Raw genomic sequence first — 144,179 nt, 5'->3', positions numbered from 1 at the left:
TTGCCTTCTTTGCTTGGTTTTCGGGGGGAAGGGAGGGGCTTGACCCTGTGTTAGTGTTTTGTTTGTTTTTTAACAGAACCCTTGGAAATAAACTCTAATGGGATGAACAAATCAGGAAGAGAAGCAGTGTCAATTGCAACATGACAGTCAACTTTTATATCCTACCTCTTCTCACACTCCTATTCTAGGCCTAACAGAATTGAATGAATAACTGATTACTGGAAATAAAAAGCAATTATTCAACTAATCAAGCTGTATGAAACATTAATCTGGTGTAGAGCTACACAGATTGATGAAATGAGAAATTTCGATAGAGAATATGTATCAAAGCATTTCACAGGAAGCTTTTAAAATATTCTGACGATAACAGACACTTGAAAGATTTGCAGATGTATGGCTAAAGTAAATAAAATATTTCGATGCATAATACACAAAAGTCATATAGAAAAGCAAATCTGGGATACCAAATTTGAAAACAAATTTCACTACAACTGAAGTAATCACTTCTAATTTTTTTTTCTTACTTTCTCTACCTGCAAAATGGGTCTCTTTTGTGGAATGGTAAACAATGTTTCAGATAGTATGGGTTTTAAAAAAAGTCTTTCTTTGAAATTCCAATCATTCTTAAGCAGTTATTAATTCAGGGTCTTCCCAGACTTCTACCATCTACCCTCCAACACACACACATACATACACACACACACACACACACACACACACACACACACACACACACACACACTTTCAATGGCATCTGTCACCTGCAGAGAGAGCTCCTCTTGGCTCCTGCCTGATCAAAGAGCCAGTTCTGGTCATACATTTGGGACCTTCCCCATCAGCAAATGGAGTGTGGACATGGGCTGTAGCTCTGGGCTCATACAGTGTGCTCTGAGAATAGATTTAGGCAACCAGGCACTTCTAGGACTCTCTGGTGAAGGTTCCTCTGCTTACTCCCTCTGTGTATGCCATAATTAGCCCTTTTGCTGTGGTTTTGGTGTCCAGTTTTCCAGGGAGGTATTAGAACCTACACCTTCACCGCAGATAGCAGGCTGAAGTTCAACCCTCTCACTGGGTTCTTGCAGCTTAGAGCTGGTCCCTCTCTTCTTACTCACATATCATCTTTGGTCTCCTTCTGGGATGACCTCGACGGGTTCCCATCAGATGGTAAGAACTGCAGTCTCTCAGAAGTCTTTCTTTTCCCATCAAATCTCCCACCTTGGATTTTAATGTCCTCCTACTAAGGACTTAAGTATGTCCCACCCATGGGGATCCAGTATCCCGGACAATCAGGCATTCCCTGGGAGAAAAATTGGGACGGGGCCCATAGAAATTTCCCATCCTCTTCCTTGCACTGGTTCCAGCAGTTCCAGACTCATCCACTCCCATGCGGCTGAGAGGTGGAAATGTTACACCATTTAAGGCAGGAAATCTGTTCAGAAACTCCAAGTACCATAAGGATTGTCTAACGCAAGTGAACTACCTCCAGAGTGTCAACAAAAAGAGAAGAGTATTATTTATCTCTTCTTTATCCTAATTTTCTCTGTCACTTCCCAAGGAGAAAAAGCCATCTGGATGAGAAAGAAATTTACTTTTTCTCTTGTAGATGTTACGGGAACTTTTTCTTCTGACAATTCTTTCCAATCATGTGCTCATTTGCATCTACATATTGTACAGAGTTCTCTCTCCAGCAAACAGAGAAGGTAAGGACTTGGATTGGAATCTGCATTATATTTAATTGTAAAACTGCATTGTTTGCATTCCCTTCCAACACTTGTGCATCCAAAGGGGATGTGTACCTTTCACTAATTTATTCTTCAAACTTTTATATCATAATTAGATTATGTATCTATTTTAAAAGTGAATAGTTAAGTTGTTAAGGATAAATCCACTTCTCTTATGCTGTTTTCTACCTTTCCCAGTCTCATTTGGAAAGAGAAGATGGATGAGATCAGCTTGGCTATTGAACTGCCTGACCCTGTGTTTTACACATTTTCCCTACAAAGCAGGTACACAGATCCTTACGCCTTAAAACCCAGAATGTGATACCTATTTCTCAACCATAATCCTTAAAATACTCAAGAACCCATCATCCTCTCTTCTCACTTAAGTGTTGCTTGGCACTAGCAAAAACTCTCTCTTAGAGACAGATTTTCCTTTAAGTTCAATTTACATGGAATGAAGAGCCTTGGGCAGCAGGTTGTTGGAATTCATTCAGTACCATGTTTGCTTGCAAAAGGGCATTTACACTTGACATTTTTGAAGATACTCATTTTACAACCCAATTTTCACACTCAAATAATCACCATCTGTGTTGTCCAGTTTAAAATGATCATAGAAAGTAAGTGCAAGTTGTTTTTCCCCTGCATTGGGGTTTTTTTTCCTTTTGTTTCATACGCTTTGTTCTAATTGGTGGGAGCATAATTAAGCTTAGTATTTCATTTCTAAATACTGCTGCTTTATACAAAAAAGAGGGAGAAAGGGATAAATGAAGGAAGGAGGGAGGAAGGGAGAGAAGACAGACACCTGAGAAAAAGTGAAATGGACTAAGTCCTTGCAAGCTTTTTCTCGTAGAACATTATTTTTGTTGTGTTGTTGTACCACTCTTGCATGCGTTTCATCAAAATCCACCAAGTCGGAAAGAGAATCAATCTTTACCCCAATTTGAGATTTATTAATACCTTGAGAGCTAGTGTAACCTACATATCATATTCGGTTTATAACTCAGTGCATCTGAAAAATACTTTAACAGCATGTTGACTCTGTGATATTCCTGGGTTCTCCCAACCTGAGAAAACATATCCAAATTAAGCAATGGATATCCTAGGAACCCCAGAGCTCTGAACTTCCCCTTTTGTGTCACTGATCACGTTTAAAATTATTTGCTTTTACTACCTGTTAAGTCCTCTTACAGCACATGCCATGTCTGTTTTATCTACTTACCCCTGGAGGTACAGGGCCTCCTTACATTATGTTTTGCACTTCCAATGTGCCCTATAAGCACTTACTAATTGAATTAAGTCAATGAAGAAATGTTGATTCCTCTTCCTTTTCTTTCATGAAAGGGAATCTGAGCCCATCATTCCACAAAAATCTCCGTCACAGGAATCATTACCCCTCATAGACCCAAAAAGGAAAAGTCAGAACGGTTTCCTGAAAAAACACATTTCTCATATTTAAGTTCATACTGGGAAAAAAAAAAAAAGTCAGGGGGAAACTGTTATTCTAAGCAACTGCAGGATTTCTTGAAACTTTCCGGTCTCAGCTAGTTTGATAGTATTTACAGCTCAGCCCGGTCAAAAATATTCTTCAATGAATTTGTGTCTATTTTAAGATGGGGCTAACACAAGCTGAACCTGAGCAAATACAAAATTCAGTCTATTACCACTCTGCATGAAGTGTTCACAGGACGCGGTGACCATTCCACAGTAAACAGGTATTACACCAAGGCAGACAAGACGGAGATGGAAACCATATGGGTCAGTAGTGGAATAACAAAGTTTATCTCCACAGGTGAGAGGAAGTGCCGATGGGAGTGAATACTGTATGTCACTAAATTTAAACCAAACACATATTAAGAGCTCTGTTTTGATCTTTGTTGGAAGAAAAACAAAGATGTTGGACAACTGGAATAAGTAAGCACCTCTCTGTTCTCCGAGGGGCGGCATGTTTTAACCTACATATTGCTCCATTTTGACAGACCCCCATTGGAGCACATCTGGAGAGGCAGAGCAGTTTAACATCTGTGCTCCTGAAAATTAAGAACTATTATTGAAAACACATCGGTGACCATGCATGGGTTTCTATTAAGCCACGTGATGTACTTAACTGTTTTTTAAAAATCTTTTACCTAGGTCAAGGTTTTTCTCCCAAAAGCATACTCTCGTGGTATCAGGCTTCTAAGTAATACTTTCATTAAGTACTGGCCAAATCTAGAAAAGTCTAAAAAATCCAAATGAACTGGAATTTGTAGCATGCTTTCATAAGATAAAAGAAAATGCCTCGATTCGTAAAATTTGGACACACGCTATGCTTATTCCACATGGACATTCTACACATGGACTCACAACTTCCTCTGTAACAACACAGACATCAGAGAAAACACACGGATGCACTATGATTTTGAAATACAGATTGATATCAGAAAGAAAGTATCCACCTGTCAGTTTTTGTCTGCCATTTTTAGGGCAAGATGAAGGTAACATGTAAGAACAAAGCTGACCTCTGAATTGGGGTCTGGTGGTCCCCTGGCCTTCTAGGATGGTCTCCACCATCTTGTACTATGAATGCTCACAGTAACAAAATATACCTATGCTTTTTTCCTGAAGAAGTCATCTATTCATTTAAGATACAAAAATCAGACACCATCTTATTGATGTATTAGCGTCATACTGGCTATCATGACAAATAAGTTTCAAAATTTTAGTGACTGGACACAAGAGAATTTGTTTCTCATTTATCTAACAGTCCAATGAGGGTTTTGTTGTTCACTTGAGTGGTTTGCCTCCACATGGTTACTTAGGGATCCAGGTCCTTCCATCTGTATTGCCATCATCCCCGAGGCCTCTGATTCCAGACAAAGGAAGAAGAAAAGAGAAAGTGGAGAGACCTCTATCATCTTGAAAGCCTCAGCCTGATGGTGACTGCATATCCCCTTATGTTTGTTTTTTTTTTCCCCTTATGTTTTACTGGAGAGAACCAGTCATGCGGTCACCTGTGGATGCACAAGAAAGTGGACAGCTGTCTCCTAGTGACAACTCCACATCCAAGAGGGGACACAGATACTATTTTGATAAACCATCTACACTATGGTGTCTAATGTAAATCAATCCTGGTTTCCTCCTCACTAATTCCCAACACACCCAATTTTGGGCAGGGTCACTTGGGGGCATGAAATAAGTGGACTCTGGGGTTTTTTCTCTCCTGTTTCTCCACCCACAAAATGTCTTGAGGACCAGATTCATTTGGAAACTGGTAGTTAAGTAATGATTCAAAAAGCAGTCAAATGTCCAAATGTACCTTTACCAATTTCTGCTGGCTGCTATTCTGAACCCTGGAATAACTTTCAGAGTTAAAGTTATGCATTTTACATTGTTCTATACCTGAACTTGGAAGCCCTTGAAATGGATGCATCATGCAAATAAAAAAGCAATCCTTAGTTATGGGTTCAGGGTCACTATAAAGAAAAGGTATTTGCTTTTTACATGTTTCCACAAAAGAGCTATTCAATCCCTAATGTCACTTGGCCCAATTAAATATATAAATGGCAAGGGGCCAAGTTAATTATAGCTCTAGGGACTCAGACGAGGCCAGGCTAGAAACAGAGTAGCAGGAAGAATGGCCAAACCTTATACCTTGTTTTGAGTCCAAACAAAGCCTTTGCCTTCACTTGTCCATAAGGGGAATATTCTGATCTGGATGTAAGGTGGAAGCATTCTGAAGAGCTTTGGCTCTTGATCCTTATTCTGGAAAAAACTGGATGACTATTAACCAAACCTGAAGAGAGGGAGAGCTGAAATAAGGCTCCTTGTAGCCTTCGGAGAGGCAGACACAAATGTTTAGCCATTCCAACTCTTTATGTCCCCTAAAAAAGGTCACAAATAGTTTCTGAGGGAGCCACTCTCCTAGGAAAAGTGCAATGATGTATAAGGGATATTTACATTTAAGCAAACACTGATCCTTTCCATCTGGCTAAACGCTCCTGGAGAGCATCTTGGAAGTCCTGCCCATCACCCCTTCTGCTGATTAGGCTGCTCTGGGCCTCAAGAATTCTGCCCTGGAGGAGTGTCAGCAAAGCAGTGAGTGCGTCCAGATGTGGACACTTCCTTAAAGGTGAAGTACAATAGGGGGAAGAGATTAATCTGCAACGCACTGAAGTCAGATTCTCAGTAACCCAGCGATGTGTTAAATGAAAAGGAAAAGATGTTGTTGAATTTTATCTCCAAGTGGTGTCATTATTTCCAACTAACTTACTCCTTCAGGCAACCCAGATAGTTTGTTTTGCTGAAGCCCTTTTCCTAACGTCGCACACGCCCTCCTCTTGCTAGAACCTGGGGAGGAATGACAGCAGCTGAAAAAACATTCCAGTCCTGGGGAAAGGGGAAGAAGGGCTGGTGATTACTGAGCGGGTGAGGCTGGCAGGTCGTCACACGAGGTGCAAGTCTCCGTCTGCATCGGGGACACAGGGATTGGGGTTGGGGGCAAAGGCTTTTTTCTTGGTTCTGCGAATCACAGAGGGTTAAAGTTCAGGGAGGTTTTCTTGGAAAAGCAGAAAATAAAATTCTTAATGCTATGTATAGTGCAGCTGGAATGTGATATTTCCTTCCACTTGTTAAATTGGGATTTTTGTTTTATGTGCTTCGGATTTAGCTCCTGGGTGCTCTCTGCTTAGTTTAAAAGGGTTTCCATCTCCACATTGTCATACATGGAAAAAATATACCGAGGCAGTGCACCGTACATCGTGACTTTTATTTCGCTGTCAGACTGCAAGTTACAATATGCCTGTGTGCATTAAAGACTCAGGGGCTTTAAAAAGGGGACGGATCCCTTCACACGTCCTACAAAGAGAGCTACAGCCCTAGAGGGAAGAGCTGGAAACAACGGCTGCCTTCTTAACGTGCATCGACCACACATCCCAGGTTTCAGCCACGGCTCCAACTGCCTGTCACTACGTTCCTTTCAATAAAGGCCATTTATTAAAAACACAACTAAAAAGAAGTTTTCGTCCAACAGCATGGACTGATTTGGGGTTCATTCAGAAAACACACCCATTATATGCATGCACTAGCTGGCCATAAGCTTTAAGTGGCTTGATGGATTTTTCAGGAGCCGTTATAGACTTCTGGGGTCCATCCACACTCAAGGGCCTGGTTCCCTACCAAGCCAACAACAGGCTTGCTGGGCAGCTGCCTCAGAGAGGGGGAGCTCTCAGACCCCAGACAGAAACCTTAAAGCTCACCATGTGCTCCCCACTGGAACAAACAGCTGCACATAAACATGGCATCATGTCTGGGGACTTGACCAAATGCTGCCCAAGTCTGGGATTCTTTTTATTATTCCAAGCCTTATACAAGCCATCCACTTAGCTCCTAGGGGGCAAGGAGCTCTATTGAAGGCCAGACTGATCACCAACCCCTAGAAGCACTGTGGAAGCTGGAAACTACTCACTCCCCACCGATGAACTTTTGGCCTCCTTCCCCATGACAGGTAAAAGCAAATGCTCACTGTGGACTGGAGGCAGCCAACTGGGGTGTTTGTCAGAGATACTACAGACAAGGGGACCATATGCACCAAACAGATTTTTGACCACTGTGTGCAGACGACACTGGTGTTAGAACGAGGGAGCTAAGAGAGATGAATTCAGAGTTTAAACAAGAACTGGCAATCTGCCTGTCAGTCATTGAAGTTCATAAAGCCAGCGTACAGGTAAATATCCATCTCAGCTAGCAAGCTACAAGTTTTCTGTTCCGTAATAAGGTTTTCAGGAAGATGAACTATTTGTAAGGAGAGACTGAGAGAGAAACAGAGAGTCAGAGAATGAGCGAAAGCCCAAGAGAGAGTCAGCCAAAACAGAATGGAATAGTGAGTGTCAACAGGAGGAAAGGAAGAAAATATGATTTTTAAAAAAATCTTTATTTCTATGGAAAGAGGGCCTTAAACATATTTTATAGACCTCTCCCTTGGCTTTTGGATTCAAAGGTACCCAAAAGAGAGCAAAGCCTAGCACGGAGCTGAGAGTAGTTCTATTTACACCACCTAGCAGTTCAGAACTCCCATTGTATTCTTGGTAATTTGATTGTTTGGTCACGCCTCCTAATAAGTGAAATGTTACACTGGAGTATTTGTTTAAACCTTGCAGCTTCAGATACAGTAAGTTGCTGAATGATGTTTGCTAATGGCACACATTCGATAATTCCTATAATGTGAAACCTCAGCCAGATTTAATGTTTAATTTCCCTGGGATTCACTCTGAAATTATTACAGACATTATGTATTCCGCTCCCCGGACTTGGAATTAATTTCAAAACAGAGTAAAAGTGCATCCATTTGGGTGCCTTGGGGGAGTTCAGATTGGTAACATTCCATTTATCCTGAAGTTTCTCAAGTTTAAAATACCTTTTCACTTTATTGCATTTGATCTGGGTTCAGTAGCTACATGGCATAGCCACCCAACACCGCATTTCTGTTTATGTTTGTGGTCCTGTATGTGCCTTTGCTTGATGAGTTCATACTCTTGCAAAAACTATATTGATCTTCCAAGGTTTTATCTTCCTAACTAGAAGGCACCTTTATGTGGTTATCATGATACAAGACTATTGCCAACTTGCAATGACCTGGTAAAAAACCGTCATTAAACAGTTACATCTACATCTTCTTTTTATGAGTATCTGCTACAGAAACAGAATTCATGACATGCATTGCTTTGATTAATCAATCAGTGCATTGGCTACGCTTCCAATACCTGGCCCAAGTAGAAAGCTCAGTGGCTGGAAAACGTCCAAACATTATAGAATAAAACAACCAGATCTATGTTAGGTTGTGATCCAAAAATTCCCAGACAATAAATCTTTAATTTGCTATCCTGGCAACTCTCACCAAATATGAATTAAAAGAATATTTTCCATGCAAAGCTTTGAAAGTATTTGCCTCCTGAACAGTTTTAAAAGTTTAACCTTTAGCTGAGGCACGCTTCCTACAGTCCAAAAGGAAGCCGAGTGAAAAAAAGACATCAAGGGATTAATTCACAAGTTTTACCCCAAAATGAATGACAGCTGTTTGGGATTTCAATTGCACTGACGTCCCATTAGGTTCAAAACATCCTGGGTCTTGCAATTATCTCAAAGATTTAATAAAACCTTGTTAATAAAAACTTCACCTCCCCAGTCTGGTCTCAGCCACTGAACTCACACACGTATCCTACAAAGAACAGCTTTGAATGAACTCCTAAGCAGGAAGAGAGGCAAGTGGTTAGTTCTTCCCAGAATTTTTCATTCTTGTCATATCTTATTTTACCATCTCTCCCTCTCTCGCTGCATGGGGTGGGTGTGGGGGGAGTGAGGGTAAGAGACAGTGTCTATGGTTTTAGTTTCCAGTGAACAGACCAATGGATTGTAGCCTTAAAAGTTTGCTGGAAGTGGCAGAAGCTTTGGAAATTTTAACTGCTTTATACCCAAAGAACTGATGGAAGAATTTTAAAGCACATTAGACATCATTCAGAGGTCTAATCCTCTCATTTCTCACCTAAAAGAAGAAATGGTGACCAAAGTCATGGTGCAGCTGTGAGAGGTGGGGACAGGGGCGGGGGTCAAACCCTCTGTCCCTGTCATTTCACACAATCCCCTGGATGATTCCTATTTCTCAACAGTCTCCTCGGTGAGACTGAGCTCACAGAGGGCCATGACAATGTCTTCCTTGTCTCCGTATCTTCAGCGCAGTAAAGATTTTTTCCTTTCTTTTTCCCCCAAATAAAAATAGCTTTGTCTTTCCCTCAGCATATACATACCTTATTAACATACATTCTCATAGTTTAAAGAAAAATCAAAACTGCTGGAAAGCCCATCAGCCATATATGCCCATTGTTAGTGTTTAGGTGAAAACCTTCCAGAAGATTTGCTGTGCCTAAAGGAATTAAACTCCTACTTAGTCTCCTATTTTTTCCCCTCAACAATACAGTAGGGATATCTTGCAATGCTGGTGAGTATAGATTTACAACATTATCTTGAAGCACTGTATAGGGTTCTCTTACACAGGTATATTATAATGGATTTGACTTAAGCGCTTCCTTTTTTGGAGCTTTTGGTCATTTCCCTTTCTTCATGACCATAAAGAATATTGTAGTAAATATCCTCATGCATGCAATTGTGAATTTTTACAATTTTGTTACATACTGCAAAATTACCCTCCAGAAATGTTGTAACAAATTTTCAGCTCTCACCAACTTATTAAAATGTACATTTCTCCACACCCTTACCAACGCTGGGAGTGTCCATCATTAAATGTTCCAATATTTTGGCCAAAAAAAAATTGTTTCAGTTTCCATTCAGGGGGCTTATTAATGAGGTTTTTGCATTTGTAAGGACTTGACTGAGAGCCTCTCACTCCCCAGCCATGATGCTATGTCCTGGGACCACAGAAGTACATAAAAGAGATTCAGTCTCTGTTCTTGCATAGCTTACTAATTCTAGTGAAGACACAGATGATGAAAAATAAAATAAGTAAATAAATACCAATTACAAAAAAAAAAAAATCTGTGAAGGAAAGAAACATTACATTGTGATAAAGTGTAGTGCTTGTAGACAGTGTGATTCAGAGAGTCCCAGCTGAGGACGTGACAGTGGGGCCAAGACATGACAGCTAAGAAGGAGCCAGTCACAGAAAGAGCAAGGCCAATGGCCTTCAAGGGAGAGGAGCAGCAGGTGCAACGTCCTTGAAGAATAGAGAGCAGCCCATGGCGTGCCTGGGAAACGGCCAAAGGCCGATGCGGCTAGGAAATAGTGAAAAAGAAACAGAATGGAATGCAGTGTGACTGGAAATGGGGCCAGGGGCCAGGAGCCAGGTCACGGAGGGCCTGGAGGGCTTGGAGGACTCTGAATTTTATGCAAGTGCCTTAAGAAGCCACGGAAGTTTCCAAAGCTGGGGACTGACATGACCTAATTCACGTGCTTAAGAGGTCACATGGAAAACAGACAAGAAGGGACCCGGAGAGGAGAAGAGAGAGCCATTAAGTAACTGCCTCAGTTGAGCAGGTGCAAAGTCCAGAGCTGGGGCTGCGGAGACGAGGAAGAGGCACAGGCTGAAAGTGCATTTTGGAGCTAGAACTAGTGGTAACTGGTGATCGGCAGGAACTGGGGTTTGAATAAGGGGAAGGATGACTTCCACATTTCTGATTCGAGAGGATGAATACATGGTGAGGTCATTTGCTAAGATGGGGAAGTCTGAAGGGGGAACCTATTTGGTGGTAAATCAAAAAATCCATATTAGCACCATTTGTAACAGTAAAAATCGGAAACTGAATGTACAGCAATTGAGACAGTTTACTAAGTTACAGTATGTGTGAACATACATTATGCCCCCTGTGAAAATCATGATTTCGAAGAATGGTTATTTTGTAGAAAAATGTTCATAATATGTTAAGTGAAAAAGAAACACATTACTGTTTATACAAGATGATCTATACAAATATAGGTAAAGAAATAGACATAGATTTGAGATAGAGGGAAAAAAAGAATAGGTTAAAATACACTGACATGTTCATAATGGTTATATCTTGATGGTAGATTACAAGTAATTTTTATTATTTTCTTTATGGCATTATTTTCCAAACTTTCTCTAATAAATATGTGTGGCTATTATCACCATCAAACCAAATGGTTGTTAAAAAAAATCAGTTTATCTGCAGCAAATCACAGGGTAGATTTGGGACGAGTCATAATTAAACTGTATAACCCAACAGAAATAGATAAAGCACGCTATTGTGCTATCGTGTCTTAGCTGAAGGCCTTGATGATTACCACGGCTATTTTATTTACAGACACATGTTTTGTCAAATGAAATATGTGTGCATTTCCAGGCTAATTAATGGAAGACTTAAGACTGGAACTCAAGTCTCCTATTTCACAGTCAACTGCTTTTTTCCACTGAATCCATCTCGGCAGCAGGCACACTCATCTGATCTTATCATGGACACTGAGAATGGCAGGAATTCTGAGAAACACTCTGGGCCAAACACACTCACAGGCAGAGTAGGAGACCACCAACGTAGTATGACTTCAGGGGCACCAAGCATTTCCACCCATCCTCTGTCCCTCTTTCATCTCCTTAGCTAATACCTGAAATTATTTTTTAAAGGATCACGTCCCTTTATTCCATAATCAGAAATGAGGCTTAAAAAGTACATATTCCTGGAAGAGGGGATATCTTGGATTAAAGTCACCCTAGGCATTCAAAGCTTTTATCAAATAGTTTCCTGAAAAAAGGTTTTGAAAGGGATACCTGAATGCTGGATGCCTAGAAGTTGAGGATTTTTAAAACAAGGGGAACAGAGAGAGGGGGATGAACTTGACAGAAATGATAAAGGGAACCATATTTAATGACCACTCCTGTATACTGGCCACTTGGCTAGTTGCTGTATATACATGGTATTTAACCCTACCACCCCAGCAAAGCAGGATTATTATTCCCAACTGACATTCATTCATTCAACAAATAATTATTGAGAATGCATTGTAAATACTTGGCATTCGTCTGGTTCTTGGAAATACTGCAAAAACAAAACAGGCAAAGCCCCTGCTTTCATGGAGCTAATTCAGAGAACTTGCTGGGGGACAGAGATAACACATATTTTTAAATGAATGTTTAGTATAGCAGATGGTGATAAGTGTGCTAAGAGGAAAAGTAAAGCCGAATAAGAGGATAGCAAGTGAGAGGCAATAAAAAAACATGTCAAGACCATACAACCAGCAGGTGGCTGAGCTAGGACCAAACCCAGGATCTGTCAGTCTCCTAAGCCCTGCTCTTCCCTGTGCAATACTGCCTCCCTAGAAAGTGCACCCTACCTGACAGTTCTGTCTGGTGTTACCCTGCCAACAACCCCAAACTATCCTAATGGGTAAGCCTCTGGTAAACAAATTGCTAGCCTACCATGAATTAAGTAAAGTCTATTTACTGCTAATTGTTCAGCACAAATGGTTTTTACTTGTGCAGGAATCCAAAGCTCCTTCCACTGTGATGACTTTCAAAAACAAAAACAAACACCTCAGCCCATAAATGAAATGGAATAACTATCCCCTGAAATTTTGGGAGCCCCAGACTTCACTGAGTATATGCAGCATCCACTTCCATTTCTGTAAAAAAGGAAAACAAAAATGTGAACACAATGTAAACCTCAGTCTTCTGAGGGTTTTGCTTTCCTTCTTTTTTTTTTTTAACTACTCTGTTAAGGTAATTTTTCCCTATGCCAAGGGAAAAAAATTCTAGTGCAAAGACTAGGTGGGGAAATAAAGCAAAGGTTGGTATTTTGTTGTTCAATGCATATTTATATGTCTATAAAAATCCATCTTCAAAACATCTCGCCTACTAAATATAAGGCATCCAAAATACATAGTTTAAACCGATCAGTTGCATAATACCATGGAAAGGTCAGCCCACCTGGAGTTTCCAGCTTCTTTGTGGACAAACATGGCCTGATCATGAGCTGGGTAAAAGAATATAAGCCTCTACTGTATCTTAGCAAAGAGAAGAGCAGGGGCAAACAGACAGAATATTAATTTTCATCAAGAGGAAATCAAACTTGTCCAAGAACTTTATTGGCAGAAGTGAAATTAGTTTTCCTATAGCAAACAGTTAGTGGAGTTGAGGGATTAGTCTATTGCCCAAGAAGGAAGGTTATGCCCAGAAGCATCCTTGTTCTCAATAATACATTTAACTCTCAAAAACAAATAAGATTTGTCTCAGAATTTTCACTTAAAAAAAAAAAACACCTAAGACTAAATGATCTAAAACTCTCCCTTGCTAAAAATCAAGTTATTAAAGCAAGTTTCCTAAACTCATAAAGCTCAAGACAATTGTTAATTTTTTTATTGAATGTAAAGTACCAGCCTAGGCCAAGTCTTTCTCGATTTAAACAAAATTCACTGTAGACAGTTACAGGCACAAGACTTTCAACTGAAATGCTACAGAATTTGGTTACTTCCCACTGTGGTCCATGGGCCCAGTACATATAGGGTATTTTTGTAGGGGAACAAAATAGGATTATTCTATTACCTGGAAACTCTCAGGATTAAGCTAGCAGAAATAATATTGTAGAATGCCATGGCTTTAGACCATACCACCTTGTTAATACTCCTACAAAACAAACTGTCCCAGGTTTGGTGATTTGGATTACAGACGTGGCCAGGTAGAACGGAGTGTCAGTAAAGTGGGTGGGAAAGAAGATGGGAAACTCTGTTAGATTTCTATTCAAGAGAGTCTGTGAATCTATCCGTAGTATTACGTGAACCAATGCTCCACTCAATTAAAAAAGCAATCCCTAGACTCATCGTGGTATAATCACGAAAAATCAGAACTTATTCTGAACTTTGAGGAATCTCCATCAGGAAATCTGAGATCTCTGTATTTCTTCTTTGTGTCTCCCCTCATCCAAGTAGGTGACTTGCTTGGGACACAGGATAGTGGTAGGCACAAAGGATCAGCCAATGATGCACAGCTAGCCCAATCAAAGATGAGAATCTGGCCAGAGATCTATTCTGTTAAGAGTTTTGCCAGTCCCCCAGTGAAGAGAGACTAGAGGTGACCCCACAGTCACTTGATCATAATTGTCATTTGTGGTATATGTACTCAACTTTAACTGTTTGGTAAACTGTAAACTGTGCACTCTAGGGAATGGGTTCTGCCAGTCTCAATAAATCTTTTTGTTCTTTTTCAAAGTTAGAGAACTCTTTCAGCTATTGTTAAAAGATTGGTCTGGGACGCCCAAGTGGACCATCAAGTTAGTAAGGATCTTTGTAAGGTGCCTTAACATCTTTTTTTTTCCTGCCTCTGTGCTACAGAGGTAGGAAGGGTACAGTTAAGATAATACATGCTGAAGGGTACAGTTAAGATAATACATGTGAAAGGGTTTTGTAAATTGTAACAATACTTAAATACTGTTGACATCATTGTTATTAATCCTCCTTCACAATATTCTCAGTTTCAAATACTACCCAATTTCCAGTAAGAGTTGTCACACATTAAGGGACCTTACAAGCCCATCAACCAGACTCACCTTCTTGTAAATCAACCCCAACCACAATACTGTGTTCATATCTATATCAATTCAATATAGCCTGTCTGAGTAATATTCACTGGAGGTTATAAAGTAATAATGTATCCGTCTGCGGTGATACTCATTTACCTTGAAGAGTAAGCACATAGAGACACAGACACACAAGCGCATTCCTTTTTTTCAAAAAGAAAACCCTGATAATTTGAAAGCAGGTATTCAATATCTGATGTGTTTTTTAAAAGTCTTTATTTTTAGCCAGTCTCCTGCTTTAATTGCCTCCAAAGCTGTGTTCCTGTTTGATTGCACAGTTCTACCCAGCAAAGTTGTCCTGATAAATACAGCTGAAAGCAGTGGGCAGAGGTAATGAGTATGGGAATTCTTCATCTTATAACTACTTCTTCTGTTCCTTTCTTGGGGTTTGAGATGATAGCACAGGCCCCCAGAACTACAGAGAATAAATCATTATGAATCAACATATTACTTTTGTTGGTATTTCTTGCACTGTGATCCACCAGTTACCCACAGTGGGATTTTAAAAAGTTTCTTCCAAGAATTTCATTCTTCTTTGTTTCCCAAATGAATAAAGTACAGTGCAGGAAAAGGTAGGAATGGGGTTTTGAGATTTATCCCCAAACCACATGATAAGAATAGCTCCCCTTTCCATCAGTAAACAATAGTCTTTTACCCCAGAGCAACTTAAGGGGCATGTGTGTGTTTTTTCTCTCACTTGAAATGTCGTTTTAATTTGATCTCATCTGATACAATGAAAAGGAATAGCAATTTATGGCCTGTTAGTGTAAGGAACACCGTATCACAGCAAGGACCTATGTAACTGGGACTACACCTGTCCAGGGACAGAGTAGCTGATTAGTTTCCAGTTTAAACACGCATGTGGAGGCAGAATAGCTGACTATTTTTATTAGTATCAACTCTCACCTTTTTGATTCCCTAAAATCAGAATCTAAAATCTAAATCTAAAATCTAATTCATTACCCTAAGAAAGCAACATGTTAGCATATGAACTACATGTAAGTAGTAGTCTGGTTCCTGGGAATCAGCCCACATTGGATTCAGGTGAAAGATGTCCTCTCCAACTAAAAGGAAAAAATATGTAAATACATATTTACATATGTGTGTGTGTGTGTGTGTATAACATGAAACATATGTATATACAAATAAAATTTAAATATATTACACAGGAGTAATTTTATTCCCATTCTAATCCCAATGGCAAGGAAAAAGATTTTCTTTCCAAATTCCAACTCTCTCTTTCCTAGAATTGATGTCCAATTTCTCTTCCTTCTTAACCAAAAGGACAAACTCCTTAGACTGACATTGAAGGCCTTCCGTGATATGTCTCTAAATTTCAATCCAACTCTTTCTCTATATGTACCATAATTCTAGTCAAGCTATTCAGGGCTTTAAAGGAAACCAAAATGCTTCCAAGTCTTTATGTAAGTCCTATGCACCACCTATCAGATCCTTCCTTCTAGCTTTTCCTGCTAAAATCCTGCCCAAATTTTAAGGTGCAATTCAAATACACCTAGTTGGTGAAGCATTCCCTAGTACCCTGACCAGGAATTTTCTTTCTAAACTCCCACGGTAAGGGAAACAACATCTTTTCTCAAATGCATTCCCTTCTTTTTGCAGAAGAGCAGAAAAAAAACAAACCTTCATGTTCAGATGAAGAAAGGCAACAAACTGTAACTCTGTGAGCTGCTTTACAACTATCTCATTTAATCCTCAGACAACCCTACAAGGCAGGTATCATTATCCTCATTTAACAGATAAAGAAACTGAGGCTCAGTTTTTTTTCTTTAAGTGTGGTCGACCGCAAAAGAAACTGTATATATTTAAGGTGTACAATACGATATTTTGATATATGTATACATTGTGTAATGATTACCGCAATCAAGCTAACATATTCATCACCTTACGTATTTCCCATCTTACATGTGTATGGTGTAAACACCTGAGACATACTTTCTCAGCCAAGTTCAAGTATACAATACACTATTATTAACTATAGTCACCATTCTGCACATTAGGTCTCCAGAACTCACTCAACTTATAATTGAAAATTAGTACCCTTTTGACCAACATCTCCCCCTTCCCCCCACCCCCAGCCCCTGGTAACTACCATCGTACTCTCTAGTTCTATGAGTTCAATTTTTTTTAGAGTTCACATACAAGTGAGATCAGACAGTATTTGTCTTTCTGGGTCTGGCGTGTTTCGCTTAGCATAATGTCCTCCACAACATTGTCACAAATGGTGGGATTTCCTCCTTCTTTAAGGCTGATTAACATTCCACTTTGTATATGTGTATATATATCACAACTTCTTTATCCATTCATCCATCCACTGACACTTAGGTGTTTCCACATCTTGGCTATTACGAAGAGTGCCATGATGAACAGATTATCTCTTCAAGTTGGTGATTTCACTTCCCTCAGCTATGTACCCAGAAGTGGGACTCTCGGATAATGTGGTAGCTCTATCTTTAATTTTTTGAGGAACCTCCATACTGTTTTCCATAGGGACTGCACCAATTTAAATTCCCACCAATAATGCACAAGGGCTCCCCATCCTAAAAGAACTTCTTTGAATGAAACCTTTGCCTGACAGACTTAAAAGCACGTATTTCCCACCAAACAATTCTGTATTGCATAACACGTATTTATATGCCTTTTAGAAGACTGATCACATACTGCCTTGAATTTAGTTCTTGGCGAATATTTCTTTTCTCTTATTGGGTCAGAAGTTTGTGGTATTGTTATGATAGCTGTTGTTGCTAACAAAAGAAAAGAAGCATCTCATTTATTTCAGCTTTGTTCCCCCACCCCTCACATGGTAAATTTCTCACTCAAGTATTTTTTAATTAATATGCAATATTTTAGGGAAAAATTTTTCAAAAGAAAAGTTTAAAGATAGTATCTCTTTCTAATAGTTTAAGAACAAAGAACAATAAATAATAAGAAATCTTTCTTAGAAGTTGGCTATTTTGAAATTAGAAGATAAGGCACATGGCTTTGGTAATAACAGCAGCTTCCATTTTTTGAACAATTGATTATGTACCAGATGCTGAACAAGCATATCATTTAATTCTTACGGCATGATGGCGATCCTACAAATGAGGACCCAGAGAGAGATTAAGGTTAGTAAGTTGAAGAACCAGGATTTAAATGCCGAAGCTTATGCTCTCAAACACTGCACTAATTCACCTTTGCTGCTTTGTCCTGTTCAACGTTCACTTGCAAATAGACATCCATTTCCTCCCTGCCTCCCTGCAAGAGAAGGCCTTTTTTTCCAATGACATCTTTCTCAAATCTATTTTTGTGAATCCTCAAATAATCTTCTCTCTTTAGAGGACAGAAGCCCTGAGCTCCAACTGAGGAAAAACAGGGCTACCCTCTTCCTCTATAGAGTCATGTGAGTGAAAGTAAAGGAATCCTCTCTGCATGCAGTCACCGTAATGATACCCGTCCTACAATCGGTACTTCCCCGGTGTAAACAGCCTGACCCCTAGTGGGTATCAGTGATAAGTATCCAGATATTAGTACCAATACAAATACAGTGGTTTATTTTCAATAGATGGAGAGAAAATAAGTCAAGATGCTAGAATAACAGTTACATTAATTCATAAGTTCACATTTTTTTTACTATGAAACAGAGCAAAGGTAACAAAATAGTAAATGTATTTTTATTTTTAAATTATTGATATATTAAATATAGTAACATATCAAAATACATCCAGGAAGCAATTTTAAGTGGGTTTTTTATATTTCCTTTCATTTACAACCTTTGGCTTCTGTAACTCTTCATTAAACTCTCTCAATCTCCGATGCTTCTTCAACAAAGATAACTTGCACAAGTGGGCTTTCAGGAAAGGATTAAAAATGGTGAGGTTGGGACATTTTCAGTTTGTCTAGATAAAATACTCTCATGAATCCATCATTTTAAAACATCCCAATCCGCACTCAATGTTACTTGTAATTTCACCAATGTTTAATTTCTTTTACTACATATTAGTTTAATTAAACACCAGACAGGAGCTTCACTGGGATAGCTCGTTCTTTCTACCCGACAGTGTTTCGGTATCGTACCTTGAAGTCCAGCAACAAAAGTGGTAGTCAAAGGGAGAGTGAGCTAGGTTTCATTTCAATAACTGGGCCACATTTATTTCCTTCTTATTACTGACAGATGATTTATATTAGTCCCCCATCTCCCAACTTTCTTTTTTTTTTTTTTTTTAAGTAAACAGTAATTCTTATTAACGGCAGTGGCACCTGCACCAGGGTGGGCAAATCTGGTCACCAGCAGGTCCCCCTGCTGTTTTACTCAACCAGCAACATGCTCTTGACCCTGGCAGCTGCTCCTGTATTGTTTTTGTCTCCCAGGCAAACAGGAACTTCATGGACATTCAGAAATTCTTTTTCTCTAAATCAAGATTTTGGTTTTGGAAAGTAGCAAGAAAATCCGTAACAGATGATAAAACTTGTATATATGTATTTCATTATGCAAGAAATACATGAACATGCACCCATAAAAATTTTAAACAATACAGAAATGTCTAAACCATGAGCACTCTTTCCTATCCCATTTCCCCTCCCATCCTCCTCCCCAAAACATGAAGAGGTTGGGAGCATTCCCTCCACAAAATTAAGCATAAAACTGGACAACTTATTAAAAACAATCATTTCCCATCACTAGGAAATGACCAAAGACAAAAAGCAACTCACAAAATTTGTTGTTTACTTCCAATCCATCATTATATACACAGTTTGGGTTTCTTCCACTTTACAAAAACAGGATCCTCCTGTGTCCCACTACAAGTGTTTTTTTGCTTAACATTATGTACTGACCGGAGTCCTGTGTTCGTACCTGTAGACCTCTCTCGTGCTTTTTTAATTGTTACACAGCATTGAACAACTGGATGTATCACCATTTCTAGCGTCATTACCTTATCAATTTAAGGTTGTTTCCAGACATTTTCTTATTACAAACAATGCTATAATGAACACCTTGAATTATCTCAGTGAACATATACAAGTATTTCTGTTGTCTAGATAGCTACGAGTAAAACTCCTGGGCTGGAGGATGTGCTAATATTAAATTTTGGAAGATAGTGCCAAATTCTGTCCAAAAAGCAGGAACATTTAGGAAGTTACCAGATCTTTGGAACTAATCCCAAATGTTGGCACGGGCAGGATTCTTAAAATTGCCCACTCAAAAACCTTTGTTTTTCAGTACAATACTGAGGCTTCTGGAGTTAATGTGACTGGTCCAGGGTCATGCAACCGGACTCCACCCCAGGTTTCCTGGTTTCCCAGCCCAGAGTTTCTTTATTACAATATGTCTTATGGGGCAAAAATTAGACTTGAATTTTGGATTAATCCTTTCCAGCAAAAGAGAATTACATTTTACATATAATTCAGAACATGTTTTCTTCCCTTGGATTTTTCAGTAGTACTGAGAACAATTAGGATTTGTGTTACGAATCAAACATTCAGAGTGAACTATAATTCTACAAAGCAAACACATAGACTCTGTATCGAATACAATGCTCTAAGTGAAACATGCAAATGGAATCTGATTTCCTTACTCGGTGACGAATAGGAGGCTGCAGTTCTATCTTCAGATGCCCACTTTTTTATGAAAAATATTCCAACTGGCACACTAACCTACTCAAATCATCTGCCACTGCATAACAAATCACCTTAGTGGCAAACAGACCATTTTATTACATCCTTAGTTCCGTGGGTCAGAGGTTTGGAAAGGGTACAGCAGAGGTTTCTTGTCTCTGCTCTACAATGAATGGGGCCTCATCTAGGAAGACTCGATGCTGTGGGCCAGACCCATACAAAGGGGCACTCACTCTCACATATGGAGCTGCTGCTGCCTGTCATCTGAGATCTCAGCTGGGGCTGTCGCCAGAGCAACCACATGCAGCTGCTGCACGTACGTGGTCCCCACGCTTCCCTACAGCTTCTCTTCTGGGTTCCAGAAGCAAACACCCCAAGACTCACCTTCCAGTAATGGCAGTGTGAGAAGATCCGGAGAGTCACTTCCACAGAAATAAGTATAAAACTGGACAACCTCATCAAAAACAACCATCTCAGGTCACTGGAAAACGACCAAAGATAGACAAAAACAAACTGCCATGGTGTTGGGTAAGCTTGGTGACTCTGGCTTTCTCGCCTAAAGGTATCCCTAGCTCAGATGATAAAACCTTCAGCTTTATCTGCTGGAGGTAGTGGTCTGGGTTCAGACTGGGCAGTAGACCAGCTAGAACAAGGCAATACTAAAAGTGAGAGAAGCTTAGAAAGGCAAAAATAAAGTCTCCACGTATCTCTGGCTGACTGTTAATGCACACATGTCCCAGGGAAACCCCAGAGAGCCCAGCAAAAACTGCAAACCCTAGGGCTATATGCACAAGGACATGGATGGTAGATGGACCTTATAGGCAATCTGAGTATCCCTCGCTAAAATAGAGAACACATTTGTGGAGAACACATGTTCTGATATCCTGTGTGGCAGGTGGAAACCACAGTCTGGATGTACATACAACAAAACAGATGAATCTTACAAGCATATCTGAGAGGTAACAGTAACAATTATAATAAAAATAACACAGAACTTACTAGAAGCCCTATGAGTCCGGGACCTTTCTAACATATTTCTACATATTAACTCACTTTTAATCATCACAACCCTAAAAGGCAGTATATCAGCCAGGGTTCAACCAGAGAAGTATAACCAATAGGAAATACAGTTATTAAAAGATTTTTTACAAGGAACTGACTTACACAAATGTGGGGGCTGGCTAAGCAAGTCTGAAATCCACTGCACAAGCAGTCACAAAGGGAAGAGCCTGGGCAGGCTCGAATTCTTGGGCAAGTTCAAGGTAAGAAGTTCTCATCAACTGGCAGGTGGGAAGGGAAAATCGCAAGCAGGATGGAACTTCAGCTGTCAGTCACAGGCAGGATTTCTTCTGTGAGGGTGTGGTAGGCAGAATTCTAAGAATGACCCCCAATGACCTTCACTCTTACATAATCACCTCCCTTTTGAGAGTGGGAAGAATCTGTGAATGGGAGGGAACATCACTCCCACAATGATGTGATGTTACCTTCTACAGTAAGGCAGTTATCTGGGTGAGCCTGATCTAATCACATGAGGCCTTTAAAAGCAAAGAATTTTCTCTGGCTGGCAGCAGAAGAGGAAGTAAGACATTTGAAACCGAAGAGTGATTTCTGGCTTTGAATACAGAGTGGGGACATGCTAAGGAATATAGGGGCTCTTCAGGAGCTGAGAAATGCTCTCATACAACAGCCAGAAAGAAAGTGAAGCTTCGGTTCTTCATCCACAAGTATCTGAATTCAGCCAACAGCCTGAATGAGCCTGAAAGCAGATGCTTTCCCACAGCCTCCAGATGAGAGCACAGCCCCACAACATCTTGATTTCAGCCTTGTAAGGCCCTGAACAGACAATCCAGTGGAGCCTGCCTATATGTCTGACCTAAAGAACTGTGAGGTAATAGACAGGTGTGTTTTAAGCTGCAAGGCTGTTGTAATTTGTTTGGCAGCATTATGGACTTAATGGTTGTGTCCCCCAAAAACTCGTATGTTGAAGCCCTAAGCCCTAGTGTGGCTGTATTTGGAGTAAGGAAATAACTGAGGTTAAATGAGGTCATAATGGTAGAGCCCTGATCCAACAGGATTAGTGTCCTTATAAGATTGACACCAGAGGGCACTCCTTCCACACACCCTTTCTCTCTCTCTCTCTCCCATGTGAGGACACCGCAAGAAGGCAGCTGTCTGCAAGCCAGGAAGAAAACCTTCATGATGCGTAACTACATGTGCCAACTTGACTGGGCCATGCGGCACCCAAATTTGTGGTTAAACATTCTGAATGTGCCTGTGAAGGTGTTTCTGGATGAGATTAACATTTTAACCAGTAGACTAAGTAAACTAGATTGTCCTCCCCAATGTGAGTGGGCCTTAGTCAATGCACTGGAGGCCTGAATAGAAGAGAAAATGCTGAGTAAGGGAGAATTCACTCTCTCCGTGACTGTCTTTGAGAAGGGACTGCCTGTTTTTGATCAGAGACGTTTGTCTTCTCCTGCCCTCAGGCTCAAACCAAGACTCTAACTTACACCATCAGCTCCCCTGCTTCTCAGATCTTCAGACTAGAACTATACCATCTGCTCTCCTGAGTCTCCAGCTTGCTGATCTTCGGCCTTCTCAGCCTCCATAATCGAGTGATCCAATTCTTTATAATAATTCTAAATAAAAGATATTTTTAATAAAAAAGGCAAGGGTGGACATCCATGCCTTTTCCCTAATCTTAGACAGAAATATTCTGTCTTTAATCATTAAGTATTTCAGGTTTCACTATTTATCAGACTGAGGAAGTTCCTTTCCATCCCTAGTTTCTTAGGTCTTTTTATCGTAAAAAGGTTTTTAATTTTCTCAAATAATTTTTCTGCATCTTATAAGATGTAAGCTTTGCCCTTTATTCTATTTACATGATGTATTACATTAATTGATTTTCAGATGTTAAACTGATCTTTCTTTCCTAGGATAAATCCCACTTGGTTACTGTATATAATCCTTTTGTTGCTGAACTTGATTTGCTAATATTTTGTTAAATTTGTCTATATTCAATAGAGATACTGGTCTTTAGTTTTTGGGGTTTTTTTTTTAACTTGATGGTTCTGGTTTTTTATATCAGGATGATACTAGGTTCAAAAAATGAGTTGGAAAATTTTCCCTCACCTTCTACTTTTTGGAAAAGCTGGTGAAGAATTTATATTAATTCTTTCTCATCAGTAGCAAGGGAATCCAGAAGGCAGTGAGATGATATACTCAGTTTAATGAAAGAAAAAGAAAGTCAACCAAAAACAGATAGAGATTATACAATCTGAAGAACAGAGAAGAACAAATAGTAAAGAGCTGAGCTTCAGAGAAATGCAGACACCAGAGCTTCAGAGAAATTAAGCACAATAACATATACAAAATGGGAAACATCAGAAGGAGAGGCAAAGAGAAAGGGGCAGAAAACACATTCAAAAGAATAATGGCTTTAAACTTCCCAAACTTGATGAAAAAGATCACTCTACACACCTATGAAGCTCAATAAATTCCAAGTAAGATAAACAGAGGAATCCACACCAACACATATTATAGTAAAAATGTTGAAGGACAAAGACAGAGAAAATTCTGAAAGCAGCAAGAGGAAAAAGGACATGTCGTAAACAAGGGAGCCTCGATAAGATTTCTCAAATAAATGTTTTTCCATTTGCTGTGTGCCCTTAGGACAATTTCCAGGAATGTTACATGGCTGGGTTTTTTTAAATTTTTCATGGGTTAGAGTTGTGTACCTGAGGAGATCAGTAGAGCTCCTCAAATTGCCATTTTAGAAGTGTTTCTTCTCTATTTCTCTAACAGATGAGATCTGCCTTAAGCCAAGACCCAGGAGAGACCGCTTAGAAGAGGAACTCTGCCAAATCAGGAGATTCAAAGAGGAACCTAAGGTTGGAAAGCACCAGGGCTAACCTGCAGAATTGTGAAGGCTGTACACCCTGCTCACCAAGCCACGTGCCCATGGAGCTTGTCAGTCCCGAAGAAGGAGCACATTTTTCTAACGTGTGAGCAGAGGGACATCTTTTTTCTAATTCACACAAAGGCACCAATGTACCTGCACAGTTCCAGAAGCCACAGAGACTCCAGCTGAAGGGTTATGTAGGATGAGTCAACCATCCAAAGCAGCAGTTCCCAATTCTGGCTGCTCATTAGGCTCACTTAGGGAGCTATTGAAAAATACCAATGTGAGGGTCCCACCTAGACCAATTAAGTCAGACTCTCTTAGAATGGGGCCCAGCCATCAGTATTTTTAATAGCCCCTCAGGGGATTCTAATGTACAATCTAATGTACAGTTAGAATTGAGAACCACTGATCTAGACCCTGGAGCCAGGGGAATGGGTTTCTTTGTCCCCAAATACCTCAAGAGGATGTAAGCTGATGATGGAGTTCCAGTGTTGGCAGCTATAAAGTGCTCTAAGTAAACAGTCAGTAAAACTGGCAGAGCAAAGTAAGTCAAATTACAGTAAGTAATTTCTGTCTTAAAAGAAATCACTAAAGTTGTCCCCGAGTAATAAGAAAAACAGACAGTGGCACTGTAAACATAGCTTCCATACCCCCTACTACCAATCCTAATTGATAAGGTTCACCCAAGCTGGGTCGATGATGTCCCCTTGTGTCATGATGATGGCTACAGTGGCAGGATTTGCCCACTCCTTTGGCCACATTCTACCCCATGCTATTCTTGGCACAGATAGGATCAAAGGCTGTCTTTACAGAAGGATTAATTCCCAAATGCCAGAAAATACAGTACCTTATCCCAGGGACAGCCTATCATGCTTTAACAAAAGGAACTCTGTTTAGTTCCCAGAATTTTCTGGCTTAAAAAAAAAAAACTACTGTATACAAATAAATCACAAGAGAAGAATAATGATGAGAGGATTTATGAAATGTTGGGTGGGATTCTCTAGGTCATTTGTGATCCCACCTTCGAATCTTGGATGTTCAGGCTTATAGACTGTCCTCTCTGTGCTCCATAAATGTTTTGTTGCCTCCTTTCCTTCTTTCAGAGACCCATGACTAGCCCAAAAAGATCCACAGGACAGTAAAATTAGAAAGCATGGTGGAGGAGATCTTCTATACATGGGAAAGCAGATACATGGCTTATGTGACCCATTCCCCCCACCCCACCCCTGTCTTTACTGCCCCAAATAACAGATACTGATTCACAGTGCTCTTCCTTGGGGACCCTCCTCCAGGCAGCCACTCCAGAGTTGAAAAATGAGTGGAAACTTCTTTACCTCTGAATCAAACCAAAGATAACTTAGTACAGTGGGGAGAGTGTGTCAAAGAATCAGACTTGGGTTCAAATTCTGGTGTAACTCTTATAAGCTGTTGACCTTAAAAGGTTGCTCCAACTCTCTTAGTCTTGTCTGTGAAATGGGAGAACCAATACCTACCAGGGTTGTTGGATAAATTGATTTCAATGATCCACCTCAAAGTGTGCCTGATATATATCAGATATATCAGATACTTGCCCTCCCTCTCTTTCTCCCCACCTCAACACACACACACACACACACACACACACACACTCCTTCCCAGCATAAGAAAATGAATGAAGCCCTAGGGATGAAATGACTTGCCAGTTAGTGACACACTGGTCAGTGACAGTTACTAGTATTCAATGAAGGGATTCAATTAATTAAAAAATAACTACCTCAACTCAGGATAAAAGGCTTTTCAGTGTTACCTGGATGGGTCTGGTAGAAAAATATGCTCTTCCAATGCACCCATGTCATTTTAATATCTTGGTGTATTCCACACAACTGCCCAGTCAGAGAAACACACTAGTGGCCATTGTGTGCAGATTCTGGACTATGCAGGGTTTTGCTTGTACAATACAAAGAAAAGCACTGGATTCCTGCGCCTGATGATGAAGCTTCTTAGAAGGAATGTGTCACTCTTTAAACGACTAAAAAAGACATTTCTCTCAGTGGCCTTAGTTGGGCTTCCTCTCTTATCTTTCAGAGTGCTTGGCACATAAGGAAGTGCCCCCAGGAATTCTAAAGTCATCAGGAGACCCGTGCAGATCTGAGAGCAGCCTTCCCCCTCATCCCCTGCCTTACCCCCTGCATTTTTTCATCTCCCCAGCCCTCCTGTTTTCTGCATTTTTTAAAACTTCTTAATATTTATTCTCGCGGTAGCCTGCCATGCAATAAAAGAATGGGGAAAATCTCATTAAAATTATATCAAAAGGAAAAAGACGGAGTACAGCTTGAAATTCCTGCAATCTACACACAATAACCTAATCAAGTAGAACACACAGGTTAAATGCAGTCCACCCTATGGTGAGCCCAGATGATTAAACCCCCTCCCAGGGAATTGCTACCTTCAGGATACCTAGTGGTGAGCCATATTAAAATGCAGTCATGAAAATACCTCACATTTTAGAGAACTTTTAACCTTCCCACTCACTTTCACAACTATTTATCTTACTGACTTCTGCACATGGGCCCTGGGGAGTGAGAAAAACTATTGCTATTATCCCGTTTTGATAGTTAAGGCAAAGGAGGCAGTGAGATTTCTCTGAGGTCCCCTAGTTAGTGATGTGGAAGCCAGGCTAAGAGCTCAGTCTTGGTTAAAGTGGACCCCAGGCTGAAAAGATATCACATGACTGACCTAACAATTGTACTAGCATCTTCCTCTCCCTCGGCTTCTTGTTGGAATTTGGCATGGCCTGAATAAGTGGGAGAACACAGCATTTGCCCAAAACTGAAAGTCAGGGTCCTGAAATCTGTCTTCACCTGGAAACACGAGAATAACAGGAAGAACAGAAATCCATATGCACAGTGCCACGGTCAGTACATGGAATAAATAAAACTCTTACTAAAAGTGTACTGATCCTTCTCAAGGTTAATTCAAACTAGTTTCAGTCGGGGCATATTTTCTCAATCAAAGAATATTAAAAGTAGAATGTACGGGATAGTGGGGAGGTTTGAAAAATTTTTTAGCCTTAAAAAGAGGCCCCAGATTCTAAGGGATTGTAAATCACTTAAGACTATTTCTTTGCTGACCCTCCACTCAAAATTCACCCATTCTGATTTCCATTCCTTCAGGGGCCTGATCTCTACTTTAAAACGATAGTAAGCTAATATGATAATATAATATATATTAATAATTTAATGCTTACCCTTCCTAGGTAATATATGTGCATTTTAAAATGAGCCTTTTTAGACAACACACTTTAATCTGAAGCAAACTTTCGAACGCATCGTTCTCTAGGTCTGACCTCTCACCTGAGCTCCAGACCTGTATATTCTCAGCTTACTAAACATCTCCGCTCGAACCTCCCAGAGGCACTGTATTTCAGTGTGTTCAAAACTGATCTTCATCTCAGTCAATGACAACACCAATCATCTGTTTGTCAATGCCGGAGACCTGCGAGTTATTCTAGGTTCTTTACGACCCCACCCCCAGTTTATAGCTGGGTCAATCCATATAACTCCGCATTTCCCAAATTGTGTTCCATGAATATCCTGTTAAGAGGCAAAATAGTTTCTGTGATCAAATATGCTTGGAAAAACTGGGCTAGACAAAATTATTATAAGACTTAAGAGTTTCTAATATGTTGCCTGGCATTACAAATACTCAGAAGGAAAATATACTACTTAGTTACCATGATAAGATATATTTGAATTGTGTTTTATGATCTTGAACTGTCTCATGCAACATCTGTGATGTTGATGCGTAGTGTTATACCAGTGTACATATTTTTTTAAAAATCTGAAATGCTGAGGCATTAACATGATTTGAAAGCCAGGAATGTGAAAGAAAATATGTCTTTCCAAATATTTATTGGAAAATCTGAGTCAAAATAGCACTGATATTTTGAGGGCACTTTTGCATGAAATGTGTTTATGTGCATAAGAACAGGAGAAGGTGGAAAGGATGGATGCTCTCACACAGGGAAAACAGAAGTTACCTCTGGGATGTGTTCTTAAAGAGGAAAGAAGGAGGTTGTCAAGGCGTGTTCTGCACCTGTCTATATGGTTTGACTTTGTTACAGTAAGCATATGTTACTTTTGTAATTTGATTTCCTAAAAAATCAATACAGAAAAAAAAAACAAATAAATAAAATGCCTAGGATAGCAAGTATTATCTAAAAAATCAATTTGAAAAAAAAATGCAAGAAGAGCTAAGATATTTCTTAAAAAGCAAAATAATTTGAACTTGTCTTACCAATTATTATAATGTCCTTAAAGCCATAGTTATTTTTTAAATGAGAGAGTGACGCGGGTATATCGACACACAGATGAGTGAAATCGAATATAAATACCACAAATAGAATCAAGGAGATACGAAATTTAGTGCAGGCATTCCAAAGCAGTGGAGACAGATAAACTCAGCAAATTTTATTAAAACAATAGACTTCCCATTTCCCAAATAAATATGCTTGTATTCCTAACTTATTTATATACCAAAATAAATTCCAGATGGATCAAAGATTTTAAAGTTATCCATGAAGCCATGAAAATAATTGAGGAAAATGTGGATAACTACTTTTATAATCCTGGTTTGAAGGAAGCCTCTTTAAACTTATATAAAAGCCAGACATGATAAAAACAAAAGATTTTATTTACAATCAAAAAATTATGCATCTGACAATTAGAGAAATGCTCTAAAGCAAAAAACCACTCACTGCAAGGTTGAAATACAAACAATGCATAGAGGAAAATGCAACATAAATGACAGAAAGCTAACATCTTAATGCTTTAAAGACCTCTTTCAAATCAGTGAGAAAAAGCAGAGGCAAAAATTATAAGCCCTGATTTCTTAAACTCAGCTTTAATTAAAATTAAAGTTAAAATCAGAGGTCATAAGCCTTTCATAGCAGGAATATTGAGAGAATATTAAGAGAATGAATCACTGAGCAAGGCTTTCACATTTTATTCAAAGATAAGGAAGAAACTGCAGGATATTTAAAACTCAAAGAAATTAAGAATAAAAATACAACCCAGGTTGTAGTGAAGATTCTTTCTTATTATTTTTATACTTAGTGTCTTTTCATTATAAAATTAAACCCTGTATAGGCTCATTTGCAGGAAGTTCTATGAGGTTCTAGTTTATAAATAATGTTTTATTAACATACAATCTTTAATCTTGAAATTAATAAATGTTTATTTGCTTGTTATAGGAAAACTATTTATTCACTGCTCATTTGTTATGTAAAAAATGAATTTAAGTTAATTCATCGATGTAATATTTAACCCATTGATTTTTTACCGACATTATTCTAAATAATTTAAAATACTTAGGGGCACACTTCATTCTTCTTCAGGTCTCACAGGAAACCCCTTTCCCCCAAAATTAGGATTTCTCTCTTTTGCTCCCCTTTCTTTATTGCTGCCCAGGGGAGTCCTTTACTGACCCTCGTGGAGGAAATTCTGCCTCATCTTTATCAGCGGCATTGCCTGCATCATGAGACTTTTGTTCCTGAAGGTTTAGCAAGATTTAGGCTTTGGAAACACAAAAACTAGAGACCAGAGTCTATGGCTGATGGGGAGACTCTGCCATGGTGAGAAAGATGGAGAGATAAAACAAACATTAGTACAAGATTATTTTCTCATCGCATTTGTTGTTCTAGTACATCTTCGCATTCCTGCAAAGGAAATTTACTCCTCCTCCAGGTGCTCCCAGCGAACAACATCTCTGTCCCAAACTAGTTTTTTGGAACAGTATGTCTCTCAAGCAAGTATGGGTGCCAACTTCCTCAGGCTCAAGTTGGTGAGCCCTTACTTCGGAGAAAACTTCTTGCCTCGCGTAACTGGGGGTCACTAAAACTAGGAGACACTCAAACTAGGAGACACTCAGCTTCTCCCTTCTGCACTTACAGCCCTATCCACCAGAGAAAGTCTGACCACAGCAAGACTATTTCATATCAGTGTATAGTTTCAAGATAGTGGGTGGCTCTCTCCACAGCTGCCACAGCACTTGCTGGGGCACAGGAAACCTTTTTTCTTTGGGTGCTACTTTGTGGCTCAGGAATTCCTGCAAATCTGTGCATAGTCTCTGAGGACTGGCTGTCTCACCACCTCCCTCTGGTATTATCCAAACAGCTGGGCACAGAGCCATCCCTCCAGCACCCATCAACACCCCTGCTCTTATCTTCCCAAGCAGTCCCCTCTACTCTCTGACCCAGGGGAATCTTCCTTTAGTCCAAGAGGAAGCCCTCTCTCCTCAGACCCTTTTCTACCAAACTCTACCTACATCCCAAGACTTCTGGGTTCTTCCCAGGGCTTAGATTTTAGAAACCAAAGCTATTCCTCTTTCTCCTTAGATACCTGTCACATCCCTCCCTTGTGGCAATGACTCTAGAGGACTTACTTAATCAGATGGGGCAGTAGAGGAAAAGGGGAGAATAATAGCAGGGGAGAAAGAAAGAGAAAAACATCAGTTAATATTTTTAAATGCCATCACATTTGCATTTGCTATTACCTGATTTAGAACTGTCTTGTTCTTAAATCCCAGTAGAAATTAGTAATTGAAAGATGCCTTCCCTACAGGCTATTTTTCTTGTTCTCAGATCATAAGCCTTGCTCTTTGCTTATCCTCAGCCTGGAAGTATGTTTTACACCTTCACCAAGAAGCCTGGACCCATTTTTATAGCAAACACCTCTCTCTCCATTATTCCACGAAGGCACTCTCTGCCTACAGCTCCTGGACCACTTTACATTTCATTAGGTGCTTCATCAGGAAGGGGAGAAAGGAGTAGTCTTGCTCAGAATGACTGCCTTCGCTTGTTGATTTCTTTGTTTTGCACCAGAAAGCATTTCTGCATCTCAGTTGGCATATTCAAGCACAGTCAAGAGAAACCCCTCCTGTCAATTCCAATTCCACTCCATTTACTGGCATACACAGTTGAATGAGCTGTTTAAGCAGGGTTGTTATGAAAAGAAATGCATTTGAATTTGCATTCCATATTCTTTCAATTATTTATCGGTTGGGGTAACCCATATCTGTGACTTTTCCCCTCTACCCTTCTGAATCATCAAGAGAAAGCAGAAGGAAGAGTAACTCAGCACTTTTTCAAGGCCTGATGGTGATTACTGCTTACTGTGCTGAACTGATCTTCATTAAGGACTCGTATCCTGGCTTCTCATCATAGCCTTTCAGACCTCTGAAGGTCTCTGGGTCTGGGGCCACCACTCTACGGAGCTAGATGAGATCAAGTGTGATTTGAGAGGCTCCACCAGATACCAGGTGTTCTACCCTCCTGAAATCCCCAATATTGAAGTTGTTTTTGAGGCTGCTTTCAGGAAAAGCCCTAATTAGTTACTATTTGAGTGATTCTTTGGGGGTTTGGAGCAGGCCCCTTAAAGTTCACTGTTAGAATGTATATCTGTGGCCTGACTGCCATGGGGAGTCTCCCCGAATTTTCTCTCATTATCATCTTAGCTAACCATCACCTGGGAAGGCTCAGAGAAGCTGGCCCTGCAAGGGAGAGTTTCTGTAAAGAACCTCAGGACTATACCCTGAACGGTGAAAGGATAGGGGTTGATTAGCCATTATTCAGCCACCTGACTATGAAATTCAGGCACAAACTCCAGGAGAATGTGCAAAACAGGTCCTTACTTTAGAAAACAAACAAAATGTATGTCTCTTCAATTAAACCTAGGAGACCAAGAACAAAGGGATAAAGGCAGTCACCACTCATTCCAGGGCTGGAATAAGTTACCAAACTCGTATTGTTAATCCAGTCCCCTTTCAATTTAGTCCATTCCAATACCACTTGTTTCCACCAAAGTTTATGTAGCCATTTGGTGATTTCCTTAGGTTTTTTTTTTTTTTAATCTTTAAAATAAAAAAAGGGCTGTGTTGGAAAACTCAGTGATGTGTCACTAGAAGCAAATACGAGATTATAAAGAACTGACATGGTAACTAAAAGCAGATTACAGAACAAAAGCCTAGAGAAAAGGAACATAAACAAAATTAAAGGGCAGCATTTGGAGGTCCTTTAATTGCATGGTAATTGGGAGTCAAAGCAGAATCTATTTAGAATCCACAAGGCCTATTAGGAGTCCAGAGGACCAACAGCAAGTCAACCAAAATTAGGAAAAGAAATCAGACTTTAATTGTAAACAGAAGACTAATCATCAGCTGTTCCCTTTCCCTAGAGTAAGTCATGGATAGTTGCCTGACATTTTACATTTTACTTTAAGTAAAAAAAAATTACACAAGTGGCCTACTCATTAGCAGGGTTTTTTTTTTGTGTTAGTGGCCATCAGAAATCTAGCTAAAGTCCAAGATTCAAAAACATCTTCCCAATTCCTCCACAATAACACTCTCTCCAAATTGTCTTGTATACACTACAGGTCTACAACTGTGAACAGGGGACCCCACTTTTCATATGTGCTCACCTGTGGCTTCATGCCAAGTCACTGCCTGACATGCAGACCAACTACACGTATGTTGAAAATATAGTTAGTCAACCCAAAGACTTTTAGAAATGTGTCTCACCGCTAAGTAACAAAGAACTCTCTTCAGTAGCTGCCAGGGTCATATGATAGAGGTACATAAGGTCAACATAAATCATAATTACATACACATTGATACAAGATCAACAATCCTAAAATTGGTAACATCTTAATGACCATGCTGATTATATAGTAGTCAAATATGATTTTTAATACTTAACCTGGCCATAACACCTTTAACTGCATTAGGGTTCCATTAGCCTAATACATTAGAACAACCTGTTGTTCAGTTAGAAATGAAATTATAACAAACATTGTTGAAATGGCAGATTATGTTGAAAATTACCAACTGCTAATATATATAAAACTCCCCCAATCTCTTAACCTTGTTTGGTTTCATTTTAATACCCTACCATTCCTTTGTCAGATCCCTATAGTAATCTGCTCTGTGTAGGTTCTAGGAACATTCCTATGGTGTTAATAATAATAATAATAATAATAATAATAATAAAACTAAGTCTACTTTTTTATTTTAGTTTACTAAATATTAAGTTCTTTATTAAGTGGGTTTTTTAGCTTTTGTGGAGGAGCCACAAAGTTCATATCCCAAGGACTTCATGTTACATAGTTTTAAAAAGAAAGCATTAAGTCTATCATCCATTTAAAAAGTACATGATGAGCATTGGAAAGACTACAAAAATGTATAAAGTGTCATAGTACTAATATAATAAAACAATGCCACAGGAGCTCAAGGAGGGAGAGCGAGCTTCCAGGGAAAGGATTAGGAAAGACTATACAGAGGTGATAGAAAAAGAACAAGGCTGAGAAAAGTCAAAAGAATTCTGTTTTGATAGCTGAGCTGATTGATATTCCATTCATTTATTTAGTGTATATGTCTTGAGCTAAAAAATGTCTTGGGTGGATATGCAGAGGCAGATACACTCTGAATGCTGGCATAACTACCAGCAGACTGGATAAGTTAGGGCTGTGGTCAGAGATACTGTTCTCAAGGTATTGACTGGGCTTGGACTGACTCTCTTGGAGGGCCCTGCATGCCAGCCTGACAAGTCTGGGCTTTATTCTGGGCAACATGAATCCAGAAGAGAATGAGAATTAGATGATCTAACCTTCTGGTGAGGTTTATAGCTGGGAGAGGAAAAGTAGTCTCAGGTTTAACTTGGGTAAAGGGAAGGGAGTCAAGGACAGAAGGCAGATGGAAGGTGGTGTTTAAAGCCACCAATTTATAGATTATCTAGGGAGGACCACATGTAGACTAGAGTGACAAGAAAGTAAGATCAAAGAGACCACACTGGAAAATACGAGACTGAAGGAGTGGACAGTGGTCAGAAACAGGAGAACCGGGGGGAAATGGGGTCTCAGGCACCCAGAAAGTGAGTTTGATGAAATAGAGAGTGAACAATGCACCTTAACACTACAGAGAGGTCACACAGGATGGAAACTGAAGGTGGGCAATTAGGAGTACTTGATAAACCAATGTGCACAGTTTCGTAGTTTTGTGGGAACAAAAGCCAGAATATAGTGGATTTTGAAGAATGAGTGAAAGGGAGGAAGAGACAAAAGCCGGGTAGAATACTCTTTGAAGAAATAGAGCTAAAATGGACTCTAGCGAGGAATAGTAGTGTCTTGGCCAATGAAAGAATTCTTTAAGATAGGGGAGATCTGAGAGCATTTACATGTTTTAGGGAAGGAGTCAGAGAAAGGGAAAATTAAAGCCACAGGGGTAAAAAATGAATCAACTGATAGAGTAAAAATATATTATCTAGGAAGTACTTTATAAGAAGCAATAAGCAGGGAACAAATGCCATGGTTTTCCGGGACCCTTGAAACCCACCACCACAGACAGAGTCAGGAACAACATCAACATGTTGAGAAAAAAAGATAAAGTTAAAAAAAAAATAGGAAGCTCCAATCAGGGCCAGGAATATATGAAACACAACACAGTTGTCCAGCATGTGATGATGAGGACCTCATCGGGGGACCTGAACAACATTCCAGGATGGCATCTCCGTACATGCCTATTGCCTCTACTGCTGAAGCATCGCAGATGCTCCTGACTATCAAGTAAGTTCCAAGGGAGGTTAGTCCCTGTTTTCAAAGACTGACACTTGTAGGCACTCCTTGAAAAGGGCGGGAGGGATTTCCCAGCTGTGAGTTTGATGGATTCAGCCAAGTCTGTGGAAGTGACAGGAAGAGTGAAGAAAGGTGCCTTTATACTAAAAAAGCTATAAAGGGTAGGCTGCCTTGTTTCACCTACCCTTGGACAAACTGGTATAATTCTTGATGGCATTTTAATTAAGTAGAGGAGAATTAGAATGAGCAAGTAAAATTTAGCACATTATGTAAATGACTTCCGGTAAATTCCTCAAGATGCAACCCCAAATATTTCACTGGGAGAGTCGTAGCAAGTTAACTGCTGAATTTCTGAGGTGAATGCTTTGAGGACAGCACAGGTCTCTACAAAATCTCCAGTTTCTCCCACTTTCCAAAGGGTACCTACCAACTGACCACTGAACAAGGTTATATTGTAAAAGACCCAGGCTGAGCAGAGACCCACTGGGAGGGCTACAGGCTCTCCAAATTATCGAAGGGCCTCTTGGTTTTGCCCATTAGAAGGTTAATCCTAATTCCTGTAAATGAACCAGATTTGAAAATAGGTGTTTAGGAACAGAAGCGGCCCCAATGCCATGGCTCACAAAGCAGCTGGGCAAGTAGCATGTTCAGTGCACCGTTCAATGATAATAGGTTTATTGAGAGAAATAAAGGCTAAACTGGGGATAGGGGAGAGCATTTTACCCTATATGACCTCTTAGAAAAGTCACCTAGGGTGTCCTGGGGGAAGCAGAGCAGATAGGAGGAAAGTGGGAACATGGTCTCCCTCTACCTCCCCATCTGAGTTAGTGGCCTCTTGTTATAAAACTAAAATAGAAAAAAGAAAATATTTCCAATTACTTTTACAATTATTTTATTTGTCATTATTTTCTGTATTGAAGTGGGTCAATTATTTGTCAAGTTCTCTTGTTCAGTCTCCACTATTAGGACACAGCAGAGCCCACAAACACTATAGGGACAGCGTCATCTTCTCCAAATCTCTCCCAGCTCCTGTCCCTGAGGACACCCTCTGTCCCCACAGACCACAGATACACAAAGGCACACCCAGAAATCCTGACAGCTCTTCTCAACCAGAGGCTGGGCAAGAAGTACGTGGGTGGAATAAATCATAATTTGGGAGGTCTAAAGTTCCACGTTGCATTGCATTGTTTATTTCACCAACCCCAAAATTCTGCTTTAAAAAAAATGTTTAAGTCATTCTGTCTATGGAAAGAGAAAATTATATGGATTGTTAATTCTGTTTATGCCTTTTTGCATAAAGATCATTGGGTTTTCAGACCACTGATTCTGCACATACATACAAACACCACATTTTAGCAGCCTGCATGTGCTTCTTTGCAAATGTTAATATCTCTTTGTTAATGGGAATTCTTGTAGTGGGTGTACATATGTACACTATATACTGTTTTTGAGTGATTTTTTCCCCTCCTGCTTCTCATTATTTTCTAAAATAATATTTTCCCTACTTGCAAATGAAATACTTGTTTATTATAGAAAATTTAGAAAGGAAAGGAAAGCACAAAGGAGAAAATAAAAATCATTCATAAGCCCCTACACAGAAATAAACACTCTTATTTTGGTGTATATACTTCTAACTTGGTTTTCTATGCATAAATACAGTTTTTTTCCTTCCAAAATAGCATTATACTATGTATACTATTTTATAAACAGGTATTTTTCACTTAATATGTAACACACATTTTTCGATACCATTACATATTCTTCAAAGCATAATTTTCAGAAGATGCATAACATGCCATGTACCTAAAGTTATTCATCCCCTATTTTTGGATATTTAAGTTGCTGTCAGTATATTATTATTAATAGCCAAATTATGTTGAACATCCTTTTATCCTTGCTTAAATCCATAATTATTTCCTGTAAACTGAGTTGCTGAGTCATTGGGATTAGACAATTATTAAGGCTTTCTATATACTGCTTTTCAGAAAGATTGTACATTTTACATTCTTACCAGCAGTATATCAGAATGCATTTCCCCTCATTTTCCAACACTAGGTTTTCCAGTATTTTGACATTGTCTCTAAACAGTAAATGAATGGTGTTAGACCTGTCAGGCAAAACCGGCCATCAACATATTAAATCTGATCACTGAACACTTTTCTAATGTGCCTCCCATACCCTCACTTTCTATGGCTAATCTGTTCTTTTTCATCCACCAAAATGTTTCTGATCAGATACCTAAATGCTCTTAAGTAAAAATAAAGGCAATTTCAAACAGTTGGGGATAGAGATTCCAAATATGGTTCTATAAAATGTAATGAGGTTTTGAATTGTAAAACTCTCAGTTGAGGGGAGAGTTCTCGGCAATGACTGTGATACTAACAGGAAGATCTAAAAAGCAAACAGCTCAGATCCCTGAACGGACCTCTGAGGAACGAAAGCTGGGTAAAAGCTAGCAGGAGTGAACAGAACAATATCAGAGTAAATAGACTGTACCGATTCCAAGAGATAAGACTGATGAAATCCAGTGTAGTGCTAATATATCCCACCCACACAGTTATATAAATAGGATTGTGGAAGAGAGCTTATGGAAATGAGTGCCCTAGGAAAAAAGGAAAAAAAGGAAAAAAATTCAAGCTGTGTCAGGCCAAGGCAGCAGGCTTGTTTTATGTAATGAACAAACTCTCTCCCCAAAGAATCCTCCTAAAACTGGATCTGAGCCTGATAGGCTAATATAAAATGGATGTATTGAAAATAGTTTCTTTCAACTACTAATGCTGGTACAGATGAAGTTATGATCTACAACCAATTTCTGGTCTTAAGCAGCTTGGAGCTCAATAATTAGTATGAAAGGTAACTTCTAGCCATGTTTGACAGAGAAACCCATTATTTCTGTGCGAGGCTGCCACCTGGCCTGCAAGTCCACCAAAGTAGTAAATGAGTCCCGGGATGCTTAGGAAAAGCTGACACACGGAACTAATCTTTAATTTATTGATTCACTACCTCACTGAAAAAAAGTAGTATATCAATAAATGACTTCAGTTAAGAAGTTAAGGTCCAAGAAGAAACGATGAGGGTTTGCTGGAATACATTGAGTACATCAAGGTTTATAGAAAATAAAATCAAGGGCTTCGGGGAGAAAATTGATGTCTGGTAAGGACAGAAGAGCATTAAACAATATAAACTTTAAGATCAACAGACTTGAAGATCTATTTTATTATGTCCTTCCTTTTTTCCTGCCTTCTTATTTGTACAAAATAAAAAATAACAACAATAAACTGCAAATTTTCAAATAAACTAATCTAAAAACAGTAAGTGGAATGAATAATTTAGAACTCTAGGATCCAGCAAAATATGACTTTGTAATTTATACATAATTATAATGATCAATTAAAGAAATCACTGTATGAAAATTAAAAATAGGGAATCCTAAAATGATTAAACTAAAAAGGAAAGTAAAAGAGAAAAGTCAATGATGTAAAATTAAAATAATCCTTAATTCTGAAGATGAAAATGGTCCCTAAACATATTTAAATTACTTCTTGCTCTTGTAGTCTTATATTACTCTTTCATAAGAAAAAATTGTAAAATTTTTCTTTATACCAAGAGAAAATGTTGTTAAAACATATTTTCTGAGTGTCCATAATATGACATATTAATAATCTAGAGATGTGCAAAATTATTTCTTTTTAATAAACATGAAAAGTTGATTTTGAATAAAATTTTAGAAAAATTTTATAATATACATGTAGTGTAATTTTTGAGAAGCTTTAATGAAGAACAGACCTACCCGTGATGCCATTCTTCAACACAACTGTTAAAAATTTTGTGTATTCCTTTTCAACATTTTTATTTGTTTTAATGTTTATTATAGAGTTACCACCATAGGTTTCATAAAATTGGGTATCTTTTTTTCACTTACCAGTATATCAGAAGCATTTTTAATGTTACTGCATGAGAGCTACCAAATAGTCTTCTCAGTGTGTCATAATTTTTTTATTGTTTTTGTTGGACATTTGAGTTACGTTTATGTATTGCTATGCTATAAAAACCACTGTGATGAATATCTTAATGCATGCCTTGATTGCCTATAGAAATTGATTGCAAAAATGCCAGCAGTTCTTCCCCTTTCAGCATCCATGCCCTCTTACCATGCAACTGTTGAGTGCCCTCCCGCTCTGACTCAGACATGTGACTTGCTTGGCAAATAGGATATAGCAACCATGGTGCATGCACGTGCTTTCACATTGGAGCCTGCTCCCTTGCTCTCCTGGGAACTCTGCCACCATATCAACAAGCCCAAGCTAGCTTGCTAGATGATGAGACACATGGCCCAGTTGCTCTTATCCCTTCTACAGACCTGCCAATCACCCCACATGTAAGTGAAGCCATCCTCCATCACTCAGCTACCAGCCAACACTCCAAATGAACACAGAGATTTGAGCAAACATTGAAATCAACAGAGCTGGCCCAGACAAGAAGAAATGCCAGTGACTCACAGAATCATGAGCCAAATAAACGGTTATTATTTCAAACCACTTTGTTTTGGAGTGATTTGTTATACAGCAGATATAATTAATATAGACTTCTATATTTCCTTAATGCTACTTTCCCAGGAATAAATTTACTAGGTCAAAGGGCAAGCACAAAGACTATATTCTTTAGCTATCATATTCAGTGATAAATTATGGTTAACAATCCAACTTCTCAACCTTGCAGTGGCCCCAAGAATGGATTAGGCATCATGTAGCTATTATCCGAGTGGTTTCTACAGTCTTCAAAGACTCTTCTTCAGTGAGCCAGAATGTGGTATTTGGGATGTCAATCAGCTAAATGGGAATCCCTTGCCAGGATTTCCTTAAGACCCAGAATTTGAACCTCCAGCTCTGATAAAGAGACACATGTCCCAGGTCCCACATCTGCTAGTAATGTGGGAAGTTTCCTGTCCTTGGGCATCCTCACTCTCTGGTCTGATGAGGTCTACTCTGAAGCAGTGAAGTGGTTTCTCACTTTCTTTCACTCATTCACTCAAACACATTTATTTAGAGTTTATTAGATAATGAAGCAGGTAGTGGGAGGCAGCAAGAAAATGGTTCCCACCTTAAGGATCCTCTAATCGTCTAGAGGAGAGGAATAAATGCCTAGCCACGCAGATCCTGGCAGCAATCTCCAGACTTTCTATTAAAATATATCCTGAAACACACTTTGTTTACAGTCACCCAGCTCCTACTTTGATCGTAATTTCATTTCTCTTGGCTTCGACAGTAGTGAAAAAGTGATTTAGAACAAAAATAATTTTTATATGGACTGCATGGTGAAATGATTATCTTTTGGCTATATTGAGTAAAATAAAATAAATTATTAAACTTAATTTCACTTGTCTCTTTTTATTTTTTAATGTTATTATCAGTAAAATTTAATGCCTGGCTCATATTTGCAGCTCACATCATATTTCTATTGGACAGTGTTACCCTAAATTCTTTCGAAGTCTGGATGAAAAGGATACTGATTTAAACTAAGCAGCAAATAAATCACTTGAATGAAGTTAACTGCAGTCTGGACAGGGGTGAAGACTCACATAAAATAATAGGACTGGGTCAAACTGTGGATTTGGAATTCTCCCTTGGTGTAGAAACTTGGAAGATTAGCTAAGACTTCAGCTGGTGACACACAATCATCATGCAGCCCTCAAGCCCCACATCCCATTTCCCACCTCTGACCACATCTTAGCCATGACCAAGTGGGGATGTCAAGCAAACAACAAATGTATTAAAGCCTTACCAGGTCTGGATATGGAAATAAAAGACTCATCTCCATTAGGAAGGAAGGTAATGAAGACAGAGAAGGGGTCATGCAAAAAACTTATTGTAGGAGGAGAGAAAGATTAGTCAGTGAAGGAGTGGACAAAGGGGTCAGAGACATACGAGGAAAATCGAGCATTATCAGTAAAACAAAGGATTTCAAGTGTGTTTGGAGAAAACAGGAGAACCATGGTACCAGACACTACAGGAAACACCAGGTTGAGAAGAATTGAGCCAAAACTACTGGATTAGTGATCAGGGAGTTATCCATGAATGTGAAGAACAACTCTTTAGAGAGATGAGAACTATAGCTAGAACGCAAGAAGGTAAGTAGTGAGTGGTGATGAGAAAATAGAAACAGAGAGGATAGACTACTCTCCTTTAAATGTTTGATAGTGAAAGGAAGGAGAAAGACAGAAGGGTACTAGGGGATAGTTCAACCTTGTACAGAAAACATATTTCCAACAGCAAAATTCTAAAGCTAAATTCACGTTCTCTACCCAGGTAAGACCTCTGTGAAAACCACCTGATTCTCCTGGGCTCTGTCTATTCATTTTGGAGAGAGCCCAACAAAGCCCATATAATTATCTACAGCTTGTTCTTGTCTCTTTGAAGTCTCTCCTTGATTGTAAACTCTGGATCAATTGTTTTGGTTGAATTCAAGACAAATGGTTCATTGTGTTATTGGAATTTTGTCAAAAATCCTATTTCTCCTTTAAATTTCCATGTTATTGCTGTTTAGAAGACTGTCAATTTGAGTATATTCCATCTTCTAAATATGATTTTAATTTGCAAGTTACCCAAGTAAAGGTTTGCTTTCACCTTAAAAAGATGGAAAGAAGGGAAAGGGAGAGGAGTGTGGGAAAGAAATGGCAGCTGACTATAATATCTTAAATATTATATATATATAGGAAAATAAATAAAAATCTCTCTAGATTTGCTCATTAGAGTTCTTTGTCATTAATGAATACTCCAAGAAAATTTAAATTTACTTACATTACTTAGTTCCCTGCATCCTATCCATCCACCCCCAATCGACAGCCACTTTCCCTTCTGCTTTCTAGCTCACAGTCACTTTCAGCTGAACATCACTTCCCCACTGCTGCCCTTCCAACTGGGTTAGGATAAATGCCATATGTTACTTTCATAATCCTCAACATCCTTTATTTGCAATTATTTGTTTACTATCCATCTTTCCCACCAGTCAACAATCTAAAACAGTAGGAACCATGGCTGTCTTGTGTAAGCTGGGTCAGCACTCTGCATAGTGCCTAGCACAAAGCAGGTGCCCAGTAATATTTAGTTAAGTGAATAAATACATAAAGCTCTGAAAAAGGTGATCATCTAGCAACCCTCGTTCTATCTCCTGTTCCTGACAGAATACAGCATTACTTTTTGAATTCATAGAATCAAAGATCATAGTACTTTTGTGATACTTAATAATAATAAGTGATCACTTAACAGTGATACTTATAGGTGATTGGGTTTAAATACTTATTTTAAGCAACAGGAAAAAAAAAACAAACACAGTCTTATAAAGGCTCTTATCTCTAAGAGAAATAAAGGAGAGCTGCTCTGGTTGAAGCACAGGTTGAGGGAACCAGAGCCTTGTCTGTTCTGCCTCTTATTTTCAAGGAAATACACCCACACACACCTCACACAGCTCCACAGAAACTTGGGGCTCCATGGACAACAATTTTAAAAACCATGAGACTGGATTAATATCCACAGTATGTTAAAAAATAAAAAAAGGGGGCCTAGAAATCAACAAGAAAAAAATGACAACCAATAGAAAAAATGTACAAAGGTTATGAAAAGGAAATTCACTGAAGAAGATATACCAGTGATCAATAAAGGTATGTAAAGATGACGAACTTCTCTGCTAATTAGGAAGATGTAGGTTGAAGCAACAAGGAAAAAGACTTTACCAAGGAAAAAGACTTTACACTGGTAAAAATGCAAATGTTATCAAGGTGAGAAAGTGGAAAAAAAAAAAAGGTGAGAAAGTGAGAAAGCATTGTTACGGAAGTGGAAATTGGGCAGCAATTCCCATTTTAAATTGTATTTGTCTTTTAACCTAGAAATATTACTTCTAGGAAACCATTCTGTAGAAATTGCAGGCATGTGCATAGAAGTAAACATCCTTGAACATATCTTTGTGCATTATTTTTAATAAAGAGAAATTGAAAACAAACCTCAATGACTATCAGTAGAAGATCTAAATAAATTTTAACATTCATACTATGGAACACTACGAAATCATTTTTTAATGGTAGATAACAACAAAAACAACATGTATAAAAGTAATAGATGATAGAATGTTAAATTGGGAGTTTTAACTGAGGCACCAAGATGCAGTGAATATAGCATACCAAAGTTAGATATCAGCCTTATTTTTAAAGCAAATAATCCGAAAACTAGTTACTGAACTCTTAAACATCTCTCCCTATTCAAAGATACAAAAGGATTAATTTATGGGAAATTAAGAGATCTGAGGAACACTTCTCTGAAAGGAGTACTTTGCTGAAAGCCACAGATGTACAATGAGTAGGACCAAGGAGGAAGGGTTTGAGGTGCTCCCTGTATAACTCAAGTTAAGAGAGAGTGACTCCAGAGAAACTACTTAGAGAAAGAAATAAACCATCCCCTAGAGTTAGGGGGACAGGGGAGAGTGAACCGGTGTCTGATTCCATCTGAAATGTAGAAAATGAGAGACAAGCTGTCTAGCTACTGATGGATGAGCTGAAGGAGAAGTGGCTGTGCTGGGGGTGGCCTGTACTGCCACGGTTGATGAAGTAAAAAGACTTGAGTGATTCCCATGGGCCAGATGTTGGCCATGGGGAAGAAACAACCAGCTTGATGTCTTCTTGGGGCCTGTCTAATTGGGCTAGTTGAGAGGGTGGACAGGCTTCAGCAGAGAGAAGCTGAAGGCAGTAATGTATTTCTAGGGACTGCACAGTGGGAAAGCAGTTCATCATTCTTATCAAGGGAAACACAGGTGGGAACTCCCTCATGGCTGTGGATACCCCAAAAGAACCCATGCAAACATCCATAGGAGAAAGAGTCCATTGTTAAAAGCTGCCAGATTTAGAAAGCACAAAATCATCCCATCGATTTCCTGCCCCCTCACTGATTTCCTTCTCCCTGCTTCAACCCTGGAAGTGTCAGCGACCACGGAAGATGTCAGAAGAGGGCTAGGAGGATAAGATGAAGAAAGAGCTTGAACTTAATCTACCTTTCCCAGGACAGACTTCCCACCTACTAGACTGCTCACACATCTGGTCCTTCAGGACTCTTCTACATGGCGTCCCTCTCTAGAACAGAAGCCTAAACTTCTTACATGGCAGCCATAAAAGACAGGAAGTAGAAACTGACAGTCCTTTATAATGCTAAGTCTGGAACTGGTCATCTTCTATTATGTCATTCTTCTGCCATGTTCTGTGGGTCAAACCAGTCCAGCCCACATTCTAGAGACTCTGCTTCCCAGTGGGGGAGTGGCATTTGTGTACAGGGAGGGAAGAACTCATGCCAGCCAGGTGTGAAATCAAGTTACCACAAGATTTCTGACCAACATTTAAATAAATCTGAGATCCTGTTGATAGGGAAAAAGTCGAAAAATAGATGTGGAGAAGGCAACCACTTTAGTATTTACTTGGGCAAATTGTCTCTGAGAAGAGGTGTGTTTGTATTCCAGACTAATCATGGGCTCCATTATGAATTGCAAACCAGAATGACCATCTATGAAATAACAATATGGATTCCTTTAATGTACCCAATCGCTCATTCAGTGTTAACTACCATAATTTTTCAAAAATCGTAAGATATTTTAGCTGATGGAAATTCATAGATCATTTTATCCAACAAATCATTTTACCCATCTAGAAGCAGGGATTCAATAAAATTACATACTATGTCCAAGATAACAGTAAACAGTAGAGCCAGGACATTGATGACTAAGACCTGCGTGTGTTTCAGGCCCCCATTCTGCCTTCACAATACAGAGTTCACGTCTCTGGTAACAGAGAACTGGATTGGGAGTCATAGACCAAGTCCCATGTATAGCATTGTGTGACACAGGCTGTTAGTGGCCCCTGAATATTCAGCCTCACCTTTTCCATAGCAAAAGACCTCCGCTTTTATTTAGGTCATGTGCTTGACTAAAACACTGCATCTCCCAAACTTTCTTGGCAATAGATACAGTCATGTAACAAAGCTCTGGACAATGAGATTTAAGCACAAGTGTGTGTCTTTAGGATGTAGCCTTCACCCATGGTCCTTGTCTTCCCCCTTCTCACCCTTCCTCTGTTCTGATGTCTGATTCCACCATAATAGCCAGACACTAGCAGCCAGGTGGGACCACACAGAAGCAGACAAGGGCCACACCCTAGGGAAGTGGAAGGAACCCTGGCTTCTGACAGCTCTGCACAACTACCCACAAATGATCTAACTTCCCCCCAAATTTTCTTCGTGTCAGCTTCCACAGCCTCCATAGTCTCCAGGTATAGCATTGCTACCCTCCCAGACACAAAACGACTCAAAACACTGGCATCATCTTTAGCTCCCTTGTTTCTGTCATCAGACAGCAAATCCTTCACCACATCTTTCTGATTCTTTCGTCACTGCATTCTCTGGCTCTTCCCTCCTAGCCTGGATCTGCCTGAGCAGCTGCCTGATTGGTAGTGATAGTGACAGCAGCAACTAAAGCTACTCGCCAACCTCATGAGATGATGCTTTGCTCACTGACTTGGCTGTATCCTCTGCTTTTGTCAGTCACTGTCCATTGTGTTCTCTGTAGGCAGTGCATCTTATGAGGCAGAAAAGAAATGTCAGGGGTAAAATCTTCCAACAAACCTAAGAGAGTCTGCCATTCATACATTCACTCAGTTTTATCGTATATTTGTTCTGTGCTAAGACCTGAGCTGGTGCCAGAGGCAGGGGGTGGGGAGGCCGGGCGGGGGCAGAGGATGCCTGAGACATAGCCCCTGCCCTCAAGGACCACCGCTTCCAAAGGAGAAGATAGTTCTGTATAAATAGAAACCAGAAACAAATAACTAGATGAAAATTTATTTTCAAGAAGAAAGTCCCAAAGCCAAGTTTCTGTTTGCCATTCAAGGAAGAACAATGCAAACACCACCCAGGGTCTCTTAGGCCCAGTCTACACATTTGGAAGAGAGTCCCAAAGAGCCCATGCAATAACCTACAGCACAATAACTTCTGTTGTAATCTCATAGTGGTTGCAAAATGCCCATCTATCGTCTTAACTAAATGGGATCTGGGTGATTATACTCCTTCCAGATCTAAATATCTATGTTCTATGAAATACAAAACTAATGACAGTTATGGTTACCCAGACACATATACATGAGTGCTTAGTGACAGGAGTGTCTTGCGATGGGCGAGTTAATCTAGGGGGGTTTAACAGAGGAACTACCCACATAGGCATTCCAGGAGGAATGAGAGTGCTTTCCTGTCAATAATACTTCCAACTGAGTAAACCACTATCAGAACCCTCACCTGCACGTCATACAAAAGTTTCCACATATATGTTTCATGAGAATTTGAGGCAATGCTACTTAATAAATAAAATATTATGGTTTCATTGCACATTTCTATTTTTATACTGCTTCTAAAAATGGATTTCAAGTCACTGATAATGAAAAACATCTATACAATAGGAGGATTTTGTAACAGATAAGACAGCAAGAGACTTAGAACACTAGAAGGATGGAATTGATCAGAACAGTCACCTCACAGCTTCCCAGCAGCTAAGGCAAAATGTAAAACACCCTGGGCTACATCATTCTCATTAACTGATGAAAAGAAGGGTATCGGTTTATCAGGATCTCTTTTCAATTTTCTGAGGAGAATTTATTGTGTAGATCTGTACAAAAAGGACATTGAACAACTTGCAAATAATCTATTAAAAAAGCAGATTTTAAAATACCTTAAGTCAATGCTCAATAAAACACTGAAGCATAGTGTCGAATTCTAGTCTGTGTAGGACCACCTAATACAATGTTGCTGCTAGCTCTAGAACCTTATTTTTAGAAGAAATGAAGGTCCTGTCCTAGAGACTCTTCTGTAAAAACTGGATATCCCAGGCTCAAGAGCCCAACCAGCTGAGCTGTCACTTTACACAGATACGTTTCTGTGTGACCTGGAAATTTGCAGCAGGACTGTGAGGGGTTCTCTGAATTCTCAGTCAACACCTGCTGACCACTTGGTCAAGGTATGCCAAACCAGCCCACCGAAGTACTAGTACAGAGGGTCAGAAAGAATTCTCTGAAAAACAGCCTTCATTCTCAGTGGGTTCACGATGAACTCTGAGTGCTCTCAACTTCACTGAGTGCCACTGGCAGCACTGGAGAACCTTCCCAAATGGACCAGGTGCATTTCCACAATGCCAAATGACAGACTAGGGCTGCTAATGCTTCTTTGTTTTCTCTCCGAAAATTTAAGAGCATGGATTCCTCTAGTCCTCTGAGAATGCTGACTTGTCCCTTTGACATCCCAGGCTTGGTCCAAGCCTGACCACCAGACATCTGCCCGATGGCTATCTAGCTTCTCATTCCTAAGAACGGAGCAGCTGTGCTCAGCACCCAATGCAATTCAAAGAACAGGGACTCCGGAGACCAAAAGTAGACGTTCCAGAGCAAGACCGAATTCCAACAACTGCTTTCCAAACTTGGTTACCCAAGAGTTTTGGGGGGTATTTAGAACCCACTTCTTACTCTGAAATCTCCAGACTCCCTAGATCCACAAAGCAGAAGCAGTAAGCCCCAGAAGCCTTTAAAATTCTTCCCTAAATCACTGTGGATCTACAAAATCCCAAGTGAGGCCAGCAGAGGAGGGCAGAACCGAAGGTTGGACGGGTCCCTATGCCTCTGCATGTGTTTCTTCCACCTGGATGGAACTGCCTCTCTCTTGTTCATCTATCAAAATCCTACTCATCCTTCAAAACCCAGGTCAGACCTTATCACTTCTGGAAATAGTTCCCTAACAACTCCCTCTCTCCAGGAGAATATATCACTCCCAGTTCTATATTATTTCTTTATTTGTACAGACTTTACTGCTGCCTGTATCATTTTGAGTTTATTTCTCATGCTCAACTCTAAACTCCACAAAGGCAGAGATTTTTACTCCTCTTTTAATCCTCAGTGCTAGCAGAGAGCTTACGATTTTCTAGGGGCTTAATTAAGAGTTTGTTGAACTCTCTGAACAAGAGTTTTAAGCATGATTGAAAATTCCAAGGGTTAAAAAAAATTCCAAGGGTTACATTAGGGATTTGTCAGTATCCCAGACAGCCTGGGTAAGGTCTTCCTACTTTCAGTGCTGTCTGCCGTATTTCACATTAGATTCTTAAGTTGTGAGTTAATCTTTAAAAACTCAAGACCTGTAGTGTGACAAGTTGTGATAAGGAGGGATCGTGTGTTCAGTGAGGTAACAACATATTGAAGGAAAATGTTTTGAAATGTTTACTTCTATTGTTCCCTGTTTCTTCCCATTCCCACCACAGGGCCACTAAATTCTTCCACTTATATACTGATAACCTCTTTTCCCCTCAGCTCATGGTCAAAAGTCTCTCACTATAAACTGACAAAGACTCTGTGCCAACTAAACCTTGACAAAGACAAACTTTAGTCAGGACCCTGAACCTTCTTCTAGACCATCTGTGCACCAACTTGTGAAAGTTAGTTTATGTAAGAACTCTGTAAGTCAGCCTAGCCAGAACACCCCACCTTGCTATCTGATCACTCTTGTTATCTGATCAGGTTCTTCCTCCTCCACAACCCCCCAGGTATTGTCTCATCACCATGGCCTGTCTTCAGCAAGAATCCTGTCAGGTGGGTTTAGCCAGAAGCCCCCTTAGCCCTGATGGTTCCTCCTAGGAGCTTTCCTTCCACTGACCCCGACCCTGTTCCTGGCAGGAAAGTCCCACTTGCCCATCCTGTGTTTGGAGTTGAGTCCAATTTCTCTCCCACCCTGTAAAATCCCATGCCAGTGAAGCTTGTACCTATCACGATGGTCCTGAATAAAGTCTGTCTTAACATCCTTTACAAGTGTCACTGAAAATTTTTGTCTTTAATAGAACCAGAAGGAAAAGCTTCAGGCACTTAACTATTTTGGGAGAAAATAAAATCTACTAACCTAAATCCAAGGAGAAAGATTCAAATGCATATTTGCACAGTGTGTTCTCCTGTTCTTAGAAATAAGAAAATGTTCTCTTCTCAGCTTTAAATGGGAGAAAAGAAGGGAAAGGAATCACAGGGGCGGGGGTGGGGGGGGGCATTTGAAAAGAAAACTGCTAAAGCCAAGAGCATGGAGCCCACCCTCTCTCTCCTGCATTGGAGGAAACTCAGCTGATGGCAGCCAACCCATCATCCAGGCATTCTGTGGGTTGGAATGACTCTCATATGGGCACTGGAATTTTTCCTACCCTCCACTCCTCATCCATCCTCTCACATCACCCTCATCCCATGGTGGCCCAGGACATTAGTAAGCTCCTCTCAGAGTGGACAATGGACGTCATCACCTTCAGGGTGATGGCAGGAAGGAAAAGACCCCCAGTGGGCAGGGACCATACAGAAGCATTTGAAATCAGCCACGGCACAGCAGTGAGATACATGATCTCCATTACAGCAGCATTCTGCGATGTTCTGAAATATGGAACCTTCCCATGTTCAACATCACGCAACTCAGGTACCGAGGCTCCCTCGGTCCCAACAGGACTCTAGTTAAATGATCTCTGGCTTGAGGAGGGAGCCGTCATCTCTGTCTCCAGGCAACAGAGTAACCCTGGATTTTTGGGTTATGAAGACTCTTTCAGATTCTATCACCCAGCTTCCAGCTAATACCCCAAGTGCTAACATTTTTAGTACTGGGGGCTCACTTCAAAAATGTGCTTAAAGTTAAAATCTAACCTAAAATACACATTTTCTACTTGGTGACTGAGGCGTGAAATGGAATCACGCAGGATAAGGAAGTGGCAGAGCAGAACAAAGAAACAATACCAACAACACAGAAATTAGTGTTTTCTGAGCTCTGGGAAACACATGTTTGAGAAAGCTAATTCCCCAGGAAGTACTTGCTACTGCGTTGTAGTTTTTTTTCCTGTTCTACTCTACCACTTCCTTATCCCATGTGATTGTGTTTCATGGCTCAGTCACTGAAAAGAAAATGTATATTTTAATTTTGAAGTGTGAATTCTGAAACATCTTTGAAGTGTGCACTGGTGCAACAAAGCTGAATCCCTAGGCCTGACAGATCAACAACAGAGGTGAGATGATTGAAAAGAAAGTTGAGAGCTCAAAAAGTTGATTCAGCAAGAAAATTTGGGATGACATTAGGTGGCAAGAAGTAAACAAGTGGCAAACTAACTGTTGCTCAAAGTCAGGTATATATTAAGACCACCAAAAAAAAAAATCCAAGCGCCTCTAGAAGGCAGGTGGTAGCAATTAACAGGAGAACAAAGGGTTTTGTTTGGTTTTTTTTTTTCCATTGATTTTTCTGGGAGAAGTACTGCAATGTTTGAGCCCAATTACAAGAATTCTAATAATAATCGCTTCACTTGTAAAGAATAAATCCAAAGGAAAGGTGTATACAATAGTTTATTGTTTTTTTAAATCAGAAGTACAGCATTTTAAGAGTCCAGTCACATTTTTTAATGGCGAAGAGGGCTACAACTGTTTTTCCAAGACAGTTATTCAATAATTCTTACACTAACTGCTGTTATAGAGAAAAGCTTTGGAGAGAGGGAATTGATGGTCATAGAGGCACAAGACCTGCAGAAGTTCCAACACAAAAATGCTCCTTATGTCTAGTTGATGGTTCTACTGGCGTCAACAGCCATCTGGGGCTTGAATGTCATTTGGCATTTGTATCTCTAAAATTTATTTAATCATTTCTTTTTGCCTTTCTAAAAAATAAAAATGGGGGGGAAAATCAACTTTTTGTATCCTGGGAGATAAATTTCACCCTCAATGGAAAAGAGCTTTATGCTTATATGTTTTCTTAACAATAACAACATTTGTGTTACCCAAGCAGCCTTCTCCTCAGCTCTACCATAAAAATCTATTGTTCAAGGAGGGACATGATTCCTGAGATAGTCGTCATGCTTCAGTTTATTTATTGCACTAAAGGAGAAAGAATGTTGATCCCTTAAGCCCTCACTGCACTTCTGAGGGACCTCAAGATTCCAAAACTTCATTTGATGATTGAAAAAAAAAAATCCTACAGTGTTGTATATGGAAAGCCATGTTTATCCAATAGGTCTGAATGCTACGGATTCACCAAAACCAAGACATGACTGAAGAAGAGAAGTCTTGGAAAAAAGAGAAAAAGAATCCCTGGATAGCAACAGGCCAGCTGTTCCTCCAAAAAGGCCTTCCGTTGATGGCACATTTTTTTCAGACTTTTTCTGTAAACTAGTTCAATTATCTACTAAACCTCTCCTGAACCTTTCACTAGCAACTTTTCACTCCTCTCTGTTTCTTAAGACAAAGTGAGACAAATAGCCTAAACAGGAAAAGAAAAAAAATGTATAGTAATGCTTACTAAAATCAAGAACTTAGAGTTCTTCCCTTAAAAATGAATTAACAAATTTTTCAAATCATGACTTTGGCCATTTAATATTTTTATTTGAGAACAAAGTGTACAGAGTCTAAAGAATGTACACACACGTGCAAATGGCTCAGAAACCGTATGTACAAATTCAGAAATTAAATCCCTTTAGTGTTTCACATATTTGAGCTCACATAAACCAATAAATTTTGAAGTTGTGGGTTTCTAGAGAAACAAGAATTTTCCAACTCCTGCACAGTGAATACTTCATACTTTTTAAAATATGTAAGTAAACCCAAACTGAGAGACATTCTACAAAATAATTGATTTGTACTCTTAAAAAATGTCAAGGTCATGACAAAGACAGACTGAGACTGTTCCAGACTGAAGGAGACTAAAGAGACTTGACAGTCAAACGCAATGGTTCATCTGAGGTTTTCTTTTGCTATAAAGGAAATTACTGGGAAAATCAGCAATTTGAAAAAGGTAGATCAGATAATAGTATTATATCAGTGCTTATTTTGTAAGAGAATTTCATTGCTTTAGGGAACATATCAGTATTTAAGAGTAAAGGGGCATTATGTCTGCAACCTACTATTCAAAATACAGTTCAGAAAAACTTAATAAAATGCATATAGGTATGTGTGTGTATACATTATAGACACATACACACAGAATGGAGGCAGTATAAATTAAGCAAATGTGGTATAGTATAGAAATCTGGAGACTAACTGAAGGGCATACAGAATTTTTTTTACTCTGCTTGCAAGGTTTCTGGAAATTTGAAACTATGTCAAAATAAAGAGCAAATAAAAATACTTTTAAATAAAAATATTAAAGATCAAATTTTCTACTACATACACTCTTACACAACAGTTAGTAGCACTTAAAAAGAGAAACATATTAAGGGGTCAAGACTTCTACTAGGGTGCTTTACCCTAAAACTATGTATGAGGGAGCACTATTTCAAGAAGGAAATACCTAACAATAAGTTAAACAAAAACAACAAGCAAGGATCATTACAATTACAGCCTGATATCTGGAAAGAGACTTTAGAATGTGGACAGGTTTGTTATGGGTTAGTAATAAATATATTTTAAAAGCTGAAGCTTACTCATTTCAGAAAATTATTATCAAAGGAAAGGATTATCCCCCAAAATATCAGTGCCTTTTAAAAGAGCAGGATATCTCCCCACTCCCTACTATGCTAAAGGAAGAGGAAATTTGGGGAGAGTAAATTGAAGGGAATGGAAGCAGGAATACCCCCCAATGATAAAAGTCCCTGTGTAAAATGCCCTACGCTGGATCCTAGGCTTGGGTTCACTGGATGATTGCTTTAACAAATGGTTTTCTAGGAGCATATAAGGGTTCTTCAACCTACTTTACACCAATCAGTGGATCCCTCCTTTGGAAGGGATTCACTCTCCCTTTTTTAATCGATATAGAGAAAAATACCAGTGCCAATGAAATGCAGTTGGAACAAAGAAGTCAAGACATTGCCCTAAACAGTCTGCAAAATGCAGTGGTAAAACCAAGAAAAGCATATGCCTCCTGCATTATGTTTAATGTATTTAACATTAGTAATCTGGTCAGAAACTTAATAATATGACTTTTTCAAATGTCCCTAGTTCTTATGTTAATGTCTAGGAGAATAGGCTGCTCTCCTCATCCCCTTAAAAAAAGTTCTCTAGGCTAAAATAAGAGGAATTCATTACAAAATGTGAAGAATATGGCTGCATTACTAATTCTTTTTTTCAGTTTCAATAAAATTTCAAACTAAAGTGCTTCATTTTCCAATATATTTTATTAATATATAAATTTGCATTCAATTTTATAAATAAGAAAACTCCTGAGCAGGGAATAACATATTAAACTTACAAGCTTTTGCATAGCAAAGGAAACAATAAGTAAAACAAAATGACAACATGAGGAATGGGAGAAAATATTTGCAAATGATGCAACTGACAAAGGTTTAATTTCTACAATATATAAACAGCTGATACAACTCAATAAGAAAAAGACAAACAACCCAATCCAAAAATGGGCAGAAGACCTAAACAAGCAATTCTCCAATGAAGACATACAAATGGCCAATAGGCACATGAAAAAATTCTCAATATCACTAATAATCAGAGAAATGCAAATCAAAACTACAATGAGGTATCACCTCACAACAGTCAGAATGGCCATCATTCAAAAGTCCACGAGTGATAAATGTTGGAGAGGGTGTGGAAAAAAGGGAACCCTCCTACATTGCTTGTGGGGATGTAGTCTGGTGCAGCCATTGTGAAAAACAGTATGGAGATCCCTCAAAAATCTAACAACAGACTTGCCATATGATCCAGCAATCCCACTCCTGGGCATATATCTGGAGGGAACTCTAATTCGAAAACATACATGCACCTCAATGTTCGTAGCAGCACTATATACAATAGCCAAAATATGGAAGCAACCTAAATGTCCATTAACAGATGACTGGATAAAGAAGTTGTGGTAATATTTACACAATGGAATACCACTCAACTATAAAAAAGAATAAAATAATGCCATTTGCAGCAACACAGATGGACCTAGAGATCATCATTCTAAGTGAAGTAAGCCAGAAAGAGACAGAAGTAAACCAGAAAGAGAAAGAAAAATACCATATATCACATCACTCATTTGTGGAAGCCAAAAAGAAGAAGAAGGAGAAGGGGAAGGAGAAGAAGGGGAAGGAGGGGAAAAGGGGGAAGAAGGAGAAGAAGAAGGGGAAGGAGAAGAAGGAGAAGAAGGAGAAGAAGGAGACGGAGACGAAGATGAAGAAGAAAAAAAGACAGCAATGAACTCATCTACAAAACAGAAACAGACTCAGATACAGTAAACAATCTTATAGTAACCAGGGAAAACGGGGTGGGAAGGGATAAATTTGGGAGTTCGAGATTTGCAAATGTTAGCCACTATACATAAAAATAGATTTTAAAAAATTTCTTCTGTATAGCACAGGGAACTATATTCAATATCTTGTAATAACCTTAAATGAAAAATAATATGAAAATGAATCTATGTATATATACGCATGACGGGGACATTGTGCTGTTCACTAGAAATTGACACATTGTAACTGACTGTACTTCAGTTAAAAAAAAAGTTAATGAAAATGGTGACTTGTTTTAGCCTTACCTGAGTATTTCTAAAAAGTCACGTGAATTATCACGAGTTGTCTAAATGTCGGGACACAGGCTTAAATTTTAAATATTCCCATGTAAAAAAATATGAACCACTTTTCTCCTAATGACTTCATTTTCTTTGCTCATTGAGAATGCTACTCACATTCATTTTGAAGTTTATGGCTTTAGCTCTTTGAGTTATATAAGCCCCTAAAGGTCAGAGCACTTTTTTTAGAGAAGCAAGTGTGTTTTTTCACCCTCATGTGACTCAAATATGGCTAAAGTGACCCAGCGGAAGCTTTAAAAAGACTCACATACCTGTTGGTTTGGAAAGTTTTAACCTAAGAGAATATAATTCATAAACTAAAATGAGACTTTGCAGTAGCCTGTGTCAGAGAGGGGGAAATTTCCCCTTCTACCCTTGTTGAGTTCTTGTGGCTAGACTGATAATAAAATTGACGCAAGACAGATAAACAGGAGAAGGGACAAATTTTAATTCATGCGCATGGAGGTCTCATAGAAATGGGACTTAAGAAGTAGCCAAAGCAGGCAGCTTTTATACCTTTTAGACAAACAATAAATCTGTGAGGAACTGACAAGACAAAGAAACTTAGGCTTTGGGTGCTCAATTAGGGAAGAATCTGAACAGAGTCTGGGCTTAAGGCAGTGAACTAAAGAAGGAAAAAGGTTTGTTTATATGAGCTCCTAGGAGCTCCCCATCTCTGGTGAAAAGGGTGTCCTTGTGCCTCCAGATGCAGGGAGTGCACTTTTCACATGAGACAGTGGAGAAGGGAGTGGAAGGCAGAGGCTGATCCATTCAACCTAAAATAAAATATGATCCTAAAAGATAATCTAGGCAGCAGGAAAGAAACCTGTCATTTGGAATAAGATAAAGGAAATCAATCAGGAGTCAACGGAAAACCCTTTGGCATTCCTCAGAAGTTGCCTACCACTGACCTTGGGTCATTGTAAGGGAATGAAATCCTGACGTCGTCCTTCATTGACCAAAGTGCTCTCGACATCAGGTATAAACTTTGTATCTCATGCCTGGTCGAGGCTGTTAAATAATGAGATGTAGAGGATAAAAGGCCCAGAGGCAAGTCCACCTGCTGGCTATCGCCCTCCAATGTCTACCAGTCGGCTCAGGAATTGGTACTTACCTTCCACAGACACTCTCGACTCCAGTGAGTGACCCCCATCCACTACCAAGGGCTAGCAAGCCAAGGAAAACAGGACCAAATCAGTGCTCCAGATGTAAACAAGAGGGACACTTTGGAAGGAAGAATACCCTTGCCGCTCCCATAGCAGGCTGGAAATGACAGATCCCAGCCACCACCCTAGAAGGCAGATGGTCCAAATAGACAAAGGACGCAGCCAGGGGGCTCCTAAGCTGGCACTTCAACTGATCCCCAAGCAGCCCTGGCTGACGCTGGACATGGTGGGGGAAGCCTGGGGAATTCTTAGTCGACATTGGTTCCTCTTACTCGGTTCTGAACACAAGATCAGGCAAACTCGGACACAAAGGTTGTTAAATTACAGGGGTGTCTGGAAGGGCCCAAGAACAGGCATTCATAGAGCCATTAGACTGTCCTTCTTTCCTAAATGAACAAACTGGAGATTGGCGTCCTCTTAGACAAAGGGCACAATATATTAGGGGCTCAGGACAGACCTCTCTGGACAGAGCCAGTCCATCTCCCCAGAGGAGATCTGAGGTCTGGGCCCAGATGGCGGGCGGAGCTGCAGAAGCCAGTCCATAGTGCATCTAAAACCCGGACATAGGTGCCCCACAGAAAACAGTACCCTGTCAGGAGGCCCCCTTGGGCATTGCCCCTGTGGTATGGGGCCTGACTGACAAGGGCCTTATCAGATCAGGCCAATCAGCCTGTAATCCCTGCATTCTCCTAGTAAAAACACACAAGGGGAACACTGGATGGTACAGGACCTCAGGGCAGTCACTGAAGCCCCAGAGGATATACATCCGATGGCCCCCAACCCCTCCCCGCCCGCTGGCCCTTCCATTGTCCACCAGGACCTGGTATCTGTATTAGATTCACCTGAAGCTTCTCTTCCAAAAAACACTGAAAGTGCGACCAGGGAGACTCCGGCCGGCGGGGCCTCCACATCCGGGCACTCTTGCCCACAGGCCAAAGACCTGGAGACCTTCATTTTTAGGAAAAATGTGAGGAGACCATTGCTCTCTTGCTCACATGTGGGCCACGCATCCTGAATTGTCTGGCGTCCCAGGACTCCAAAAGGTTAGACAAATGGTGGCCACTCCGGGATACAAACGAGTGAGGGCTGAGGCCTGGCGACCTCCGAATACACCTGAAGGTGACTGAGGAGACGGTCTGCTCCTTCGCCCCGCGGTTACCGCGTGGCCCACACTCAGCAGGAGTCCTCACAGAAAACGGGCCTGCGCCCTCGGCACCCCTCAAGAACCGCAAGAGACAGAGGGAGTGTCACCAGCAAAGCCCATGAACAATTCCCAGGGAAGTAAAAACAGAATCTGGGTAATAAAGTCTAACCTTTTTTTTTCTTCTCCTTGTGCCTTGTCTCCTAGTCTAGCTCCACTTGCTGACAGGGTGCCACGCGGGCAGAGGCCTCGCCCTGGGCACGTCAGACCAGCGCCTCCCGGGCACGGCTGCGCGGACACGTCCGCTGCACACGCCACCTCAGCCCAAGATGGCGGCGCGGGCCGCGTGCAGCCGCGCCCCGACCGGCGCTGCGATGTGGGCCGCCAGCGCGCAGCTGCGCCGGCCCCGCGAGAACCCCGCTCCTGGCGAGATCGCTGTACGGCAGCCCCCGCCACCGCCCGCCCCGGAGAGCCGCGGTTCCGGTGCACAATCCTGAGCCTCTCTGCCCTCAGATCAGAGACTAAAACTTTCTTTTGCTTCTTGAACGGAACTCAGTCTCCATCTATCGGTGCACGCGACACCGAGCAGAAGGACCCTTGCTGGAACCTGATTGGAAAGAGTCGGTGACAGTAATCATCAGCTTCTGGTTCCAGCCAGTGTGGGGTCTTTGTCCTTGAGCTCAGCATGCAGTCACCATCCTCCACGGGGACAGGGGTCTCAGTCCCTGCAGGACAGCGCACAGGTATGTGGCAGATGTTTATACATATCCCTTGAGGAGGAACCAGGACTGTTTTATCGCTGAACTATTGTTACTTTTCTTGCTTCTTTTCCTTTGTTTCTGCTTTCCCTCACTTCCCTAATTAGTAAGTGCTGGGCCTGCTCTTTGGAACTGGGGGAGGCCCAGGAGTCTAAACAGGGGAGAAACGGGAGACGGAGAGGCTTTTGTACCTGGGAGGGACCCCCAAGGTCCTGGTCGGTTTCAATCCCTACCTCTCTCTCATATTCCTCAGTCCTGAGGGGAACAGGGGCGGGACGAGAAAGGGAATAAGATTTTGGATAGAGAGGTTAATCATAAACTCGGTAGTGGAACTCAGTTTTAGGGGGACTCAGTTTCAGTGGCAAGACGCATGGACAGTCAGGGAATGTTAAAGCTGGCAGTGTCAAAGGTGACTCCAAGTATCATCAAGTTCAGTTCTTTCCAAACTCTGAAAACATGGAATTCTGAAGAAATGCCTCAGGGTCCCCAACAGGAATCAAAGGGAGACAGCCCAGGACACAGAACTTTCCATTAAATTAAATTAAGCTTCCACAGAATGTTTTATATGTTTTTTTAAAAGGGTCCTGTAGGAAACAAAACCCCGCTCAAAAGCAGGACACTTATTTACAGAAGCCACTAGATGGCCTTCACTTTCTTATCACCCTGTCTCTGCATGTTCGTTGACAAGTCACTTGTCCAAGACAACTCAGCCTGTCAGTGTTAAGGTGGGACTGGAACCAAGGTCTCCAGATTCCCAGCTTGGGGTTATGGCTGCCACTGTCTCACTGCTTACAGTTCCTATCGCCCTAAGTTTGATAAACATATGCTAAGTGCACTAATCTGTTCCATGGGAAAACGGATGCACACTTCTAGGAAAATATATTCAGTTCCCTCATCATTGTTGGGCATGGCTTTTCCCGGGACCTAGCCTTGAGATGAGCTGGGATAGAGGTCCCAAGGTGGTGCAACTTGGAGAGGAGTGGCTATGGCAACACCCAGGAGGACCCAATTTCCAAGCCTTTTAATAGAGATTCCTGTTTATCACAGACTATTTGTTCTTTCAGTACAGAGTTTTGCATCAGCAGAAGTCCCTTTTTCTCATGTAAATGTTCCTGGGTAGACCAATTCATTCAGGCATTATCAAAATGAATTAGAACACTGATTCACAAAATTGAGTATGCATAGCCTTTTTCTTGGGTTCTCCTTTCAAAGCAGCTTCTGATGGAGTCGTTCTGGGCTGAGGCCTGAGTTTCTGCATTTCAGACAAGCTCTCAAGGGCCCTGGTGCTGCTGGCCTGAGGACCACACTTTGAATGGTCTATCTGAAATTAGCTAGTAAGTCTCCAGAAAAGACCTAGAGGGAAGCGAGCACAGGCATCAGTCTGGTGCCAGTGAAGCTTCCATGTGAGCCCCAGATTCAGAAAGGCCAGGCCTTGGGGGGCTCCTAGGGAGGGAGATTCTAAAAATCCTCTAAGAAGGGCCTGAATGTGGTCACGAGGCCCAGAAAAGGCAGGGCACCAAAGACTGTTTTGCTGGAAGCTGCCTCGTTTGAAAAAGGAAGTACAAAGCTGGGTTCAGCCAAGGGATTAGGTGAGTCTTATAATGAGCCATCTCTATGCTTAGCACCCACCTGGGCATCCATGAGAGCCTGGAGTCCTGGATTGTTTAATAAGACCCACTTCCCGGCTCCCTTGACTTTCAAGTTAACACCTCACCTAGGTGACTAAGCGGTAAGCATGCACTGGAGTCGCACCTAGCTCCGTGGCGGCAGCAATATTATCTGATTGGAGATGATCTTCATAAAGGCTGGGGGACAGGAGCGTTTGCTAAGTTGGTTTCAGTGAGACTTTCACAAAGCTCCTTAAGCAGTTTTCCTCATAGCAGGCAATATCCAGCCTTCCTCCCTCTGTGGCGTTATGTAGGGGCTTGGAGTTTCATTAGCCCCAGCTTAATTTTTACCAGATCCCTGTTGAGCATACACAGAAGCAATTTTTTTAATTGGCTATTTTTTTCATATTTTGTACTTTTCTTTCTTCTTCTTCTTCTTTTTTTAAATTTAAGCAAATACTATTGCACCAGGGAGATGAGTCACTGATGAAGTTTGAAGTTTTATTTGTGTGGGCCTTTTTAAGGCATTCTGGTAAAGAATACTCTTCTCTTTTTTAGACTTACACTATTTATATATATATGTATGTATTTTTTCAATGGTGGGGAATATCTTTGTATAACAAAATAAATAAAGAAAAACTAACTCTTAAATAATTTCCAAACTATGGTATATGTAAAATTACATTGTTCATGACTTTGCCCAATAAGGTATAATTTCTAGAAATGAGAGTTATGTATTTTGTACCTATCTTGAAAACATCTTTTATTGGAAAAGAAAACCCAGATCATCTTAGTTATTATTTGTCAGCTGTTAAGCTTGAGACAAACCAGAGCAATCTCATCTCTAACTTTCTGAGTTTGTTGATAGCCCTTCGCATTTCTATAACCCATCTTGAAGACTCAGGGTTGAGGAATGGAGGAGCTTTAATCAGTTGGCAGTTAGCCCTCCTCCTCCCAGGAAAAGAAGTTTTTCTTTGCTGGTGTTCAGTACATTCTGCAGGGTTGTTTTCCTAGTTCTCATCTGCACTTCTCATGTTGAGGAGTCTTCCTACTACTTTTCTATCGCTGAAAAGTTAATGTTATTTTAAAATGTCCCCTGTCACAGCCTAGATTCTCCTGAGGAGCATATTCCTTTCCATAGAATGGGCATTTTTGCAACTTAATATCTTACATTTGATTACCATTGGTGCATATTTAAATGTTGTCTTGCTCATCTTGTTTATTACATATATGTATTAAAAACTAATAAAGGCGAAATAAGACAAAAAATGAACATTTCATTTTGGCATCCTCCCTACTACAAAACCCTGCAGATGTTTGGCTGCCTGTGATATATTTTGGAGGATGGAATTTGCAACTGTTATAATTAAGCAATACCATTAAGTCACCCGAGAGTAAATTAGAAACTAAACTGGTGCTGTGTGCTCAGGAACCCAAGATTATGGGCTGAGATCTCTATTCAGTGTCTGAAGTCAGTTCCCTTCAAATTGATTCTGAAATAAAAGGTGTTATTTCTATTCCCCACCTCCAAAATACATAAGTGTATTAAACATGTCCCTAATATTGATTTGGCATGCCAGTTGTAATCTTAAATTGTAGGGGGGAAATGTTTTCTTAAATAGAGCTATTTCTATTTTGCTACTACTGTTTCAGTTGTAATGGGCAAAAGAAATGTGTAGGTCTGGATTATTTCCAGGGATTTGGCTGAGATCCATGAACTGAGTGGTGGTTTTTAAAAAAAAAGAAATCAAGAGAAAGAAAAGGAAAGAAAGGAATCCTAGTACATTCATCCTGTTGCAGTAGGAATTGGATAAAGGTAATGTCACTTCTTAGAGTTTTCCCTGATTGATACCATCTGGAAAGAGACAATCAAATTCCAAAAACCTAAAATACAAATTGTCAGTAATCTGAATAGAACATTGATACAACAGTTGTCACTAACGGCAGCTTAAACAACCTATAATCCAATAAATTTAGAATACCAGCAGTTAAAAACTTGTTAATAATTACCTAATAAAATTAAACTAGATAATCTTGAACACGTCACCGTGCTAAACTCCTCTTCGACAGCAATTTGATTAAACTAAGGCATAAAGGTCCAGCCCCTTGCTACTAGCTACTCAAAGTATGGTCTTTGGAACTAGCCCCTTGCTACTCCAGGTTTGGTCTTTGAAACAGTATTGTGAGCAGTCTGGGAGCTTGTTGGAAATGCAGAATCTTAGCCCCACCCAAGACCTAATGAATCTGAATCTACATTTTAATAAGATTCCCCAGCTGAATCATTCACATATTTAAGTTGGAGAGAAGCACTGATCTAGACCCTTGGCTTCCCACCTTTTTTCAGGCACCCGGGTCAGCCCAAACTCACAAAGTCTTTTAGTCACAGGACAGGTGCATCCTTTTTCTACTTGCCCACTTGTCAGTCACTTCCTTGACTTTCACGATGTGGCTGATCTCCCAGAAGTCACATGCTACTTCAGTGGCTCCCAAGAATCCTTTACAAACATGACTGGTCTAGAGGTTAGGATCCCCTCTCTTCTTTTCAGTAGAGCAGCTTTTACTGAGCTCCTCACAGAAACGCTGACAAGGTATTGATGCTATACATTTTCAGTTTAGTCCTCAGACTGATCTTTCTGCACCTGAACTGCTGTTAGGATGGATTGCTTTTCGCCCCATACCTGACATATGCCTCCCCTGATCTAACGATCTGTTGTGACTTGGCAGTCTAAGTTTATAAAGTTTTCTATTCTTCTTCCAGTTTTTCTTCTGTAGATGCTACTCTGCTTTTCTTCTTCATTTGTCTGGTTTTGATCTGATAGGCTTTATGCAAAAGGAAGCTCTTTGTAAAAGTGACATTTGTTCTTTATAGATATGGCCAGTGAGGAGTGTGTCCTCCCTCCGATGATGCCTAAGGCCTGCCTCCATGGCCTTCTCAGGCTCCCACTTTTTCGCTCTACCCTATCAACAGAGGTGGAACAGTTTTCCGCATTCTGTGTGATTTTGTTGGGAGATTGCAAAGGATATCGATACGTGAGGACCTCTCATGAGCTTTAAGAAAAAGGAAAAACAAATATTCAAACCTCCCTACATGAGAGCCATTGCGTCATGTTCACACAGATACAAAAAGATGGAATGGTAGCAAAGTCCAGTGAGTCACTATGGTAACTAGTATATCAACTAAAAGGCCAGGTTCTGCTTTATACTCCAAGCACCCTCTGTAGATTCTTCCCCCCAAAAATATGCTTGCTTGTAAGCTGCCTCTATGATTATATTCAATCCAAGATTTTGTTACATAGGGTTTGCTTTTATTTCTCCTTGGCGGTTTCAGTTTTGCTGCAACTTCCGCAATCTCAAGATCACGAATCATTTGAGCAAATAACAAGCCAATAAGTGCAAATCCAAGGGAAATTTCTACAAAACTGTCTTTTAACTCTATTTTCACACAGGGTGAAGTGTTTCTTGTCATGGGATAATAATCGGAAAAACAACATCTGGCCAGATCCACAACTTCATTTTAAATTGCACGTTATTTTAATATGTTAGAATAAACATTCCTTTATTCAATCAACATCAATTCAGTGCCTACTAGATGCAAAGAACAGAAGAACAAAGGAACAACTCTTACAGCTGAATAATTTTTTTTTTCTTATTTAAGCCTGTTCTTCTCAAACCCATCAAAAGGGCCTTCTAGCTAATTGAAGGGTTTCTGTGGCTCTCCCTACTCCTAGACTGTTCCCATCAGCCCTGGGAGCACTATCAATTCAGAAGAGGCCTTGAACACTTGTCAGCTCCCCATGGAGGCACTCTCCCAAGCATCTAGAAGAGAGAGCTCTTGATGGCAAATCAAACATAATTTTAGTTAATATGTTTCTTAGTCATCTCAGTTTAATTTTTGTCCTCCCCCCAACATGCACCACTTTTCATACTACTTCCAATGGTAACAATTTCCCAGCCTCTTGAGATTCTATGTGCTCAGCACTGCAGGACCTAATCAGGTTTTCTAAGCAGCTCCACGCTGTGCGCCCAGCACTCTGGGACAATGGAAGACAACTCTGACATAAACTGGGGGAAATATGTTTTTCTTTCCCTATTCCCAACTTAGGCACTTTGTTCTCAAGTTTGCTTCTGATTCAGTAGCCAGTCATAAAACCTCATGATCATATTGAGAATGACTGCCCCCAAGATGCATCTAAAGGTACCGAGAGACTTCTGACACCAGACTGGGACTTGCACTAGAACAGGGACGGGGCACTCAAGAGACCAAGTCTCCACGCTGGATGCTGGATGTGTATGCCATTGCCTGGGTGGAGAGATGTACATAAAATCTCATTTTGTTGAAAGCCCTACTGGTTTCAGCTACCTGCTCCAATTTGGGCTGTTTTCCAATAGAGATGTTCTTTAACTTGGAAGAGCTCTTCATTCTATTTTCCTAAAGGTTCCCCGGTAAATGCTTCTCTTTTGCATATGGTAAGTTTTTTTTTTGTTTCCAAGGCCTTTCCTTCTAAGCTTCCCTGGAAATTCATATTAACCTCTTTTAGGAGATAGCATAAAAGAAAAGCAAACCCAATTTGAAAGTTTTGACAAATGCTGCCTGATTCTAAAACTAAAAGCAAATAAGATTCAGCCATCTAGAAAAACAAACCCTATTAATAATAATATGATGCTTCTGATACATCCCCTACTTTATACTTTGTGAATTAATCTGCCATTCTCATCAGTCGCCCCTCAGGGTTGGCAAGAAGAGCACTGGCGCCCCAGGTAATATTTTTTGGCAACCCCTCCCCAAAACAACAAAGCCAGTCCCCCACTGCTCTCTCCTCTCCAGTCCTCAGGTTGCCCCGTCTCTCTAATTGGTATTCATCCAACGCGGAACAGTAGCTATCAGTACTTGATGATTAACAGCCTTGTGAGACCTTGTGCTAGCAGCAAGAGTTGGCTCTTGTATCCCCCATTCAAAAGGGACGCCTGAATGTGAGATTCTTGTTTCAAAGAGGTACAGATGGATGGCACTGTGTTTCCACCATCTGAACGGGTCATGGGAGCAAGAGATGTGTGGTGGAGGATGTCCACCGAAATCCCTTCTGTGCAGTATCCCTCCTAACACTGCAGTATACTGGGGAGCTTTCAAAGCTTGATCTGATTCTACACTTCTCAGACATTAATAAATCACTTGATTGTCGAGTGTTGAGACACCAGTTTTGTATTTCAAAAGGCCTTATCATCTTTATTCACTTTTCTCCCCCAGGTTGATTTTTGTGCAACCCAACCCTCTTCACCCCCACCAACCAACCCCAAATTCAGGATTCCTGGCTCTCTACCTTTTGCACTAGCTTCACTGAGTCATAGGAAATTGGATCTTCATCTACACTGATAGTCTTACTAGAGAGTAACCCAGAGTTACACACAGAATTCAACTTCTTTTCTGTATGATCCTGAAGGTTTCTAGTTACAGAGGATTTTGCATGTCAAGATGATGATCCCACCATATGGGACTCTTTGCTTTGCACTGGACTTTGGTACAGGATTTCAGAAACATGTTTTGGGTCTCATGGAACTACCAAGAATGTTTGGATGGCACCAGACTTTATAAGCCGCAGAGCAAATTGTAAATACTTCTGGATACTGGTGCACGTTTTATAAATAATTCTGGCAGAGTTTTAATTCTCTAGGACTTCAGGGGTTTGTTATATCCCATTTTTCATTATTTGTTCATTTCCATGTGGCCTTATTTCTGCAAACATGATTTCTTGAAAAATGGAATTAGGTCCAGATTTAGCAAATACAAAAGGATGATTTGTAACATTCCTCTCATAAACTGGTTCTGAGCAAAGGCAAAATGAACTCATTTATACTTAGTGGAACGTAATTGTAAATTTACACATAAACGTTGAAGGGAAAATTAATATTTTGAATTTCACCAGTCCCTACAGTTGTTCTCTTAACATCCTCGGGGTGACCAGGCTTCTCTCTTTGGGTGAGTCTTATGCCCAGAACCCCACAGGGCCCATATACTTGACTAGAGGAAGCAGTGAGTAAGTAGCCCCAGTGACACGTTCATCTCAGTGGCGTGATTTCTTTTTAGAGCACTTCGTACTCACCACCGTGTGCTGGTTCTACGGAGTGACTCAAGCAGAAAGGAACTGGCTAATATAAAAATAGTTTTTTGAGGTAATCATATAATTACGTTTCCTCTGCCTAAAATACTCTTCAAGTAGATAACACAATGGCTCACTCCCTCTCCTCTTTCAGGTCCTTCAGCTGCTACCTTCTTGGGGAGAACTTCCCTGACCACTTATTTTACATTCCAACCCCTGCACCCCCAAGCCCCTATCCTGCTTCTCTGCTTTCATTTTCTCCAGAGCCACTGTGCACACGTATGCACACACAGACACACACACACACACACACACACCACTAGGATGCAGGTGCTATGGCAAAAAGGAGTTTTGGGTTTTTGGTCACTCCTATATCCCTGGTTCCTAGAATAGTGCCTAGCGCAGGAGAAATACTCAGTAAATATTTGTTGAATAAACAAAGGAATACAAATCAGTAAACGACATACATATATAAACACTCTCAACTCTCAACCACATTACCTGTGTAAAGTCCACACTACAATATTCACTTTTCCCCTAGCCTTTGCCTCAGCAGGACTGAGTCTATACTTGATACTCCTTCTAATCTGCTTTCATCTCTATAGAAGGGTTATATATTAAAAGCACCTGATACCATGTTTGACTCATAACAGGCCTCAAGAAATGCCAGTTCCTGTTATGAGCAAAGACCCAGAGAGCTGAGAGCATGCAGGAAGCCTTTATAGATGTATCTTCTCTCTTACCCAAGGTCATAAACTGGTACTCCACTGAGCAATACCCTTCCTCCCATAATTTCCTCTCTGTTTCCCATAAGCTTTGACTTCTTGTTTGTCTTCACCAGAAATCTGCAATTTATTCATCTGTAGAACCCAGTGCCTGGAGGAGTGCTAGGTTTGTTGAGTAAAATTGAGCTAACGGGGTACTTTAATACCACAAAACCAAATAAGATTGATTATCAGCCCCATTCTACGTGAGGAAACTAGAGATTCTGAGAAGTTATATGTAACCCCCATCATCACAGGGTCTTGGGTTAACCAGAGTGGGAACTAAGTCACGAAGGTTGGTGCTAGGGCTACAACTTTAATTTAAAAAGGCTAAGATTAAAGTGAGTTTGAGTCTACAAAATAAAGACCATAAGCAAATTCAAGTTCTAAAGAATGCTGGGAGTTAAGGGGTGGGGGGAGACAAAAGAATAGGATGCTTGGGAGCACATGAACATAAACCAAGCAAAGAGGGGTCTGGATAATTGCTACAAAACAACAGAGCTGTTCACATATCCAGGATTTATATTTACTGGCTGTTGGGTGGGATTGGTCTGAAAATATTGAGGCTAGGGCTCAATTTGAAGTCCTCTTCCTCAAAGTCAAATGCTGTTAACATTTTTTTTTTATGATACAAAGCTCTTGTTTGCCTTAATCCATTTTATGGATTGTAGATGTCACTCTCATCCAACAGCTTAATTAGTAACTTCCTTGTCTAGCTCAATCTTGAAAGATAATGAGGAGTCAAGAATATTTACTGAAGTAATTTATCTCCATGTTCGTGTTAGTAGCAAAAGGGCAGGGGAGGAGGAAGAGAATTAGAGGGTATACGGCTTCAAGTACCAAGGCTAGGGAAGGGTATAGCTCAACTGGTAGAGTTCTTGCTTAGTATGCATGAGGTCCTGGGTTCAATTCCCAGTACCTCCATTAAAAAAAAATAAACCGAATCACCTCTCTTGCAAAAACAAATACCAAGGCTAATGGGGGGGTGCCCTGTGTTCTCTGGAATTGAGCAGGTCCATCCCTTGCTGCTTAGTTGAGTTCTAGAAGAGCAGCCAAAGAACTGGCTGCTAAGGTCAGGCTGTTATTCTTACCACGCCTTCCAAGATGGCACCGATGCAACCGGCAAGAAAACTGCCTTCTAGGAAGGGTGACTTACAGAGAGAAGTGACCCTGTGTTTCCTGGGAGAGGGTAAAAATGATTCACAAGAGGGGAAACGAGTAAATACGACAGACACAGTGACAATATTTGGGCTTAATAATAATGTGACTTGGAGGACTTTTTTTTTTTTTATGATTCCTGTTTTGGGAGAACAGTTTTAAAATCTTTCACTGGCCACAGCAGACCTGGTACTGTTAGCTAGACCGATTAATTTTACATCTGTTCTAACACAAATAGCCAACAGGCATATTATTTCCAGATTCCTAAAGGTTGGTGAATAGCAGTGGAATTAATTCTTGAGTGCAAATGAGAACATGCTCTCCCCTACTTATATCCTGTCAAGTTTTTTCCTTGTAGATGACACTGAGCAGAGCTTCTAGTCACAGACCCTGGTTTCTTAGGAAGGCAACCTGATCCATTTGAAAATTGGAACTAAAGTGGTTTGCAGTTTCTGTTATATGATTGCTATAAAAACTGTGAAATTCACCAAAACGGTGATCCTGGATTTGCTTTAGGTAAGCCCCTAATAACAGAACTATTACAACAAACTGTTAAGGTTTGGTTTCCCTCCTGGGGTTTACTCTGACACTAGAATCTCTATCCAAGTCTAACCCAAGTAGGGGAAGGGGATATATATATATATATATTTTTTTTTTTAAATACTACATTTCATTAGTTTAGCATTGACTCGAACAGAATTCAAATAGTAAGAATAGAAGAATATCACTGGAATCTTAGGCCTTCAGAGAATATGAAGTTGAATTAATTATAGTCCTTGTCCCCGAGAAGTTTATAATCTAGCAGGATAAGACAGTAGGCTTACATAAGAGAGCTTCAAACAAAGTACAATGTTGGTTCAAAAGAAAAAGAAGGGTTGAGGGATAGACTTTGTTGCATTTGAGAAGGTTCTTGAAGGGTTTTAACAGGAGTGTATTGAGGGGAGGGCAAGGAATATGGAGTTGTGGAGGACATCCCAGAGGGCAGGACATCCCAGAGGGACACTCCCACTCCGTAACTCACGGTCCTGAACATTGATCTCTAAGAACTGCATGACTTATCTTTTTCTGAAAAAACAGAGTATTAAAACTGCTGCACAGATTTTCAAAATTTTGTTTTGCCTTAATCATCACTGCTGTTGATCACCAATCAGTAAGCAAGTTCTTTTTTTTTATTGAAGTATAATCAGTTTACAACATGGTGTCAATTTCTGGTGTACAGCATAATGTTTCAATCATACATAACATACATATTTTCGTTTTCATATTCTTTTTCATTAGGTTACTATAAGACATTGAATATAGTTCCCTGTGCTATACAGTATAAACTTGTTGTTTATCTATTTTATATACAGTAGTTAGTATCTGCAAGTAAGCAAATTCTTAATGTGTTCTGGGCATAACAATGAACAGAACCTGAATAAATCAAGCTAATTTAATGACTAATGTAAATATGCTGGATCTTCTATTCACAATTCACTTTGTTATTTGTCAGATGACCCCAGCGTTGTGGTCCAGGAATAGACAACATGTAAGGACTTACCCTTAGTTAGCTCAAAGTTAGAACTTACCCTTCAGTCCATGCGAACATTGTGTTATGTTAGGCCACTGCCTCAGCTTTACCAATAGATGATGCAGCAACCACTCCCTTTAGAAGTACCTGGATGGACAATTTGTGAAGTTCTGTCACCCAGTGTTCATCTTTCCTTTCCCACTGATACATCTTTCCATCAGAAATGTGCAGAGAAAAAGCAAGCACGATATAATAAACATGATAATAACCCAGCAGAACAAACTGTAACCAAGGAGAGGGGCTTTATCTAGTACAAGAGGTATCAGGGCTCTGTACTTGAATTCCGATATCCTCAAGTGATTGCCTTCTCTCACTCTGTGTTGCCCTGCCTGTAAAATGGGGCTAATTCAGCTCACCTGGATAACTCACAGACATGATGGGAAGATTAATTATTCAGGGTTCATTGAGTGCTTTCAATATGAAAAGCACGATGTATGTCACCAACAGAGGGCTCTGACTTCAGGGGAGACAATGAGCAGCAGGCACAGATGAACTTTTAAAAAACAAAGGCCCTATTCTCATGTAAATACTCAATAATAAAGGCTATGGAACGAAAGCTGCAGGAAATACAAAATATAAACAGAATATTTTCCATGAGGAGTCAGCAGATTTTATCAAGTTAATAAATTATTACAATAGAGTATATAAAATCAAACTCATGCAGAATCAGACCAGAGAATATAATGTGTGGCTACTGGGATTATCTGGTGGGAAAGATCTCATTGATTTTTGTAGAGCATTGGATCTGGGAGATTTTTAAATTAGGCAAGGATGATGACCCAGTTTGGGTGGGAAAAGCTTAGAGGTTCCCAAGGAAGAATACAGCCCAAGAAGTCGTCTCTGGAGGTACAGTTATTTTTAACCTTTCAGACCTGCATGACACGAAGAGAATTCTGAAAACTGAATGCAAAAGGAGACATTTTTAGGACTTCTGTATCCGTTTCTCATTGTCATGACCCTAGCAAAGAATTTAAAAGGACAGGCAAAGTTTATTTACAATTAAATAGGGAATTGAGGAAAATAAAATTTAGCTTGCTTTTTTATATTTACTAGTATATGAAGGAACAAAGTTGGAGGAATTTTCTCATGGACTGTGATTTGTCTAAGAAACCTCTGAACAAAATAAAGACCATAAGCATCAAATACAAAACACATTAGAGGTAAGTATGCCAAATTAAAAATTCAGTGAAAACATTATAGGTACACTAAGAACTTAAAAAAGACATATGTATCAGTTAGCTATTGCCAAAATAGTGCTTCATGACAAACAACCACAAAACCCAGTGACATATAACAGTAAGCACTTGTTCTCATGTTTTTTGTTTTGTTTTGTTTTGTTTTGTTTTTATCATTTGGGCTGGTTCTGCTTCACTATGAGGCAGGACTGTTCCACAAGTCTCTTATCCTCCTTAAACCTGTGGGCTAGCCAGGGCATGTTGACCTCCTTGAGTCCTAGACTCAAACGAAAATTTCCACCCTATTTTGTCATCCAAAGCAAGGAATATTGCCAAGCCAAAGTCAGGGAGCTGGGAAGTACATTCTCTCTGTGTTATGAGGATCTAGGATGTGAATGCAAGGAAGGGTGAAGAACTGAGCCCAAGAATTCAAATCAAATTTTGTTCCAAAGTTATATATCAAAAATCTCTGGAAAAAAAATAGTCCAGAGACAGAGATCAAGATGGACCTGAGATAGAGAAGTACAACTTTTAACAAAATATTTATCATAATGATATTTTCCATTTCTTTCCCATCTATGTGTATATTTTCACTTGTGCATATAATTCTAACGGCTGACATCAGTCAGTTCTCTTCTTACTGATTAAAAAATTCTAAGGCATTTTTTCTTTTTAAACTTAAAGAACTTTATAATGGCTCTATAATAGAGAGAGCTTAGCTTCTCTGAGAAACAAACCCCATGTAGGGAAAGGTTTTGATAGTATCATTTCTGTATACCATAAGTAAATTCCTAAAAAGGGTTCTACCAAGTTACTGTCTCCAACCATAGAGGTGAATTCCATTTCCACGAATTTGGGGAGATTTTCAAATTAATGAGGAGTAGAGGTAGGAGCCCAGGATTTTTATACCATCTTTTTCAGTTCAATGAAATTTACAATAAGTGCTCAGAAAAGTTAACTACTAAGCACAATTTTAAACTCAGCTACTAAGAGAATATTTTCCATCTGTAATATCGACTCTCTTGGTGTAAGTTTTCATCTTTTTTCACCAGGATTATTAGAAATAGAGTGCTGGAACCAATTGTGGTTTGGTTGAGGTCTGGTTTGTCTGCTAGTCTGGGCAGTGTCTATTCTTGGTTTAAATATCAATAGCTACAATTCTGGACTCATGTCTAGCTAGGATTTTAAAGGCAGTGCCAACAACCCCAGTTATCTCTTGGTTAATTGGTATCCACTTTACAGCCATGGAAGTAAGTCTGAGAGACTACTGGGACATGGCAACACACTCCTTGCCTCCTCGCTTCCGGAGATGAGGTTACCTGCCACTCCCCTGGCCAGGTCTCCATCCCAACCCATTGCCACCCTCCTGCTCCAGTATAAGAGCCTTAGCCTGCCCCTCTTTGAAAATGGGGCTGAGGGAAGACAAGAGTCAGTACCAGTCACTCTATCTGATTTTATTTATTGTGGGTGCCAGGCTTTACCAGACTTCAAATCACAGGGCTCTAACCAGATTGCATTCATGCATTTTACTCCATGATGTTTCTACACCATCCCGTTTCATTTTCCCTCAGAGAGATATTTCCCCTACCCCCATTGGCCGGCCCTTCAAGAGGCAGTTCAAATGCAGTTTCGTTGACATGAAGCCATAAAAATTTCCATCTTTAAATCTGAGAAAATGCTTCACTGTCTTCTCTAATCTTACCCACTACTTTGCACTTCCATCACTGAGGCGAGAACACACCGTCTTGCCTTGTGATGTACTTTGTAAATGTCTGCCTTCACAAAAGGTAGTTAAGAGTCTTCAGTAATTCATGAGCATCCTCATACCTCACCCTTTTCTCCTTGCACTACACTTACCCAGCAAAATCTCAACACTGGGTGAAGCCAACTGCCTGCCTTTTGCACTCTGACACTGAGTCTGCTGAAGAATAGTTAAAAGCAATGCTAAGTGCTGTCATTACCCACCATGGTCTCCAATGGTAACTGGACCCTGACATTGCCCAGGGCAGCCCTCCTACTGTCTGTGCGTAGCAGCTGCTCCAAACCTTCCCATCCTAGTTAAGCTCTGTGCCCCGACCGGGATCCTGCCTACCCTCAGCAGTTAATTTGGATTGTTCTTTGAGAGACAGAAAAAGCCCACTCATCAGGACCTGTCTCAATCTCTTCTCCCCTTCTACCTCTCCCCAATGTACACCTATGCATGTATCCACACTAAAGTGCCCCACCCAGATCCCCTTTACTGGCAGGTGCTCTGAGAGCTGGTTGTTTAAAATTCACAGGCACTGCCTTCCCTGGAGAATTGCCCTTGGGCCAACAGGACCCAACTGGTCTGGAAGGCTATGACCCAGTCCCCTGGCAAACAGACTTCAACCAAAGAGTAACTAGCACAGGGGAAAAGGCCAGTGCTCTGCCTCAAGGTGGGTAATGCTGTGGTGCAGTTTGTGATGTAACCCTTCCCTCCACAGTCAGACTGACATCAATGTCAAGACCACATTCTCGCTTAGCTTTCTTCCCTCCTCTATAGAGAAGATACAGAGTAGTATCAGAAGAGGAGAAGATTTTAGGAGAAAAATGAATTCCATTTTTGACATGTTAACTCTGAAATGCCTATCATTAAATTTAAAGTGTCTTGAAGGCAATTGATATTGAGGGTTTCAAGAAGTGATGTGCTGGTAAATATTTAACTGGCTCTCTGGTGGAGGGTGGGAGTGCATGCATCTATACATACATTAGTTTTAAGCATTTTCCTGATATCACCAATGAATTCTCACAAAATGTTTCTGCTGACTTTTGTCAAGTGCTTGTATCCACTTGTATAACCCACCTGCAACTGGTGAATGAGTGCAGTTATGATGTGAATATGGTCAATATTCATGTTTATGTTAAGAAGTAACAGAAAGTGAAACAATGATGAGTGGATCAGAATTTCTCTTGTTCATCAATGATATGAGCAATTTCTTTGCTAAACTGGATAATAATTTTTGAATACAAGAAGAATATTTCCTAAAATTTTTGGTGTTATAATGTAACAGCTATAGACATGACGCACTATTAAGCTTAATCTACTTTGTTAACATTTTCTCAATCACCTTCTTAAGTCTAGAAAATCCATAAAACAATAAATTAAGCGCTGATTTGAAGCATTTCCCCATTTCTATGGCGTAAATATTCCCACTGTGGCAGTTTTCAAGTTACCAACATGACATCACTGAATGTGGAATTGGAAGAGATGTGCAGTAATACACAGTCTAGTGTCTTCAACATACACATACAACAGACATACAAAATCTCAAGAGCATTGATAATTTTAAAATGTAGCAAAACTGTTTGGAAGGAATATGTTTTAAGTATTTATTACCTGTGTTGCTAATGTAATTGATTTCATTATAAATTTATAGTAATGGCTGGGTTTAGCAGTCAGCTCACAAAATTCCTAAAAATTTAACAATCAGCTTGTGAGCTGGTGCAAGCTGGCTGCAGCACACCATTGGTTTAAAGTGAAGTAAAGGGATCTGGGCTGGGACATCAAGCGTATAGGTGGTGGTCAAACCAGGGATATGGGTGAAATTTCCCCAGGGTGAATATAGTTAATAAGTAGGTAAGAGAAGGTAGTGAGGATGAAACCCTGGAGGAAACCAACATTTAAAAGCAGGCAGTAAAAAGTGAGCATGGGGAAGAGATGAGAAACAGCCAAGGGAGGAGTAGAAATGGAGACGGAAGAGGATGGTGGTGAGCAGGGCAAGGGAAAAGAATGATTAAGAAAGAGGGAGTGGTCACCAGGATGAAATGATGCTACAAGGTGATGACAAGGAATGAAAATTATCCGTTCATTTAACATTTACTGATAATTCATTTTTTGCTTAGCACTCTGGAGTGCTTGGAAATCTAGTGTGTTAAAGGGGGGACCAGTTAGCCTTACTTGAGGCTGAGGACCAAAACACACCCCAAACAGGGTGCTTACCACCCTAGATATATATGGTTTTGAGAAGGAGGTGGCCATGACCTTTTCCCCAACACCCACCTTAAGGGCATAGAAGGAGTAAAGCTAAAGTGCCTTGAGAATCGAAAGTTCTCTGGAGGGTTTTCCGGGAGTTGTGAATGATACCACCATGCATATTCTCGTCACTTAAAGCCCAGAGTGCCATTCAGAACTACTTTGGAACATAGCAACTTAAGTTCCCGGAGTTCTGGGGGCCTGGTGGCTGACTCACTCCAGAAAAAAAGTGTACACGTGAGAGGCAGCTGAAGTGGTGTACAGGCACAGAGCAAGAGGCTGTGTCTGAGAAGTACTGCCTCCAGTTAAGAATCCCACCCTGGAGACTTCTGAACGTGTCCTGACTAAGGGGCTCTGCCACAGGGCCAGGTGGCCTCTGCAGAAAGGTTGGAGGTGAATGTTCGGATAGAGAGATCACAGCTACCCATTTACTGTGTAAAATTGCCTTTCCTTAGTTTCTGGGACATAATTTCTCCCGGTTCTCGTATCTCTTGATTTCTCACATTGTCTCACTAATCCTCCTTACCCATCCATTCCCCCGACCTGCTTAGGTCTTCAGGGATTCAGTCCTTCCTATGTCCCTGAGACTCCTCCATCAAATTACCTTCAGAAAGAAATTCCACTTCCTAGTTTGAACTGAGTATACTATATTTCACATAATCTAAGAATCACGTTAGATCTGAGTTTCCATACTGAAGTGATATTGATACAGCTTATTCTTTTCAGCCTGAATTTTCACACATCTTCCTTCCTCCATTGTGGCAAACTTACTGATGCGCCAACCCAAATACAAGTGTACAGATCCCACACATGCTTACCAAGAACTTCTTGCTATCTATTTTTCATAGAAGAAGACAAATTATGAGTAACAATTATGCATGCCAGGTCAGAAGCCCATCACCCCTCATGTAAGGGAGCTGTCTACTAGAGGAACTTGGAAATGCTTAGAAGCCATAAAATGTTCATAAAGGAAACAGGTTTAACAGGCAACTTGATTGAACATGGTTGAGTGAATATTATGCAGTAAGGAAAGCCGCTTGGAATGTAACAGAATGTTTGGGGAGGGTAATAGATGGGGAGAGAAGCACTAGAAAATAGAAGGAGCATTGTTAAGGCAGAAAAGGCATGCAGCCAAGGCTACAAGAAAGATGTGAAGCGGAGAGGCCGAAGGAAGTTCAGGATGGTAAGATCATTATATGTATCATATAATGGCTCTAATGGTGAAGGAACAAAATAGCACATGTTTTCCTAGCAAGCTGTAGAATCCTAATGGTTTAGCTCTGGGCACAAAATAGAGGATAACAGAAACCAAAAAGAGGAATGTTGTCATCAATGTCATCATTCTTCCCACCAAAATATACCTCCCCAAGGAGACTAATTAACAAGGGGAAATAGGATAAAGTTAGCTGTGCCTACCATTGGTAACTATAAAATTATTGCAGTGCTGTAATTCATTAATAAATCACCAGTATAAACCAGGCAACGACCCTGAGCCTCCTTAAAAAATGAAACGTATCCTTCTGTTACACTGCTTAAGTACAGACATTTACCCAGGTTCACAATCCCTTATCTGAAACTCCTAGGACACGATGTGTGTATATATAGCATCTAACATGGCACCTCAAGGGGAATCTGAGTCAGATAAAGACAGACTATAATTAACTGCACCGTAGGTCAGGCCAGGTTTTGCAGCCAGATGACCTCAGGATAGGTCAGGATTAGGGAATAGTGGAGAAGGCATTGTGGACCTGTGTTTAAAATCTGACTTTTATTTTAACCCATCTATTTTATTACTTCATTTATAATTTATGATTCCTAAGTTTCTGCATACATCCTAATTCATAACCAACATTCCTGATACTCTTTTTCAACTAATATTTATGGAACTCCTATTACACACTAAGCATTATTCTAGGCACTGAATGACCAGCAGTAGACAAAAACAAAGTCCCTGCCTTCAGGGAACTGATAATGACTCCCTTTGAGAAATAGGAAAATTCACAAATGAGCTATAGGTGATTAAAGAATTCAGTTTGATTCCTAAATCTAGACATGGCTCCTAAAGAGCCGCGTCTTACATCACACTTGCTATATTTAGTGATATTAATGCCAAACGTCAAGAAGTTCATAATCAGGCTTGCTATACAGCTCTTTTATAGTGTAGTTTTAGAACATACTTGCAGTATATAGCACATTTGTAGTCATACTTCTCTTTTTCTTTCTACAACTGCTTACTTGTGCCGTAATATTTTTTCTTGGTCAATTTATAGCTTTATTTCATTTATTTTCTTTTTGATGATCCTGTATTTTTTGTTATATTTCATTATTTTATTATCTTTAGTATACCTTTCAAAATCCTTCCTTATTGTTATATTGTTTTTTCTGCATTTAGTTTTGGCTTCCTCCTCTATATTCCTGAGTTACTATTTTCCATCTTTTTTGTTTTTACATAAAGGCATTTAAGGGTACCAGTTTAATCCTAAGAACCGCTGTATCAACACCTCACAAGTTTTAATATTGACAACTTTTATTATAGTTCAATTCTAAATGTTTTAAATTTCTATTGTAATTTTCTCTTTAGCCACAAGATGTTTCTTAATAAATTTTCAAAGTTCCTAGCACATGTACTGTTGTCACACAGTGACATATAATACTGATTCTTTAAAATTTGATCAGGTTTTTGTAAATTAGCATAACATCGATTTTTTTTTTTTTAATACTACATGTACTGGAAAAAAAGCACACTGCGTCAGGTACAGGATTCTGTATTTACCTATTAGATCTTCTGCATCAAGACTATCCAGTATGGTAGCCACTATGGGTAGCCAGATAGGCTACTGAGCACTTGAAATGTGACACGCGATGTACTGAAAAAAAGAATGCAAAACATCTCATGAATTTTATATATCTTGAAATAGCATTTGACTTACATAAAAAATATTATTAAAAGTTCCCCTGGACCAGAAGTTTATTCTTTCATTACATAACAACACAATTATTATTAGATTAAAATTTTAAAAAATTATATGTATAAAAGTGGTCACATGATTTTACTTGTGTAATCACACTAACCTCAGTCCTACATGGATAAAAAGTAAAACATATCATAGTAAAACAAAAACAAAAACAAACAAAAAGTTCCCCTGCTTCCATATTTTTAAATGTATCTACTAGGAAAAAATTTAATTATATATGGAGTTGACATTACATTTCTATTAGAATCATTCTCTATTTTTATTGTTGTCTGTTTGAGCCAAGTTTCTGCTTGAAGTGGATTAAAATCCTTCCACTGTGGTTTTGGAGTTTTACATTTCTGTTTGTGATTCTCAGTTTTTGCTTTATATGTTCCGAAGTTATTACATCTTAAGTGGTTTTTCTATTCAATTACTTAGAATCCTTTTTTATTCCTATTACTGCTTTTGCTTTAAATTCTGCTTGGATATTAACATACCTGTGTTTACCTTCTAACTATTTGTTGTATTTTGTTTTAGTTGTTCTCTCTTAATAAGAATAATGCAGTTGGGTTTCCCAATTTTATGTCTTTTTATAAATAAGCTTAATCTGTTTATGATATTGTGACTGATGTATTTAGACCTAATTCTATGATATTCTTATATATTGAAGTATAGTCAGTTTACAATGTGTTGATTTCTGGTGTACAGTGTAGTGATTCAGTTATATACATATATATGTGTGTGTGTGTGTGTGTGTATATATATATTCCTCTTTCATGTTCCTTTTCATTATATGCTATTACAAAATATTAAATACAGTTCCCTGTATATAGTAGGACCTTGCTATTTATCTATTCTATATATAGTAGTTAGTATCTGCAAACCCCTAACTCTCAATTTATCCCTCTATTCCCCTTTTCCCCCCAGGTAACCACAAGTTAGTTTACTATGTCTGTGAGTCTGTTTCTGTTTTGTAAATAAGTTCATTTGTGTCATTTTTTAAGATTCCATATATAAGTGATACCATATGGTAGTTTTCTTGCCCTTTCTGGCTTATTTCACTTAGTATGACAATTTCCAATCCCATCCATGTTGCTGCAAATGGCACTATTTCATTCTTTTTTATGGCTAAGTAGTATAAACATATTGTGTAAATATTGTATAAATATACCACAACTTCTTTATCTAGTCATGTCGATGGACATTTAGGTTGTTTCCATGTCTTGATTATTGTTAATAGTGCTGCTATGAACATTGGGGTGCATATATCTTTTCGAATTAGAGTTTCCTCCAGATACATGCGCTGGAGTAGGCTGTTGGATCATATGGTAAGTCTATCTTTAGTTTTAAAAGATTCTCCATATTGTTTTCCATGATGGCTGCACCAAACTACATCCCCACCAACAGTGTAGGAGGGTTTCCTTTTCTCTACACCCTCTCCAGCATTTACTGTTTGTAGACCTTTTAATGATGGCCATTCTAACTGGTGTGAGGTGATACCTCATTGTAGTTTTTACTTGCATTTCTCTGATATTAGCGATATTGAGCATTTTTTCATGTGTCTATTGGCCATTTGTATATCTTCACTGGAGAGTTGCTTGTTTAGGTCCCCTATTTTTGGATAGGGTTGCTTGTTTTTTTGTTATTGAGTATGATATTCTTTCATTAATTGGCTACTTTTTCTTTTTTTTCTTTGTTTATTCCTTCTTTCCATTGGATGAGTACATTTTCTCTATTTCTCCTTCTCCCTTTTTCCTTTTCCTCCCTCTTTTCTGGCTCTTAAATTTTGGAGTTATATTTGTCTTTTTAAAATAATGACATATTTTATACTAACATTTTAAATATTACTCTTACAAATTCTACCTTAAAGTTTTCCCAGAAAGTCTAAAGTTTTTCAGTCTTTCTAGTCCCCTGAACAGAAAAGTCCCTTAGCATACTTTATCTATTCATTCATCAGGCTTCCTACCTTGTATCTTGTTACTGTATCAGCTACCTGTTGCTTCAATAATGCTGTGTAACAAAGAACCACACAGACACACAAAATCAGTGGCATAAACCAAAAAACATTTACTTAGCTTAAGAGCCTACAGGATCTAGCTGATCTACACTAGCCTTGCACCTGTGGTCAGCTGGCTGGTTGGCTGGGTGGCTCTGCTGATCTTGGTTGGTGGTTGGCTGGTGTTGGCTGTGTTCACTTGGCTTTGTCTTTCTCTCACATTCCTTCAGCAGTTAACCTGGGCAGACTTCCATGGCAAAGACAGAGGTACAGAGGGGATGCAGAACTATGCTTTTGATGCACAAAAGGGGATGCACCAGTACTTCTACAAGACTATACAAGTCAAATCAGCTAACGTTGACCAAATCAAGTCACACAGCCAAACTCAGTGTGGAGGAGCAAGAATATTAACTCTGCCTCTTCAGTGAGAACTGTAAAATCACATGGTGCAAGAACTCGGAGAAGTAAAGAATTGAGATCATGAATGCAACCAATCTGTCACATTTAACTTTACCTTTTCTTTCCACCCCAAAAGGAAGTGATCTGTTTCATACGAATAACTATATTTGACACGTTTTATGTCATCTTTTTCCTTTTTTTGTGTTCTATGCCTTCTTCTGGATAATGATGATTTTGCTAAAGTACTCTTCCATAGATGACAAGCTCTTGATCTTTATTAAGTCCGAAAAGTTTTCTATTTTGCCTCACTTGAGAATGATAGGTTAGCTGGGTGTAACATTTAGGCTGACTTATTTTCCCTCAATACTTGACTCCACTGTATCTTGATTGTTGCAGAGAGTTCTCTTGTCTAAATTTTATTCCTTTATAGGTCATGTGTCTTTTCTCTCAGGTAGTTTTTAGATGTTTTTCTTCCTGAACACCATCATGGTGTATCTGAACATGGATTCATTCTTCTTTGCCTGGATTGGACTTCGTGCAGATTAACAATCTGAGCATTAATAGAGTGAACTGTGGAAAACTGTCAGCTTTTATTTAAGCATAGCTTTCCCACCAATCCCTCCATTTTCTTCTTCTGGAGCTACCTTATTAAAACTCCACATTCACTTCTGTATCTCTTCAATGTTCCTTCATTCATATATATTTTAATCTTTTTGTTTCTTTGTGCTCTGGTATCACACTATCATCTAATTCACAAATTTTCTCTTCAGTTGTATCCACCCTACAGTTTATGCCAATTAGCTTGTTTCAATTACTGTATTTTTTACTTGAAAGATTTCTCAAGTTTATGTGTATGTGTGTGTATATATATATATTTAATTTCTCCATGTTTTTGTTTTGTAATTTTACCCTTTTGATGATGTGAATGGATATACTTCCTTGAACATCTTAAAATTCGTATTTTAAAATGTCAGACTGTTCTATAAAATTAATTTTATGTGGTGGGACTACATGTTCTGTCAAGTGATCTTGACATATTTTGAAGTTTTAGTTCATGGACTTATTTAAAGTAGGTTTTACTTTTATTTTTATTTTTTCTCTCTTCCTCATCCTTCCTCTTCCTTCTGTAATTCCGTTTGTACTCCCGGACCCCTACACAAAGTCCAGAACTAAATCTTTAAGAATTTCTTTCCCTACAATTCCTAAATTATAGGAACGTTTTATAAGTTCCTAAATTATAGGAACGTTTTAGACCTAATTATCAAAATACCTTGCTTTTGCTCCAGATTAAGAAGGTAAATATGTACTTTCTAACATCATTATACTCAGCTTCCTCAAAACAAGGCCTACGCAGTGGCCAGCAACAGCAAGCTTATTTTTTAAAACCTCATTTTATATGTGGAAACGGCTGGGGAGAGTTGCATTCTAGCTGCCTCTGATTGTCAGGCAGTAAATCTGGCTCCAGGATCTGATCCTGTGTAACACTTTTAGTTTCTATTACTTCATAGGAGCCAATTTCTTAAGTATCACTACAGTATCACTATGTGCTTCTAGACTCAGAACCCAGGTGGCCCGTGGTTTCAGCCTCACTCGCCAATTTACATTTTTACTCTATTTTTGTTCCACAGAGATGCTTAGTTTGTTTGAGCCAGGCTATCTCTGCTTTGGTTCACCTTTTTGTTTTATCTAATATTATTAATAATATGTGTTTGGAGATGGTACATCAAAGCATGAACTACGCCTACTTGATCAGAAGTCTACATGGAATGTTCAAACACACACATATGCACACATACACACACACAACCCCAAAACAAACACAAAAAACCGCAAACATATTCTTTCTGACCTTGAGTGACTGACCTTGTTCATTTTCTATTCCCAAAGAAACATTCAAGTCAAATGACATTTTTAGTGATACCAATGATTAAACATAAACTGTTACCCTCCAAAAAGACTATTTCGAATTATGGTTCAAAGACGTTTAATCATGGAAACACTTAGGTACATTTTATTTCAAAGAACCAAAGAGTTTAGTCCCACTAATTTGCAGCTTGGAATTCAATTTCTTCTTATAAAAATCCAGTTATAATTTATTAAAACTAAAACAAAAATTTTTCAGGGGGGGAGAGCGGGGTAGAGGATGAATGACTTTCAGAATAGCCTGAGAGTCGTGAATAAAGAAAAACATTGCTGTGTTTATTTAGAGAGTATTACCCCTTGGAGCCAGCGTTTGCACTAATGCATTTTACATTAGCGTGCCGCATCAGGAAATCCTGACTTTTTGGTGCCAAGGGGGTAATTAATATCAGTTCATGTTTTCAAAATGGTTGTGTTTATGTGGGAATGAGGACTGAGCACTAACATATTGAGCTTGAAGTATGAAAGCTTGCTGTGAAGCAAGATCTTTGGAAAGACTGGAATACTGAAATTAATGAACAGGAAGTAGGATTTCTAGCAATAGAACAATATTAGTACCAGAAAGAAAGCTACAGCCGTACTTCCTTGCTCTTCATTTACTAAGCATTAACAGAAGTAATTCCCTAGTATAGTCATGTTGATAAAATATAAAATCCTTGATAGCTATAAACAGTATTTTGATACTAACATCAGGAGTCCTAAAAGTTTAAAAAAATGATGTGTATGAAAAAGTAGATAAAAAACAATCATTAGTCCAAAATATTCTTCCATGGCTAATATAATTATACCTCTTGTTGACATAAAATTCTGTATATTTGACCAAAAGCTGAGTAACAAGAGCCACTATAGGTGTAAAATCAATGCTTTTAGTATATCTTTTTTTTTTTTCCTGCCAAAAAGAAAAGTCAGCAGGGAAACGAGAATCAAAGTACACACTTCATACGGTAAAAATTAGAAAACAAAGGAAATGGCAAGAAAGCATTAGAGAAAAAAGTCCAAAAAAACAAATTAAAGCAGAAATGAGAATAAATTTAAAAACCTAAATGATTTTATAAAGTCCTACTAACACAATTCTCAAAATAAGTACTTAAAAGACATGCTCTTTATACAATTTATTACTATACAGATTCTAAAAAGATAATACATTTTTACCAACATTTTAAAATTAAATCTATTGTTACTAAATACAGCATTCAATTAATTCAAGTGATGGAAGGCAGAGGAAATCTTAAAGGAAATATAATGAATTTTGTCCTATTTCATTAGTTAAGAATATGAACTGAATGATTATGAAATACACCACACACACAATACACTAACTCGTCATTCCTAAAAATGGTGACTCCAATCAGAATGCCATCGGGCAGTACGAACTGGCCCTCCACTACGTGCCCCTCCATCAGAATAGAGGCTTTGCTGCTGTAACAAAGAGTTTAAATAAGACAGAACTGTTATTTCTCTTGTGTCAACGTCCAAGCAGAGAGGAAGTAGACGAATGGGATTCATGAAGCCATTCAGGAGACTTTTGATTCTGTCTAGTTATACTGTCGTTCTCTAGAGTGTTTTTCTAATCTATAAAGCCAAAGCTCCCCACTAATATGTCATATGCCAGCCCTTGGGGAATGGAAAAGAGAAAATGAAGCACACTTTAAACAATGTAATCTAGAAACTGCACATGTCACTCAAGCTCACATTCCACTGGCTGAACTTAGTCAGATGACCACATCTAGATGCAAAAGAGGCTGTGAAATATAGTCACTAGGTAGGCAGCCATGTGCCTGAGCAAAACTTGGGGATTTTTTTTTTAAAAAGAGAAAAGAATACTGCGGAATAATCACTATGCCCCAACAGAGACCAAGATGATAAAACCTTCTCAGAATATACAGCATTTTTCATTCACCTATTCTAACGTTAAGTAATTATTTATAACGTACTGTCTCATGAAAAACCTCAGTATGTTATCACAGTTAAAAAAATTATAGCCTAAACATATATACAATGCTCACATATCCAAGTTTTTAAACTACAGATCTCTATCAGGAAAAAGATGAAATAAAAAAATATACAAACACATGTATCCACCAAGTATATAACACACACACACATATATGTATATGTATGTGTATCTGTATAGTATCCCTCTTCATTCTCAAGTTTCCCAGATAGAGCAATAAATTAAATGATCACCCTATTTATAGGTCTTTAATAAGTTAACAAAAATTATATTGCATTGTCTATTTCCAAGAATTGGACTTTTAAACAATATAAAAGATTTTATATTGATGGGTTAATTTTTTTGTAGTTATCAAATTATGATACTTTGGGGCAGCCATGGAGGTAATTAGGCTGCAAAAAATTATAAAGCTTGAAAATGTCAACAAGCAAGAATCTCCAAGAGGTTCTAGTCTTTCTCCATAAAAACACATTTCAGTAATTCTCTTACAAGCAGCCATTCAATGTTTATACCCTTGTAATTAATTCTTATCCAATTAGAAAAAAAAAAAAAAACTTTTGCAAGGGGGAAAAACTCACAACTTTATGCCAATTAAGTGAAGTTATACTTAAATAATTAGTCTTTGAAATGGCATAAATCAAACATGCCTAACTATAATGTTTTAAATAAACAAAGTAAGGTGACATCTCAGATCAGTTGGTTTATTAAATAAAATGATACTGACACAACTGGTTATCCATACAGAGAAAAGTTAATGCTCTAAATCATACCATGTACAATAAATTTTAGAAAAGTGGAAACAAATATGAGGAATATTTTATAAATTTGGAAGTTAGGGAGGTTGTAAGAAGCTATGAAATTGAATATGTAAAAGTCTTAAACATTTAATACAGTGGAAGACATAACTAAAGTTAAAAAATAATGAACAGAGTGAAGAGGTGTACAATATATAGAGACAGAATTAACATTTGGACACTTAGAACCATATATAATTTTATATATTTATGTATATGTGTTTAAACTATTTCCTTTCTATCTTACACAACAAACATCTCAAAACAAAAATGCACAAAGAACATTAAAAGGCATTTCACAGCAAAAAATAATAAAGTGTCATTAGGTATTTGAAAAGATGCTCAAAGTTACAAATAAATCAAATGTAATTCAAATTAAATTCTGCAGTAGCCTTTTTAAAAAAGCCTACTAAAACTGCAAAAATTAACGAAGCTAACAATCTGGTGTTAGAACGATGTATCTTTTAGGAAGACAAAAAAGTACACAGCCTTACACCTAACATATTAAGAAATTTACTGTACAGAAATACCCCAACAATCATACAAAAACAAGAAACCCTGAAAGTTTATGAAAGCTTTGTTTTTGCAATAGTAAAAAATTAGGAACACTACAGGAATAAGGAGCATTTAAAATATTTTTAACTTAAAAGTTGCAGAACAGTATGGCTAGTATGACTCTTATTTTTGTTTAAAAAGACAAAAAGAATAATATGTTGGCTTATGTGTATAAAACCAAGTTGGAAGAAGTATATCAAACCTTTTTACTGTTACCTTTAAGAGAGAAAATTATGGAGACTGTTCACTTACTATATAATCTATTTTTGCTAACATCTTAATTACTTAACATAAATGACTTTTAAAAATAAAAGGCAGTGATTTAGTCATACAAATTCTGAGATGGTTCCTAATCCATTATTGACACTGAAGATACAGAATTTCACAAGCAGGAAGAGCCCCTGGTAGCAAGGTGTTATTTAAAAGAGTACTTGTCTTTTAGAGATACATACTGAAATAATTAAAGGACATGGTGTCTGTTTCAATTTGTAGGTGGGTGTATGGACAGTAAAAGATTGGGCATGAGTTGCTAAGTAGTTAAGTTTCTGGTATATGAGCATCATTACACCATTCTCTCCACTTTGGTGTACATTTGAAAATTCCATTAAAAAAAACAAAACCAAAAACAATTTGCCACCACAACTCTACAGAAAAATACTAATGTAGTCTCAAACAACTAAACTAGCACACTTAAATATTTTTAAATGTTGATCTCTTAGTACAGTTTGCTTTTACAATTTCATGGGATGGGATGGTATTTTATTATAATATATTTCAATAAAATATTCAGTTTTAGAACATATAGTCAATATGACAATGTCAAACTTGGTAGAAAGCTACAGGTAAAGTTATTCTTACTAGGTATCAAAGGAGTAAGGTAATTTTTGTCACCACCAATTAGAAACTTTTACGAAATAGGACTGTTATAAAACAATTAAACCTTGCAGATGCACTAGTCTCCAGGAAGAAAGTCCTGGAGGAAATTCTGCTTATTAAAATTGCAATTTTAGTTTCCATTAAAAGGAGAATAAGACAACAGAAGATGGGCTGGCAAGACAAATTATTTCTTAATGTCAGTTGAGCTTATTTCAAATGAGATAACATATCTACACCAGGTTGGGTTCAGTACAATTTTGTCTCCTCAACTCATTTATCTAATTCAGTCATCTTGATTATAGCCTCATGGACTTCATTTTCAGAGAAAGAATTCTGTAACAAACAGCCCACACAACATGCTGATTACTGAACAGTTAATTCTAATTAACTTGGGCATGACAAGAGAATTTTGATAAAGTCCTAGAATACAAATACAGTCTGCTTATACCAGACTAACTTATAGAAAAAACCCACAGCATAATCTCCAGACAAAACAAGAGAGTCAAAGAGATCTAATTTAAAGAAACAAATGAGAAAATTAAAATCGCAAATAATTTATTCTTCTGTTAGAGTTGATACAGTTTTAAATAGCAACAAAGTACACAGTGGTGGAAAATTGGCACAGAACCTATAAACATTTCAATCACAATAAGGCTGTCCATGCTTTACCTGTTCAAACTTGATGTCTGTTTTCTACTGACCACATTGGAAAAAACCCTACTCTGACCTTAAAACACACACTCTCTTTCACACACACAGAGACACACTGAAATTCTTCCTTTTGATTACAGTATAGTGAGAACAGTACGTTTTGCTTATTCAAATTTATGGCACCCCTTCTGTTTTGTTTCCAGTTAGAAGTGGGAAAAAACAATTCAATTATAAAGAACATATCTTATTCCCTGGGCAAAGGCAACTGTGATGAAAATAGCAACTTACCTTTGGGCTAGATGTTTTCAGATTATGCTTAAATAATTACGGTTATAAACTTCTCAATGCATGATTTCCTGCCCAATGCAATATTCCTGAAATTAGCTAAAACAATCAGGCAGGCACAGGACAGTCTCAAATATGATTAAATGTGCCATGCTAATAAACAAAGTGATCTAGGGTGCAACCTTATGCTTTTAACACAGATCAGAATGAACCTCACCAACAAGCATTTTCCTAAACATCTGCGTTATATTAATTAACATAAAAAAGGGGAAAACTTAAGTGTTCCTTTATAAATGGCATTATTTCCAGTTAAGAAAGTTGAAATAAAGGTTTTTAAAGTCTCCTGAACTATTCTAATATATAAACCAATTATCCTTCTAATGTTAAAAAAGAAAATTGCTGAATCAATGTTGACTCTTCTTTGATATTATTTATAAAATGTTTTGATATTACTTACTAAGTTCCCTGATTACTCAAACAAGGTAAAATTAACACTTTAATTTTCAGTTATTGCTATTTTAGGAGAGGATTATCACTTCATTTACATGAAACTGTTACCAAGATTCTTCAGATCCAACATGAAGTAATTCTTATTGCCTCACATTTTAAAACTGTATTATAAATGAGCTTTTATAAAAAGGTTTTAATCCACAAAACTGGAAAGCTTGTAAAAAAAAAAAGTCTTTTTACTCAAAACTGTATCACAGTGCCCTTGATTATCTAACAGATAAAAGGATCTGAGTTTCCTCTCAAGAACGTAACGTTGGACATACGGTGTGCGTGCTTTGTCTTCTCCCTCACCTTTATCTTCACAGAACACCATTTGAGACCAACGTAGTCAAGCATCCACCATGCTCTGATCCCCATTAACAGAGGGTGTCTGATTCTGCCCAGTGCGCAGTGTACCGCCTTGCATACTCACCACATGAAATAAACATAATATACAAAATATTGCTGCTGTAAAAAGTGTACATTTCCCTCTTCCCCTTACAAAAGAATCTGTGGAAAAGTATTAAATTCCATTAACCTTCATAAACATACAAAGCTGTTCACACCTTTCAGTCTGTAACAGTTCATTTGAAACACAGTTCCGAAATCACTGCAAATTGGTTATGTCATTGTATTTTCTGTCCAATGTTGCCATCTAGAGTAGAAATGTGAAATCAAGAGTATTTTTGAGCTACTAAAGCCTTTTCATAACTAAGCCACAGAGGCTGCTTACTGATGAAACAGCCATTTATCCAGAAGGTTTTTCCAAAAACTAGATGGAATGAAAGGGTCTCTTCACAGGGAGGTGTCCACAGTGCTGAGGTGACAATATGGCTGCTAATAGATACTGGCTATTGGAATGTAAGTACTTTTCACTGCTGGTAATTTCCATACTGTCCCTAAAAGATAAATTTTAAAATATTATTAGATCATAGTTTGACCATGACAGCCTGGCATAGAAAATTATAAATCAACCTGAACATTGCCATACTACAAAAGCAACTACATCTAACACACAAAAACTGTTGTATATTTAGGTACACAGTATCTCTGAAATGTCTTCAATTGCAAATGGATTTCAAAGTCTTTGAGCCTAGTACAGCACCTGTCAGTGGGAATTTAAGTGGTGAATTTTGCTGAATTGATCAAGAATGAGTGAAGTTCTGGTTCTAACCTCTGGCATGGTGTCTATTAGTGTATAAATCATATGCTAATGTAGCAAGTTTGTGACTGTTTAGATTATTATAATGATTTATGAATTAACAGTAAGGATATTTGGGATAAGTAGCAAAGATGGAAAGATATCTGGGAGATAAAGGGAAAAGAACCTTCTAGCCACACTATAGAATTTGGGCCTTTCCCTGAGGCCAATGAGGTATCAGCAGAAGTATTAAGACAGGCAGCTGGTATATAAAATCAAAGAAAGATTGTTTTGCTTTTGTTGCTTTTAATAAGGTAGACTTGAAAGGCCTACAAGCTGACAGGAAAGGAAAGAAAATAAAGTACAGATATAAAGAGGCTGTGAATAAAGTAGCAAAAGGCTACAAGGGAGGTAAATAACGCCCGGTATACAACTGTTAAAGCTAGCTTTTGGAGAAGAGAAGGAACATCTTTTCTTCCAAAAGAGAAGAGAGGTAGAGGAAAAAGAGACATAACAGGAAAAAAAAAAAATTCTTTTAACAAAACTGTCTTAAATGTTTTTAAAATAAATGCTCATAAAAGCACTTAATTTCCCCAAAACAGTACTCATTGGAAGCACAAAACCATCTAATCGTTTCCTCTGGCTAAATATCCCCCCTCCAAGTCACATTAATGATTTTTTATCAAAAAAGCATTCTAGAATTGAAATCCTCCTGTGTAAGAACTAGTACCCTAAAAGTTTACATTTCCATAGAAATAGATATACTTAAAAATCTGTTAAATATCACTATATATCTAATGGAATAATGAACTATAAATAGAATTAAGGTATTTAAAAGTATCAATGTATTGTACATAATTATATTCAGAAAAATTTAAAGTCAATGCTCATCTTGAAACATTTGTGAGTAGGATTTGCTTTAAAATACTCAAAATAGCATGGGAGGTATATAAAGCAACACAGGTAAAATGCTGCTAACTGTTGAAGTTGGCTGGTGGGTACATAGGGATTCATAATACTCCTCCTTGTTGTCTTTGTTTAAAAATTCCTATAACACAAAGTTTAAATTAAGAAATGCTTAGCATACAGGAACTTACTATTCAGTTGTCAGATTATCCAAATACTTAAAGCTGAGTTTAAGTCCCAACTCTATTGTTAACTTTTTATTCAAGTCTAACAAAAGCTCTTTGAGAGTCAGATTCTTACTTACAATGTGGAACTGTGACATTGCTATCTCTGGATCTCAATTTTCGTTCTGTTTATGGTTATACTAGCTCCTGTCTTATTTGTTTGTTAGGACACTTAAATAAGAGAAGACATGAGAAAGGGCTTTTAAACATTATAAATCAGCAAGTCTCAGTGCTGGAAGGAAATGCTCCCCTAGTGAAAGTGTGTAACAAGATATTAATAATGAACGTGCACATATTATGAATGATGTGAAAACAGAAGAGAGGTCAAGAACTGGTGTGCTATATAAACAGAAGCTACAATTTATCTACTATATTATAAATTACTTGATGATAGGAACTAGGTCTCATCCATGTTTATGCCCCAAGTACTGAAAAGAGCCTGACACATTAAGACTTCTTCAATAATGTATGCCAAATATTATACTTAAGCAATTACAAACATTTATTGAGCAAATATTATACACTCATTACCATAATAAATTAGAAAAACAGTGAAGTGACTTATAAAGTGCAATTATAGAACAAGTACAAAAGTTCAGAAATGAAAGATTAGCACAGCTAGAATAATTTGAAAAGTATTTCAGAGACTGTGAGAGCCTTAAGAAAATAGTAAAATTTGAATAGCAGATTAAAGAAACAGGGGCAATTCAAAAGGAAGAAATAGCTAAAGCAAAAGTATGGAGAAGAAATAGGTAAAGAATGCTTAGGGTATTGGAGAGTAAGGAAGAATACAAAATAATGAAAAGTAGAAGCTATTAATTATTTGGTAACACAGAGCTTGAAGTAATGGAAATAAGAAGTCTGGGTAATATAAATAATAGTTAACTCTTAATATATCTCAATTACTAAGACCTTACCATGTGTCAAACACCGTAATAAGTGCTTTTGGTCCATCTGTTGGACAAATGGGATGTCCCTCATCCATTTATAGGAGAAGAAATTGAAGCGCTGAGAATTTAAGTAACTTGACCCACACTTGATCAATTCACTATGACAAAATCAAATCACAAAATACTGTATATTTGCAACCATTAGCAAAGCATGGGTTTTGGAGCCAGAAATCAATTTCTAGTTCTAACTCTCCCACTTAACAGTTTCTTGTCCTTGAGACAAATTACCTATCTTCTCTTTCTTGATTTTTTCAACTCACAAGTGAGGGTAATTATAATCCCTGCTTCAAAAAGTTATTCAAGAAGAAAAGCATGAAAGGGCTCTGCAAACTGAACTACTTATTCACTGATACGACTGGAGACAGCACGGTACAGTGAAGGGTCTAGTCACTGGGGTCTCCAGTCACTCAGAATCTGCCATCCAGCTTGACTACTTCCTACCTCTGTCATCCTGGGTAAAAATCACTCCAACTCTCTAAGTTTCCTTGTAATTACAAAATTCCTCTTTCCAGAGAGTAAAGAATGAATGGGAAAGGAGGAAAGAGGACAGCGCGGGAGGATCCTTCATCCCATGATGAAGTTAGGAGATGTTAATGGTCTAAACAAAGATAAGACAGTGGTTAGAGAGAAGTGGATGGATTCAAGAATGTTTAAGGAATTCAGATTAATAAGATTTTGTCATTTATTAGATGGAGAAAGGGAGAGGGAGAAAGACTTAAATGTCAAATGTGGCACTTGGCACTCTAGTGTGGTAACAACACCCCTCTCCCTGGTAGAGAACACAAAAATACAAAAATTACATACATAATTACATACAAAAATTATGAATGTTTTGATTATGTGAAATTGATATGATACATCTAAGTGGAGACATCTACTAGGCATCTGATTTTCAGAAAAGGTAAGTCAGACTAGAACTAGCGATTTGAGAGTCAGCAGCATGGTAAACTGAAACCATGTGAGTAAATGAGACTGTCTAGAGAGAGTGCGTGGAATGACAAGAGTCCCCAGACTAGACACCTGAGCGATACCTTTAAATTTCTTTCTTTCATTCATCTAATCAGATAAAAAGTCTTAAAATTATTCTGTCACAATACTTTCTAGGGGCTTCTTTCTTTCTGTATTATGATTACCATTCAAATTTAGGAAGTGAATGCCTTATTTATTCATTTATCTGTATTTATTTACCAATATTTATTGACTACTTGGTATATTCTACTAGGTGATGGCAACTCAACAGTGATAAAAACAAGACACGGTGATGTCTTAAAAGAACTGACATTCTAGGGGAAGAGAGTATGACAACAAACAGTAATTACACAATCTGTCACAAGGAGATAAATAGTATGCTGAAACATAAAAACATCTAATGTCACACTTAATGAAACTTTCCTGCTAAAATCAGGAACAAGGCAAGGATGTTCCCTCACACCACTCCTTTTCAACATTGTACTGAAATTCCTAGCTTATGCAATGGTATAAGGAAATAAAGGTAAACAGTTTGGGAAAGAAATAAAACTCTTTGTTTGCAGGTGACATGATTGTCTAGGTAGAAAATCCCAAAGAATCAACAAAACACTCCTAAAACTAATAAGCAACGTTGCAGGATACAAGGTTAACATACAGAATTCAATCACTTTCCTCTATATACCAGCAATGAACAAGTGGAATTTGAAATTAAAAATTTCAAATTCAATAATACCATTTACATAAGCACCCCCCAAAATGAAATACTTAGGTATAAGTCTAACAAAATATATATAGATCTATAAGAGGAAAACTAAAAATCAAAGAACTAAATAAAGGTAGAGATGTCTGTGTTCATGGACAGGAAAATCAATACTGTCGAGATGTCAGTTCTTCCCAACTTGAATCTAAAGATTCAACACAATCCCAATCAAAATCCACGTAAGTTATTTTTAGATATTGATAAAATGATTCTAAATTTATATGGAGAGGCAGAAGACCCAGACTAGCCATACAATATTGGAGGAGAAGAACAAAATCAGAGGACCGACAGATTCCAAGTTCAAGACTTACTACAGCAATCGAGACAGTGTGGCACTGGTGAAAGAACAGAAAAAAAGATCAACAGAAGAGAATCGACAGCCCAGAAATAGACCCACATAAATATAACAACTGGTCTTTGGAACGCAGCAAAGGTAATACAATAGTGCAAAGATAGTCCTGTTCAACAAATGGTGCTAGAAAAACTAGACATCCACATACCAGAAAATGAATCTAGACACAGATCTTAACACCCTTCAGAAAAATTAACTCAAATAAAATCATAGATCTAAGTGTAAAAATACAAAACTATAAAACTATAAGATAACATAAGAGAAAACATAGTTGACCTTGAGTTTGGCAATGACTTTATAGCTACAACACCAAAGGCATAATCCATGAAAAATAACTGCTAAGCTAGACTTCATTAAAATTAAAATTTTCTCCTCTGCAAATGGCAATGTCAAGAAAATGGGAAGACAAATCAAGAAAACAAGGCAGCATTTGTAAAAGATACGTCCGATAAGGACTGTTATCTAAAATGTACAAAGAACTCTTAAAACTAAACAATAAGAAAATGAACAACCCAATTAAAAACTGAGCCAAAGACCTGAACAGACACCTCACCAAGGAAGATATAACAATGGCAAACAAGCATATGAAAAGATGTCCAACATCACATGTCACTGGGGAAATGGAAAATAAAATAGCCGTAAGGTGTCACTACACATATACTGGTATGGCCAAAATTGTGAACACTGACATTAAATGCTGATGAGGATATGGAGTGACAGGAACTCTCATTCATTGCTGGTTGAGAATGCAAAATGGTACCGCCACTATGGAAGATAGTTTGGCAGTTTCTTACAAAATTAAACATATTCATCATAAAATTCACTAATTATGCTCACTTCTTAGCACCTATCCAAATAAGCTGAAATCTATGCCCACACAAAAAACTGCACATGGAAATTTATAGCAGCTTCATTTCTAACCTCCAAAACTTGAAAGCAACCAAGATGTCTTTCAATAAATGAATGTATAAACAAATGGGCTATTATTCAATTGTAAAAAGAAGTATGTTATCAAGCCATGAGAAGACTTTAAATGCTTATTATTAAGTGATAAGCCAATCTGAAAAGGCTACATACTACAGGATTCAAAGTATATCACATTCTGAAAAAAGCAAACTATGAAGATCAGTGGTTGCCAGGAGTTAGGGAGGAGAGAGGCAAGAAGGGGGTGGGCACAGAGAATTTTTGGGGGAATGAAGCTATTCTGTATGATATTATAATGGTGGATACATGTAATTATACATTTGTCAAAACCCACAGAATGCACACCACCAAGACTGAACCATCATGTAAATTATAGACCTGGGATGAATGTGATCTGTCAATGCAAGTAGGCTCACTGGTCGTAACAAATGTACCACTGTGGAGTGGGATGCTGAAAATGGAATAGGCTACGCATGTGCAGGGGTAGGGAGTATACGGGAACTCTGTACTTTCTTCTCAATTTTGCTGTGAACCTAAAACTGCTGAAAAAAAGTCTGTTAAAAAAGTATGCTTCCAGTCAAGACTAATTTACGCTCCAGCCTCAAAAAAGCAAGAACTACACAAAATATATGAAATAATCGTATTCAGAACACAGGACAGAAGGTAACAAAGGACAACAATATATGAGAAATGGGAAACAAACAAGGAATGTGCTCTGATTATCGTATCTTACTGCACTGAGAGTTTCCATGCTGAACTGCATAGAGGGGGACTGAGGCTGAGTCTGAGTTAAGGAGATAAAGCTTAAGAGTCTGAAGAGAGAAAAAGGAGTTAGAGATCACAGGACACACTACCAGAGAAGAAAGAAATGCACAGAAAGAGAACTGTGGAGATCTGCAGAGGAAATCTTTTGAGTATTCAGCATAGTACGGATATGCAAATGCATGCAAGGAAAACACCCAAGACTGGGGAAAGAAACACCCAGCAGGATTAGAGAAAGCAATACCTGAGCTCACAGAGGGACAGAAATCATGTTTATTCCCACCAGCCAGAACAGAAATATCCTTCATGATGATAGATGCAAAAATTCTTAAAATTTTAGCTGATCAAATCCAACAACATATAAAAAGGATAACACACCATGACCAAGTGAGATGTATCCAAGGTATGCAAGGTTGAATTAAAATTTGAAAACCAAATAATATAATTTGACACACTAATAAACTAAAAAAGGAAAGCTATGATTCTTCAATAGATAAGGAAAAATCATTTGACAAATCTCAAAATTCATTCCTGATAAAAATTCTCAGCAAACTAGGGATCCAGGCAACAACCTCCACCTGATAAAGAACATCCACGAAAACCTTACAACATCTTATATGAGGCTGAAAGGCTAAATGCTTTCCCCCAAAGGTCAGGAATAAGACAAAAGATGTCCACTCTCAAAATTTCTATTCAATATTGTATTGGAGTTTCTAGCTGGGGGAAGACAAATGGAAGGGAGAAGAAAGCATTCAGGCTGGGAAGGAAGAAATGTTCTTTACTTATAGACAACATGATTTCTGTTAGAAATTTTGGAGGAATCTACAAAATAGGAATTCTACAAAATAGAAATAATAACAAAGATTAGTAATTTGAGAAAATACCAATATACAAAAATAAATTACATTTGTATATAACCAGCAACAAATGGAAATTCACATTTTTAAGAAATTTGTAACAGTATCAAAAAAAATACAAAATACTTTAAATATAAACCTGACAGAAGCTGTGTAAGACCTGTACACTGAAAACTACGTAACACTAATGAAAAAACATCTTTAAGGGACATCTTCCACATTCATAGGTTGGACAGCATACTGACATCATGTAAAGATACCGGTTCTCTCCAAACTGATTTACTGAGTCAATTTCCAAACAAGGGATCAATTTCCAATTGATCTATAAGGTGTTTCCAATAAAAATCTCATAGGCTTTTTTGTAGACACTGAGAAGCTGACTCTAAACTTCATATGGAAATGCATAATACTTAAAATGCCTAAACGACTTTGAAAAAGAACAAAATTGGAAGACACCTGATTTTAAGACTTACTACAAAACTATAAAAAAGACAATGTGGTACTGGCATAAAAACAGATAAATAGAACAATGTAATAGAAGAGTCCAGAAATAGATGCCTTTATGGACAAATGATTTTTGGCAAAGGTTCAAGTAGACAATTCAGTGGAGAAAGGGTAGTCTTTTCAACAAATGGTATTGAGATAATAAGCTATTGGAGTTTCTAATTGGGGGAAGATAAATGAAAGGGAAAGGAAAAACCATGCTAACTTCAATTCGCACTACATATGAAGATTAATCAAAATGGATCATAGACTTAAATGAAAAGCCTAAAAACCTGCTAGAAGAAAGCAGAGAAGAAAATCTTTTGACCGTGGTAAAGATTTCTTACATGTGATACCAAAGAATGATCTATAAAAGAAAAAACTGATAAATTGGACTTCATAAAAATTTTGAGGTTCTTCTCTTTGAAAGACACTGTTAAGAGAATGAAAGGACAAGCTAGAATGGAGAATATTTTTTGAAATTAAGTATCTGATAAAGGACTTGTATTTATAAGACCTCTCAATACTCAATAGTTAGAAAATAACTGCATTTTAAAATGAGCAAAATATTTGAATATGTATTTCAGAAAAAAGGATACATAAATGGAAAATATGCAAAAGAGAAGACAGTCACCATCATTAGTCCTTCGGGACATGCAAATCAAAGCACAATGAGATACCACTATGCATGTATCAGAATACATAAAATTAAAGATAGACCATATAATTTAGAGCATGTAAGAGGAGATTCACAAAACAATGACTGTGGTACAGATTACCAAGTCTGAGAAGTTTGGTGATGAGAAGAAGGCATTAATAATACTAGGATCAAGAGAATACAGTCACCTTAGGATGAGATACACTTCTACATATTTAAAGGTAGGAGAAGGAAAGACAATAGGGGAGAAAGAAAGATTGTTAGTACCTGAGTTAATAGATATGTGTATGGAAGGAGGCAACAGAGACAGGTGTTAAGCATGAATTTAAAGAGAAGGAATACCGTGGATGTGAAGGAAGTGTGGCGAAAACGCTGACGTGAACATGAGAGTTAGTAACAGCACTGACTCAGAGGGACTCCACATTTCAACAGGTCAGTGCTTAGTCCTGAGCAATAAGCATGAGGGAAATCAGAGAAATTAGGGGCTTTAGAACATGAAATGATGTTTGGAACGGCGAAGGAAAGTATGCCTGGGGGGTAAAGACCAGAGAGAGAATATGAATGAATGACTAGGAATGAATGCTGGTACTAGAAATAAGACATGTTTTATATGTTATAGCAACTATGCTTGACTGTGCTAGCATTCTGTGAAAAAGACACAAGAGGAAGGAAAAATGAATCTTCAAGTGAAAAACATTCAACCTAACCAAGAGTGAATAAACAACAGGGCAACTGCACAGCTGGCCGAAGAGCTTACCTGGTCATATCCATAAGGCCTCTGCTGTGGTGGCTGTGGTGGTCCAGGCTGTGCTGGTCTGTAACCCCCATACTGCTGACCTTGTCCCTGTGGGTAGTTAGGATACTGAGGACCTGGACCGCCCTGTGAAGGACCTGCAAAACAATTAACACAAACAAAAGCCCAGAACAAATATAGTAAGTCCTAGAACTCTGGAAGGGATTTAGAATTAGGCGTTACTACATTCTCAAATTTAAACGAAAAAGGACAGTTTGATATCTTGCTTTTTCTCAAATGATTTTGAAATAAATTCCAAAGGTTATAATAAGTGAGACTATTGTAAGGATACCACCATGTGCCAAGAGGCTTTCATTCAGTGTAACTATGGTGCTATGTGTTAGCCATTAAGATTTTGTATGTCAAAATGAGTAAAAGAGACCCAGGAGTTATAAGGCAGGTTAACTCCATGATGTTAAGGAAATTCATTCATATCTCTACTAGAAAGTTAACCAGCGTAAGCAAGAAAAAGAAACAAGGAAAAAGATAAAAGGAAAAGCAAGAAGTAGATTCAAATGAAAATACTGAAATAGTTTCTGAATAAAGTTTTGAAATCTGTGATAATTACTGCTGTAAACTCTTAAGATTTATGCTTGCAATCATTGAAAAAAATCACAAGGAATGATTTTACATGTACATTCTAGATTTATATTCATAATCACCAAAAGAATGCTGTATGCTCTGCAACGACAAACTCACTATCACAATATTTTCAAACAGAAGCTAAGAAGACTCGAAAAACCACAGGTTGCATATGAAAAAAACTTGATTCAAAAGTTACATTCTGTGTAGCAGTCACCTTTAAAACTTAACCCATAAAAATGAATGATTTGAAGTTCCAGAGATGGCAAGGAACTAATCTGGTTCGCCAAACAATATGTATGTTTCATAGACTCTGCCATTGTCTATTGTAAAGAACGCTTTATAAAGCATAAGCTGAAAAGCCTTGACACTTAAATGTTTTCTATCAAGGCCATTTAAAACCTGTCATAAAAACCACTGACTGCAGAGAAAGGTGTCAAAGAGAACCATAAATTTTCAAGCTTAAATAAATCATCAGCCTACTACTTTATTTAATTATTATGCATCCAATTATTAAAATTGTAAATTTCCTATCAGAAGAAAGTTTGACACCTGAAGCCTACAGATAAGCAAAATGGGAATAACTCCTTTAGGGTGTATGTATGACAAAACAGTATTTAATTACTTAAACCAAAATTACTAAATTTCTTTTACTCTCTTTCCACTGAAAATAATATTTATCTTAAATCAATAAACTTACCTGACTGATCCACATATTTGTTTTCATACAAACACAATAAAATCAGAATACTCTATTTATTCAATGTACAAAATATTCAACGGTCATGAAATGGAAATGCCATTTGAGAGGAGAGCAAGAAAATTCCCTTGTACTTTATTGCATTTTTAGGAAAGAGGTAATTTGGTTTACTTATTTATTTTTAATGGGGGTACTGGGGACTGAACCTAGAACCTTGTGCATACTAAGCACACACACTACCACTGAACTATACCCTCCCACTAAAGTCCCTCTGTAAAGACAAGAAATCCATGGAATATTTCTAAAGTCATACCTGGAATTAGGGAATCAGAACTCATCATTTTGGGGAAAATGCCTGACTGCCAATACCTAACTGAATTTTAATGCTTATGTTGAAGGTGCAAGAGAATTTCAGCCTGATCCTGGTTCTCAGATTTGCTATCATAGGTGGAGAGAGGTGCCCATAGTAACAGCAGAGCTTAAACCAATGAATAAAAATAATAAGACATGACTGATGTAAAAGAGATCATATTAGTAAGAGATGATGCCAGATTAAGCAGCTACTTCTCCTACGGTAGGAACTGTATTTTCCTACATCTGAAGTAGTTATTGTTGCCTGAAATTGAAGACTGAGATATCAAGTCTTTATCATTCCCTAATCTCTATCCAATAGTCAGATAGCCAAACAGTAGATATTACAGTGAATATATAATAAGAAAAGACTGCTGGATTTCCCCCAAACTCTGTAAGGTACAGTATCTGCAATAAATATACCCCTACGGGTGTGTACGCTATTTAAATAGAGAATGACAAAAACATTTTCTTTACGTATTCCAAATAGATCTCATTTGTACCTAAAAAGTCAGTGTTATTTTTCATGGTAACAGTCACTGGTTTTAGAAACAAATTTGCCAAGCAGATTATACAGATATTGTTAATAATCACCCAACTCATCAGTTTTTCAAGCACATACAAAGCTACTGGCTGGTCATGAAAGCTAAATAGGTTTAAGAGTTCACTTTAAATGGCTACATACCCTACCTTTGGTCAATGAAACACCTCTAGTTTATGTTTCTTTTTAAACAGATTACTAGTTTAACAACAGCATTTAAAATAAACACTCCAGTAGTAGTCTGAGCCAAAATTGTGAATTTTCAAAAATGGTAATTCTTAGAAAAATAAACATTAACTATCCACTTCCATATTTTAAAAAAGCAATGATCACATTCTTTTGGCGACAAAAATAAACTGCAGTAAGCTGTTACCGTAGCCCTGCTGCTGCCCTGGATAGCCCTGCTGCCCGGGGTACTGCTGCTGCTGGGGTGGATATCCCTGCTGGGGAGGTGGTCCTTGGTAAGCATCTTGCTGTTGGCCATACTGTGAGTTTCCTACAGGGTAATTGGAGAAGAGGGGAAAAAAAAACTGAGAAGTTTGCTTAATTAACTTTTTTTCTTCTAAGATGCATAGCCAAGAACACAAGAACAAAATGAAATGCCATATTGATTTTAAAAGTTAACAAAACAAAGAAAAAAACTCAAACCAAACAGAAGGGTTTCGGCCAAACAAACTGCAGTTAAAGCCAATTTTGCAAGGTTGAACTGCAGCATTTTCAGCGTCTCTGCCATACGAGCATTACATTTACTGGAACATCACAGTCATAAGATCATGACTATGCTAAATAAAATAAAAAAGACAAAATTAAAGACAGCTACAAGAGCACACACTAGCTACACAAGATCAGCAAGCTGTTTCCTAAAGGCACTATACTTATGTGTAAATTATACATATGTAAACACACACAAGAAAAAAAATTGGATTGATGGATTTATGTTCAAATAGAAAATTTCCACTGAGGAAAAAATTATTTTAAAATGTTTTAGTCTTTTTATTTTTGTTAGAAATGGCAAGTCATGGTTATACATTTTAAATATTTGTAAGGAAATTATTTTGATTGTTCTAGGCTCCCTGTAACTTTCAAGACAGCCAGCAACTAGTATTCTACAAGAGCTTTGCGTGGGTAGAAGTTGTCTTATGCAAGAATTTTCGTTCCTGTAGAAGGGGATATATATGTGGATGTGTGTGAAGGTATATAGATACCTCCTTCGTAGTAATGTTGTGAGGAATCCTCATAAGGCCTATCGTAGCCTTGTTCAGGATACGACGGTTGCTGATAACCGTAATCATTATGACCTACATCAATTCGACAAGAGACAGGAAGAAACGTTAATGGCCACTGAGTGAAAAACCCTAAATATAGTTAAACTTTCAGATAAAACTGAAAAAAAGAAAAAGAAATGGAAATACATAAAAAATAATTTCAACTGCATTAGCCAAATATTTACCAAATGTGATTGTTTTCATATCGAGATAACGTGCAAATTTTTTTAAAGCAAAAAACAGTTTTAGAAACATTACACTTAGCCTTAACTCTGATAATCCTCATCAAGGAGGGAAAAAAACTTTATCTTCCATTTTTTTTAAAAAAAAGTGAATGAAAGCATTTAGGCCTTTCACATGTAAATAACTTGAATTAAATTAGAATGAACAAAGGAAGTAATTATCATATTTTGTAAAACACCTGTTCTGTTGGTCGACAATTTCACAGCATATGCTAAAACAATGCAAAATATAAAAGAGCTCCATAAGTTTTTTTCCCCTGAAAGAAACTGAAACAAACTTTTCACATTTTATGTTAACTTGCTTAGAGTATATGTACCTCAAAGTATTTTCAGATGCAAAAATATATTGCTTTAATGCTGCCATTCTAGGAGCTTTTAGAAAATACATCTAGAGTATCACAAACATGCACCTTCACAAAATTAATACTGTGTTAAGTGCTAAGAGTACACCTTTAATTTTAAAGCATGATAAATTACACCTGCAAGATGACTAGACTTTGATGAAATCAATACTCTAGTCCTTTTTGCTAAGTTGCTCAAAGAAATTGCAAGAAATAACCTTTCAGTTTGCTAAAATCTAACTAAATTTTAGAAGAAAACCTAATTAAGGAAGGAGGAATATAGTTATGAATAAACGTGATACTCATTGCTCTAGTATTCCAGTGTTCGCAAGCCACCTCATAAACACCTACATTACAGATTGGCAAACTATGCCTGCAGTCTGAATACAGCTAGTGGCCTGTTTTTGTAAAGAGTTTCACTGGAACACAGTCACACCCGTTCATATTTTCTATAGCTGTTTCCATGCTTATGACAAGAGTTCAGTAGTTGAGACTGAGACCGTATGACTTGCAAAGACTAAAATATTTACTCCCTGGCCCTTTCAGAAAAAAAGTTTGCCAACCCCTAATCTACACATTTACTGGTATAAGTATCTAAGCATAATAAGAAAACATCCAATGCTATTGAAGAAAATTAACTGCTGTTATCAATGGAATAAATACTCTATGTAAATGTCAGACAAATATATTAATGTACGCCTATGCAAAAATGACACCACTTAAATTTTAAAATTCCATGATGTAATAAAACGAATTATTTATAGCATCCTTAAAGTTCTGCTATTTAGAAAAATAACATTTTGGACAGAAAGTTCATATTTAAAACAATATAAATTTCACATTTCAGGAAATACTCAGGACGAAAATAAAAATAACAGTGTTAAATTCAACTCAATTACTTAAAATGTATTTTAAAAATTAAACATTTATAATCAGCAGCCTTCCTAATGTATAATATTTAACAACCTAGATTTCATTTCTTTTAAATATTGATAGTCGATAAATGTAGCTAAAGTTTTTACTTAAAAAGAACTTAATACAATGTCTACATGTGAAAGGGAAAAAAAAAAACATTCTGAACAATTCAGGGCAAGAAAAACAGATTTTAAAAAATATGTTGTTTTCTAACCAGAATTATCCATACATATCATTACCACTAACAAACATGTACTTTGTATGCAGAATTCTACAGGTGAGTGAGTGCTCTGCCTGTATGGGAAGAATTTCTGCAGAAAAAAGCCAGTGTCCTTACACCACCTATGCTTTACACACTGACAAAAAAGAGCAGACAAAATGATTTTTTAAATATATCAAATTACACCTTGTTGCTAGCTTATATGAGCTTCTAGTCAAATGGTCCCAACACCTTAGCTGCAAGTTCTTAGTTTCCTCAAGTTTGTGCTAAGTAGTTTACCTTAATTACATCAAGGGAGATTAATATAAATGAAGATTTTGGCAAATCCTTCCAGACAAGACAAATCATTTTATAATGTGAATAACTACCTCTAATTGATCCATTTTATCTGTTTGGATTATGTTTTCTTCAATGCTATATCATAGAATTTCCAAACATATAGGAAAATTGAAAGAACTGCATTGTCAAAGCCTACTTGTATGCTTGGATTAATACTAAGTACAGTAGTACATCTTTTACTGACGACTTTTTCACAAGCCACCTTCCCACTAAAAAATAAAAATACCGTTAAACTAAATAACTAAAATTAAAATCTGGTTTCCAAATACCTTTCTGTTCTACTAACTCTATAAACAGCCTTATTATGCATATAATTTAACTTCCAAAATCTTTCCCAAATGCAAATGCTGATGTATAGAAACCACAGTTCTTTGAGATGTATGCAACATTAACTAATGTGATGAAACTTGGAAAAATACTCAAGAACAATATTCTTTTCTTATTTATACAATGCATACAAGTAAACTGATGGGTAAACTTTATGGTATATGAATTAGCTCAATAAAGCCGTTATTTAAAAAAGTAAATCAGTAACACTTGCTTTTCTGGTTCAAATGAACAATTCCAAATACAAAAGGATCCTTTTTCATATAAGAAAGGATTCCAGTGACAGAACATAATTCCTGATGGTACTAATGTAGAATATCTAAACAAAATATATTTTAAAATAGATTATAAATTAATGCTACCATTGATGCTTTAGATTACTGAAGTGTTTCTAAATATGGAAGAAACATATTGTTAGTTTCTTCATTCTCATTGAAATGTTTTGAGTAGTTACCTACATTAATACTGGGCAGGGACAGAAAATGGGAAAGGTAACATTAGGAGAGATTACCATCAGGGTAATATTGCTGGTTCATGCCTTCTGGAGGACCTTGTCCACCATGACTGTATTGGTCCCCATAATAGTCTTCCTGGCCTGAGTACTGCTGTGGTGGGCCTGAAAAACCACAACCAGTCAAGATGTAAATAACTTGTTCTCTATGTCATCAAAGGCTTTCTTTCTAATCTCATGTTAGGAGAGATTATTTCTCAGCTGTTGATTCCCCTCCCAAAGCTCTGGCGTTTTAGAGACTTTTAACTGTTCTTATATACACACATACATAAAAACACAGCAGCACCACACACCACATTTCACAAGAATTAATAATGTTAAGACTATACATGCAATATTAAACAATACCAACTCAAAAAAACAAACATTAAATTCTTAAAAAGGTTCAAACTGATAGAAAATTAATTTCCTTTTTACTTTGGTATTAGAGCAGTTTGAAATAAATTAGGGTTTGTTTCTGATCATATATTTTAGTAACTACTCAAAAATAAAACAGTATTTTCTGCTGTAAATTCATAAGCTTTTGATATAGAATTTTATGATGTAACCTTTTTCCAGAAAAGACTAAATAAAACTATAAACCAGGAAGTTCATATCTACTTTATGACCCTTTGTACCTACTGTGCCTACTACCTTTTAAGAAAAATAATAAAATACAATTTTAAAAATCAAGAAACAAAAAGCTCTGACTTTATCTAGATAAAAAGTTCATTTAAACATTTAAAGACTTTCAACTACTGTTAAAAAAAATTATCCAAATGGAATCTTACCCTGTTGAGGTGGTCTGTAGGGAGGAATCTGTCTCTGACCCATCATATGATTCCCTTGGTTAACTTGACCCATCATTCCCATAGGTGGCTGCTGGCCTTGGTAATGCTGCCCACCTCCCTGTGGCATATTGTATTGTTGAGAAGGAGGCTGCTGATGCATCATTGGACCTGAAAAAAGACAAATACTATGCACATTTTTTTTGCACGTAATTTTAACATATTAAGAGAAATTCAAAAATCTTTTATTATCATCTAATCCCTGAAATATGTAATTTACTGCAAAATAAACTGACTTCCAATAATAAAAAGAAATCTTTGAATTAAACTTCACATGCCCAAAATAACCTGCAAACAAGGGAAAACAACTAATCCATGGTAGTTGATTTGAATTCCACTGGAGGAATATTTTAACAATTTGTGTAAAAACAGAGTAAATACAACATATGAACATCTTGAATGTATATATTTTTCTTTATGTAAGTATGGTATTTATCTATATAATCTTTCTAGAAAAGACAGAATCCTTACACCACATAAAAAAACATGCCAAAACAAAGTAAACCACAAAATCACATAGAAAATCAGCAGTTAAACCAAGGGAATGAAATCTGATTTCTGGATATCCACTTTTTTCCCCTTTTGCAATGCCCACTCATTATATAATGGTAGATAGAGAAACTACAAGAACATTTATAAATATACTACTTATACGGTGGAATTTCATAAAGTTAATTTTACAAACAAAAATTTAAGGGTCTTCTTTCCTTTTCCCAACTTTATAAACTAAAGATTTATAAACTAAAAAGGTCTTCTTGAAATCAAAGGGCTATACGTTGTTTCTTAATAAAGCTCTAACACACACAGACAAAATAAAGAAAAACACCAAGGCAGAGAACTACAATAATCCAAAGACTCAGAAACTAGAACTGCGCAGTTTCCAAAGTGAGCAATGTCAAGGTAGCCAAACTACCACCGGCATGGGATCACACTGGGAACAGTGAAAATATGTCACGTGGTGCAGTCAACAAGGGCCACAGAGCTCTGTGGTGGGCCTGAAAGCAAGCAGCTCCTCAGAGGTTCACGGGGCTAAGTCACAGTGTGGGTGGCTCACCGTTCTGCCATCATCACCACTGCTGTCTGAGAAGCGTGTATGAGTCCTCCCCCAGTTTACTGCTTACACAGCTACATACTCACTCCCCTTTTACTAACTTGGGGACAACTTAAGAAGAAAGAACAGGAGGCAAAGAACTAGAAAAGTTTTACAGGCAAACACTGACCAGACGAACCAAAAGCTCATTGTTTAATTACTGAAATAAAAATTTAAAACAAAACATGCCCACCTCTCTAACTATATTACTGACCTACAATAGCAGCAACAACGTAAGCAGAAAGAATTCACTCCTTTCCAACCTGAAGAACTGACTGGTTGGTTATCTACAGAAGTATTTTAGCGGTGCTCTCTTCCTCTTGTTTGCCTTCGCTGTTCTACTTCCTTCCAAATTCCTTTTTCCTTCTAATTTTATCATAAATATAATCCTTTCAGTTTATGCTGGGACTTCTCTTTCAACAAGGAAATAAAGTCTCACTAGTAGGGAGAAGGTGGCTGAGTGGAGAGTGGAGAAGAGAACTCAACAGTGAATGCACTTAACACTGTCAGACACGCTTTCACAGTTATTTCGTGTAAACTGCTAACAACTACCAGAGGTAAGAATCCTAATTTTCAAGTTTTCAGCCATGGACTCCAAAGGTCAAGATTACATAAGCTAATAGATATCAACTGGGAATCAGACAGAACTCAAGTTTGATTTCAGAGCACGTTCATTCCATTATTCTTCACTGCCTCTATTCAAGCTACAGCAAATTTAGTAGTTCAGAAGCAAATTATGCAATAAAAAAAGATCCAAAACATTAACTACTTTAACTGAGGTTATAATTTGAAAAGTATATTTTGTATATAGTAAAGTACTGAATACTAGCATTCATAATATAATAAGCAGTATGATTGGTCATTTACAGGATTCATTTCCAGTAAATGAAGGTTTTGTCTTATCTTTCTTCTCCAATACTGATTAAAGACCTCTTGTCTTGAGATAACTATAAAACTAAAGCATATAATATGCACTGGAACTGAAATTTAAAATAAAGGAGGAAGAAAACAAAACCATAATAGCCAGGGGAAAATCCAAAAGGATATGTAACAACAAAATTCTAAGCTTTGCTGTAAAGGAGAAAAGTAATTCTAGTTTAAGCCCGAGATAGAAAAGACCATGCCACTCGTGCTTTATCTTTTGGGACTGTCAGCAGTTCCAATCCCAGAGAGCTCAATTACCACCCTTCTTTTATTCTCTGTCACTTCTCTCCCTCTAAGGATCCTCAACATCATTCAGGATCAAGCCTAAAACCGCAGAGAATGGAGGGGGACAGCACCGCTAAAACACAATGCTTTCATCTTTTTCCTGGAAGCCTTATCCATTAAAAAAAATTATGACTTCAATTCTGATTGTTTAGGAAGCATATTGTTTTTCTTATGATAATGAAATAAGCTACTGTGGCAAATAAATGTGTCTTATCCCTTGAGATATAATGGAAATAAGAGAGCTGTATTTCAAAAGGTTACCCCAAAGTAAGTTCTAAAAATTTGTGCTACAGTGAAGATTACAAAATGAGTCTATTATAACCATTTTCTACAAACAGTGACATCACACATTACTATATCCTTAAAAGTTATTCTTTCTCTTTTACATAAATCATTCTGATGCTAAGACGTACTACCAAGTGTGATATCATATATACAAAGAACCTACTAATGTCTTAATTATCTGTAATATGCTTTTGGAAGTGTTTTAAAAGCACATTTAACACATGTATATCACATTTTTTCTTCCCATTTGGAGCTTTATACCCAAACAGATATTCTATGGAAACAATGTCCTATATATTAAACACACATGAAATATTCCTAAATCACCGTATTTTATATTATTGGAATTCTTTGCTCCAAAGAGACAGTTAATACTTAGTTTTATCTCAAGTTACTGTTCAAAAAGAAGAATTTTTTTAAAGACTCAGCTATAAAGATAACATTAAGTTTAAAATAATCTGTGAAGAATTTAGAATCATATAAAATTTCTATATACATATAAATATATATATATATGCACATATATCCACATCTTCAGATGCAAACCAATACACTAAAACTCTAAGTCATATCGTTAATTGATGAATTATTTCAAATGAAGGTTAAAAAGGATAGCTAACAGCTAATGAGCACTTACTGTGGGCCAGGCACTAAGGGCTTTACGTCTATTATTTGTCTCCCCAAACTCTATGAAACAGATAGTATTGTTATCAACCTCACTTTACAGGTAAGAAAATTCACCACATACAGCATTAAGAACCTTACCTAAAGCTGCACAGCTCGGAAATGGTGAGCACTCTAAAGCCGTGCTCTTCACCATTATGTGCACCTCTTCTCCAAAGTCAAGTCACACTTCTTCCATGTAGCATCTCCCAGGAAAACAGTTCCATGTAACATTATCACTATAATATGAAAATCCTAGAATACGAGAAGTTTCTTCACCTCACCTGTGATCTCCGTGTTGTAAGACTGACCATGAAACCGCACAGATAAACCTTCCTCCAAGCCTATTTTCTTGTTCGTATCACATCGCCTACCGCTCACACTTTACTGCTTGTTCCTTAACCATTCAGTCTCAAACTAAACCATTTATAGCTCTCATTTCAATATATTACTAATGGTTTATTTGTAAGAAAAAAAATTCTGATTCCAGTAAATTCAATTAGCTAACTCACTACCTATTAAATAGCCACTTAAAATGAACAGGATTCTTAACTTACCTAAAACATACATCCAACGTCATCAAGAGTTCTAAGCAGTTCAAAATTAGACATTTAGATACAATACCAAGGATGCTGTACCACAACTAGCACAAACTTAGCTGAATTTCCTAGCAACCAATGAAGAAAAAGAACCATGACTGATTTTAGCTAGTAAAAAGAACAGTTCATTAAGACATACAAAGAGATACTTTTCATAACATGAAGTTTTTAGAGAAATCTCATGAAAGTATTAAAATAGGGGGGAGGGTAGAGCTCAGGGGTAGAGCGTGTGCCTAGCATGCATGAGGTCCTGGGTTCAATCCCCAGTTACCTCCCTTAAAAATAAATAATAAATAAACCAAATTACCTTCCCCCCAATAAACACAATTTTTTAAAAGTTAAAAAAAAAGTATTAAAATATAATAGTATCAATAACTTTTGTTATTGTCGTTTGTTTTTCTAGTAACACAGACCATCCTTACATGTAGTTCCTTACAGTAACCACTTCTTAAAGCTCTAATTTTCAACCCTGGGTGATTTCATCCCCAGGGGAGATTTCAGTAAAGTTTGCAGACATTTTTGTTGGTCACAACTGGTCTGGGGAGTTCCTACTGCCACCTAGTGGCCCCAGGACAGAAATACTCCTAAATATCTCACCACACACTGGACAGGCCTCCACAACAAAGAATTATGCAGCTCAGAACGTCAATAGTGCTAAGTTAAGAAATCTTGGATTCTCAAGGGCATAATCCTAAATCATAGGCATCTCTGCAAACTAGTCTGAGAATCAAATTATGTATTTAGCTTTCTGGTGAGTGAAAAATTGGGAAAGGGATATTTTGTGGCTTAATAAATCTGGCAAAGTAAAAGCTAGGCAATTTCTTAGTCAACCCTCTTAAACAGTTTCAACCGTTAATATATGTATATGCTATATAATAATATACATATACACAATATGATAATATTAATTCAGAAACAAAGTCGCTGGTAAACATCTACTGCAGACTGAAAGGAATTCCAAAAGCTCTAGATTTATGAGACGTAAGTGGCAATTTGTTGTGAAAGTGAAGATCTTATCTTGCCCAAGGAGAAAACCATGGAGATGGGTTACACTAGAACTTATAGCTTTGTGTCATTTAGCAGGAAAGCTGAAAAGCTATGAATCATAAAGTACAGAAAAGATTACCCTGCCCAGAAAAATCTTCTGAGGGAATGGGCTGTAAATAAGCATGACTTGGAATACTTGTAAAATGTAATTTCTAAAATGTACCCTTAGAGATTCTGATTTAGCAGGTAAGGGGTGGAGCAAAAAAAAAAAATCTTGTTTTAACAAGTACCCCAGGTGATTCTGATGTGGGTAGTCCTGGTGTTATACACTGAGATAGAGTCCTAAGCGAAAGAGTAACCAATCATCCCCTTTTACCATAAAAGAAACTAAATTATGGTTCATACAGAAAGTTTAAACTGGAGTAGAACTGCATCCCATGAGGGCACCTAGGGTGTTACCTATAAAACGCACCCTAAGGAGTACATGTTACAAATCTGTCAAAATCCAGTGACTGATACACAAGATTTGTACATTTCACTGCATGTAAATATTACCTAAGAAAAAACTATTAAAAAAGAAAAAAGCAAAATTTTAATTGCGCTCTAATAATATGCAGACTAAAGTGTTCATGAGTAAAGTGTACTCATATCTGCAAATTACTCTGAAATGCATTTTGAAAAAGAAGATGCCATTAATGAATGAGATGGATGGACAGATGGATGATGAACAAATTTAGCAAAACATTAACTGTAGAATATAGGAGGCAACTATACAGGTACAATTCCTTCAGGTTTTCTGTATGTTTAAAATTTTGTATTAAAAAAACTGGGAGAAAAATTTAAAATTAATCCTAGAAGAATATATAAAGACTTCTCAAAACTCAACAGTGAAAAAACAATTCAACTAGAAAATGGGCAAAAGACACGAAGAGACATTTCAACGAAGAGGATATACAGATGCCAAATAAGCACATGAAAAGATGTTCAGTATCAGTAGCCATTAGGAAGATGCAAATTGAGACCACAATGAGATGTTACTACACAGTTTTCGAGAGCTAAGATTAAAAAAATTGACAATACCAAATATTGGCAAGGATATGGAGAAAGCAGATCTCTCATGCGTTGCTGGTGGGACAGTAAAATGGCATAATCAGTTTGGCAGTTTCTGAAAAACCTGAATATATACTTATCATACAACCCAGCAGTTGCACCCTTGGGTGTTTATCCCACCCAGAAATGAAAACTTATTTTCAGATAAAAACATGATCATGTACACGATTGTTCAGAGCACCTTTGTTTGTAAAAGCCAAAAACTGGAAACAACCAAAATGTCCCTCACTAGGTGAATGATGAAACAAACTATGGTACATTCATACCATGAGATACTGCTCAGCAACAAAAAGGAAAGAACCACTGATGACAACAACTTGAATAAATATCAATCATGCTGAATAAAAAAAAAAATCTCAAAAGGCATGATTCCATTTATGTAGCATTCTTAAAGTGACAAAATTATAGAAATGGAGAAAAGAGTAACAGTGGTTGCCAGGGCTTAAAGATGGTTGCAGGGAAGACACACAGGATCTCTCCACATTACTTATGCAACTTCCTGTAAACCTATAATTTCAAAATAAAAAGTGTTTCAAAATGACTCATAATCAAACTAAGTTTATAATCTGTTGGAAAGAAATTCACCTAGATTCTGTCTCCCAAATCCAAAAGGTTTTGGTATGACTGACAATCATCTGTTTTATCTGACAGTAACTGACAGTCTCTTCTTTGGTTCATTCCGGAAATGACAGTCTGTGGACGACAACAGTCTGTGGATGACACTACCACAGAGAAGGATGCTAGTGTTTTAATTTGTTATGGTAGCAGGAAATCTAACTAATCTATCAGTCAACAAATAGGATAAAACAGTGAACAAAACATGACAGAGCTCCTGAGTTAACAAAGCTTAAGACTCTAAGGGAAAATAATTAAACAGATACTCACAAATAATTATGTAATTACAAGTACTCAAACAAAGACCCTAAGTACAGGCTATTTACTATTCATAAGTGGACAGCACCCTGTCTGTGGAGTAATTTAAAATTTATAGAGCAACGTTATAGGTAATTTTTATTTTATGTTCTGTTTTTCTCTTTTTCCAGATTTCTCATATTAAACATTTTTATAACCAGAAAAATGTCATCATTGGGGAAAAAATTACAACCTTGAAAAACTTATCCACAACAGCAATAATAATCAAACGTATAAACAGAACATCTAACCTGAACTACAATGTAATGGCCGCACATACCTAAAACTGTAACAAACAGGAATCTGCAGTATCAGCGATGTTGCACAAATTTACCAATGTTAACAGTGAAGAGAGATGAGGGTATACACAATTCTCACTTTTCAAATCCACTGTATTTGAAATCTTTCATTTGTAAATTTTCTATGTTGTACTTGAAGGAGAAAAGTTCAGTATAATACCACAGTGCTTTTTTTATATTGAAGAGTAACAAAGTTTATTGAGGATTCTTAAGCTCCTGAACCTGGGTGGAGGGAGCTCTGGATCGTGCCCAGAGGGACTGGAGACTGGAGAATGAGATCAACAATGTGAGCAATCAATCAATCAATCAAATCTACATAACGGATCCCCAATATAAACTCTGAACACTGGGGCTCGGGTGAACTCCCCTGGTTAGCAATACTCTGTGCAAACTGTCACACACCAGGACAGCGGGAGAGAAACTGTGCCCATACATCTGGATTTTTCCCTTGGCTGACATTAATTTGTATCCTTTCTCTGTAATAAATCATAAGTCTTGAGTATAACAGCTTTCAGTGAGTTCTCTGAGTCTTCCCAGCAAATTACTGAACCTGAGAGTGGCTTTGGGAACCCTAAAACTTGTAATTGGTGTCAGATGTGAGGCCAATCTAAAGGACGAGTCTCTGCAACTTTGCAGTTGGCTACCTTCAGAGGTGAGGGCAGTCCTGGGGACTGTGCTCTCAAACTCTTTGCAGCAGCTTTAACGCTGCCCCTGAAATTGTTCCTTTCCTCTCTCTTGCAGCATCAATCTCCTCCTTTCCAATGGATCATTCCTATCAGTATACAAACATGACTTAGTATCCTCCCGTCTTCAAAATAATCCTCAACCTTACATCTTCCTCCAGCTATTAATCCATTTTTGTTTTCCTATAACAAAAAGTACTGAAAAAACTGTCTTTACTCACTATTACCAATTCTCTTCCCATTTTCTCTTAAATACACTGCAGCAAGGCTTTTGCCCCATCCTTCCACCAAAACTGCTCACCAGTCATAAAATCCAATAATTAGTTTTCAGTCCTCATCTGAATTGACCTATTAGCAGAATTTGACATGTTTAATAACCCCCCCTCCCATTTTAAAATACTTTTTCCACTTAGCTTCTGACTACACTCTCCTGGCTTCTCTTCCCACTCACGGGCTACTCATAATCAGTCTTCTGAGTCCAGGAAGGAATCTGTTATCTTCCCAAAGTCAAAATGTCAGAGTGCTCAGGGATTGAATCCTCAGTCCTCCTCTCCTCTATTTTTATTCATTCCTTAAATGATTCCTTCTAATCCAATGACTGAATTACCCAACCTCTCCCCTCAACTGTAGACTCATATCTCCAACTGCTTGCTATCTGATGTATCCACTTAGTGAATCATTCAAATTTAACATGTGTCAAACTAAAACCTTTTTATTCCCCTAAATTTGCCTTTCTCCTGGTCTCTTAATCTTAGTATATGGCAACACCATTCACCTGATTACTTTCACTGAAGTCATACTTAACTGTCCTGAACTACACATCCAATCCATTAACAAATCCTAGCAAACTATGGCAGCTCTACCTTCATATTATATGGTAAATATCCCCAAATGATTTCTCATTACCTACATAGTATCACTCTATTCAAAGCCACCATCATCTCTTACTCGAATACAGAAAGCCTTTTAACAGGGGTCCCTGCTTCCACACTTGTCCAACTACAGTCTGTTTCCTATACAGAAGCCAATGGTATCTTTTTAAAACATACATTCAGATCAGGCTATTCCTTTGTGCAAAAACTTTCTGGCAGTATCTCCACTTTCTCAGAATAAAATCTAAAACCCTTATGGACTACAAAACAAGGTCTTTCATGGCTTGGCTTTCAACTCTATCTTAGATCTTCCCACCTGCACTCACTCACCTTCAGCTAGACTGCTCTCTTTGCTATTCCTCAAACACACTAAGTATGCTCCAGCTCAGGGCTCTTGCTGGCAATGCAATGCTCTTTTCCCAGGTATCTGCTCACCACCCTGAAATAGCACACATAACCCCATCTTTCTCTTTCCCTTCACTTTGCTTATTTTTCTTTATAGCACTTATCATTATCTGACATACTTCTATCTTATATGAGTCTTTACAAAGAACAGGAAGCTCTTCACCTGACAATATTAGAAACTCAATAGCCTTTCACAAAATATATTCTGTAAAACTTTGTAGTCCTTTTAAGTTTCAACAGGAAATTTTAAACACTATCAAACAATCGTACTTTCCTCATTGATTATTAAGATCATTTTGGCATGATTTCAGCTGGCAAGGTCATTTGTCCGGAGGAGAATTTTAAAAGACAGAGTCAGAATTTCCTCACTGATTAACACCCTATTCTCTCTTAAAAAGTAACTCTTATTTCTTTAAATCAGATCCCTATTTAGTCATTTTTATATAGTCCATTTTCTACTAAGAAAATCATAAATTATAAGAACAAAGCAAATATAACTGCTTTTATATAATATATTATATAAATATATAATGGCTTTACATAATATATAGTTTTATATAACTGCTACAGCAAAAGAAAAAATCATACATCAATATAAACTATCACATTTTTGAAAAGAACAGTTTAGGGGGGTACTGGGGAGGATGAATGAGATGGGGAAGAAGATTAAGAACTACAGACTTCCAGCTATAAAATAAGTAAGTCATGGGATGTAATGTACACATAGAGAATATAGTTAGTATTTAAAGAACTTTGTTCAGTGACAGATGGTAACTGGAGATGGTAACTTATCATGGTGATCATTTCATAATAGGTAAAAATAGCATATCATTGTTGTACACCTGAAACTAATATTCTATGTTAATTATAATTCGATAAAAGAAAAATTATTTTAATTAAAAAAATGAAAAGAATAGTTGGTCCCTATGTTTTGAACAAAAAATCCCTATAAACACCTCAACTCCTTTCTCCGTAAACAGTAATTATTTTCTATACACACATTGCTGCACACATTATTTTTTCTTCTTCGGATTTTATGATGTCATATAAAACCATGCTGCAGCAACATCCATTTTTGCACACATCTTACCCTTCCTTAACTATAGTTTCTAAGAAGTGTACTATCATTACTATAGTTGCTGGAAGAATCATTTCAATTTTCTTGCTCCCTTTCCTGGTAACCGAACTATGTGGAGAAACATCTGAACTCCCATCTAATCTAGCCCTGACTGTATCTTGCTATTTTTTGAACATTTCATTGACATAATAAAAAAAAGAAAATACTCCATCATGGGTACTAAACAACCTTGAGGGTAAAAAAATGGAGCAAGTGTCAGTTTTGCGAAATTAAATTTACTGAAAATTTGTTCTATTAGCTTCCTTTGTTTCTGGTGTATTTTACCAGTATTGTAGAAGATACCTGTATTAATATTTTAAAATTATAATATACTATTTCATCAAAAGTAGTGATCAACAGATCACATTAAATAACTTCCTTTATCTGTGTGTACTTTAGTGATTTGTTTTTCATAAGCAAAATCTAGAAAATTTTATTGCAAATACATTTAATTCTATCGTGTACTCTTAACCTCACCACATTTCGTAACTGAAATAGCTTTAGGCTGGCAATAGGCCAAATGTTTTAACAGGCAATTAGCAGAACAGAGCGCCACTTATTGGTTTTTAGTTACTATTTACAAGAATACTTAAAAGAGAAACATGATAACAATTTCATTCTCTGAGATTGGTAATAAACTTTAATAAGACTTCACACTAAGAATACAGGAATATAGCAGCACCTCCACTGAACATTCTAATAACAAATTATGTTAAAATTACCTTTAATGCCAAAAACGTTAAATCAAGGTAAATTCATACAAATTAATCTAACCTTCACAAGTGAAATGAACCACAGTGTAAGTAGATGTTTTTTAAGGAGTGTACTTACAAAGATAAAACTACATTTTCTCAATTTTCTAGCTCTAACCAAATGTTTGGTTACTCCTTGAGTAGCTTAAAAAAAAAATCCAGAAATACAGAATCTCAAATAAATGGTCCAAAAGACATCAAAATGAATAAGCTTAAAAAGCTAAATTAAAGCAATTTAACTTCTAAATGTAAAAGAAAATTATTTTAAGCTTGTTTCAAACAGTGTTCCTTTTCTATGGCTATAACTGTAACTCACTTTAACCTTTATTTTTGTAAATCAGCTAACATTTTGAAAAGTGTTCAAATTTCAAAGGCTAATATGGCATTCTAGTCAAGAATGATATAAAACATACTTACCCTGGTTCGGCTGCATATTCATATTTGGTCTGGGGCCATAGTTTGCCATTGGCTGCCCTTGACTCATCGTCATCTGGTTCTGTACTGGCAGGCTCTGTGATGATGGCACGGAATGGTTGTAACCTCCCATGGATCCATGGCTACTTGAAGGCATGTTCATGGAACTGTTTGTCATATTGAGTTGATTGGGTCCAGGTCCCTGCATAGGCATATGGTTAGGCCCTTTGAAGAAAAGTGATCAGAACCAAAATATGAAAGTTAAACAGATGATCTACACAAAATTACCTTAAAAAGCTTTTTTTTTTTTTGTATTAATGTAATACTAACACCAAACAATAGCCTGAGTATTTAATCAGCAGCAAACAAAGTAAATGCTTTACATGAATGAAAGCAAATACTGTTATTTGCTAGACGTTATTATTCTCATTTTATAGATTAAGAAACTGACGCTTTTGAAAAGCTAGGAACATTCTGAAAAAAAAAGTAATGAAAGAAGACTTGCTTTATGAGAGACCAAAACATATAAAGTTGCAGTAATTAAAAGTGTATAGTACTAACACATAAATGAATTGATAAAACAGATCAACAAACCCAGAGCAGAGTCTAAAAACTCACACAAATGCATAATTTGGTAAATGACAATTAGTGGTGATATAAAGTATCAGTGGGCAAAAGAAAGATAATTCAATAAATGATGCTGTGACGACTGAGCAGACATCCGGAAGAATACAGGTTGGATCCCTACCACTTTCTTTCCACCAAAACTAAGTCCAGATGAGCAGAAGAATTAAACATTACAAAAGAAGAAAGAAAAGGCAAAGAAACTATAAGAGTATTTCAAAACGGAGAATTTTAAAAATAATGTTGGAGTAGAAGGGCCTTCTTAAGTATGCCAGAACACCCAGCCATAAAAGATCAATAAACTTAAAATCTTGAGGACATAAAGAGTACATAAAAAGAGTATGTAAAAAGAAAACATTTGCACATATCCAAACAAAACAAAATTAAATAATAAAAAAAAACTAGTAGAAAATTATTTACAAGAAATATCACAGACCAAACTAATCACTGAACATACAAAGTAAGTAAAAGACCACCAGCAGTAAAAGGGCAAAGCACCCGAATGATCGGTGCACACATAAACTACAAAAGGGGTAGCAAGCATGAGGAAATCGCTCGCTTCACTTAATATAATAAAAAGGCAAACTGAAATTATAAGACCCATGTTTCATCTTTCAGATTTGCAAAGATCAGAAGTTTTGCTCCACCTGTATTATGAAGAAAGAAGCACTTTCACATACTGTTGAGAGAACATAAATACATAAATAAGTACTATTTCTATGTAGACCCACTTGGCAATAACTAACATATTTAAAAATGCATGTACCTTTAAACCAGCAATTTAAGTACTAGGAATTTATCATATAAATATACAAGTTTTTGTGTGCATGTGTATATGGATGCAAAATTATGTTTGTTTGTTTACTTATTTATTTATATTTTACAGGCATATTCACAACAGCATAGGTTTTAACACCAAAAGACAACAAATAACCTGTATTTCTATCACGAGGGAAAACTACCCAAATGAATTAGAGGTGTCCATAAAAAAAGGCATGTAATGCAGTCACCAAAAAGGGGCAGCTCTTTATATACTGAGTGGTCTCCAAATATATCTGTTTATACTCACAGTCTCCAAGATAAATCTGTAAGAGGTAAAATATATATATATAAAATGCTATCTAATGTATGCTACCATTTGTGTTTTTTAAAAAAAGAATAAGAAGAAAGAAAAAAGAATGTATATATACATATGTTTTATACAAAGAGTATCTCTTAAAGGATAACTAGACAACAATGACTGCCTGAAACAAAGTGCCTGGGTGGGTAGAGACCATACGCCTTTTTGTACCTTTTGACTTTGGTACTACAGGCATGTATTACCTAATTTTTTTTTTTAATCAGTTAAATTGTTTAAGAAGAGAACCTGAGACTGAGAGGATATGTGACCAAGATCAAACAGCATGTAAGTAGCACTACAACTTAGATTATAACGTAAAATATTAAAAACAAAACTGCAATAGGAAATTAAAAGCCTAGATACAAATTTGTATGCATAAAAGGGTTGGCTAAATGCTATAAGAAACCCACTAAAGACAACATGAGTAACTGGACTTTCAATTTCTCCTACACTTAACTGTAAACTCTTTAACTAATAAACTGTTTTTGAAGTTCTGGACAACCTAGGTCATAAGGGGTTGAAAATTTCTGAGTCATAAAGAATATAACTTATTTCAGATGGCCTTACACAAAAACCAGTATGTTAACAATAATTATATTGCTGCTCAATTGCTTCCTCAGCCTTAGGCTTCAATGTTATCTGGAGAAGTTGAGTCAAAATCCTACTCAAAGGTACCACCATAAAAAGACACAAAAACTCCTTTAACTTGCTAACCTGCATTAGCACAAACCTCCTGGTTTTAAAAACAATGTGTCCTGATGTGCTAAGTGTGGACTGAGCAAGAAGCTTCCTCCCGACTACAACCTGACAAGTAGTTATGTCTTTACTTCCACCTCCACACGCGGCGAGGGCCGCAGTGGGTCATCGGAAGCCTTGGCAGGAAACAGAAGACTGCCAGCGAAACACCACCGCCCTCCTACGTGACCAATCACACATCAATCTGCTATCAACCAGGCTGCCTGGCCTCTTCTGCTCTGTGCTCTTTTGCTCCATTTTCTCCACCCGTTGCCCCTGGACACTGATGCTACCAACCAACATGATCAGCTAAGATCATGCTACCCTAAGGATACTAACTGCTAATTTTAAAAATAAACTGTTCTATTATTTTAATTTGCTGTCATTACTGTTATTTGTATAATATTTTCTTTTTTAAATGAGTATAGCCTTTGTCTTTAGAAAGTAAAAATATTTTTATATTAAATGTAGAAAATGCCCCACCAAAAATCATAGGTATGGGTTGTCGCTGTTGTTATAAAAACAAAATAGTTTAAAGATACTTTTCAGATTAAAGATTCAAACCAGCAAAAGGTAACTAAATAAGCATCCAATGGTCTGAAATATATTTTAAGTGGCTCTAAACTTAAAATGGATAAATAGTAAAGGGAATGGTTCATTATATAAGAAAGCTAATACTTTTCAGCTTTTAATTTTACTTCAGTAGCAATATCTCTATTTATATCATGCTATTCATGTTATCTATATTTATATTATGCTATATGTATTCATCAAAATCCATGCTCAGTTTCAATAACATCAATGAGGAAATACTAAATCCATTAGCACTTTAGAGATTGTTTTGTTTCTCCCTCATGTGTTTTTTCCAGGAACACTGTTTCTGAAATCAATAAATTTCTAAGTAAATACAAAACTCAGGGAAATGTTATAATACATTTTTATAAACAGATTTTAATTCTTAAGCCATGGCACAATGCCTTTTTTCCCCCAAAAAAGCTTCTAAAGCCAGCTGTATTGCATAGTTTCAGACGGACTAAATTTAGCCAGTTCTGTTCATCAGAGGAATGCTGTGTGTCAGCTACATCAAAGCCCAAGGGCAGCCTGATAAACACTGAATACAGGTCACGTAGCTCTGTAGCTAACAAACTCTAAGAGAGCTTGGACTCGGGGGCATTCAAAGCAGTTTTGTCATCAACAATCTAGTATCCCTTGAGCCCCCATGTCGTTTCAGTTGCTAAGCAACTCTGGTGTTAATGTCTTAGAGGAGAAAAACTTACCAGGCATCTGGCCGTTCATCTGGTTCTGCATGTGTGGTGCAGGAGGACCCCCACCTACCATTCCATCTGAAGGCATGTTGTGAGAGCGTGGAGGTGGGGGAGGGCCGCTCTGATTCATCCCTCCAGGACCCATAGGCATATTCTGTGTGGGTGGCTGAAAGAAGACAGTTTAGTAAAACAAGAAAAACAGTTAGACTAATACATTAAAGATGCATATGGTATAAGGGTTGCCTATATTACTCAATTGAACAGGAACAAAAACACAAATGCATTTCAACTTATTCTAATGCATTTTAATCATGAACTATTAACATCATATTTAATACACTCCCAAAAACTTCACAAGATCATTAGCATGAATATATCATCTGATCACCTTAGACACTGCAATTAAAGCGTATTTTACTCTACAGTGAAAATTAAAATTTTTAACATTCTAAACAAAAAGAATTCTTATTTATTTACATATAAGGATTTCTAAGGTGCCCATTATTGTTACTTAAATTATGTTTTAAAAATTAAATCTTCATTATTAATATGTTTGGATATATTTACTATTAGTGACAGATCTCACCTGAAAAGATGCAGTTACAAAAACCTATATAAAGACCAGAAGATTCAAAACATGATATATTTTATACTGTTGAAGCAGGGTGGGGGAGTAGTTTTGGAGGGGGAATATTTTAAACCATGAAGACTCAGCTGAGCGCAACATTTTTGTGCCGACTACTCCTATAGATCGGAAACATTACTGATGGCCTCCAAGGGTACAGAGACAGCTGCCTCAAAAGGATGCCTTTGGCAAATTTCCTAATGAAAGTGTGAAGACACTCACTGACTAACCTTGAGAGTTCACAAAAGGGCGAAAGGAAAAACACAGATATGAGGTGCTCTACAACACCTGACTCCCTTCTTGGGGCTATTTGGGTGGAGAAAGCAAATAATTTCTTTCTAACCCCCTATTTTTAAGCCTGCAGAAGGACAGGGAAATATTGTTCTCTGCAGATCTATTTCTGCCTTCGTTCTCTACTTGTCTATGTTCTAAATATAATGTCCATTCCTATAACTTCAGTTATATAACTCCCTTCCTCCCACAAGTTTACTGAGTCTGTACCACCCGCAGTTTGTGAACACAATCCTTCCTGGCACACTTTTTAACAGATAATACATTGTTCTCTGGCCATCACATGTAAACACTCAAATCTCTAACCATCTAATAACCACTAACATTACAAAAATAGTCAAGTGCTACTCTAATAGTACCCACGTCAAATTCATAATCTGAATTTCTTCACTACTAAATCCAAACAATAATTGCTTCTCATTAAATATTTTCTCTTCAATTCTCATCTTAAATTCTTTACCCAATTTGCATTCTTTAAACACTTCATGACCTTTGTTCCATTTTCAAAAAAATTACCAAACATCAACTCAGTGTCACATATCTCACTTTTAAATCATCCCTTATCATCCTTCAAACATGGCTAACTCGAGCCTCTTGTTTGTAAATAAAATTCCTTTCTCCTATATTCTTGTCCAAATTTTCTGTTGAAAATTCATGTTCTCACTCTCAACAGGTATCAGTTTTTCATTTTCTTGTGATTTAATTCATAAAACATCAATATTCGCAGTTCCCCTCATAATAGAGTAGCATGTATCAAACCAACCCTCTTGTTAATAAGCGATAAAATCGAGACCAGTGTAGAAACTATTTGAAGGCACTGAAGAGTACGGCACACAGAGAGGCACAGGAGGGGCTACAACTCTTGCAAGAAGGGAAACATAGAAGATCAGCTCCACAGTCACCTTGGCTTCTCCTTGACTCTGCTGTATGACAGGAAAACAAAGCCCAAGGAGAAAGTGGCAGTCCTACTGGACGGAGAGAAGACAGAGTTCCTGGCTACCAGAGAGCTGGAAACTAAAGCCTGAAGTCCCAAAGAGGAAGAAACACAGAGAGGGGAAAGTTCGAGAAAACCAACAGAAAACAGCAGTTTGGAGGCAAAAGGGCTGAGCAGAGAGAGATTTCAGCTTCCGCCCAGTTCAAGGGAGACAAAGGTAGGAGTGTCGGCCCCACAAAGTCAGAAGGGCCTTCATAACAACTCAGTCCCTCTACTGAGACTTCAAAAAAGCCTCTCCGTGGATTAAGGTCAAAATTGAAATAGATCAGCCCTAACAAGTCTACAAAGACTCAATCAGAAGTTACAAAGCATCCTTAAAAATAGGAATAAATGGCCAACACCCATTAGGATGGCTATATTAGTTTTAAAAAAAATACAGAAAGTAACAAGTGTTGGCAAGAATGTGAAGAAAATCTCTCTCCTACAAGCTGATGGGACCGTAAAAGGGTGCAGCTGTTGTGGAGAACAATTTGGCAGTTTCTTATAAAGTTAAACAGAGTTACCATATGACCTAGCAATTCCACTCTTGGTATAGACCCAAGAGAAATGAAGACATACAAAACTTGTACATGAAATCACAGCAGCACTATTCATAACAGCCAAAAAGTAGGAAACACCTAAATGATGAATGGATAAACAAAATGCGCTAAATATCCACACAGTGGAATATTATTCAGCCACAAAATGGAATGATAATACATGCTGACAGACACATACTACAACATGGATGAATCTTCAAAACACTATGCTAAGCGAAGAAGTCAGACTCCAAAAGTCACACACTGTACGAGATTTTTTTAACTTAAAACTCATAATGAATTAACTGAAAAGCAAGATAAGCAACTCCAATTAACCATCAGTCTTCTTTTAAAATTAAGACATGCTTATACACTCAATATTAGTGAATGGCAACACTATCAGTCGAGTCTCCAAATTCTTTCCCTCATCCCTCATACGTATTCGGTAATTGAACCCTGCTAATCTTCTTTCAAATACCACTCAATCTGACTCCCCTTTCCATTTATATGCTCCAATTGTGTACTACCTTCATCTTCCTCACCATCAGTATTTACTAAGTACCTCCTACATGATGGACACTGTGGATTGTTTTATTGAATCCTCATTATAACGTTACAGAATAAGTATTATCTTTCTCATATTGTAAAAATGATCATGGTATGCAACAGGAAATGAAATTGCTACTATAGAAATAGGAATCATATTTTTCTAAAGTTTTGCATATCCTCAAACATTACTGGATACTATTTTAAAAGCACGGAAATGTAAGATCTCCAATTCCTAGCTACACAATAGAACCACCTGAAAAGCTTCTAAAATGTGCAGCCAAGATAAAGACACACTAGACTATGTGATTATCCAGGTTCTTTCAGCTCTAAAACTTTTGATTCTGTAGAAATATATCTAGACTGTATGCCTTAAAATGACCTACCACAGTAGAAAAACTATTTTCTCCCTAAGTCTTTTTCCCAAAGGAAAATTAATGGATGAAACTTTTCTTGACTTAAATTGTTCTCCCATAATTCTTTTCTACTTCATAATACTGGCAGATGAAAAAAATAAATTAATAACAACTAACACTTGGTCAAAACTTAGAAATGTAATTTCCTCAAAGTATGTTTGTAGGAAGGATTTATAGACACATAATGCAGTCATATTTTCTACTGGTAAAATTATTCCTAATTCATATGATGAAAATAATTATGTTAATAGTTTACTTCAGAAAGTAAACATCAGCTCTGAAAACCAATATTCCAATGATGCCTCCAACATTTACCAAGAAAGACAGGGCCTTATATACCTACATAAATGGAGCCAGAGCAGTGTACATTCTGCATCATGTCAGCTTTGTATAAATATGTGGTCTCTCTCCAGGACCCCTTAGCTGTCAGGTGACACTGCCTGTAAGGCATAGGATGCCACCCTATGCTCTGTCAGTTCTGATTTTTGATTGGCTGCTTCTTGCTATGGGCTTAAAATTGAAAAAGCAGACTTGTTAAATATGTGTAAGATTAAGAATAAATAGTTTCTGTTACAAACTTATAATGCTTCTAGCATAAGAAGTACAATGACTAAGTGTTAATATGCTGGCTTTAGAAGTTATTTTTCTCGTTTTAGGTCTTTTTCTATTTATGTCTGGTTTTTCAATTCCTGTGTTTCTTCCAAATAGGAGAAGCTTGCTAGATCTAGCCTCGTTCCAGATACAGCAAATATTACTAACATACATAATTCCTATTTTGGGGAGATATAAAAAACCTGAAAGTTGAACTTACATAAAATTATGGTCACGTTTCCAACTCCCACAACCAGTTAAATAAAACAAAAAACTCCATTCTGGAAAACTTCAGTAGAATCACACTAAAACATATAGTTCTTTTTTAGGGTCAAAATTTCTCCAACTACAGTTAGTAACTAGTATATTGTCCCTTCTGGCAGATTGCTTGTATTCATTATGTGTTCAGCTATTCTAGTTTTCCCACATTCATCTCTCTTCCTGTTTCACCTCCAATCCAATTGCTTCCCCTCTAGCTGATTTTTCCCCCTCTCCAGCCCTGCTTTTATTTATTAATTCAACCCTCTGCTGTTCCCCTACTATGAGAATCTATTTATTTCTGGTCTTTCTAAAACCCCTTCTCCTGTTAACTTACTTCCCAAGCAACTTAACCTTCAAAATACCCATTTTTTAAAATGAAAATTTGACCATGTATTTTAAATAATACTTTGACCAATATTAAGAGGGAAACATTTTATTTCAAAATATACTAATGGCAATGTTTATATTCTTTAGTAAAATATGATGTAGAATGGTGACTCCGTGTGAAATGAATCTGAAATAATGGTAGGTTTGTAATGAAATGTGTCTCTTTCCTTTTTTGGTGGGAGGATAATATAACACTGTCCCTGAATATAAACAGTAATCATTTTTACTCTCCTGTTTGATCTACAGGGAAAATTTTAAGTTCTATTTAAAAATACAAAAAATTCAGTAAGTTTATAACTTAGCAACAGGTGAGAATGGATTAAGTAAATTCTGAGCTAGAAATTTTGCAGTACCATAATGAATTTCTATGGTAAGTTTATTTTACCACATTGGTTTCTCAAGAATTACTACCTTCTTGAGGACAGGCAAGAGAAATGAGAAAATAAATCTCAAGATACATGGTATAACCCAACATTTTTGTGTTCTTCATAAAAGCAAGAGAGAACATGGGACATTTTTAAGAAGTTGTAATGTTTATGACTTTAAGACATTTTCATATTTTATAAAGACAATACTTCAAGACAAAATGACAAAACCCAGAATTGCACAGTATCTTAAGTTACATAGAGAATCTCAATTGGCTGGGTAGAAGGGATACGAAAGGGGTAACAGAATCACCTGAGAACGCTTGGCAAACTATCCCTATTCCCCCACCACCCACAAGATTCTGGTAAGACTTTCTGGAGGGAAATATCCCCCCTCCACACTCAATGCCCTGACTTGAGAATCGCTCCCATAGTGCGTTACTGTTACTGATGAGAACGTGCTCAGAACGTGCCACATCTGTCAGATGTACTAGAACAACAGCAAAAAGAATCACTGAGTTATAGGCCACCATGGTGATAATAAGCTGAATTCTTAACCTGCCTCTTAAACCTATTATTATAGTCCCCAAACAATCAGCAGACCCATTCATTTAACTTTTTTTTTTAACTTAACACCTAAGTACACGAATAATGCCAGACAAGACAGAAACAAAAATGATTAAGGCATTTATTTCCACAACACAATACAACAATCAAATTATTGCACGCTATAAAATTTAGATTCAAGCTCTAGGAAAATCTAACCAAGTCTCACCCTGATACACAAACTTAAGACCAAATGGGTCAGACTTTTATTTCCATTCCATCCAAGTAGCAACATGACTTGACAGCATAATGTATGAACTGTTTTCAGGCCTGGGTTCGAATCCCGTGCTACCACTTACCAACTACAAGTCTCTCGACACATTAATTAATTAATCAGATTTAGTTTCAGAACGGGACAAATATCTTAAAAGATTCTGGGGATGAAATAAAACACTGAAAGGACCCAATACTCAGTAGTCCTTCCACAAGTGTTTGTTCTCTTTCCAATGAAACAATCATATCTGAGAAGCCATAAAAATAACTAGTATTCTTTGGATAGCTAAACAGAATTCAATTTTAATAGTTAAAAGAATCACATAAGGTAATGGCAGATTAGGTCATTTAGGCCTCCACTGCAGACAACAGGAAAAACTGGACAAAATACTTTAAAAATATGGTTAAAGATATGGAAGAGCAGACAAAGTAGTAAAAAATGAACAGACCAAAATCCAGGAGAAGAAAAAAATGCAGAGACATGGGCTCAGACCCAGGGGCTACATTGGTTGTGGGCATGTTATTTCCCAAAACTGATAAAGTCATCAATCCAGAATGCAAAAATCTCAACAAACACCAAGTAGGATAAATAAATAAAAGAAATGCACACCTAGAGATCATAAACTGCAAAAAAACAAACTTCAAACAAACAAAAAAAAAACAAAAAAACTCCAGACAAAGCAAAAAATCTTCAACACAGTCAAAGAAAATAATTAAATTGCCTTCAAAATAGCATTTATACTGACAACTCAATTTTCAAAGATACAAGCCAGAAAACAGAGAACGATGAACTTAATATGCTCATGTCCCAACCTGAAATTTGTCCCTGGTAAAAACATCTTTTAAGAATGATAGTGAAAAAAGGGTATTTACAGATCAAAAACTAACAAAAAAAAGGCCTTAAGGTATCTGTCACCACCAAACCAATGCTAAAATACTGAAATATGTTCTTCAGGGAGGAAAAAAGCATCCCCGGGTGAAGGGAGGAATGAAAAGCATCAAAAATGGTAACAATGATAACTCTAATGAATACTAACTTTAAAAAAAGTTAACTATCACTTGTGAAGAAACACCTACAGATTTAAAATGCGTAACAGCAATAGATAAGTTATTGAAGGAATGAATGGAAATAAAGTATCTAAGAGTCCTTGAATTATAAACTATATCATAACCTCTAAATTATTACTTTCAAACTAGCAAAGAAAAAAGGGAATAAAAAAATTAATTATAAAGACAAAGAACAGAAAAAAAAGGAATATATGACAGATGAGACAAACACAAAGTGCATCATTATATGATGGTAGGTTTAAACTCAGATATATGAGTGATTATACTCAATATAAATGGATTTAATGTTTCAATTAAATAACAAAGATTGCTAGAATTGGATTGTTTTTTATCTACATGCTGTTCCTAAGACACATATCTCTAACACAAGGAAATGGAAAAATAGATACACCATGAAAATTCTAAAGAAAGCTGACTGAGCTACACAAATACAAATTTGTAAAAACTGACCATAAGCTGGACTGTAAAACAAATCTCAAAGAATTCCCAAGAACTGAAATCATACAAAGTGTTACCTAACCACAATGCAATGAAGTCAGAAATCATCAAGAAAACAATAAATCCCCCTGTGTTCAGAAACTAAGAAATATATTTATCAGCCCACGTAAAAAAGAAGTAACAATGGAAATTAGGAAATATTTAAATAAATATGAATATACTAGATATTCGTAACTAAGAGGGAAATTTATGCCCTTAAACGCACATATTAATATGGAAGGATGAAAATTGATGAAGCAGGTATTCATCTCAAAACTCAGAAAAAGAACAGCAAAATACACCAAAAGAAAGTAAAAGGAAATAGCAAAGATAAGATCAGAAATTCATCATACCCAAAAACATACAAAAGAGCAATGGTTCAAAGTGTGAGTCTCAAGATTCTTTTAGGGAATCCAAAAGGTCAAAATTATTTCCATAAAAATACTACGATATGTTTGCCTTTCATGCTGTGTTGATATTTACAATATCATGGTGCAAAAGCAAAAGCGGATGTAACTGATGGACCCTTAGCATGAACCAAGGTATCGCTCTGCTGTAATGCACTGTATCACTGACTGCCACTGACCAGCAGTTAAAGAAAGGAAAAGTCATTTTCACTTCAGAATGTCCCTGATGAAGCAATGAAAATGATTTTTATTAAATTCTCCAAGTCAGTTAAGTATTGTATGTGATAAAATGATAAAATAATAAACATATCTGCTGCAAATCAAAGTCAAATAAAAACTGTGATTGAGCCGCTTGCAGATTCAGGCACTGTTTTCATGGAACACCAATCTTACTTGAAAGAACTATTTCTAGACAAATTATACTTCTCCAGGCTTGGCGACTTGGCAGGCATTTTCTCAAAACTGAACATAGTGAGCCTGGAAGACAACTGACAGTATTTGTTGCCAATGATCAAATTTGACTTTCCAAGGAAGAACTGGGAATTTGGCAAACCTATATCTACTGTCCTGAGCTTGACAGCATCCCAATACTTAAAAGAGACTTTTCTGATTAACCTGGGGGTGATTTCAAAAAATGTGGTTTTTGGTATCATATAATGAAATATGTCAATATTTGGAAAATGTGAATAACTAAGTAAACTTACATTTTCTGAATGATGAAACCATGATGTTATGAAATTATGCATGAGTAGAAGATCCACCCAAAATGCAAGACAGAACAATGTACTCTAATGTACCAGAGTAAGAAATACGTATTGCTACAATTTCAAATTCCATACTGCGACTAATCCTTAAAAAAACACTTACTGAGATCTGCTGTTCTATCAAAGATTATCTACAAGCTGAAAAGGCTATTAAAATATTCTTCCCTTTTCACACTCCATGTCTGTATGGGACTGGATTTTCTTCTACTTCAAGCAACACATATTATGCTAGATTAAATTCAGAAGTGGATATAAGAATACAGATGTTTTCTACTAAGCCAGACATTTAAATTTGCAAGATCATTAAACAATGCCATTCATATCTCACTAAATTTGTTCTCAAAGATATACTTTTCCTTTTTCTTTAAAGAATGTTATTTTTATTAACATAAAATAGGTTTATTATTGTTCATTTTAAATGAACTAATATTAGCATAATAAATAACATAAAAAATTAATATATCAATATGTATCTATAACCCACATAAAGCTCCTCAGAATACCCAATAATGTTTAAGTGTACTGGGATTCTGAATAATAACTTTGAGAAATGCTGCAAAGAGAACTATCAAAGCCAAAAACTGATTCTGTAAAAAGACTAAAACAAGAAAAATACAATGAACACTTGGCAGCAGTGATCAAAAATTATTTTCAAAGAGAAGGCACAAATAAACTACGTTGAGAGTTAAAAAAGAAAATACCACTACAGAGCATACAGACATTAGAAAAAAGAGATTATTTCACGAACTTTATGTCAACAAATTTGAAAATTTAGATACAACGCTTAAAAGCACAGTTTACCAAAATAGGCAACTCATAAAATACAGAAATGTATAAACTCTCCTGTAACCATAAAGAAATTAAAGAAGTAAATAAAAGCCTTCTCGCAAAGAAAACTCCAGATCCAAATGCCTTTTCTAAAGAATTAGACCAATCATTTAAGAAATAGCTATATTATGCAAATTCTTCCAGGTAAGAAAAAGTGGGAAAATTCTGCAGCTCATTTTTTGAAGCCAGCATAACCTTAAAATAAAAAGCAAAGGCATTATAAGGAAAATTAAAAGTCAATTACTCTCATAAACAAAAACACAAAAATTTGATCAAAATTTTAAACTGAATACAGCAATTTTTTTTTTTAAAAACCTGACCAAGCGGGTCATGAGTAAGTAGGTTAATTACAAGAATCCAAGACTGATTGAGCATGAGGAAATAAATCAATGTAATTCACCACGTTAACAGATTTTAAAAAAAACTATGATCATCTCATTAGATGTAATAAAAGTACTTAATAAAAATTTAACATCCACTCAATATATAAACTCTAAGCACAATAGAAACAGAAGGGAACTTCCTTAATCTGATAAAAAGTATCTACAAAAACTACAGCCAACATCATACGTAATGGTCAAACAGTGCAAGCTTTCCCTTTGTGATCAGGAACAAGATAAGATGTCCTCTATCACCACTTCTATTCAGGAATGTACTGGAGGTAGGTCCTAGCCAGAGAAGTAAGGCAAGAGAAAGAAATAAAATGTGTAAGGACTGGCAAGAAAGAACAAAACTCATTATTCACAAGTGATACATTTGTGAATGTAGAAAACCGAAAGTATCTACAGAAAAACTGTTAGAAACAAGAGTTGAACAAGACTGAGATTCAAAATCAACTGCGTTTCTATGTAAACAGCAATCACAATTACAAAATAAAACTTAGAAAACAGAGACCCCATTTAAACTTGCCTCAAAATATATGAGGTACCTAGCAACAAGTCCAATGAGAGATGCACTAATCCTCTGCAGGAAAATCATAAAATTTCACTGAAAGGTATCAAAGGACTAAATAATGAAAATATATGCAATGATCGTGATTTGAAAGACTCAATATTGTAGAGATATCAATTCTCCCCATAGTGATTTAGAGTCAAAGTAATGTCAATGAAAATCACAAAAGGATTATGTTGGGCATACTGATGTTCAATGTATATGGAAATGCAAATGACCAGTAGCCAAGATATTCTTGAAAAAAAGTAAGGAAATAAGTAAAGAACTTCTCTAACATATATCAAGACTTCTTAGACTCTGACAAGTATGACAAGAGAGTGGAATTTATAAAAAACTAGCTAACAGCACAGAATGGAGAGATCAGACACAGACCCACACATATAGGGAAACATGATATATGATACAGATGGCATGACAAAATAGGAAAAAGATATTTTGTTCTGTTTTTCCAGTAGATAATGCTGGGAGCTGGTAATTAAGCACATGGCAAAGATCACATGAACATTCTTTCAGATTCAAAACAAAACTTACTAATTATATATCCCTAGTGAGATATATCTAAGGACAAGTATATTACTGTTAGTTGCAATCTTGGTGGTGTTAGACTGAAATTATGTTACATAGATAGTAGTATAAAGCAAATAAGCAGCTATAATAATATTAAGGTACCAAGATTTTTAGAATAACAGAAGAGAACCTAACACATTAAATCAAACCTAAGTAAAAAAAACCTTTCCTAAAGTGGAAATATCACTAATACAATATTTTCTTTCTTTTTTTAAAAAGTGTTTACTACCTCTGCCCACCGAAAATGCCGAGAAACAATGGAAGCTCAGTAATAACGAATGCCCAAAACATCCAAATTGTGGTCTCTAACATCAATTCCCATTGGAAAAAAAAAAAGGCTGGTTGAAAAAAATAGTTGGGACAGAATAGTTCTAGTGCAGAAAATATAACCAGCCTGATTATCTCTCACAAATCCTGGAGCAGAGACGCTGTACCAGAACACTGGAATCATGTTCAAACAACACAGGAGCCAAATGAAGAGGTTCCCACTGACCAAAGATGAGACAATTTGAGTATCATAAAGAATGACTGCAATGGACTTAAACACATTAAAAATATAAAAATGTGTAACTTGAGATAATAATTTAAAAAAGCCAAAATCTTTGGTCATCCTTCTCAGATTGCTAGAGACCAACTTGTTATTCTGAAAATTGGTAAAGGAATAGAACCAAGTCTTTATCATGACTTTGCTATAGGGACCCTCTATTTTAGGATAACCAAATATCTGATGCAAGGAAATTTTTCTTTTTAAAAGAAGTACAGCTAATCCATGCAGGAGGAACTGTAAAATTAGAAACTCATCATTCTGAGATCCCAAAAATCAAACAACGGATCTGGTCAACAGGCACCAATGACTGCTCAAACCATTAACTGAAAGGTATATGGGCAACTTTATAATGGACTGATCAGACTAGTATCAACTGGGCACACTGATTAATCTTAACATCACTAAAAATAGAACAAAATATGTCCCTCCTGCTGAGATACAAGAGGCAACACACAGCACCACCAATAAAATACTGTACATAAAACTAAACCTAATTATAATCAAGCCTCTCTATCTATAAATTAGCAGTTTATAGGAAATAACAGATGAGATGGAGGAACATATTAAAGGACCATGAGGACCACTGTATCATCAGCCAAATCCAGAATGTAGGAAATTCTACAAAATATATGACCCAGTTTCTTCAACAAACAAATGGACAATAAAAAAGATAAACTGATAGAGATTAAAAAAGATTTAAGATATATATATGAAACAATGCAACAGGTGGACTTGTTAGGATTCTGTGGCAAACAATCATTGAAACATTCAAGTTTTTTTTATTTTTAGATAACTGGAGAAAATTGAAAACATCCTGGGTATTATAAGACATTAAGAGATTTTGGGAAAAAAAAAAGATTTTGGCTAATTTTGTTGCATGGGATAATGGTCCTTATCTGCTAGAAATATATATTAAATTATGTATACAGTGTTTAGGGATTTGCTTTAAAATATTATAAATTTATTCCTAAGTTATTTGTGCAATTCCAAAATTAAATAAATAAATACGTGGGTGGGTGGGTAGATAGATGGATGGATGTAACTTTCTGGGGGAGGAAATCAATGCTAGGTGAATTAATTCAAATTAAATACGAAGGCAAAACAATAAAGCTTTTAGATCACATAGGAGAATACCTTCATGTTCTCAGAAAAGGGCAGGATTTACTAAGCAAAACTCAGAATCATTAAACAAAAATGTGTTATTCTGTACAGAACTCTATAAAAATTATCTACTTCACACTGTTTTAAAGGTACTTACTGCTGGTAAAAGAGACTGCATATTTTGATTAGAATCTGCTATTGTAGCAAGGTAGACCAAGTTTGTATGCAACATCTGCTGATACCTATTAAAAGAAAACAAATACCAGTATTAAAAAGTAATTTCCTTCCTAACTGCTTACACACAAACAGTATTCTACTTCTCAAGTATAATAAAAGATTTGTTACCTGAACATCAAAAGCAGTTCAGTTTTTTCCTAGTCCCTGTGCAAAATAATTCCAAATAATAAGCACAAAGATAATAACAAACACAAAGATCTTACCACATGCTAGATATTGCTACAGTTGTTTTATTTAATTTTTTAAATGTTTTTTCCTTTTTATTTTTTATGGGGTTCATTTATTTTAATGGAGGTACTGAGGACTGAACCCAGGACCTTGTGCATGCTAAGCACACACTCTACCACTGAGGTAGAGTGAGGTTAAGGTTCTTAATTTCTCCATTTCACAGATGAAGAAACTAAGGTTTAGACAGGTTAGTAACTTGTACAAGATTATGCAGCTCAGCTTACATGGAATAACTGAGAAAGGTACCGGCTCCATACAGACTACACATGAGTCTCTCAAATAGATCTAGAATGAAGAAATTCAGCAGAACCGATATGCTCATTCCCTCCTCTCTGCCATTTTCGTGTTGCCCACATCCTCAAAGCCAAGCACAGTTAACATGCTCTGCCAAAATGTCAGAGAAGGGGAGGAAACCATCCATTTCCTTCCTTCTCACTCCTGCAGCAGTGACCAGCAACTCATGCCTGCTGTGGTCACGCTGCCCACCTATCAGCATACACAGGACAATGAATGGTGTCTCTAATTACAAAAAAAGGAAAAAAATTATATGCTAAAGCATAGAGATGGAGGAAATAACAGGACACCAACACCATTACGAATTAAGTTTAAGAAATAAAGCAAATTCTCATTATTGGAGTTAAGTGAGTAAACATGTTATACTTATGAATTAGTTTTGCCTAGCCTCTCTTCACAATTTTAAAAATTAACTCAGATAAAACCAAATTAAAATTAGTAGTGATCCAATCACTAGTGTATGTTAAACCCATAAAATACAAACTTAAAACCTGTATCAAATTGTCAGGCTTTTAGAATCTCATTTACTAATAAATACTACAACTAAATTAAAATAATAAAAATTAGTCAAGAGAATTTTATTCAGCTAAAATAAAGCCTTCTAATACAGATGCCAAATGAATTAATTTTCCAAAGCAGACACCATAAAAGGAATCCTTTGCATTTCTTTGCTGCATTATGTTTTCCCTGTAGAAAAACTGACTTTCACTACTTTTTTCTTATTAGAGGGGAAAAAACCTATTACTCCCTGAACTTAAAGTTCCTTCATTAACACGATTATACTTTTTCAGTTTGCCTGTCTGCTTTATTTATTGCGGTATAACTGATATATAAAGAACTTCACATAGTTAATGTGCACAATTTGATGATTTTGGACATATGTGAAAACATCACCACAACCAAGGTAGCAGACATATCCAACACTTCCCAAAGGTTCTTTCTTTCCCTTTGTTTTTGTTTTTGCTGTTGTTTAAAAACAAGTCTACGTCCTTAACGCTCCTCACATACACACTATGTTACTCAATCAGACATGATATATTGTTATAATGATCCTTATATAAACAATGACCAAGAATTATCATTTTGTACTAAATTATTCATTAAAGGTAATTATGTCATTGAAATTCTTCAAACAGCACTAATAGACACCACTAGCTGTGAACTATTTCATTATTCCGTGGACATCTTAAATGATACACAAACTTTACCATTTTTTAAAACATCAACCAACCATTTTTAATTAGAACATATAACCCATTTCAAAGTCTACTCCATCAAAGTTGCCTTTCCTTTTCTGAGTATTAGCGTGGCTCTATTATACATCCTCAGGTATTTGCTGAGAGTTGCTGAGTGCCCTATCAAAAATAAAAATGCCAACCATACTAAGAGACTGGCTTACTCATAACCCTGCAAGAAAAATGCTTATTAGTACTTAATAAGCTAGTGTTAAAATACTGTTAAATTTAATCTGCCACACTCTGAAGGCCTCATTTATAAAATAATGGGAGTTAGAAGACCTCTCTGAAGTCCATGGTGGTTCTAAATATCTATAAATACAGCAACTTTTATAAAATACTTTATTTTTAAGATATTTCCTCAGCTATCAAATCTTTTTCATTTTTAATCCTGAAATAATTTCACATATAGTTTCCAGAATACTGTAACAACTCCCAAGTATCTTTCTCCCATAGCATCTTTCTCATCAGCATTTTACGTCTTATTCTATCTCTAAATACACACACCAACATACACATGCATGCACACACACTTTCTTCCAAAACCATGAGTCAGACATAATACCCTTTTACTCCTAGTACTTCAGTTTCAATTTCTCAAAAACAAGGACATTCCCCTAAATAACCACAATACAACCATTATAATGAGGGAATTAAAACTGATACAACATTACCATCGAATCCACAGAATTCATTCAAATTTCTACAGTTTTCCCAATAGCTCTAAAGCTTTTTACCTAATGTAAGGAAGTGGGTAAAAATGATCATTTTTAATAAATCTTCTCTAACTTGAATAGGTCTTCTTTTTGTAAAATTGCATTCTTTTTACAGCATTTATCAAATAAGCTTATTCTAAGATTCTTCTACAAATATTAAAGAAACATTTTCTTGATAAACTTTTTATTTTTTATTATATAAAAACTACATTTGTCACTGAAGCAGTTGCTTTTTAATGCACATGCTTATTACTTCTAAAATGTATACATTAATAAAACAGTACATAAATTAAGGAGCAGATATAAAACATATTCAACGTTTTATGCTTGATGATGGTATCTTCCTAATAAATACTGGCAGACATTTCCAAATACCCTTAATTATTAACCTATTCAATGAGAGGCAATTCACTTCCCAAAGATTCCACTATGAGCCACGACATAGATTACCCTGGTTAGAGTAGAATAATCACTATTAAATTTATTGATATAATTACAAGATGAATTTTAGAAAGTTAGGTTTCATTTTGAAAAAGAACCCTTTACCTACAAGCTATGAAGTGTGTATTTACGAGTCAACAGAAATACAATTTATAGAATAAAAGTTACCCTTCTAACTAGAGATTTAAAACTAAATTCCTTTACAATATTATGATGAATACAAATTCTTTGCTTGAGAATTGTATATGGCACACTCTGAAATATCTGCACTCACCCTGAAACACAAAAAAATAAGGGCTGATTTAAGCGAATACATAGGTGGATTTAGAAAACGCTCAAACCATACACCACAAGAGACTTAAAGGGAAGAGGATCTGGGCACAGGAGCGCCGCAGGTGACTGTGCCTTACCTGACTACGCGAGGGTACAGGGTACGCAGATAAGGACAGAGCAATGCACACAAAGATGGTACCAGCGAAAAATCTTTGTGTGGCGAGAATATGGTGTTCATTCTCTAATTTTTGGATATCTGTTTTCTAATTTTCTACCACACGTATCTGCTTTCATAAAAATCAGGTTATTTTCAATTTTAAAAAACACTGCTTCAGGCAGTTCTCACATCTTAAGAAATCATTTAAGTAAAACTGAACTATCTACTCCCAGATGGCTGTCATTTATTGATGTTTCTCTTTATTTTCCTTTCACTTCTCCTACGAGAAACAAGAACATTTAGTAAGGTTGAGAGGAGACATTTTTTTTCTCTTCACTCACAAACCAATTCTGATAAGAACATCTGGGAAGAACTCTAAGAATGAAATTAAATGTAACAGAATGGGCAGAATTTAAGATTGTACTTAAATCAATTTAAGCTCTTATTATACCTAATACACATTCGTGAGAAAATGTGGTCTATTCCAATATGTAGAGAATGAGGGAAACGATCATACACACAAAAATGCTGAGAATATAAAGAATAAGACAGTATAAACGTTTGCTGACAAGTTGGGCAAGTGGGTTCTAGATCTGGGTATGTCTCATCCATGTCATATACTGTGAGGCCCTGTAGGAAACTGAACTCTCCTATGCCTCGTGGCTCTACCTGGCATTTTAAAAAGCCACAGGTGTGGTGATCATTTTGTAGCATATAGAAATATCAAATCACTATGTTGTGCACCAGGAACTAACAGTGTTGTAGGTCAAATATACTTCAAAAGCAAGCAAGCAGACAAATTCACAGAAAAAGAGATCAGATTTGTGGTTACCAGAGGTGGGAGGTGGGGAGGGGGGAGATGGATGAAGGTATTAAAAAGAAAAATAATTTTTTTGAAAAACCATAGGTGAAAATAATTATTCTAATCAGTGTCTCTAAACTTGCCATTCCATGGCTGATCTGAGGCAGTGATCTCATTACAATGATGATTACCCACAGTTGTGTTAAAGAAGTACGTCAACTAGTTAACTTTTTTTGAAAGACTTGTTTTCAAATATAAGCAGGCAAAATTCATCAAAGGAACAATATGCATTTTAAAAAATGGCAATGGTCATAAAAAAAGCAAAATGTACAAGTGATCAGAAAATAAAATACCCTCGCATTCAGGTCTTAATTTCTAAATATCATTTTTCAAAAAAAGAACTAGGGCTTGGAGAAATGGAATATTCCAGACTGGGGCAGAAAAAAATACAAGCTGAGCCCGGAATATTCCAGACTTGGGCAGAAAAAAGTATTTTGTTGTGCAGAAAGATAAGAGCAGGGGTTGGGAAATTTATTCCTTACAGTAGGATTCCAAAAAGCTGCAGAAGGAAAAAAAAGATAGATTCAGTCACTGCTTGGCAACCACCACAAGAGTAACTGTTTTAGTCGAGAATCGCTGGTGGATGCTAAAATGAATATATGGAGATAGGATAAGAAACAGCATTATGTGTGCCCCAAGGTACCTCCCCAGCACACACATAGGAATTATAAAGGGAAAAGCAGTAACTGTACAGTAGAGAACCAGGCAGGCACCACCTTAACAAAGTGGCCAAAGTTATGAATATCAGGACAAACTGCTATTACACGGCTACTGAAGATACACTGAGGTCACAGCATCTTGCCTGTGGTACTCCTGCTGAAAATGCAAAACGTCAATCCACTCAAGGAGAAACACCAATCAAACCCAAAGTGAGGGACATGTCACACAATAACTGGTCTGTACTCTTCAACAATGGCAACATCATGAAAGATAACAGAAAAACTGAAGAACAGTCGCAGATTAAAGTATGCTGAAGAGACAGAACTAAATGCAACATCTTCTTCTACACTGGATCATGGAGTTAAAAAAACACACTAATGGGACAATTGGCAAAATTTTTAAAAGGTCTGAAGATTAGATAACAGTACTGAATTCTTGATTTTAACAGTTAATACTCTAGTTAAGAATGTGTGCTTGTTTTTATTAAACTGAGGTTATAAAGGTAAGAGAGAATCATGTCTGCAATTTTTTCTCAAATATTTCAGTAAAATACAAGAAAGAAAAGAATGATAAAGCAAGTGGATGAATACATTAACATTAGAGGAATTTCAGTGAGGGCAGATAGGAATCTCTTGTACTACCTTTGAAACTTTTTTGTAAAACTGAAATTATTTCAAAATTTTAAAAGTTTTAAAAAGAGATACCAAGTTTCACCAACCAGATGTGTAAAAGCTTTTTAAAAGATGGCTAGGATCCACTGCTGGCACAGGTAGTTGAAAACCAAGACTTTAAAACCCGCTGGAGGAAAGCAAACCAATATAATATCTTTGCAGGGTAATATGGTAATTCAACATAGTCTTTAGTCCAGCCATTCCATTCATAAAACTCTAACCTATTAAAAACAAATATTCGTCTAAATGTGTTTATACAGATATGAGCACTTATGTGCAAATATACAGAAAAATGTTTGGAAAGATAGGTACTACACCACTGTAAGCAGTTACCTCTGTGGAGAGGACAGAGAGATGAGAGCGAGAAGTAAAAAATGACTTACTTTTATCTCTACAAACTTCTATGCTTTATGATTTTCTCAGTTCAAAAATAATTTTAAACAAAGGGGAAAAAGACAAAGTAATTCAAAGGGACTCAAAATTAGGTAAACGGTTAATCAAGTGATAGCAAGAGAGCAGCACAGCACAGAAACCAGGCAGAGAAAGAGCCAGGGTTGCTGAAAACATCTGCCTGAGAGCAGACCAGTGCGATCTCTCCGCAGGACAGGAGTGTCCCAAAGCAACGGTGCGGGTGAAACATTCTAGAGCGAGTTGTCTAATACTTGAGCGACTAGACACATTGAAATTGTGGCTAATACAAAACGAAATGTTAGTAGAGTAAGGTACATAATGGATTTCAAAGACTTAGTATGAAACAAAAGTATGTAAATTAAAGCATTGGTATTTTTATACAGATTACATACTGAAGTTATAGTATTTTAGAAATATATATTGAGCTAAATATATTATTAAAATTAATTTCACTTGTTTGATTTTACTTGTTTAATTTGTCTACTAGCAAACGTGGCTCACAACGTATTTCTACTGACAGTGCTGTTCTACAGACTTTTGATAAAATATTCAACTTTTTTCACTGTATCAGATTTTGTTGATGGATAATGTTTACTTCAGACACATCATCACTTCAAAATAAGAAGTTCGGTTCTTATGAGTAATAATCAATTTTCTGTTTATTAGCTATAAGCCTTGCTTTCTCAACCACATACAGCTGACCCTCAAACAAGGCAGGGTTAGGAGGCACTGCGCCCCCCCACAGTTGAAAGTCTGAATATAACTCTACAGTCTGCCCTGCGTATCCATGGTTCTGCATCCACATATTCAACCAACTGCGGATCATGCAGCACTGCAGTATGTATTCACTGAAAAAAATCAGCATGTAAGTGGACCTGTGTAGTTCAAACACATGTTGTTCAAGAGTCAACTGTATATGGATGTAATTAAACATGTGAGGATTTAACTTTTCCACAAATGAGACTATACAAATCTCAAGTTTTTATACTGTATTTTATAATGTAAGATAAGTTTAAGAAAAAAACTGATATCCACTGAGTCCCAAACAAGTTTTTCTTTTATAAAAGTCAAGAAAAGTCACACAAAAAAATTGCACACAAATGTTCACAGCAATATTCATCACAGCCAAGAATCACAAGCAACCCAAATGTCCATCACTAACAGATAAGTAAAATGTGGTATAGCCACAGATTATTCAGCAATAAAAAGGAGGGAAGTACTGACACAAGTTCAAAAACATTATGCTAAGAGAAAGAAAGCAGTTAAAAAAGACCATCTATTATGTGAATCCATTTATATGACATGTCCACAATAAGCAAATCTACAGACAGAAAGCAAATGAGTGGTTACCAGGGGGTGTGGGACTGGGAGGTGAGAATGAGAAGTAACTGCTAATGAGTATGAGGTTTCTTTGGAGATGATAAAAATGCTCTAAAATTGATTAAAGTAATGGTAGTACAACTCTATAAATATACCAAAAACAAAACAAAGCAAAAAAAAAAAAAAAAACCAATGAACTGTACACTTTAAAATAAGTGAACAAAGAAAAGTAAAAGATTAACACAGAAAAAGAAATACAAGAAAAATTCCATATCAATCTTACTGAGAACACTCCGAGGTCTTTCCTTTATTCTGATAGTCCATTATACACTGAATAAGATGGTTGTTTTCATCCAACATCTGAAATAAAATTAGAAAAAGTTTACTGTAAATCTAGTGCATCAAGTAAAATTAATTAAAAAAATTCTTCAGATTTCTAGAAATGTTTATCCACATAGGACATGAATCTACACAAATCTTTTTTATACATACTATATAGCTCAGCACAAAATATTTATTTATACGTCTGGAATGTTTAATCAACATTTTTAATACCTCTATTTCAATTATTCTCCCTCTGAATATTACCTGAAGCCCAGCACAGAGAATTTGCTGTTTCTTTTCTATTCAAACATTTAATTACCTGTACTATCTGTAATAGAAGCTCTAGCTCATTAAGACTAAAAGTTAACAGTCCATGTTGGCTTTACATCATTGTAATGCTTTATCTTACTGAAAAATTCTATCCTTATCCAAAATGAAGTAAATACATAAAAACTTCTGCTCACGAGGCTTGAGATAGCTGGCGAATTTCCACGTTTTATACAGCATGGTTTTGTGATTCTCTAAATATGCATTAATCAACTACAATAATTTCTATACATGTACTGTAATATTTATTGCAGACTCTATAAGCTTACCTTACAATTACCTCCCAAAAGTTTAAAAACAAGAAACTTATGGATTTATCATACTGTCATTTTATGACAATTCAAAAGCAAACTGGCTTTGAGGGTTAAATAATTCACCTAAGCAAACTGGCACTGAGGAAAGAGTACTGATGTAGCAATTAAAAGGCCAGTTAGTTTTAGTGCCAGCTTTGCTATCCTGTCTGAACTACTTAAGATTTCAGGGGCTCAGATTTATTAAGGGACAAGAGTAGCTGTTCCTCCTTAAACTGCCCCACCCTTCCAGGATTCAGTGAAAGCATTAAGTGTAACACCCTAACCACTCTTTCTCCGTAATTTAGCGTACGTAATTCTTCTAATTAAAAACGAAGATCCATTTAGTATTGTGACTTTTTTCTGCATATGAATCATAATTTTCACTCGCTGGAAAAAAAATATTAACATGCCCGTCTAAAAAGTGGTTTTTCTTACAAAAAATCATCAGATGCGCAAAAAAGTCTTTAAAATGCATTATTCAATCTCCAATCTAACAATTTCACATTATCTTCTAAGTAGATTCCCCAACCTAATAAACTTCACCATTAGAGTATCTGTCTCATATCTTACATCAATCTTTCATTCACACTATAGAATGGGGTACTTTATTTGGAATTCATTTTCTCTCCTCATTTGAGAATGAAAACTTTTAACTGTTCAGCACTTCCTGAATTAATCACCCATGATAAATATCTTAAGATACCTATAATAAAAATTCTTTATTGGAAAAAAGAAAAACACAGAACTTTCTACAGTCCAAAAATGAAAAAAGTGAACCTATCCAGAAACAATTTTACATACATGTACGTGAAGTTGTTTGCTAGGCAGCAAACTTAACCCAGATGCTGTATGAAAGCACTGCATTTTCAGGTACTGCCAAGCGGTTTGTTCATAAAATAAAGCAAGTTGGGCAAATGTCAAATGCCATACTACAAAGAAGCTGAGAGTCAACTGAAGCCCAATTAACATAATCTACTGGGCAAAGGATGCTGTCCTGAGTGGTACTAAAAACTGACTTTTCTTCAATTTTCATCCTTGTTCCAGTGCATAAAACAAAATCGAAATATTTAAGGTAAACCGTGAAATTTAGCGAGAAACTTTTCAAAGGCTGGTTGACTAAAACTGCCTTGCTCACAGGCAACGAGGGCTAGAGGACAATAATGAACCTTTGTGTCCCCAGCTGGCAAGTAACAGTAGCGGCAGCGCAGCTCCCTGTGTATTTATCAGGACTTGTGCAGGGGTCACGGCGCTCAGACTGTCCCCACCTCACAGGGACTGTAAGCTCCTTGAAGGCAGGGGCCACGGCTCACCACTGCAGCCGCCGCGCCTATGCTAAGCGCTCAGGGAATATCTGCTGCACATGTGAACGGATAAGGGGTCCCCAAGAGTAACTCCGAAGTCCAGAGGGTTTTGCCTCGCCCGCCCTTGCGCCTCGACCAGGATTCCCGGCAGCGTCCCCCAAGTTCTGCTGAGAGCTCTCCAACGCGGCCGGAGTTTGCAGCGTGACGCGGGGAGCCAGCAGCGCGCCGACTTCCCCTCGGCCCCCCGCGACCCGAGATCGGGGCTGCGCGAAGCCGCCGCGGCGCGCGGGGCGGAGCGACGCCAAAGTAACTCCGGAGCGACACGCGGGGCCGCCGGCCCCCCAGAACAACCCTTCCCCGCGCGGCCGCCGCCGCCGCCGGGCGCACGCGCCCCGCCGCCCGAACGCCACCCCATCCCTAGAGAAATCGGGCAGCGGTTACTCGGGCTTTTGTGCCTGTAGGAAGGAGCCCAAGCGCGCGAAGGACTCTGCGAGAGAACCAGTTCGCCCCCTTCCGCCACCCACTCGGGCGCAGCCCGCGGTTCGGGTTCCCACACCCGCCAGCCTCCCAGCAGGCCCTCCTCCGCCCCCGGCCCCGCCGACTCCCGGCCCGGCTCGGCCCCCGGGTCCCTCCCAAACACGGGCCGGGCCTGGCATCCCCGACCCCACGCGGTTTCACCTTCTGAATCGCAGCGGGAGTGATCTCCCCCTTGCCTCGCTGCCTCGGGGCCGCGAATGCCACGGACATGTTGCCGCCGTCACCACTATCGGCAAGTCCCGAGCGCTCCGAGTGAACGGCAAACTGGGGGAAAGACGCCGGCCTCTCGGGCCGAACCACGGCGGGAACGCGGGGAGGGGGGATGCTCCAGCGCCCTGGACAGACGGCTGGCCAGCCCGGCCTGGAGGAGGAACGCTGGCCCGTACAAGTCCAGTTTCCGCCCGACACTTGGGAACCTCAACCCTGGCAGAACTTCCTGGCTCTTGATCGGCCTCCCGTCCCTCCACCGTTCTTACCCCGCCACCCCCGGCCCTTTGCGCTCGTGGTAGGGCCGCGCCCCAGCCCTCCCTCCGCCTCAGCGATTCAGGAAATGGTCCCGCCGCCGCGGGAGAGGGAGCGGCTAGGGCAGCCCCTGTCACAGGAAATGCGAGCGCCCGAGCCGGCCCGCCCCCTTCGCGCGGGGCCACTTGCCTCCCTCTGCGACCGCGGAGCGCCCCTCCTGCTGCGTTTCGGCGCTCTGCTCTAGACCTCGTTCAGTTTTTCCAACTTCAGCCTCGCCCCTCCTGGGAAGAAGTGGCCGCCGGGAGCTGTCCGGGCACCCGGGAGAGGAGAGGAGGAAGGTCAGGACCCGGGAGTTCGTGCAGACCCTGGGAGCATCGGCCGAGACGAGGCAGACGTGGGAGGACTGAGGGAACGCGGATTCGCTGGTTTGAATGGCTGGGCTACGCCCCGAGTGCGCACCTCCGAGTCCACGGTCTTGCGCGCACACACACTCGTGCCGAACAATTGCAAAGTAAACGCAACCCAAACTCGGGAGACGAAGGCTGTGTCCCGTACTCAGGGGCAGTCGGCCAGCTCGGCTGGAGCGGCCAGAGTTGAGGAGTTCGCCTCTTAGGATGAACCCTTGACAGAAATGTGGGTCGGTTTCATCTGACTTGAAAATTTGGAATTAAGTTTTGAAACAGGGCACCCTCGCTCTTTTCTTTTGCAAGTATGTGTTTAGTGGCTTGTAAATTAGGCTCAAGCTACTAGGCTTATAATCAGTGTGAGGAAAAAAGCCAAAGCCTTCAAGTTATGGAAGGAACATGGGCAAATGTGGCTAATGTGTTGGTGTGGGGTCTTTGATTATTAATGCTGTAGACTTAGACTTCTCTGTAACACAAAGGAAAAGTTTATATAAAATGTCACGCAACATTATCAGGCTCAAAAATCAATCCCTCAGTTTATTTATAAGATAGACTGGAAAAATACAGAAAAAGGATTATTTTAAAATTTATCGTTCAAATAAATGCTCTTCACAAAAAAAAGGTTTTGAGTTTCGTTCATTCAGCAAATTTGGGTGCATTCTATGTGCTAGGCTTTATTCTAGGCACCTAGGATACAACTGTGAACCACCTGGACGTGGTACCTGCTCTCAAGGAACTTATATTCTGAAAGGGCTGAGAGATCAGAAACAAGTAAGCAAATATGCATGTATGTAAAGTGCTTAGAAAGACTAGCAAACACAAGGGGCTGATAAAGAGTGAAGGGCACTCATGTGGTTTAGGGTGGGAAGTCATCTCCGTTTTATTTAAACAGCTAAAGGATGGAAAGATTCAAGCCACCCTAAGAATAAAGGGAAGATAGTTTGTACTTCTACAAATAGTAGTTATTCTTAGGAATTTAATTCTTGTCTTTCACCACCCTAAGCCTTGAAAAAACACTCTGGTATATTTGGGCATACTGTAATCACCTCAAATTAGAAAAACTCCTATTGAATTCAGAACAGAAACTTAAGTCTTGTCCACCAACACTGTCTGACACCTGGCTTCCATCATCGTGTCTTGATGTTTACACAAATGTGGCTTCATAGTTAAAAACAATACTTCAGTAGGAGAAATGAAAAATAGTCTGCCTATTCAGTTCTATCTGCTATCTTAAAAGAACAAAATGAACCAGCAGGAACACTCTGAATTTCTATATCCCAGAAAGAAAAAAAAAAGAAAAAAGTGCCAAGGAGACTCCTATTCCAAGAAGGTAACTAGAGATAGGTACCTTTTTTGTCTAAATTATAGCTTCCCAACAGCAAGAAGGGAAATCAACTGAGAATAGGTAACAGATCCGCACAAGACATATATTCCTTCAGAGTAGCAGTGTAGGACCCTTGGGCACCCACAGCTTCTGGGCATGGATAACCACACTGGATTTTTCTGTGATACCGGGTGTGCTATAAAAATACCATTATTTTCTGTGAGTCCACCACATGAAATCAGTTGGGAAGCAATGGTGCAAAGGTCCAGCCCAAAATACAAATGATCTTCCCAAGAGAAGACACTGAAAAGGTACCCTACCTCACTCTTAAGCTTCCT

The 144,179-nt window shown here is 37.6% G+C and overlaps 1 protein-coding gene across 2 annotated transcripts; it reads right to left on the bottom strand.

Moving 5' to 3' along the window:
• Nucleotides 1-85,873: 85,873 nt before the first annotated feature.
• Nucleotides 85,874-141,946, bottom strand: SS18 (SS18 subunit of BAF chromatin remodeling complex). Of its 2 annotated transcripts, XM_010977101.3 has the most exons (11): nt 141,793-141,946; nt 139,153-139,229; nt 131,522-131,606; nt 118,854-119,007; nt 115,101-115,322; nt 103,644-103,811; nt 102,874-102,978; nt 99,919-100,011; nt 99,087-99,209; nt 96,504-96,637; nt 85,874-87,659 (listed from the first exon to the last, which is right to left on the bottom strand). In XM_010977101.3, the coding sequence occupies exons 1-11, from the start codon at nt 141,859-141,861 to the stop codon at nt 87,633-87,635; spliced, it is 1,257 nt and encodes a 418-aa protein (XP_010975403.1). In that variant the 5' UTR covers nt 141,862-141,946; the 3' UTR covers nt 85,874-87,632. The 2 variants fall into 2 exon arrangements, with proteins under 2 accessions (XP_010975403.1, XP_010975409.1); XM_010977107.3 differs by lacking the exon at nt 99,919-100,011.
• Between the last annotated feature and the right edge of the window lie 2,233 nt (nt 141,947-144,179).

Source organism: Camelus dromedarius, chromosome 32, assembly GCF_036321535.1.
Source record: "Camelus dromedarius isolate mCamDro1 chromosome 32, mCamDro1.pat, whole genome shotgun sequence".
In the NCBI taxonomy this organism is placed as follows: domain Eukaryota; kingdom Metazoa; phylum Chordata; class Mammalia; order Artiodactyla; family Camelidae; genus Camelus; species Camelus dromedarius.
This window is presented reverse-complemented; position numbering and strand designations above follow the sequence as displayed.

Coding starts and splice junctions, on each gene's coding strand:
- SS18 (XM_010977101.3), bottom strand. CDS start 141,861: ATGTCCGTGGCATTCGCGGCCCCGAGGCAGCGAGGCAAGGGGGAGATC. Junction 131,607..139,152: donor AAGACCTCGGAGTGTTCTCA/GTAAGATTGATA, acceptor TTCTTTTAATAG/GTATCAGCAGATGTTGCATA. Junction 99,210..99,918: donor ACAACATTACTACGAAGGAG/GTATCTATATAC, acceptor ATTACCCTGTAG/GAAACTCACAGTATGGCCAA.